Source organism: Medicago sativa, chromosome 1, assembly GCF_051527215.1.
Source record: "Medicago sativa cultivar Bolivia chromosome 1, Bolivia_mono, whole genome shotgun sequence".
In the NCBI taxonomy this organism is placed as follows: Eukaryota; Viridiplantae; Streptophyta; class Magnoliopsida; order Fabales; family Fabaceae; genus Medicago; species Medicago sativa.
The window spans coordinates 19,410,647-19,531,309 of record NC_140749.1 but is presented as its reverse complement, the minus strand read 5'-3'; the positions used below and the strand labels follow the sequence as shown (position 1 = coordinate 19,531,309).

General features: G+C 32.0%; 8 protein-coding genes and 2 pseudogenes across 16 annotated transcripts; 4 read left to right on the top strand and 6 right to left on the bottom strand.

Moving 5' to 3' along the window:
* Positions 1–4,495: 4,495 nt before the first annotated feature.
* LOC146953409 (RNA polymerase II C-terminal domain phosphatase-like 4) lies at positions 4,496–15,487 on the bottom strand. 6 transcript variants are annotated; one of them, XM_085709544.1, is made up of 9 exons: positions 15,364–15,487; positions 10,132–10,282; positions 9,250–9,329; positions 7,974–8,098; positions 7,034–7,214; positions 5,997–6,286; positions 5,304–5,489; positions 5,174–5,212; positions 4,496–5,043 (listed from the first exon to the last, which is right to left on the bottom strand). In XM_085709544.1, the coding sequence occupies exons 2-9, from the start codon at positions 10,272–10,274 to the stop codon at positions 4,741–4,743; spliced, it is 1,347 nt and encodes a 448-aa protein (XP_085565670.1). In that variant the 5' UTR covers positions 10,275–10,282; positions 15,364–15,487; the 3' UTR covers positions 4,496–4,740. The 6 variants fall into 6 exon arrangements, with proteins under 6 accessions (XP_085565670.1, XP_085565684.1, XP_085565680.1 ...); XM_085709558.1 differs by having other exon boundaries at positions 9,250–9,326; XM_085709554.1 differs by lacking the exon at positions 15,364–15,487 and adding an exon at positions 11,650–12,051 and having other exon boundaries at positions 9,250–9,326.
* Positions 15,488–19,413: 3,926 nt separating this feature from the next.
* Positions 19,414–23,197, top strand: LOC146953408 (anthranilate synthase beta subunit 1, chloroplastic-like). Its single transcript, XM_085709533.1, has 8 exons — positions 19,414–19,530; positions 19,623–19,786; positions 20,904–20,974; positions 21,075–21,112; positions 21,246–21,356; positions 21,643–21,742; positions 22,013–22,148; positions 22,866–23,197. The coding sequence occupies exons 1-8, from the start codon at positions 19,440–19,442 to the stop codon at positions 22,965–22,967; spliced, it is 813 nt and encodes a 270-aa protein (XP_085565659.1). The 5' UTR covers positions 19,414–19,439; the 3' UTR covers positions 22,968–23,197.
* Positions 23,198–35,476: 12,279 nt separating this feature from the next.
* Positions 35,477–38,873, bottom strand: LOC146953407 (putative xyloglucan endotransglucosylase/hydrolase protein 28). Its single transcript, XM_085709524.1, has 4 exons — positions 38,447–38,873; positions 38,253–38,353; positions 37,296–37,504; positions 35,477–36,376 (listed from the first exon to the last, which is right to left on the bottom strand). The coding sequence occupies exons 1-4, from the start codon at positions 38,634–38,636 to the stop codon at positions 35,890–35,892; spliced, it is 987 nt and encodes a 328-aa protein (XP_085565650.1). The 5' UTR covers positions 38,637–38,873; the 3' UTR covers positions 35,477–35,889.
* A 4,592-nt stretch (positions 38,874–43,465) lies between these two features.
* LOC146953406 (uncharacterized) lies at positions 43,466–44,125 on the top strand. Its single transcript, XM_085741452.1, has one exon. The coding sequence runs from the start codon at positions 43,466–43,468 to the stop codon at positions 44,123–44,125; it is 660 nt and encodes a 219-aa protein (XP_085597578.1).
* A 12,409-nt stretch (positions 44,126–56,534) lies between these two features.
* On the top strand, positions 56,535–59,671 carry LOC146953405 (putative transmembrane ascorbate ferrireductase 3). Its single transcript, XM_085709503.1, has 4 exons — positions 56,535–56,976; positions 57,079–57,127; positions 58,093–58,292; positions 59,180–59,671. Exons 1-4 carry the CDS (start codon positions 56,845–56,847, stop codon positions 59,432–59,434), a joined length of 636 nt encoding a protein of 211 aa, XP_085565629.1. The 5' UTR covers positions 56,535–56,844; the 3' UTR covers positions 59,435–59,671.
* Positions 59,672–73,291: 13,620 nt separating this feature from the next.
* LOC146953404 (uncharacterized) lies at positions 73,292–80,991 on the bottom strand. Its single transcript, XM_085741451.1, has 8 exons — positions 80,682–80,991; positions 78,237–78,326; positions 76,694–77,626; positions 76,034–76,623; positions 75,746–75,887; positions 74,912–75,190; positions 74,650–74,751; positions 73,292–74,032 (listed from the first exon to the last, which is right to left on the bottom strand). The coding sequence occupies exons 3-8, from the start codon at positions 77,621–77,623 to the stop codon at positions 73,538–73,540; spliced, it is 2,538 nt and encodes an 845-aa protein (XP_085597577.1). The 5' UTR covers positions 77,624–77,626; positions 78,237–78,326; positions 80,682–80,991; the 3' UTR covers positions 73,292–73,537.
* A 4,239-nt stretch (positions 80,992–85,230) lies between these two features.
* On the top strand, positions 85,231–87,328 carry LOC146953403 (transmembrane ascorbate ferrireductase 1-like). The gene is made up of 4 exons (XM_085747476.1): positions 85,231–85,380; positions 85,498–85,546; positions 86,144–86,343; positions 87,060–87,328. The coding sequence occupies exons 1-4, from the start codon at positions 85,231–85,233 to the stop codon at positions 87,318–87,320; spliced, it is 660 nt and encodes a 219-aa protein (XP_085603602.1). The 3' UTR covers positions 87,321–87,328.
* Positions 87,329–87,836: 508 nt separating this feature from the next.
* Positions 87,837–88,916, bottom strand: LOC146953402 (alcohol acyltransferase 9-like; annotated as a pseudogene).
* Positions 88,917–93,541: 4,625 nt separating this feature from the next.
* LOC146953401 (zinc finger protein 7-like) lies at positions 93,542–96,429 on the bottom strand. Of its 2 annotated transcripts, XM_085709507.1 has the most exons (3): positions 96,365–96,429; positions 94,660–94,702; positions 93,542–94,524 (listed from the first exon to the last, which is right to left on the bottom strand). In XM_085709507.1, the coding sequence occupies exon 3, from the start codon at positions 94,499–94,501 to the stop codon at positions 93,725–93,727; it is 777 nt and encodes a 258-aa protein (XP_085565633.1). In that variant the 5' UTR covers positions 94,502–94,524; positions 94,660–94,702; positions 96,365–96,429; the 3' UTR covers positions 93,542–93,724. The 2 variants fall into 2 exon arrangements, with proteins under 2 accessions (XP_085565633.1, XP_085565638.1); XM_085709512.1 differs by lacking the exon at positions 94,660–94,702.
* Positions 96,430–113,797: 17,368 nt separating this feature from the next.
* On the bottom strand, positions 113,798–117,367 carry LOC146953400 (F-box only protein 6 pseudogene; annotated as a pseudogene). 2 transcript variants are annotated; one of them, XR_015010178.1, is made up of 2 exons: positions 117,080–117,367; positions 113,798–115,102 (listed from the first exon to the last, which is right to left on the bottom strand). The product of XR_015010178.1 is annotated as an F-box only protein 6 pseudogene, transcript variant X2 (transcript). The 2 variants fall into 2 exon arrangements; XR_015010177.1 differs by having other exon boundaries at positions 113,798–115,105; positions 117,080–117,316.
* Between the last annotated feature and the right edge of the window lie 3,296 nt (positions 117,368–120,663).

The following is a 120,663-nucleotide window of genomic DNA, read 5'->3' as shown; positions in this document are numbered from 1 at the left end:
GAGCGGGGAATTTCAAATCTTCTTTACTCTCCGGTCTGGTCTATTCTCATCCATATGCATGGGTCGGGGTTCAAACACTAGAAACCCCATGTATTTACCTTAAAGGGTGAACTCTAACCACTAAGCCTGACAAAAAAAAGAAGACAGAGTGACAGTCATCCTTAAAACTCAGAAATAATATTTGATCATTTTTGTGGAGTTCATAGTTTAAATATGACTCTAGCAATATCACCATTACCCGTCCTATAATGTTAATAGATAGATAACTTTGGTAGTTAAAATAGATTCTAAAATATGTATATAAGATTAAACTAACTGCACTTATATATCTTTCCCATTAAAATAATAATTAAAATTAAACAACATAAAAACTTATTTAGGTTAGTACGACGGTATTTGCTTGAGATATTGGAGTGTGCTTCTTTCAATGTTCAAGTTCGATTATCTTCGAAGTCAATTTTGTGAAATACAAAAATGTATCGTCCACTTCCTACAATTCGGCATGAACCTTTGGGTAGGCTTTGCAGGATCAACAACAATAGTTGCTCCCATTCAACACTAACAACTTCTTCATAAGCTTTGCGAGTGAAGTTCCTCTCTTTTTATATGTTCATTCCCGATCTTTTTTATTTTATTTTGAAGAGGTGCATTCCCGATCTTTTTAGTCTCTTGAATATTCGATTTAGGTCAAAAGGTATGGTACAACGGCCTTTCCTGAAAAGATAACTAGAGCTAATAGAAATCCAATCCAAATCATTTCAAGAAAACAAGTCTTCATCTTCTTTACTTTAAAAGTAGGAGCGGGGAATTTCAAATCTTCTTTACTCTCCGGTCTGGTCTATTCTCATCCATATGCATGGGTCGGGGTTCAAACACTAGAAACCCCATGTATTTACCTTAAAGGGTGAACTCTAACCACTAAGCCTGACAAAAAAAAGAAGACAGAGTGACAGTCATCCTTAAAACTCAGAAATAATATTTGATCATTTTTGTGGAGTTCATAGTTTAAATATGACTCTAGCAATATCACCATTACCCGTCCTATAATGTTAATAGATAGATAACTTTGGTAGTTAAAATAGATTCTAAAATATGTATATAAGATTAAACTAACTGCACTTATATATCTTTCCCATTAAAATAATAATTAAAATTAAACAACATAAAAACTTATTTAGGTTAGTACGACGGTATTTGCTTGAGATATTGGAGTGTGCTTCTTTCAATGTTCAAGTTCGATTATCTTCGAAGTCAATTTTGTGAAATACAAAAATGTATCGTCCACTTCCTACAATTCGGCATGAACCTTTGGGTAGGCTTTGCAGGATCAACAACAATAGTTGCTCCCATTCAACACTAACAACTTCTTCATAAGCTTTGCGAGTGAAGTTCCTCTCTTTTTATATGTTCATTCCCGATCTTTTTTATTTTATTTTGAAGAGGTGCATTCCCGATCTTTTTAGTCTCTTGAATATTCGATTTAGGTCAAAAGGTATGGTACAACGGCCTTTCCTGAAAAGATAACTAGAGCTAATAGAAATCCAATCCAAATCGTTTCAAGAAAACAAGTCTTCATCTTCTTTACTTTAAAAGTAGGAGCGGGGAATTTCAAATCTCCACTAGGCTGTTGTTTGATGGGTCCCCCCCCCCCCCCCCGAGTCAAGACGTATGTCGTGTCATTGGAGTAGAAATTGGAAATAAAAGGGTTGTGGGAAAGGATCCAACCCAACTGCTATTGAATCCGCGAAAGGAGATGCCCAGGGTTGAAGTTGAACGAGGAAAGTCGGGATTTCCTATTTCTTTGTTTTTAATCCTAACCCACTGGAGGTTAAGATAGGCTTGCAACAGATTCAATCGATCGATTCCCCGAGCTAATTTGGTTTTTTCAAAAAAATAATAAGAAAAAAAAAAAGGTTTCTTAAAAAAAAATCAGAAGAAAATAAAAGGAAAATAAGTTTCCTTTCACACACAAAGTAAAATAAGAATGTGATTTATATATTATTAATAAATGTCTCAAAAAGTATATTGTTATAAATTTGTCAAATATTGCTATACGTATTAAATTAAATTGATCGTAATACTTATTATCACATTGAAATAATAATTTAAATTAAATTTTCAAAAATCAAATTTCAAAAATAAAGAAAAAAGTTGTCACATTAAAAAGCTATAATTTTATGTTGTTTATTGAATTGTTGAGTTACGAGTCGTTGTGATACTGTTGATTGATATGCTAAATTGGATATACACTTCCTTAACTATTTTAAGAGGTATCATATTGATTTCATAATTAATTTAATTACGTTTTGGTCATATAACTAACCTTATGTGTACCAAATAAATCTTTTATGTTAAATTTTACGAAAAACGTTAACATTTATCACCCCCTCATCACCAAATCTAAAAAAATTCATCACCATCATGATAAAAAAAAACTCAAACAAAAATTAGTTAACCAAATAAATTTTCATAACAAAGGTGGGAGCTTTGCAATCAAATTCAACTCTTTTACTATATAATTCATTGTAAACTTCCAAAAATCTTAATCTCCACATTCCAAGATTGTTAATACTCGTTGCACACAAATCTCCTTAATTCCACAGCTCCAATTCAAAACCATAAACTCCATAAATCTTCAACAGGAAAATAGGTTGATTAAATCAGAATTTAATATTTGCTTCTACTAGTGCTAGCATTGAAGATAAACTCCACGCCTCTGGGAATGGATGCACCCACTTCTTTAAAAATCCATCTCAACTCATCTCTATATTAATTGCATGAAAGATTTGTTGTTTGAATCCATCACATGCATTGTTTGATAAAAATTGTTCATAATGTGAAATTAGGAACAAGAACAATTTTTATGCAAACAACTTTTGATCTGGGATAATTTTCAGATGAAGATGCAATTTGGTAATGAAGGTGATAATTTTTTTTTGGTATTGCATTCATGTCTCTTCTAGGATGACTACGAGACAAACTCATCTTTGAAGAGTGGTTAGAGACCTTTGAGGAAATAATTTCAATCTATGATGCATAGATATTATTGATACGGACTGTATCATACGGTACCCGGTATGGATAGGAAATATGGTAAATTTTTAAAAACAAAGGTACAATTACATTAATATAAAATAACCAAAACATTCTTGATAAAAAAAATCCAAAAAATTATTTTTTGAGTGAATTACTACTCTTGTTATAAAAATTAGAAGAAAAAAAAATCCAATTATAATAAAAATAATATAATACTATTCGTATTTTAACCACATGTTTAACCGCACATCTATCATCATGCTTTAGAGATTTAATTTTTTTGTCAACCGCCTCAACTATTTTTATCAAAAACAAGGAAAAGAATTGAAATACATTAAAAAAAAAATATTTCTACTATTTGTCCACTACTTGCACATTTTGTTATATCCACCATCATGAATCAGCCAAGTAAAACTGGCATACGGTACGAATAACATACACATACCCGGTATTGGTATGTGCTCGGTACGGGTACATTACCATTTTAGGAGTACCCATGCAGCCATGCTTGAGAGGTTTCAATAAAAATCATTTCAAAGTCCTTTTTTTTGGAGTACTCGTTTCAAAGTCTTTTATCCACAAAGGAAATGCTTTGATGACTAGTAGATTTAAAGCGGAATTCTTCTCGTCATGAATGTTATGCAATATCCTTTTCTCCCTATTTGGTGGATTGTCATAGAGTTCCATCAACGGCGACGATGTTGAATCCAGTTACTCTTCCTCATCAAATATTGTAAGAATGTCATAACATAGGACACCATAAAAACGCAGTTATGAGTGTGCATGTCATAACATTAGGGTTTAGGACACCATAAAAACGCAGTTATGAGGGTGCGTGTTCCTAAATGATGTATTTAAAATATGTCATTTGTGATCTCCTTGGCAAACATCAGAGTGGATTAAAACATAATTTCAACGATAAAAAATGACAAATTTCAAAAGTTGGGGATACACATGCCATATTTAAAATGAGAAACTAAAAACGAATCAAGCTTTGGATAATCAAAAGTGTATCTACCCATAAATTTTAATATATGTATTAAACATACATTATTTTTTTTACGGGTACAAATATACTTTATTATTTTTGTCTATATGAATTCATATATAAAAATCGTTTGATGTTCAATTGTCATCAAGATTCTTGAACATGTATATTTTAATACAACCCATTGTGCAAGACAAAGAATATTATAAATATCCCATAAAAAAAAAACGATTATTATAACTATAAATAAGGGTTAAATAAGCTTTTCATCCTCATAAAAAGCACATGATCCCTATTTGCCACATCACTTCTATTGGATGAAAATTATGACTAAAACATAGAAGGGACTGAAATTTTATGGCCTAAATTTGGAAGATTCATATTACAAAGATCAAAACTCATGCAACATGTTGCAAGATTATGTCCGTTAATTTTCCCAACCACGATTAGCAGTTGGAGAGAGGAATATACTGGATAAGAACCAAAAAATTACTATACATGTTATAATCGCAATATCATTGTAAACCTTCCACTTCTTTTGTTTCATAAACTCAAAAATTATCATGAAAGACTAAATTTTTTTTGGAATGAAGGAAAGGCAAAAAACATGTGGAGCAACGAAAACAAGCAAAAAGTTATACTATCCTCGCGTTTCTTTTACCAAGAAGAGAAGTTAAAAGAAGTTTTTGATTCATCTCCAATAGAGCAGTGATATACTACAACGGATTAGTGGTCTTTTTTACAACGAAGTTCTCCTCTGGTTGCTTTTGCCAAAAGTAATTTGCAGCCTCTATCCATCGGGGATGAACCAAAAACTTCTTTTCTTTAACTGCCCACCGAGACTTCTCAGTTCCAGCATCAGTAGCAACCACATGTGTCACAGTGGGGTCAAGTTGCATCAAACAGGTAGCTCCCATTTGCTCCGCAATCCTCTTGAGAGTTGGTAATGCACCATGATTTATACGGCTGAAAATGATCACACAACCGCTTAAGATTTCCCCTCTAACTGATGATAAAACCTGGAAAAAATGAAAAGATCGCAGGAGCCACATTATGAGAATTTCAAACTAGGGGGATAAATTAGCTAAATATTTCCATTTCAAAATGCTAGAACTGCAAAAGACAGACAAATATCATCAAGATAACTACCTGCCTCACATCTCGATCAACAAGATCTCCTTGAAGTTTCTACAAAAAGTTCCACAGCACACAACTTTAGCAATATATCTAAAATAACAAAAAAATTTATCAGGATATGAGATGATAACAAGTGACTCACATCAAAGAACGTGCAGTGGACTTCTTTGAGCATTTCAAGAATTTTTGCAAGTGCTCCATCTGTTTCATTTTCATCGCTCTTGGTTTCAGCAAGAGATTTGCAATTGAAGCCAAACTGCCGACAACTTGAAGCAAAAAAATGGTATCTTTCCATCAATATCAGATTGTTTTTATGCTTCATCCATGCCTACAACATTTTTTAGCAACAATATATTACATTGCATATCATTTGAAGGTTTAGTTCATAGATTCATAAATGAAAAACCATGACATCTGAAACATTAAATGGATGATCTAAAGCACATTTCTAACTATGAGCTCGCTGTATAGAGAATAAACTTTACAGAAACTATTTAATTCAATTCCAAAAAATTACTACATATCAGAAACATCAACGTTATACTAATAATAGGGCAAACCGCCACACATAAACCCTCGCAAGAGAAAGACACAACCATGATGGTATGTCTTATTCTATGCAGTGGTTTCTTCAATTTAGTATAATGTAAGCATCAAAATAGATTAATCAGGCTTAGCGAAAATTGTCATTTAAACGATTGTGTTTGATTTGTTCATATATATATCGGTAAAAGAAAATATCATGAGAATGACTTCCACATAATAACTATCATCAAACAAACATTTAAAATTAGGTAATTCGGCAAAAGAAGTAAGAAACTAGCAGTGAACTCACATGTTCTGTATCGTCAAGAATTAAGACAGCACTTTCTTGCCCCAACACTATATCAAGCCCCTTCTGATGCCTTTGAGTCCCATCATCTCGAGATATCACTTTAGAATTGAAGTATTCTCCTTGAGGATCCAGCAGCTTGGCCATCTCCAATGCATAGGGCCTATCACCCATGGTGTAGATGTACATCTCAAACATTTCACTTGCTTCTTTAAGAAACGTACGGACAAAGGGCCTCAACTTTGTCATCATGTGCATATGCTCCAGTTTGAAGAGGCTGCCTTTGGAGACATCTATAATTTCATAATACACGTTAAGGAAAGCAACATATGTACAAAGTCATGGAAATACCCAAAACATCAAATGGTTAATTAAGAAAAAGCTCTCAAAAAGGAGAATACGCATATGATGAAGTACATGAGTTGGAAAGACCCTGATTTTCCGAAAAATGCAGGAATTTGAGTTATCATGTCAATCTACTTAAAAATTATCATCAAAATCAGAGATGCTATTTATACAAGAACATGGCTCTACTCTGCGTATGATATATGCAGAGTTCTATGTGATAATGACCAGCATGGTACTAGCAATTGCAGAATAACACAATGATATCTGTCTTTTAACAACTACAGAAACTTGAGCAAATGCTTGTTTGGCAAATTTTTCATAACAGACATAGATAAAAAATGCATCAAGCTTGTGCAAGCTTTTTAAAAATAATTCAACAAGCACAACTGTAAGATTATATGGAAAATACTCATTTGTTCCTTAAACACATTTTTACTAATGTATCTTCATACATTTACACAAGAAGAAAAAGGTATAATGCCAACATAGCACTAAAAGATGATATAATGACAGCACAGCTGAACTAGAACACGTCTAGCATTTATGCTGAATACATGTCTCCTGTTTTATAAAAAGATAAATTTCATACTTGGTATGTGAAAAAAGCAACAAAGATGAGGAAATGCATTGAGCAGAACCTTCTAATATAAAACATGATGTCAATTGCCAAAAGAAAAAGCACATTGGTATACCTTCTAGAGAATCTGTCTCGTTAAGTAAATGTAACTCTTCTGAGCTCAAATGACCAAGGATGGTGGTATTTAGCAGTGTATGATCTAGGTCAAGAACTAAGTAAAGCTTTTTACTACATAAATATTTCTTCATGTCTGTATTGCGCAGTCTAGAAATTTCCTCATCGTGAAGTCTCAATCCCTGCAAATACAAAACTTTCCATTATATTTAAATAAACTATTGCAGGTTAAACTAGATAGATTAACTTGATTGTACTGACATGCCAACATTACCAGCCCAACCATCATGCTAACCAAATCATAAGAATGAATATACAATTTATATATATTAAACAATGCATATATATTATGATCTATATACAACTGATAGAATCTTCACATCATCAAACTCTGGTAGTGGGTGCATAGAAACCAGTCAACTGTATACTTTTAGTTTTATGCAAGTTCCATAGCACAATATATATGTGTGTGTGTGTGTGTGTGTGTGTATCCCAAATGAGTGGGTAATATAGGCTTGCCACAGTCTACATTTGTTGGTCATGATTGATAAAAAACACTCGGTCAATCAAACAGTCATTTGAAAATTGCACCATGTCGCAGTGACAACTGTCCAAATCAAAATTATTACTCCGTCCGAAATTATAAGTCGTTTTGGAGAAAAAATTTATCCCAAATTATAATTCACTTTACAATACCAATGAAGTATTAAATGTTACTTTTCCTACCATCCCCTAAACTATTTATTACTCTCTCTTCTTTCAATTCTTCAATTTATCTTTCCTATACATTAATGAAGGATAATTTTGTAAAATGACTTATAGTTTCTCTTTCCCATACAACATTAATTACACTTCTTAATTTGTGTGAAATGATCAAAACATCGTATAATTTGGGACGGATGGAGTAATTCCAGAAAATAATCATCAGAAACAATGTATACCTTGTGTATGTACCCAAATGTCACGCCAGATTCCCCATCCAACTTTTGCCCACAACGTATACACATCTCTCCAAATGAGCCAGGATGGGTACATACATCTACATTCACGGATGACTCTGTGACAACTGAGAGAGACGCTAGGTGTTACAACACTTTCAAAATGAAATGATAAGTTATGAGATTCATTATCATATTTTCACAAAGATTTGAAAAGATTGTGCATAATCTGGGCCCTTACAAATAAATTTAAATGAGGTATGGTTGCAACCCAGTAGCCCATAAAAAAGGCTGTCCAAAGTGTAAAACATCTAGTTGTGTACTCCCTTTGGTCACATTTATAAGTGAAAAAAAAAAAAACTGTTTTCTCTGTGATTAAGGAATTCAGTTAACTCAATTTCCTTGATTTGATGTAAAACATGAGTCAAGTTTACCATATTACCCTTTTTAAATTAAACCAAAAAACTGGACCACTTTTTTGTTGGAATAAATTCACCAATTTATTTTAATGTGAAACACTCAACGAGATCATTAATTTGAATTCCAAAACTTGTAATCTTGTGCGTTTACTTATCAGAAAAAAATGAAGACTCGCATTAACATTCTCAAAAAGAATGCTCTGTCTTACTTTTAGTTCGATTTAACTCTACCAAAGACTCTACCAAAGCATTCAACAATTTATGACTCTTCCTTTTGATATCGTTACTGTACTCCGCAAAAGCATGTTTCTCGGAACTCCTTGAAAATCAATTGTACTACTGGTAAATAAAAGTGTAATAAATGGCTAAAAAATAAAGTGGAATTAAATAAGGCTATGTTAGGAATAGTAGTATGAAATAGTTTAGGAATTGTAGTATGAAATAGTTTAAATGTGGTTAAGTTTTGCTTATAATAGTGACCAAGACGTGAGGTGGATTTTTTGCTTATAAATGTGACCGGAAGGGAGTATGCATCATCATTAGCTCGTTACTCTATAAGAGCTGACAACATCAGTAAATTCAATCCGGTTTCTTGGTTAATGCAGGGAGGGGGAGGAATGGTTCAAGTAAAGAAAATCGGCAGTTGCAAATAACAATACCCGTCTTAAAATCTTGTTGTACAAGTAAAGTAGTGCATTAAATGCCGATACACCAACAAACAAACATTGTGATATCCTTCTTTAAAAATTAAATTGGTTTGCTTGCTCTAAAAATTTGTTTGTGATCAAAATTTTAAAAAAAATCATGCAAGTGTAGCGGGATGGATTCTGGTTCCTAGCAATGAACCAACAATTAATTACCTAGTTTATGTTCCATGATTCCTTCTGAAGTAGACCCCTCAGTTTCTTCAGTGCTCTCCAACTTGCGTCTTTTATTTCTGCTTTAATTCGTAAAGTAAAGTGTAAGCACAAAACAAAAAGATAAAAAACTGAAACCAAAAAAAAAATAAATAAATAATGCATCGTTGTATCTTAGACACAAAAAATAGGAACCATATGACCCGTCTCTCCTATAGCTTTATGCTAATTAGTTCACAATTCAACAAAAACAACAATAGTTAAAGCCTTCTCCCGATAGGTCGGAGTCGGCTACATGGATCAATGCCAAGCGATACAAAATGCTATATCATGGATCATGTCTAAAGATAGGTCATCTGAGTCCAGATGGATCATGGACTCCTATTTTTCCTTTAGTACCTCTTAACCCCTTACAAATTTAACTGTTGCACTCTTCTACAAAAATGTATCTTGACAATTGACATATCCCTTAACAGCTAAAGATGAGTCAAAGTGATCACATCTATGATTTTATTCCTGGTTCTGTTTTGTATGATAAGTCATCCACCATAATATTTTTATCTCTAGGACTTATTTGTTAGTGGTTCTTTACTCCCCAACATTGAGTCTCACACAATATTGATGAACTTACAATTACACAGCAAAATTCCTCTATAAGCTTGTGTGATTTACATTTCCACACACCAAAAAACTAATTTTTCATACAGGAGAATATGTAAAACATAGATAAAAATACTTTCATTTGACTAGTTAAGAAGAAAAGGCATAACCGGTGTGGTACCTAAAAGATTTCAATAAATTTGTAAAATCATCACACCCGGCCGGCAACAGTTTAACTAATACCATGACGCATGAAATATGAAACGGGCGGGCGATGAAGAGTACCTGACATCCTCAAACTCGTCTTGGGTTTCGGCTTCTTCATCTGCGGATGAGTCGGGTGAACTTGCATCTAGAGCATCGTTGAGATATGAAATGAAGTCATCGCTGCCAGAAGAATGTGCGGGAGAATCTGTCACTACACTCATATGTATCCCTGTCATCCAACAAAACCCCAAATGAGGAAGCAATGATTGGGAGATATAGAAGGTTTCACAGCACAATAATAGCGGTTACTCAATCGGGTTTCAACAATGATGATTGAAATCAAATTGCAGCATGATTTAAATTATTGGGATTCCAATAATAATGGAAGGAAAACCCTAAAAGGTGAAAGCTCTTTTCTGGCGCGGTGGTTGCAAACTCCGGCGCGGTGGTCACCGACAAAGGTAGTCCGATCTGGAGGAGACTCTTTTTATGGTGAAGGTTTTTCAAAATACTGTATGTTGTTGTCGAGATCTTGCCGAAAAGATGGCCGTAGAGATGAAAAGGAGAGGAAAGAGATGGTGTAACAACAAAACGGGGCGGGGAAACACACTGAGGGAGGCCGGAAATTTTATTGCGGCGGCTAGGGTTCAGGGGCGGACCTGGCCTCGGAATATCACTGGGGCACAATTTCTTTTTTCAAATAATTAAATAATAGTAAATATAATAAGAAGTTATATTAAAAATAGTTGTAGCAACTAAAATTACAAAGCAAATGCTCTATTTTCCAGTTGTTGAAAATGAGCTAAAATTACATCATTACTAATTGTTTTAAGAACATCTCTTTCTATATATGTTACAAGACGGTCATTTAACCATGGATCCGCCATCTTGTTATATAGTAAAATCTCTTGATTGCGTCTAGTACCTAAAAAGAGATTTTTTACATAGAAATATCAGACCAAAGACCTCACTCTTAACCTATAGCCTATTATCTTAACAAGCTACAAATATAACTCAGTTTTCAATGAGAATCTCTAAGATTATCATTTAAGGGAAGGTTGTAAAAAATAGCAAGTCAAAATGTACAATGATTTTATTCTACTTGAAAATACAGTGATTTTCTCTGCTACTTAGCTGCTACAGACTACATCAGATACTAAAAAACACAATGCTAGGAAGTGTTACGCTATACCAGCATCTATGGTGGCTGTATTGATGATTATAGAGTCTCAAAATTGCATTATTCTTTATTCCTATTAATAACAAACACAAGCCAGTCCCATTCAAAGTAATATCTTATTTTAAAGAAATAATTATATTCAACTTGATGAAAGAGATTTAGCTTCCTTAATTGATTTTGGTTAAAGTGAATTGAAAGTAAAGTGATATACACTACAGTCATTATATTAGATTACAGTAATGTCAAATTCAAAATTATGAATCAATCAATTATACACTACAGTCATGACCTAACCTAACTAACAACCTAATCTAACCTAAGCAATCAATTTAAGGGTAAGCTGTGTAAAATTAATCATAAACCCAATCAATATTCAAGACATAAATATATGAAAAAGAAGGAAAAAGAGAAATTACCTAAAATTTAGATGACCTAGAATTGATTATACTGCTGCCTGCAGCTGGTGTGATGGAGGACTCATGAGGGGTGATGAATGGAATAGCATATAACCAGACCAGAGAAGGGAAGGGACGATATGGATTGATGGAATGAAAAGAAAACAAATCGCGTTTTTACAGATGAGAGAGACAGAATGGAAGGAATAGATGAGCGATGGAATGAAAAGAGGGTAGGCAACGCGTTTTTACTTTTGTTTTCTCCATAATAAAAATAAATAAATAAATAAATTGGGCCTGGGCTGGTGTGGCACTTGCCACAGCAGGCCCAGGCCAGGTCCGCCCCTGCTAGGGTTGGTTTGTTAGAGGGTGTGGGAGAGTTTTCCATGTTTTCTTTGGTGAAGAGAGAGAAAACGTAACTGTGAAATGAATATTGTGTGTGGGGATAAAGTTAAATGAAAAATATAATAATAATAATAATATTAAAAAGAAAATTATAAAAAAAACATGAGTAAAATGTACGGGATAAGTTATCACTTACTAAACTGACTTTGATACACATGACGAATTGTCATTTCTCAAAATTGTTCATTATAAAACGTTTATACTATTTAGAATATCACCTCATTTCAATTTAAAAAGATATAAGATAAGTGTGCATTGTCAAAATAGTTCTAAATAACTAAAATGCACGGGATAAGTGTGCATTGTATAAAATTTGCTAAATAACTAAAATGCACGGGAGAAGTGTGCATTGACAAAAACTTCAAAAGTAACTCAAATACACGTGATACGTTGTCACTGACTAAACTAACTTTGATACGCATGAGAAGTTGTTATTTATAAAAAAAAAAAAAACTGTTCTTGCAAAATTATTTATACTTCGATACGCAGGACAAGTTGTCACAATGATAATTGAAACCAAACACATGCTTATAAATATAAAAAACACACAGAATCAAGATTTGTGAATGGTAAATATAAAAACACGCGACAAAGATTTGTGCTAATAAATCTAAAAAATACAGTGAAAAGATTTGTAAATGATAAATAAAAAAAATACGAACCAAAATTTATGAATGATAAATATAAAAAAAAAGGGAACCAAAATTTCTAAATGATAAATTTACAAAAAGCACGAGACCAAAAGTTTTGACTTATAAATTAATAAAAAACACGGGACCAAAATTTGTGAATGATAAGTATAAAAATCATGGGGCCAGTATTTGTGAATAGTAAATATAAAAACATGTGACTAAGAAAGAAAGAGGAGAATGAGGTGATGAATAATATGTAATTATTTTTTAGTAAAGGTCGCCGGAAAGATGTAGATCAGGCGGAATTTGTCGGTGACGGTGGTTCATGGTGGAAGAGAAGGAGAAGGGATGGTTTCAGGCGAGAGAGAGAAGGGAAATATGTGATAGATATGGAAACCGATAGGTTTTGTTAAAAATAAACAAATTATTGAATAATATTAAATATTAAATAAAAAAAATATTAGAGAGTGAGGGTGCTGATGTGTAGATATTTGAAGTGTGGTAGTTGGTACGTGTTGTGTGGTAAAAAATTTAAAAACTTTACAATTAATTAATATTTATTTCTTCAAAAAAAATTACTCCCTCCGGTCCTAAATATAAGCAAATTTCACTTTTTAGGTTCATTCAATTAATGATGTATGTGGTTCATATTATGGACCACATACATCATTAATTGAATGAATGTAAAAAGTCAAATTTGCTTATATTTAGGACCGGATGGAGTAATTAATACTGTATTTATTAATGGGACAATCAATTAATTAACGAGTAAACAATCAATTTGGTTCATGTCTTTGAAAGTCATTAGTATCAATTTTGTACTCTATTAATATTTCAAATATAGTCTTTGTCAAAATTTTCTTAATTAAATCTTTATCTGTGTTTTTGTCGCACGACGAGTTACTTAATTGATAAATTTTTGGCAAAAACAAAGGCTATTTAGAAATATTATCAAAAGTTTTTCAGTTAAATATCTATCTTTATGTTATTGTAACATGACGAAAGACTTAAATAAGAAACTTTTGACAAAGACAAAGATTATTTTGAAATATAAATAGAATGATGGACTAATTTGAGAGTGTCTTACAAAGTCAATGACCAATTTGGTTAATACTCCATCTACCTCAAAGTAATAATCGTTTAAAGTTTTTACACAATTTTTAAGAAAATATTTAATTGCGTTGATTTCAATGCTAAAATTAATATCATCTACTAAGTGGTCGCTGACTAAACTAATTTTGATACACATTTTTTATAAAAAATTGTTCCTGCTAAAACGTTCCTGCTATTTATAATGCCACCTCACTTCAATTTTATATTGATATTGAATCTTCATAAACTATAATACAAGGGATAAGTGAGAATTGAATAAACTTCCGAAAATAAATCAAATACACGGGATATGTTATCATTGACTAAACTAACCTTGATCGACATCACCATTGAATAAAATTTCATAAGTAACGTAAATGCACTGGATAGGTTTTCGCTGACTAAATTAACTAAAATATGATATTGAACCCTTATCAACTAAAACATGTATGATAAGTGGGTATATACTAAACTTTCAGAAATTACTAAAATGCATGAGAGAAGTTGGCATCAATTAAATAGAACTATCATGCATGAGACAAACTAACTGTCATTAATAAAATGCACTAAAACGTTGACATTGATTAAACTAAGTTACCATGCACTTGAAAAGTTTGCAGTTATCCTATTTCAGAATTAACTTAAATGCACGGGTTAAGCTGTCACTAACTAAACTAATACTGATACAGGGGACATGTTATCGTTGATACAAAATTTATAATAATTATAATACACAAGCCATGTAGTTATTGATATAAATTTTTGAATAATTTAAGGGTAAAATCAATTGTAGAAGGCAAAAACTACAAATTGTAGCTTCAAGTTGAATATATTGTACAAGCAAAATCAATTATACTTTAAATCATCCAAACATCATAAAATCAATTATACAACCTCTATAATCACTTGCCCCTCTAGAATTGAAACCAAACACATGCTTATAAATATATAAAACACACAAGATCAAGATATTTGAATGGTAAATATAAAAAACACGGGACAAATATTTGTGAATGATAAATATAAAAAATGCAGAACCAAGATTTGTGAATGATAAATATAAAAAATACGGACCAAAATTTGTGAATGATAAATATATAAAAAAAAAAAAAACGAAACCAAAACTTCTGAATGATAAATTTACAAAAAGCATGAGACTAAAATTTGTGACTCATAAATTAAAAAAAAACACAGGACCAAGATTTGCTAATGATAAATATAAAAAACATGGGACCAATATTTGTGAATAATAAATATAAAAAACACGGGACTAAAGATTTGTGAATGATAAATATAAAAATACAGGACCAATATATGTGAATGATAAATATAAAAAAAACGGAGCCAATATTTGTGAATGATATATCCAAAAACTTTAGTAAATTATCAATGTGATAATGGTAATTCACATATGGTAATTCACATATGCATTTAATTTTAATTGATAAAACTATAACTGCACCCGTGCGTCAGCACGGGTATTATTACTAGTTTTCTTGAAATTAATAAATCGAAATTAAACATGACCTGTGTGATTCGAGAGAGAGAGAGAGAGAGAGAGAGAGAGAGAGAGAGAGAGAGAGAGAGAGAGAGAGAGAGAATAAACCTGGAGGCTAGAGTTTCGAAGAAGAAGATGATGCAATGGGAGGCACAACGGCGAGGAACGGTGATGGGGAGGACGGAGAGGTTGCACAACTGCGTATTAGGTTTGAACTTGAGGGAGAGGGAGTGAAGACCGAGACACGCAAAATACTTGTAAACAAGGTAGTAAAAACCGGATCGGGTCTATGTCCGGACCGAGTGGCTCTCAAAACAGGTCTGCATTAGAACCGGGAAACCGGAGTAAAACCGGGAAAATCGGCCTGAACCGGTTGGCCAGGTTGGACCGTGTTTCAGTTTTCCTAACCTTTTCTTCTCATTCGTATTTCATCGCAGTTGAGAATAATGGATTGAAAACTTCATTCAGAAAAAGAACATTGGATGGGGAGATTTGAGAATTGAGATAGAGAAACGAAAGTAACAAGTGGGCAAATATTGGGCCAGAAAATAAAGTGGGGCGGGTGATTAAAAGTTCATTAGTCCCACTTGAATATTCGCTAGTCCCACTTGAATATTGAGTGATATACTTGACTCTACTCCCTCCAATCACTATATGCAAAAGTTCAGTTTTTAAATTCATTCAATAAATGATGTATGAGACTACGTACACCATTTATTAAATGAATCTTAAAAATAAACTTTTGTTCATAATTGTGACCGGAAGGAGTATGATATATATAAATGCATATTTTCTATTTTCATATTTTTAATTGTATATTAAACCTCTCAAAAAAAATACCGTTTATTAAAAAAATTATGAAAATTTATTATTTTGAAAATATCCATCAAGACGAATCTAAAAAGAACGTTATATAATATTAGTAAAAAAATAAGGTCAAAGTATGTTAAGTCAATATTGCACATTATCAAGTAATTCATCTAATATAGGACAGAGGGAGTAATTTATAATAATTATAATTATAATTATTTATACAGTATATAAAGAAGTTTGTTTCCATTCCGGTGAGCATAGCTCAGCTGGCGGAACAATGTATTGTTATATGTAGAGACCGGGGTTCGAACTTCAAACACCCCACTTATTCATCTTAAAATGTGAATTCTAGCCACTAGACTACTTGACAAAAAAAAATGTTTGTTTCCTTCCTTAAAAAAAAAAAAACTTGTTCTTCCTTTTTAGCTTTTATTTAAAATATTTAAAACCCTTTTTGGATCTGGGGGTCGGTTACGATTAGGGAAGGTGTTAGGCACCCGTATCGTCCACGGTACTCCGTGGGAACCTCTTTCTAACTTTATTTTTATTTGAAAATTTCTTGTTTAAAGTTTAAGTGAAAGAATGGAGGGAGAAGTATGAGCTTTTGTCATTTTTATTTGATCGATTTGGAAGGAATAAACCCTTGCCTACGTACCCTTAAAAGAGATCAGAACTGCCGTAGTTCTCTCTCAAAAATATTTTTTGTGGGTTGAGTTGATTTTAATTTAATTTTTGAAAATGGTTTTAAGAAGGGTTGCGAGACCTCAAGGTAGGGTTGAGTTGATTTTAATTTAATTTTTGAAAATGGTTTTAAGAAGGGTTGCGAGACCTCAAGGTATAGAAGAATAAAATAGAAGTGAGGTTGTTTCATTTTATTTAAGAAATTTGGTCTAAGTTTAATTAAGATTCATTTAGGAATTTGATTAAGAAAATAAAAGAAAAATCTCTTGGATTTGGATCCAAGGTTTATTGAGAAAAATAATTTGACTTTTGCTTATTTGATTTTTGGGATAAAACGGTTTTACTAAACTAACGATAAACTAGCGTAACGATACGGAAAAATAAAGCAAGCATAAAGCAATGAATAAAATAGTGTAGTGTCGGTGCTTGTGTCGGTGTGTGCAATTACTACATTATTACATACCATCCTAGGGGCATTCTAAAGCAAGAAATAAAAATGCGTAAAAAGTAAATTACATCAATACCTAAAATACACACTAATATATTGGAAAATAAATTGCATGAACAAAAGATGAGATATGAAGTTATGAGATATGATAATAAGGCAAAGACATAATATGGACAGTAAAAAAAATGGTAAGTAAAAGAGATAAAATAAACACATATATTTTTGGAATTTTTTTAGAGAGAATTTAAATGAAGCAGGGGTGTAAACAGCATAACAGGAGGGTACCAGTAGTAAAAACGTAGAAAAAAGAAAATCTGAAACATATTGGGCCTTCACTAGGTCCACTGGGCTCATGAATTTGATCCTGGCCCTTGGATTTTGATCACAAGGCTAAAAATAACCAGCATACAGTAAGCAGGAATAAAGAAAACACAGAATTTGGACAGAAAGCTTCAGTAACCGTCAGATCTATCAGTTGACGAGACTTAAAAAATATTTCAACATGAGAGTTAATCCATGCTCGACATTTTTCAACATGAGTTAACTCACCCTAACACTTTTAATATCGGTTGACGAGACTTAAAAAATATTGAACCGAAAATTCAATGATGCCATTTTTCCAAGAAAAATTGTAACAAAAAATAATATCTTAAAAGGATAATTGAAAATGAATGGAGGTATTATCTCTGTATGGATATGATTGCAAAAGTCTACATCTAGATACATTAAATCAGCTTTAATTTGGGAACCAAATTCCAGAATAATAATTTGGTGTGGACGACGACCCATTCAAAAATTAGAGACATATGTGTATGTGTGTCGAAATATAAATATAAAAGAAGGACAAAAGCATTAATGTGGTGTTTTATGACATGAGTCTTTCCATGTCGAGGAATGCTATATCTCCAGAGAGAAAACATCACGATAGCTTCGCGAATCGCAATTGCCTCAGTCAAAATTCAATGTTCAGCGCTAAACATGGAGTTGGCGGAATTCAAGGAAAGGCAGTGTAATTACAATGTGTCAACTATATCGTGAAATACTTCGCTTGATATTCCTTCGCTTTAAATATCATTTTCCTTCCATGTCTCATTAGAAATTTAGACATTTGTGGACTGCGATCCTCTTTTATACCAAAAAAGAAAAAGAAACTTAGATCGTTTTATGCAGGTGACTGAGTTCGACCCCATATTTTCACCCTTTTCTTTTTGATGTTTGTTGCTATTAGGTTATTCATCTATGAAGAAAGTGTCCCATTGGTCCAAAGTTAAAAATTTGCAATCCATACTCTTTTACTTCAAATTAAAATATTAGTAATAATTTTAACAAGTCAGCCATGCCTTCCTCATGGGTTGATTTTTTACAATTAAAAAAAAGTCACACACAGAATTTAAAAATTAATCTGTATAAACAGCTGCAACGTTTTTGTTTTTTTAAAAGGGTCATCATTAAGAGTTAATTGAAAAATACATTCACTTAAATTAATCACCATTTTTAAATTATCTAAATGAATTGGACTGAAAAACATGTATGGTATTATTATTACTTTTCTTATGATATCCCCATTCAATTCACAATGACATCATTCAAAGGTATTTTCACACAGATGATAAAAATGAATGAATATTTCAATATTAAACTATAACCATAAATGTTTTTTTTTACTTAAAAACAATTTTAACTATTAATCACCACCATTTGTATATCTAAAACTCTTTTATATATGAATTCAATCAAATCGGTCTATGATGTTATATCTTTACTTTTTTGTCGAAGAAAAAAGGACAAACCCCAAATAGAAAGAAAAAAAAAAAGACTAACTACTATTACAAGAGTTTAGTAAACTTTTTATTTACCAACAACGCAGAAGATACAAAATTGAAAACATAATAAAAATACGACTGGACAAAATTAAATCAAAACCAAACTTAGTAAATAAAACTATAATTTGTTTAATGTCGCATCACATCTAACATCTCAACAGACGATTAAGAAGAACTTGAGTTGGAGTCAGCAACTCAAAAATAAGATGACTCCAATTATAACCAAAATTCAATGATATCATTTTTCGGATAAGTTCTAAAATATTTTCTTTTTTAAATTTATCTGATATGATTTAATTAGATGCATGTATAAACCGTCGTATAATAAAAAATGAAATAATTTCAGATGCAAAGAACCGTTATAAATAGTTAACAAGATTCTTTGAAGACAGTGTCTGTTACAATTACAAACAACAACAATGGCTGCCACATTCATTTCTCGAATCTCCCTTCTTCAACCAAACCCATCTCTCTCTCTTTCACCTCATCAATCTCCTCAACTTTCCTCAAGTACCCTCTTATTCATACACCCTTTTATCAATAATGTTCTTTTTTTTTCAAAGTTTATGAATTTTGATGTAAAGTTTGAATTTTTATTGCAGATTTAAGGTTTGAGACAAAAAGGGCAAAAGGGGTTGTGCTAAAAGCTTCTTCTGGTGCATTGGAAGTGAATTCAAAGCAAGGTGTTTCGGTTGAAAAATCCAAATCCAGTGATCCAATTGTTGTTATTGATAACTATGATAGCTTTACCTATAATCTTTGTCAGGTTTGTTTTTAGTGTTTTTGTAATTGTTTTCTTGTTGTTGTTGATTATTTCTTTCATTTAATTAATGGTTAATGGATTTGTATTGAAAATAATACTTAAGCTTGATGATTGATGAATATGTTATATATGAATATGAGTACATAATTTTTGGTGTGAGAAATGTATGAGCATTGATTATGTTTTAGTACTAAATTATTTGTGTTTTTTTACCGCGAAATTGGTTGGAGTTGATTAATTTTTGAAGAATTTTTAGAAGATTTGTAGAAATTGTTGATGTTAGTTTGAAATTGTTTGAATTAGAAAAAGTATTGTGGTTAAAGTGTTTTAAATCGTGGTTGCGATTACGTTATGATCGTTAACGTTAGGGGAAAATTGCAATGCTGCTGTTATTGTGTTTATGATATGATTGCAGAATCCCAAAAATCCTTGAATGAGTGGGGAAATAGCAACCCTGCTGTGATTGTTGCGTAACATGGTTACGCGAACCCTAAATACATTGAATTTTGCAATAAAGTTTCAATGCCGCCGTAATTGTGTCGTGACAGGGTCGTGCACAGAATCCCCTAAAACATTGACTTTGAATTATAATTGCAATGCCGTGTCATGACATGGTCGCGGAAACCTCGAAAACCTTGATGACGTAGCCACTTGTGAGTTGTCGAATGTGCAGCAAGGCGAGGTTTAACGGATTTCAAGCACTTGTGCTTTTCCCATTTGAAAATGTTACCCTTCAAAAGAACCAAGTTTATTTGCTGGCGGGTATGAAATCAGCTTTAGCTGGGGCATTTTTTCTTCGCTTTTGATGCTCCTATGGTAAAGGGGAAGAGTTAGTTTAACACTGGATTAACATGGCAACGGAAAATATGGATTTTTTTTTGAAAATGAATAGAGCATCATTAATAATCACATTTCCTAAATTTAATGTGAAATTAAATTGAAAGTCTATCAGACGAGTCATAAGTCATAACAATTTTGAGATTCTTCGCGCCTTGTTTAAAGAGAAGTGCAATCAAGAAAAGAGCTAAAGACTTCTGACAGAATATTTTATTGTACTTGTGGTGCATCTGTTCTTTTTAGAAAATCGGTTAATCTAATATTGTATCATTTACGTTTGAAGTATATGGGGGAGCTAGGATTTCACTTTGAGGTCTACCGAAATGACGAGCTAACGGTGGAGGAGTTGAAAAGGTAATCATTTTCCTTATTGATGAAACTGTTTTTGGGATGATACATACTTTTGTAAGCTCCTGATGTAATAAGAAACTTTCTGTTTTATTATTTTGAACAGGAAAAATCCGAGAGGAGTGCTGATATCACCTGGGCCAGGTAAAGTTTGCCTTCTTCAAAATTTTCGATTATTTCTTAATTTTAGACTAATAAAATGATGAAAAACCTTAAACACGATTAATGAACTATACACGTTGTTTCCTCCTAATGTAACATTGTTTGCTCCTTACAGGAACACCTCAAGATTCAGGCATATCTTTGCAAACAGTTTTCGAACTTGGACCAACTATCCCTGTGTTTGGCGTATGCATGGGATTACAGTGCATGGGAGAGGCTTTCGGCGGTGAGTCTTAATCAATTCTTTGTAATCCCAGGGAAAACTTCTAAAAGTGATACTTTAAAAAAAAAATTCCGAAAAAAGAAAAAATTGTAACGAACAGGCCTATAATTCAATGTAAAATTTTCTTGACATATTTGCATGTCATTCATCATTAACTCGGCTTTCTTTTTCAATGGAAAGCATTTCCTACATTTTAACTTTTACCGTTTCATCTCAATGACAACATCATTTCTTCCCCTGGCTGGGCCATTACAATAGGATCAAGACTTGGTTCTTTTATCTCGTGCAGGGAAAATTATTCGTGCTCCTTCTGGTGTGATGCATGGGAAAAGTTCTCTGGTTTATTATGATGAGAAAGGAGAAGATGGATTACTTGCTGGACTACCAAAGTAGGTTTTAATTTTTATGGTTTTAAATTACATTTATGGTCGCAATTGCGGTAAAATACATTTATATTGAGGTAAAATGCGGTCGATGCAGCCACAATTGCGATATCATTGTGGATATCTCAAAAATCCCTATATTGTGGCCGCGATTGTGGTTGCGTACTGCAATTTAAAACTATAACTTGTTTAGTAGTCAGCAGCTCGTTCCGTTCATTTTTATATGCTTCTGAGCTCTGATATAATTTGGCTTCATCAATTTCATATCATTTGCAGTCCTTTCTTGGCTGGAAGATATCACAGCCTTGTAATTGAAAAGGAGAGCTTTCCTGATGATGAACTTGAAGTAACAGCATGGACTGAAGATGGTCTCATAATGGCTGCTCGTCACAAGAAATATCGGCATATGCAGGTAACAACTTATCTTCCTGTTGTACTTATCTGTCATGATAGCGTCCAAGAAAGGGTCGGATGCGATTTTGGTCTATTGTAGGTAGTCTTAACATGCATTTATATTAGGCTTGTTTCACAACTCAATTCTTTGACCTTCATGTAACACTGACACTTCAGATCAAAAGTGTGTCTAGTGTCTTAACACATGCAAGTGTCGTGTCTAAACACCGATAGACGCCGTCACATGCGATTACTATTATTTTCTTAAATTATTATCGGTGTCTACATATCAATTCTTGAAGTATTAAACTAGTAGATTAACTGGTTAAGTTACGGCATAAACTTAACTTCATTATTCATACACGGTTTAGTTAAGTGATAAATCTTGTCATATTTTTTTCTTTCTGACAGTCAATAAAGGAATCTTCATCCTTTACTCAAATAGTCAAAATAGTTGAACTTGGTTCATTATTGATATGCGGTTTAGTTAACATCTTCCATAGAAGCTACACCAGTATACCTACCCTGTTGAATTCGACTTTATTACTCATACATCAAAAGCAGTTTTCATTATCTTGTTACCTATCTTATCTTTCACATTGTTTTGTTTGTGCTTTATAGTACAAAATCTTAGCATTCAATGATTTTGGTTTAAAGAGTTGGAATCTTAGGGTCTGGACTGTAATTTGTCTCCCTTTTCTCACATACTAAACTTTTCATTTGTTTGCAACTACAGGGTGTTCAGTTTCATCCAGAGAGCATCATTACCCCTGACGGCAAGACGATTGTCCGCAACTTTGTGAAGCTTATAGAGAAAAAGGAAGCTGCTCGTTCTTGAAACAATATGTCATTAATGCTGAATTACTGTTCGAAGTTCGGTAAACCAAATAGAATTAATAAAAAGAAGAATAATAGGCAACTTATTTGTCAACTAGTTTACAATTCTGAATCAAATCATGGCAGGGAAAAGAAACTTGGCTGATACATAGAATTTCCCTTAAATCTATAGGAATTGTTGAGATGAAACAAGTGTATCTTTGCTCTCATGTATGTGATAATCTTTCAGCAGTTCTCAGTCGCCTCTTGATCTATTCTATACATATTTTACTTCCATTCAATCATATCATATAATGTGGACAGAAAAAGAACACCATGAGATTCTGAACCTGAGTTGAATAAGAAGGTTCTAAAAGTTTTGAATTTGAGTTAATACGCTCAAAGGAATTTCAGCAACAAATTATACATCTTTTCATTACTTTCTTTGAAACACTTTATAATTAGTCCATTTTTTAAAATAAAATAAAACTAAATCATCATAATAAAAAAAAAAAATTAACACAACAAATATGAAGTCTATGTTACTAGCTCGGGGATTTGGAGATTCGACTGCTTGATTCGAGATGAAAATGGTGATTTTTTTGCTGCTGTTTGCTGGCTGAAGAATCACCGTCTGGAAGCACTCACAGCAGAGTGTATCCGAGCTGAAATATTAGGGTTTTTACTTCGCAAAGGATCGAGGGCACACAAGTTGTGCCATTGAAGCTAAGAGTGAGCTAACTGTCCTTGGCCTAAAATGAAAAATGTTTAGGAAGTTTCGTTTTCCACCCCTAACATGTGTTCGGATGTATACTTTTGAAATGCCATAGTTTAATGTCTTCCAGAAGTATACTTCTAGACGCACATGATGTTTCTTTGTTTGAAAGTATACTTCAGTTCACATTTAGTTTGTTATCTTGCCTTATCTAGCTTAGCATGAATTTGGTTGGATGAGGTAACCATTTTCTTATTTCTGCATTTGGAAGAATAATTAGAAATTGATAACAAGAATTTGGTTGATTTGGTCCAAACAAGAAACTGTGAAAAGGGATAGTGTGATAGGAGGAAGAAATGGATGATAACATAAGAAGAAGGCATTGTGAATGAAGATGAAGGAAATGGTATTATTTGTGTACTTTGATAGTTTAGGCTTTCATCATACTCATAGGAATGAAATAGCTACCCAAACAATAGGAATGGGAACAAATCAGTCCACATTTCAGCTAAGCATGCCTTAATCTAGCTTAGAAGCAATTTGGTTGGGTTGAGGTCCCCCTTCTCTTACTTTTCCTTTTGTATCTGATTTGAATGGTTATAGTTTCCAGTTTTCAATATGAGGGGTTTTTTTTTTTTTTTTTTTTATAAAAGAAAATGACTTAATTGAATTTTTAAAAATTTAAATGATTAATTACATTGATTTACTTTTCTTTACCAGTAATCGATTTAAGTGGTAAGAGATTTTAAACTCTTAAATAAGTGGTATGGTTCGATCTTTAACTCTTGCATTTAGTAATATATGACTCGTGTGGAATGGAAATGATACTAAGCAATTAGACGGTAAGTATATCAAACTAAAGAACCTCTTTCAAAAAAAAAAAGTTGAAGATAACAGGATGTAAATACACAATAATAATAATTATATTTAAATCTAGTGTTTTTTTTACAGTTTTTTTTTTTTACAAAATCTAAATTTTTTTTTTTTTGTGGTGGCCGGGGTTTGAACCTCGGACCTTGCATATTTTATGCATTGTCCATACCAACTGAGCTAAGCTCACGAGGACACAAATGCAACCAAACTTGAAGGAAATATCGAATCTAGTAAATCAATTTCATTAGGACCAAGTTTATGTTTAGGAATTGCTTATATTAGGTAAAGAGAAAAGAAAGACAATGAGTCTAACATAAGGAGATCAATTTGAACCTACGAACGGGAATCCTCACAAATGCTACCCCATTTTATTCTTTGTGGGTCATAATTCTCCTAAATGAGAGAAATTTGAGGATGGATGGAGATCTTGCATTCACATTCACGGGGTCTCCAATCCCGAGAATATTAACACAAGATCTTTTTCTAAATTTAGAAATATATTACAAATACAATCTCTTTCAATCATATTGACACCGAAAATTTTGAAAAAAATTGAAAGAGACACAATACTTTAATTCCTATTTTTCATGAAAAAAATTCAAAGTAGATTGAAATTCATCACATTACTTTAATGTGATCTCTTTCACATTTCAAGCTAGTTAAAAACCCGCGAAGCACGGGTTGAACACCATTATTTTGAAAATCTTTGTTATATGTTTGAATAAGTTAATATGTTGTCAACCGATTAATTCAAATGTATGTTTACTAATGTGATTTTTTTAGACGCAATGCGCTATATCTTATAAACGCATAATTGCTTGAATTCTAAACTTCCGATTTTGCCAAAGACATGTCTTAAAATCGCCCTCGACGACAATGTAGCACTTTTTTATTCTACTCTTTAAAGGGCTGACACAAAGCATTATAAAGATTTGCTGCATAAAAAGTGCCTCTTTCATTATAATCAAGAGAAACTGGTGCAGCTATATAGTAAACATTCTCATGCTTTTCAATGATTAATATTAGGTGTCATTGCATGAAAGTTATATTCTGTAGTTTGTAACTTCATTGTTTCTACAAATGCGTTTCCATGGAATGCTATAAACATTTTTATCTTTAAATGAAAGCATCATGTTTCAACAATTTTTTTACAGAGATGTTAATTTCCATTTGTTTCAATAATGTTGATGCATTTTTTCTAAGAATATATTTTAAGATCATAGGCAAATCAATTGGGTGACATAATGCACTAATGAAGTTAATATTATCAGTCATATGCAACAAATTATAAGAATTTAACTTTTCTTTTTAATTGGTGACCATATTCAACCAAATTTTTTGTTGTTAAAAGAGGCAGAAATAGAAATAATAAATTATGACCAATCCTATGTGTTTCACATGCTAAAAAACTTTAAAATTCAAAAAATATTGTTCAACTTTCAGTTTACATACAAGATTTCTTTATCATATTAGATTTTGGAAACAACTATTATTTTCAAGTTTGAGATATTGACTAACATCTCAGAACCTAATTACACATGCAAGTCAAATAACTTCGCAAGAGTCGATGACATGTTTTCAAAAAAGCAGACAAAGAAAAGGTCAATCACTCCTTCTTGATGTGTTTGGACAACTTAGTGGAAAACAATTGCGTTGGATTATAGGCATCAGATGTAATGTGATCTTGGTATTTCTCAGCGGACGAACGCTTTGCAAGAGTACAATTCTCAACTTGTTCCAAATCATTTTCACCACAAGCAGAGAAGGATTTTGTCACAATAGGATAAAATTTCCATACATAAAATGAAGATAATATTAATAATTACAATAACGCTATCATTCATTAAATCACACAGAAATTGCATTTATTATACCGTGGAAATGTTAAGGGAATCTAAGCACTAGCAGAAGCATTGTTCTTTTCAAGAATGAATGATTGGGTTGGATTATCATAGATAACATTATACAATAATAAAATTGAAAACCAAATATAAGTGGCACTCAATCAAAGCTAAGGATTATTGAATGACCAAATTATCTCTCCTAAGAGCAAAAATGGAAATTCATTAGACATTTATTTTTGAGGAGTGATATTTTGACAACCAAAATCAAACAACTTTAATGACAACCTTTTTTTCTCTCTTCTTATTGGACAATAACAATAGAGAGAGAAAAAGGAAGAGAGAGAATAAAAGTATAATGTGAGTATGAGAGAGAAAGTTGTCACAAAAGTTGTTTAAAAGTGGTTGTCAAAATATCATTTCTCTTTATTTTTATACATAGGTAGTGGATACTACCCAATCACATTACTTTCACTCAATCATATTGCCCTCGAAACATTTTGAAAAAAATGTTAGAAAGAGATTGAAAGAGATCACATACTCTAATTCATATTTTTCATGATAAAAAAAAAATTCAATCTCATATATTTACAAATACGATATCTTTCAATCATACACATCACATCACATTACTTTAATTTCTTTTTTTCATGACAAAATGTCAAAGTAACATTACTTTAATTTCTTTTTTTCATGACAAAAATGTCAAAGTAGATTGAAATTCATCACAATAGGCTAAATTACCTTTTTAGTCCTCTAACTATTTAATTGGTATCAGATTGGTCCTTTAACTAAAAATTGATTTATTTTGGTCCTCTAAGTTTCTCACCGTTACTACATTTAGTCTTTTCTGTTAGTTTTATTCAAATAAACGTTAGGGTTTGTGTTATGTGGGTCCTCTAACTTTATTTATTAGGATCATTTTGGTCCTATGCCTTGTTAAGGTATTATGATTAAATAGTGATTGATATTATTAGTAACTGTTATGGTTCATATGTATGTGTGAAACAGGAGGTCGGGTACCCACATAACACAAACCTTAACGTTTATTTGAATAAAACTAACAGAAATGACTAAATGTAGTAACACTGAGAAACTTAGAGGACCAAAATAAATTAATTTTTAGTTAGAGGACCAATCCGATACCAACTAAATAGTTAGAGGACCAAAAAGGTAATTAAGCCCACAATATACTATAGAATTTACAATTTTTTAATGTTAATGGATTCCCACCGAAACCTATGGAGATCCATGAGAAGGAGAACATAGAAGAAAATCTGTTCATAGTAGAGAACGATGATTGGAGATATTTTGAAGTGTAGGGAGGGGTTTCTATTCAAGTTTGGTTTGACTCTTAAGACGGGCTAGGCAATGAACTACTTCTTTGGCGTCACACCAACATGACAAAAAGATGAAAATTTATAAAGGAACCCATCACCTAGTCGTAATACCCCAATAATTTCTATAAATTCCATTTTTATCATCACATTCTTAAGTTGTAAAAGAAAAACATCACATTTTTCACAATAAATGTTTGAATTATAGTTCAAAAAATTTAAAATTAGAAAATTTTGTTATTTAGAATTTTGACAAATTTATGATTTTTTTTACATTTTTAAAAAGCTGTAACATAAATAAACTTTTCACAAATCAATTATAATCTATTTGTGCTTCTAATGGCTTAAAATTTAGGGTATTTTTTTGGGACATTCTCATACTTTTAAAAATATATTTATCCCTTATTTCTTTCTTTTCCTTATACCGAGTAATACTCCAAATCTCTTTTATTTCTCACATCTTTCTCTCTTATCACATTTTATCATATCTGTTTATTTAATCTCAATTTCTTCCCCAATCACACTTTTTTTCTGATCAATCAATTACACATTTTGAAGGTAAACAAATAGTACATTTTTTTTTAAGGAAAACAAACATGATACATTAGTTGTTGAACATTGAAGCATAGTTATTTTTTCCTTTTCAATAACTAATCTTTCTGTCAAAGGTGATTGCTTGTATTTTAGGCAAATGATTTTATGTTGGGTTACAAAAGAGATTATTTAAATAACCCATTTAAAAAATTAACACACAAATTATGCATCAAAATGCCAAATTTTTTGGGCGGTGGGCCCCTTTAACCAACATGGCACTTTTTCTTTTTGACAAAAACCAACATGATACTTGATTTTCATGTATAGTTGGGACAATTCCAAATAAAGACGGATCATGTAGTCATCAAGTGAAAGAAAATAATGTGAACTTGAAAAATTGGAGATCTAATCAAGTAAGCTCCATTGATTTTGAGGTTGATGATATAAAGTGTAAAAGTGGTGAGAACAATGGTTAAACTAATCATGAAAGTTGTTAAAACATGTGGTGTAAAAAACTAAGGTTGTAATTTATTATGAAGTTTTCCTAATTTGTGTCTTAAGAACACATGGTAAGAAATCTAAAAATAGTAATTTTACATTAAAAATATAATATTTTAACTTTTAAAAAGTTGAATGGACGGTTTTTAAAACCAATATTTTTCTATTAAATTCATTAACATGGCTTAGAACCAAGGAGGGAAGACAAGAGAGATGATTGGTGCTAAAAGTAGAGGTGATAAAATGAGTCGAGGGAAACAATCCAACTCACTATTTTATAGGCATATCGAGTTAAGGTTTTCGACCCTATCATTTAAGTTGGCATGCTCCACTCAACCCATCAGAAGTAAAATACAAATCCTTTTTACATATTTTTTTTCCAGAAATCAATTGGCTTATTTTCTTGCTATAACCAAGTAAATTTAAGGTTTTATTGATTGTGTAATGATTGTTGGACTACGTTTAATTTTAGTAGACTAATTTTGAAGAATTTTTCTATTTTGACATGTCAACTCACCTAAAAATCAATGTGTTCTATTTATTTATAATTTGTTATTGACATGTCAACAATCCGTGAAGTCCAATCAACCAAACTGTCGAGGGTACCGATGAGAGTTTCAACCCACCTATCTAAGTTGGGCACCCCCGTTCCATTTTAGACGAGATTTTGGCAGGGTTGACAAAATCGGAATAGATTGTCCCATTTTACCACCTTAGCTAAAAGAGGAGCATATCATTCTATGCCATCAATTTCAAAGGTCCCTCTAATATCAACTCTCTTAAGGGTTCAACCATGGATCCTTGATTTTTACCAGTCATAACCAATTGTTTCTATTTTTTTAACTCAAGCGGCCACTATGTGTTATCTATTTCAATCCCTATTATTTTTGGGTATGCAGAAGGAAAGACAAACTCCACTTGAAAACTCACGCACACATAAACGAGAGATTTCGAATTTGAATCTGATTAACTAGACTTTACACTCCACAATTTAGTATCATTTTGTTTTGAAGATCAAGCACAACAAAAAAGAGGTATGAAATTTTGTGACTCATATTCTTTCTCTCATACCTAAAAAATAGTTGTTTCAATTAATTTATTTAATTTCTTCGATCACATTTGTAAACAACTTTTGTTTTTTATTTTTAAAAAAATTTATTAAATAACTGATGTATCTAAAATACTCCCTCAGTCCCTATATATAAATACTCATTTGACTAAATATTTGTACCTGTATATAAGTCCCTTTTCAAATTACTAGATATATTTCTTCAAAAAAAATAAAAATTACTAGATATATTTATTATTTTTTTCCTAAACATAACCCTAATTAATACTATTAACTTGTCTTGAAATATGAAAAGTTAAATTTAATACACATAGAAATAAATGACAATTTAGTAATGTTCATACACAAAATATACACATTAATTGTATTAGTAACAATTTTTCTTAAGAAATATGAAAAAGGTAAAGAGGGCTTATATATAGAAACGGAAGGAGTATAATATACTAGTCTAAATACATCGTTTATTTAATAAATCTCAAAAAACAAAAATTATTTATAAATGTGACTAGAGAGTACACCCTCCGGTCATTAATATAAGCAAAAGTTTGATTTTTAGATTCATTCATTAAATGACGTATGTAGTCTATAATAAAGACTACATACGTTATTTAATGAATGAATCTAAAAATCAAATTTTTGCTTATATTAGTGACCGGAGGGTGTACATAAGAGGGTTGAATTTATGGGTGCACCTTTGGACCAAAATTTCCGAGAGCATAAGGGTGTGTTTGGTAAAAAGAAGCTATAAGCTAGCTGATAGCTGATAAGCTAGCTGATAGCTGAAAAGCTAGCTGGTAGCTGATGGCTGATAGCAGATAGCTTATAGCTGAAAAGTTAGCTTATTAAAATAAAAAGTGTTTGGTAAAATCAGCTGTTCAAGTGGCTGATAAATATAAAATGACGTAAAAGGACAATCTTTTTTTTATAAATCATATATACAATTTTTATTAATTAATGTATTTCTTTTTAAATGTTTAAATTTATTTCAAAATATTTTCATCCCCAAATGATAAATGTATTTATGAATTCAATTGACATTTTTTATTTAGCAAAACTTTCTTTTAATGAATTTTACTCTAAACTTTTATTGTAAATTTTATATAAAATTATTTATTATTGAATTAAGAGTATGTAAAAAAGAAAGTGAACAAGAAAATTTGAAAAAGATTGTGGGTAGTTTTTTTTAAACGTGGGCAATTGAATAAGAATGTGGGTAGTTTTTTTAATTAAAATTAAATTAAACTATATTAATAAAAGGTTAAAATTGGAAGAAAATATAAAAAGCTACCAGCTATAAGCTAAAAAGCTACTTGAAATAGCTTCTCAAAAAACGCTATAAACTCATGAGAAAAGTTTGTTACCAAACACATCACGTTTTCATCCAACAAACTTATAAGCTAATCCAAGAAGCTATAAGCTAGCTTTTTTGTGTTACCAAACACAGCCTAAGTTAGAGAAGCTAGCTGTCTCTCTCTCCCCCATAATCTTTTGCGGTGGTCAGTGGACCATTGTTTGAAATTTAATTCTGTTGATAGCATAATGAGCTTTGATTGTTTCTCATCTTGAGATAACGAAAAGTCATATTGTCATTGACGGGAAGCACTTGGGTGACATAATGTCACCGTGACATTAAATCTGGGCCACACAACACACATTGCCACATAACATCTGGGTCACACAACACATACAACACATCTGGGCCACACAACACAACACATTTGTGTGACCCAGATTTAATGTCACGGTAACATTATGTCACCCAAGTATTTTCCGTCATTGACTAACGTAGTGATTATTCCTTGTCTTTGTGATCACAAGTCAAATGAATGCGGTGGCCTCAGAGCAATGATTAAGGTACCAAAACAAGTAAGTTTTTTTTATAAAAAGTAGTGTAATTATTACTTCATTAAAAGTAAAAATTTACATTTTCAAGGCAAACTTTCCATTTAAGTATTCCTTAATCATTGCTCTGACGACATTGGTTAGCAAGACCCTGAAAATTAATTGCAGGCTTACTGTATTACTAGTGCCCATTTTGAGAAGTTAATTAGGATGCATCCACTATAGACTTTCCCTCATTTGTTGATAGCAGTAGTACTTGTTTTAAGTGGTTTCACGATGGATGCATCATTAATTTTTAATGGATCTTGCTGACAAGTGTCTACGGATTTTCTTCATTTTCTTCTGAATTTTTATGGGATTCTTGTTGTTTGAAGGTTGATGATGATGATATGAAGATGAAAAAGAGGAGAAGAAGAAGAAAACCTAACGTTTTTGAATTAAAACTAATGGAAAAGACCAAAATGTGTAACGGAGAGAAGTTAATGGACCAAAATAAATCGAATTTTAATTAAGGAACCAAAACGATCCTACTTAAATAGTTAAGGGACCAAAAATAGAATTTAGTCTAATTGTTACTAGTAGTGCCTAAGGTGTGTATAGCTTCGGGTGATTCATTCAACCAGTTGTCACAATGAACAAACTTAGATTTTATCTAACTTGTTGAAGTTCTGATCCAAGTGAACCAACACGTAAGACTTTTTTATGTGTTGATCTAAAATGGTTCCAATTTAATTCAAGTGTTAAAATTTAGCTGAAGTGTTTGAATTTTTATGAAATAGAATCACATTTAATTATTATAATTATTATTTATTATATTTGGTTGGTTTGACTTTGACAAAAAAATACACATTTTAAACCTAACTAAAATGAATGAAATTTGACTGGACTAAGTTTGACCAAAATCGACCTAACCCAACTCATGAACACTCTTACTTGTCAATCCACCTCCTAAAAAAACTTTTAACAATACATATTGACTAAGCATCCATTTTTGTTCTTGAATGCATCAATTGATGTTATTACAATCTTTTTTTTCAACTAGCGTAGTGGTTAAAAATTCATCTTTTAAAGTGAATAAGTGAGGTGTCTGTGATTCGAATATGTCCACTGCATAACGCAATGTCTATACCAATTGAATCAAACTCACGGAGAACACAATATTTAAATGTATCAAAATTTCAAAAAAAAAAAAAAGAAAAACATTCATAAATGTATACTCCCATAATTTCGTACGGGAAAGAGAAATTATGTGTTATTTTACAAAATTATTCTTCATTAACGGTATGAGAAAGATAAAATAAAAAATTGAAAGAATGAAAAGTAATAAATAGTTAAAGATATAATAGAAAAAATAACATTAATATTTTATTGGTATTATAAAACAACTTATAATTTGGAACAATTTGTTTCCTAAACCGACTTATAATTTGGGACGGAAGGTATTTTCTTTAGTTAGTTTAGTTCTTGAATGCATCTTTTGTTAGATTACTACAATGAATAGGAACTACAATTTTTTTTTATTGAACAAGCCAAATGAAATATATTAAAATATTGACAACTATATCCTACTATTTGGTAATCCCTCCGTTTCAAAATGAGTGTCACTTTAACCAAAAAAATTTGTTTCAAAATAAATGTCACTTTACATTTCTAATACAACTTTAATTTTTTTCTTCCAACTTTACCCTCAATAAATACTCCAACTTTTCTCTCACACAATTTTCAATGCAACTTTAAGTTTATTTTTTCTTATAAAGTAAGGACAGTTTAGTAAAAGTGTTATATTTAATGATTATTTCATTTCATTCCTTAATCTGTGTGCAATTGGCTAAAGCGACACTCATTTTGAAATGGAGGGAGTACAAAGAGTGCAAAGATACGAATAAAAAGTAGAGAAATGATATTTGTACAGCCCTTTTGTGACAACCTTTAGACAATTTTCTCTCTCATACTCACATTATATTCTTACTCTCTCTCTTCCTTTTCTCTCTCTCTATTGTTTTTGACCAATAAGAAGAGAGAAAAGGGAGGTTGTCATCAAAGTTGTTTGCAAATGGTTGTTCAAATATCATTGTTCTAAAAAAATTCCCATACAGAGAATACGAAACATGCGAACGATGAAAAAGACAATATAAACTAGGTGACAAAACTCATTGAAGTAATATAATTACGCCACCATGAATGTAAATCAAAAGCTAAGTGCCTTTGTTACGCTTTCAACCATCAAAAAACTACAATTGTCACTTTGTCTGGTAATTGTAGAAGTGATGACTCCTTATGTTGAAAAATCCAAACATTTCTTTCCTCCTAAATAACTCAAACACAAGCCATACATATTAATTGAATACAAAACCAAATCCTTTTAGGCTTTGTGTGGGAGTTTGGAGGGGAGGGGAGGGGAGAGTTTTGGAAAAAAGGAAGGAGCAAGTGGAAGAAATAGAAGACATTGGGAGGAGAGGGCTTTGGATGTTAATTTTTTATTCATAATAAAAAATCCCCCTCATTTGGGGGAACTCAAAAATTGTATTGGGGGAGGGTTTTGGGGGGTTATGGAGGGTTTATATGAATTTTTCAAATCCAATCTATGTTGTTATTATATTCTTAAAATTAAAAGTATATTAATCATAAGTATTAGTTTATCATTCTCTAAAAAATTGTTCTTTCAAAAAATGTGAATTTTTTGTCAATTTTTCTATATATTTCCAACCCCCCCAAAGCCCTCCCCTCCCCTCCCCTCCAAACTCCCAAACAAAACCTCAGGGAACACTCCGAAACTATCAAACTGAATAAGATGATCAAAAGACGCGTCAAACACGACGAGTGAATTCTTAAAGTGTGAGAGTGCTGCAAACTTCAAAGTACAAACACTATTTTCTTTCTACACCCCCATATCAATTTGAAAACATCAGAAAAATCTATCAAATTTTATCTGAATAATTTGTGCCGTTAGGATGCACACTTAAACAAAAATGAAATGTTTTTATAGTAGCAAGTGGGAGAAAACAGCACCAATACTATTGTATCTATTGGTCTCTGGCCATAAAGATCCCTAACTGCCCAATTCAAATTTTCAACCAAGTCTACATGCCAGAAGACAAAAACCATACAAGATAAAAAATGTAAAGAGAGATAGAGTAAGAAAATTTGGTCACTATTTAATAAACTAAGCAGTTGCAGCATTAGTACTGCAGCATTTGTCACACTCATCTTGACTTTGGATTCCAATTAGATCGACAAAATGCCAACATTTTATGTCCTTAAGCTGACAAAATCTGACCTTATCAATTTTAAAGTCAGTCCAATATATTTCAGTACAGTCCTAAGCTAAAAAATATTCAACAACTTGCATTGCTAGCTTTCATATTGGATTGGATAACTAGTACTGGTACTTGTAATAAAAATAATCCACACCTAACTTCAAGGAAAATAATAAGTACTATAGTTTATTAAAATCATGATGTGTGTCTAAATCCTCAATTCAAGCAACAATAACAAAACAAAAAAAAATAATTTTTTATGGTCTAAAATACAGTAAACAAATTTTAACTAACTTCAATGATATTATTATTCCTACATTACCCTTTAATTAATTAAGATTTTATTTCATAATAATAAGTTTTTATTCTAATGGAACATATGTTCATGAGAGAAAATTTAGAGAATACAATTGGTATTTAATTACTCCTGGTCCTATTTTTAAGAGAAATTTAAATCAACAAAAATTAATGTATCTGATTAAAAATTGGATCAGATACATCAACTTTTGTTGATCCAAGTATCTTTTATAAATAGGATCGGATGAAGTATTTTGAAAGAATGAAATGAGATCAAATATTTGTATTAAAGGATGTAAAGTCATTCAATTTATAGCTTACATATGACACAAAGGGGCTACATAAATCATCATAAGATTCAATTTATAAATAGACCACATTAAATGATAAAATTACCTAATAACCTAAAGAGATGGTGAACTATACAGTAAGTAATAACCCACCAGCATTAATTAATAATCATATAACTATTATGGACTTGTATGCTCAATCCCCTCTTATCTCTATACACCAAAATGAAAGGCAAAAGAGATTATGATAACACATTTCTTGTATGACAAAATCTTCATATTGTAACATATTTGTTTTAGTGCATGTTTGTTTGGACATCGATTTTCGCAGAATCACAGTGATCCACCATAATTTTGATTTTGTTGAACTCGTTCTGAATCCAAACATGCACTAAAACGAAGTAACTTTGTTTTGGCGGTGTCTCTTTCCACGGTGGTGCCGGCCATTACCAAATGTAACGGGATCAAATTTTCTCAGCCTTTCAGCTTGTCGCGAATCGATCACACACTCCGGTAGAGGGACTTTGTATCTGGTTTTGTCATAACAGTAAGAGTATGTCATGTGCTTGAACCTAAAGTTCTCCATTTTGATTCTTTCAACTTGTGAAACATCAGAAGGAACTGTTTCTGAACTTTGAGCACTGTCACACTTGGTCACATGCTCAATAGGATCAACTGCACAACCATGTAGGACAAAGTCAGAGAATTCAGCAATATAGGGTGCATATTTGTAGTTTACTTTGTATTTTCCTCCATTGGTAGCCCAAGTAGATGCATCCCATATGGTAGAATACAAAGTCATTGCCTTTGATGGAAAATCTCCTCTCATTGACTCAGTTCTCTTTACTTCTCTGACAGGAACATCATCTACATAAAATCTGCAAAAGAATAAAAATATATCATCACTTCATTAATAAAGAAAGTTAAATTCACATAGTTTTCAAATTTAATACTAGCAATTAACATAATGAAAGTTAATCAAGAATAATTTTCTCCTATCTCTCAAATTTATATAAAGGAAATACGAAATAGATTTTATGCAATCGTAAGTTCTAGCAGTTGCGAAGCTGTTGCAAATTTTAACCATTGGATGAAGATAAGACGGTCCGTGTTTTTCAATCATTAAATCGGATTTAAAATACAACTAAAAAACACGGTTCGACTAATTTTCATCTAATGGTCTAGATTTGCGGATACATATTTCTTATAGGCAAATGTTAATGGTTAATTTGTTAGGATCAAACCCTAAACCTCATTATTAACATTCGTTCATCGTCTCAACTCTTACGACAGGGTTCGGAGAGACGTATGAAACCTACTTGGTAACTAAGGAACAAATATTGATTGCTAATTCATGAATTTAGGTTAGACAAAATAGTTATTCAACTACTAAATTTTATAAAGATTCCAATACCTAGGAATTTATCCAATGGTCACATGCCACCAACTTTTTTATCTTGTGGGTTCCTCCCTTTAAGGATATATATACATAAAATTTAATATAAAGTTCTGATGACATATGGTTTTTATACATTATCAGAAAGCCATCAATGCAAAAATTGTACATAGTAATAGTCCTACTAAAAGCAAAAACCAGTTTTCACAAATCTGTGGATGTGGTAAATGGTAAAAGAAGAAAAACAAACACATCTTTGAACAAAAAGTACAAGCAAGGGAATGGTGAAACATAAATGATAATAAAACAACTCATAAAGAAATTTTTTTCTATAACAAGTAAAAAAGAGAATCAAATAACTAAATATAGCATATTAAGGGTGTAGATTAGATTTTACTTACATTATCTTAGAATCTGTCCAAAGAATACTATACTGATGAAATTCCTCAGAAGGATCAAACCATAAACCATATCTTTCTTCTCTTCCAATGTTTGTACTTCCATTTCCATAAACATTTGTTTGAATCCTCCAATCTTTGCCTCTTATGTTCCCCAAAAATTCAAAGTCTATTTCATCATGGTTCTTCTCATACATGTCACCATTTGACAACTGCAGAATAAAATTTTAAGAATAAATTAATATTTTTTTCTTCCATTTTTTAGGTAAAATTAGTGCAATTGATGGCACATTGGTGCCATCGCGATTTTGTCAATCTTTTTTTTTTTAAATTGAACAAAATTTAGAAATTCAACGTAATCATGGTGTCAGTGTGATTTTGTCAAACTCGCGGTGATTTCAAGCATGCACAAAGTTGAAAATGAAGAACAAGACAAACAGACCAAATGACAGTTTCTTTCAAAAATATCAAACAGACTTTTGCTGGAAAAAAGGGTCAAAAGCAGAAAATATAATAATCATAATTAATTTTTTGTGTTCTTCCTTTATCATCATAAAGACTAAAGAAACTGAAAGTTACAAAAATTAATATTGCAAACATTAAAATTTAATTAAATTATTAAAAATGGTCTCAAAAATTAAAATAAAAAGAAAAAAAAAATGACATCATTAGCTTTGTAGCAGCGACACCTTTGATCAAAGGGTGGCTGGAGTCCCATTCAAATTATTTTCTCAAGATGTGGACTAGTCAGTGTCGTTTTTGGTGTCCATGTTAGTGTTTTATAGACTATGAAGCAGAGCCATGGACACTAGACGCGACACGTCAACACTGATAATAATTTAAGAAAATGACAATTCACTGCAACATTTGGTGTCAGTGTCGTGTCAGACACACCTAATCCGAGAAGTGTCTGTGTTTCATAGCTCATAGATCATTAGTATATGATGAGGTGTTACTCACATAAAATGCAACCACAACTCCAGCAGTATAATCAGAAGGTAATTTAATGGAAGCACTAAAATAGCCATGAAGGTAAAGATCATGAGAAGCAAATCCAGAGCCTGAAAACAGAACAAAACACAAAATATATTAAAAAAAAAACTTAAATTTTAACACTAAAATCAATTAAGAGATTAATATTGAAGATGAAGAACCTGAAGACTCATCAAGTAAGAGATGAACAGCTTTGGAATCAGAATGAATGATCAAGTTATGGTCTCCAAACAAAGGTGTATACCCTTCATCAAAAGGTATAATAGCAAAATTTCTTGGTGAAACAGAGTAACAAGGCATAACAAAAAGAAAAAAACAGAACAAGAACAACATCATATGAATCTTTTCCATGTTTTTTTTTTTGTTTCGTTTAATGATCAATCAAATATGTTTTTTTTTCTGTCTATAGATTCATGTGTCACAGAAATTTTTCTTAAGGGTGTGAAATATTAAATTAAATATATGTAAGAATAATAATAATTAAGAGAGAAAAAATAGAGAGAAGAGAAAGAAAAGAAGGAGAAGAAGAATATAACAAGAGGGGAGAAAGAGAGTGACGAGTGAATGAAGGTGCTTTGCTTTGTTTATGGGATGTGTTATGTTGTGGAGCGGTTCCTTTGTAGACAATTTTTTTAATTTTTTATTGTTGTTTTTTATTTTTTATTATATTTCTTCCCAACGTTTCTTTGAAACAAATTCTTAATAAAAAAAAAAAAGTTTCTTTGAAACTTGTTTAATAATGATGTATACATTTTCTTTTTAATTTTTTATTGATAAATGATCATTTTATGGCAACTTTTAGACAATTATCTCTCTCATACTTGCGTTGTATTTTTATTCTTTATTTTCTTTTTTCTCTATTGTTTTTGACCAATAAAAAAAGGGGAAAAAAGTTGTCACAGAATGTTGTCACAAATAGTTGTACAAATATCACTACTCATTTTTACTTTTGGTGTTAACCCTTCGATTCATAGGGAAAGAGGGTTCTGTAAACTAGAGTTTGACCATGAGATAAACAAAATTTTACAAAGAATTATTTCACTCGAGAGTTGAATTCAAATTCTTTCGATGAATCGTTATTTGTTGAAGCTCGTTAATCACTTGAGCATAATCATTTGGTTTGCTTGTGTTAATTAATTTTACACTAACATCTAATGAAGATCTACCATTTTGATTTTATTATTTATCAAACACGATTTGATAAAATTGAAAAGGTCAGACTTTCTCAACGTGATACACCAAAATTTGAATTATGATAGAAAAAGATATCGTATTTGACATGTACTCCCTCCGGTCCTTAAAATAAAAAGAAAATCCAAAAAACATCAAAACCAATGCACTCATTAATTAATGTAACTTTCCTTCAAAAAATAAATAATTAATGTAACTTTTTGAATATTTTTACAAATATACCCTCACAAAAAGTTGTGAAACATTAAATACACCCATTAATATTAAAAACAAAAACATTAAATAAGGGGTAGAAAAGTTTTTTAAACAATAACTACACCTTAAAACTTTTGATATTTTCTTATAATTAAGATCAATTTTTTTTTAAATTTTCTTATACATAAGATCGGAGGGAGTAGTTGGCTTACACGGAAAGAGTGTAATATTATTTTATATATTGATAATACATCTACATTAAATGAATTAATTGTTAAAAAGAGTTACTTAAAGCATCCGCATCAGCGTGTTTCAGATATATTGATATTATTTTATATATTGATAATACATCTACATTAAATTATAGAATTTCAGCTTATTTATCAATAATATACAAATAATATGACACACACACACACACACACACACACACACACACACATATATATATATATATCGGCGATGCTTAACAAAACACGGGAAATTTTTTTCACTTATGTCATCTTTGTCATTTTGTAATACTTTAACATATTTTTAGTCAATCACTTTATAATATTTTGTAGCAACTAGTAATTTTTTTACTAGTTGCTACAAAATATTATAAAGTGATTGACTAAAAATATGTTAAAGTATTACAAAATGACAAAGATTAATTTGAAAAAAAAATTAAAAAATCCATCTAGTAATTTGAAAAAGCGGTTTATATTTAAAGATAAATTTTTAGTCAAAATGGTGTTTAGATATAGAGACAGAAGGAGTAAAAAGTAAGTTGTCAAATACAATGATTTTTAATTTTTATTTGTATTTTTCAAACAGTTTAGTAGCTGGAATTCACTCTTTAAGATGAATAAGTGAGGTATTTTGGGTTTAAACTCTGATCCCTATATATATATATTTTTTTTAAGTGCAATGCTTGCATTGCAAGCACCACAATGTCAAGGGTTGCGAGGAGTAAGGACAAACTTAAGTAGAAAATTTAAGTGACTTTTAATTTTTGGCTAAAAAACAGTAGCTAGGTGGTTGCTCACCCGTGAGGAAGGTGAGGGTTAGCCCCATATTCTTAACCACTTGTAACTATGCGGTTGACTAAATTTTAAGTTAATTGCATTAGGTAATAAATAACTTTTATTTAAAAATATTAATGAGAGTATTTTTATACTAATTACAAATAATAATTTTTATACAATTCTCATCTTTCTTTTTTGTTCTCACTTTTGTAGATCACTCAAAAAAAAACTTTGTAGAATTTTTTTGTATATATATTATCTACTTTTCTAAATTTTAATATAATATTAGTTACTCTATCTAATCCTTTTTATAAAAGCACGTGGATCAACCAACGTTAATGTATTTGATTTATAATATGGATCAAATACATAATTTTTTGTTAATTTGTATGTTTCTTATAAAAAGAAGGCTTAAATGTGTGTTTGGTCCTTGCATTTTCATCACCTTTTGGGATTGGTCCCTACACTTTTTTTGTTTGGTTTTGGTCCTTGAGTTTGAAAATGAATTGGTTTTGGTCCTTCTGTTAGTTTAATGTTAAAAAAAAAAATCCAAAACTAACAGAGTTTCAATTGACCCAATTATTTCATGCCACATGGCACCCCAAAGAAAAAAAATTAAAATTAAAAGAATTCAGATAAATTAATTGATTTTAAATTATGATTATTATTATATAATTAGACATTAAAAATTAAGAAAGAAAGAAGACACTTGATTGAAAGGAGGAAGAAGACGGAGAAGTAAAAAAAGAAAGGGAAAAACAATGGCCGCCGGAGCTCATCACTGTCCACACCGTTGAAGGAGACATGACCACCGACTCCGCCGCCACGCTCCCTATCCCTGACGTCATGCGTACCGTGTTTTAGTTGAAAGGGAACCCTCATCCGCTCCACCGCACCACCACTTCATCTCTTTTCAATCCACAAATTCCAATCTTACTTTCTCTACTTTCTCTTAAGTACTTTAAATCCACACCACTACTCATAAATTGGAAAAGATATAACAAGAACTGGAAACATGAAGAAGGGAAAAATGAAAAGGGAAAACACTTTCAAAATTTGGCAGCAATAATGTCATGGTTTTGTATCAACCAGTCGACGGTGTGACAGAGCGGTGCGGTGAGATGGTGTCATGACGCCATATCTGTTTGAGTTCGAAGCTGTGTTTGTTTTCTTGTTCATGAGGATAGACACAACATAATAATTGTTTTTTTAAACAATTATTTTATCTGAATTAATTTTAATTTTTTTTCTTTGGGGTGCCATGTGGCCTTAAATAATTGGGTCATGTGAAACTCTGTTAGTTTTGGATTTTTTTTTTTAACATTGAACTAACAGAAGGACCAAAACCAATTCATTTTCAAACTACAAGGACCAAAACCAAACAAAAAAAAGTGTAGGGACCAATCCCAAAAGGTGATGAAAATGCAAGGACCAAACACACATTTAAGCCTAAAAAGAATTAGAGGGAGTATTATTTTGTCAATAGTATATTTACCTATTTATTGCATAAATAAAATAGATAAAATGAGATATGTCAAAAAAAATAGGTGAAATGAGATAGTAATTAATTAAAAATATCATGGTAAAAGATCAATAATTTTTAATATGCAACAAATTTATTTATTTTTTCTATATGTGTAAATAACGTAAAAAAAAAAATTTAGTGATAAGCTTATTCAATTTTACGGCACCATAATTTATGTTGGAAGTAGACATTTTAAAAGAATAGCGACATTTGAACAACTATTTGAGATAGTTTTGTGACAATTTTATTTTTCTCTCTTGTTATTGGTTAAAAACAACATAAAGAAAAAAAGAAGAGAGAGAGAGAGAGAGAATAAGAACGCACGTAATACAAATATGAAAGAGTTGTTAAAAAGTTGTCACAAAATTATCATACAAATATCATTTCTGTATAACACATATACCGACGCTAAACACCCAAGTGGTTGAACACACCAATATATAATTTACAGTAAAATTGAAATCCTTCGTATAAAATTTGAGGTGTAACAAAATTTGAGATGTAGCAAACCAAATAAAATTAAGGAAAATGATATATAGACACCCTTTATTGTCATACACCCTTGTACACCCCATATGCACTAGGAAGAGAGAGGAGGAAAGGAAAGAGAAAATGTGCTTGTGCGGGGTCCACATAACCATGTGTCAGATTTTTATGTGGGTGTCAATAGATGTATTGCCACCTAAGGGTGTCTATGGATCATTACTCTAAAATTAATTCTTCAAGACCCTGCCACTCGTCGGTCCATCTATCAAACCGTGTAGCATGCATTCTCTAGACCATGATTTATCAAAGCACTAGTCATGCCTAACCAGCACAAAGTGCCATACCAAATTTGCTCAAAAATTATGACATTACATCCACTACATAAAGGTGGTCATCCACATTAAAGTTTCACGTCTAATCAAATTGTTCCAAATAACATGAGGTACCATCTTGTTCCAAATTATGCTATAGAAATGAGATGTAACAATTCTACTAGGATATAATATCACTCTAAGCAAATAACAGCAATAAGGTACCATCTTGTTCCAAATTACATTATAGAAATGAAATGTAACAATTCTATTAGGATTCAATATCACTTGAAACAAATAACATAAGAGCTTGTTTGATGTACATGATAGAATATCAATAAGATAATGGTGTTGGAGGATGTTGATTGATAAGGAGGGGTTGTGGTATAGAGTTTTAAAGGCTCACTATGGTGAGGTAGGGGGCAGTTGAAGGAGGGGGGAAACCAAGGTTCACTTTGGTGGTGGATGGTCTGTAGGGTCCGTGAGGGGGTTGGTGAGGGAGTAGCGAAGTGGTTTGATGATAATGTCCGTCGGGTTGTCGGTGATGGACGAGATACTTTATTTTGGTATGATAGTTGGATTGGGGGAATTCCTTTGAGATTAAAATTCCCCAAACTCATTGATCCAGCTGTGAGTAAGGAGTGTACGATGGAGGAGATGTGGAGGCTAGGGTGGGCGAAAGAGGGAACGGCGTGGGTGTGGAGACGCCGCCTGTTTGCTTGGGAGGAGGAGAGTGTGAAGGAGTGCTGTGTTTTACTACATAACACTGTTTTGCAGGACAACATTTATGATACTTGGAGGTGGATGCTAGATCCTATCCGTGGCTATTCGGTGCAGGAGTCATATCGTTGCATTACTCATTCAGGTGATACATTGGATATGACTCTTGTGGACGATGTGTGGCTTAATCATATCCCTTCAATGGTGTCTCTGTTGGCGTGGCGACTCCTCCGTAACAGACTTCCTACTAAAGACAACTTGTTGCGGCGAGATGTTCTTCACTCCCATGCTTCGGCGTGTGCAGCTGGGTGTGGTGCTTCCGAAACGACATTGCATCTATTCCTTACTTGCAACATATTCAACGATCTCTGGTCAAAAGTGTGGCATTGGTTAGGTATATCTTAGGTTTCCTCTGCTGACCTTCGACATCACTTTCTTCAGTTTACTAAAATGGCGGGCATGCCAAAACGTTCTCATTTATTTCTAACGATAATTTGGTTTACTACTATTTGGGTGATTTGGAAGGAAAGGAACAACTGTGTCTTCCAAAATACAACTTCTACCCCTTTTATTCTTATTGAAAGAGTCAAGCTATATTCTTTCTTATGGTTGAAATGAAAGCAGGTTTCCTTCATCTATAGTTATCATGACTGGTGGAAACATCCACTTCTTTGTATGGGCATTCACGTGTAATTAGTTTTCCTGTTTGGTTGGTGCTTTTATTATTTTGGCACCTAGACATTGTAAATATTTTCAGGTGGTTCTCCTTTTGCGCGCCTTGTGCGGGTTGAATCACCGCTGTTTATATTATATCTCATTTTGATTTGTTAAAAAAAAAAGATAAGATCAAAAGTTGGATAATGACATGATAAATATATATCATATCATGTGTTTGGTTTACTCATAATAAAAAATATGATAACATTAATTTACACATGATAAAAAATCAGAAAAAAAAGTAAAATGAAGAGACCAAAGATCCAATTTTTTAAAGGCTTAAATATTACATTGGTCCCTGCAAATATGGCCCGGTTGAGTTTTGGCCCTTGTAAAATAAAAAATCAGAAATCAGTCCCTGCAAAATTTTCTGTCTTTTAAAAAAGTCCCTAGGCCCACTGAAGCTGCATGGTGGCACTCCGATGCTGACGTGGCACATGCTGACTGTGCATAATTGCCACGTGGCATCTAACGTGGCATATAAATTAATTAAAAAATGTAAAAAATTAATTTAAAATCGGAAAATTATAAATTTTTTTTGAAAAATCTAAAAAAAATAAATCTGAAAATAAATTTAAAAATCATAAAAAATTTACGTAAAAAATCTGAAAATTATAAAAAAATTTCGAAAAATCTAAAAATAAATTTAAAAATCATAAAAAATTTCTGAAAAAATCTGAAAATTATAAAAAATTTCCGAAAAATCTGAAAAGAAATTTAAAAATCATAAAAAATATATTGCAAAACGAAAAATATTTTTAATTTAAAAAACAAATGAAAAATTATTTTTTTCTAAGATTTGGAAAATATATTTTATTTTTCGATTTTTGTAATCCTGAATTTTTTTCCAGATTTTGGAAAATGTATTTTAAATTTTTTTAAAAAATAAATTAATAGTTTTAAATTTTGAAAGAAAAATCTGAAGATAAATTTCCTATTTTTTTTAAATTTTTTAAAAAAAAATCTAATTTCTTGTTCTTTTATGAAAATTCTAATTTTTTTTTTGATAAGCCAAGAGTCCAACGACATAAAAAAGGAATAGAAGACAGTCTGATAGAGTTGTAGTGTCTCGCAGATTCCAGTCTATGTCAGGTGCTCATATATATATATTATTAAAAAAAAGGAAAAAATAAATACAAAAAAAAAACTGGGGGGACATAAACCTAACCCAGTTAATCTACACAAAGTGTATGCCAACCCAATCGGGTGATACAAAAAAATCAAAACAACACTGGTGGATTCTAATTTTAAAAAAAAAATATTTTTTTCAGAAATTTCAGAATATATAATATTCAAAAAAAATATTTAATTTAAAAACAATTTTCAGAATTTTTAAAATATTTTTTTAAAATTTAATATTTGAAAATTTTTATTTTCAGATTTTTTTCAGAAATTTTTTATGATTTTTAAATTTATTTTCAGATTTTTCGAATTTTTTTTAGAATTTTCAGATTTTTTTTTGGAAATTTTTTTTATAATTTTCAAATTTTAAATTAATTTTTCAGATTTTTTATAATTTTCAGATTTTTTTTCGGATTTTAAATTAATTTTTCAGATTTTTTACATTTTTAAATTAATTTATATGCCACGTCAGATGCCACGTGGCCAATTATGCACAGTCAGCATGTGCCACGTCAGCATCGGAGTGCCACCATGCAGCTTCAGTGGGCCCAGGGGTATTTTTAAAAGACAGAAAATTTTGCAGGGACTGATTTCTGAATTTTTATTTTACAAGGACCAAAACTCAACCGGGCCATATTTGCAGGGACCAATGCAATATTTAAGCCTTTTTTAAATAAAGTACCAAAATTTAATTGTTTTTAAAAATATAGGATAAAAGTGCATTGAATTTTTTTTTTCTGCTAATGCAAAAAATATATCCTATTAATTAAAAAAAAACTTTGTTTGATTACAACTTTTTCTTTTTTGACTGAGTATACATTATCAAGTGCTAAAAGTGTTCTCGTGAGCTTAGATCAGTTGGTATGGACAATGCATAATATATGCAAGGTCCGGGGTTCAAACACCGGACAACACAAAAAAAAAGGTGTCATTTTCTCAAGCGCTAAAAGTGTTCTTTACCCACTCTCTCAAGCGCTAAAAGTGTTCTTTACCCACTCTCAAAAGTGTCATTTTCCGTCCATGAAAATAGTCCCTACTTTTTGGTCAACTCATGTCTAACATTCATATTTTTAATGAAATTTTCCAAAAATTGGTAGAGAATTATGACAATATTTTCCGAAAAAAATTAGAATTTTTGAACAAAACATGAATTTTTTACCACAAAAAATATAAAAATTATATTTTTTAATAGACCTATAACCGACACAAAATTATATAAAATCTTGAAAATAGACCTATAATCGTTAATTTTTTAATTTTTCCGGGTGGGCCGTGGCCTACCCTAACCCATGAAGAGCTTCGGCTATGTTTGAAAGGTCCATTTACTTATTTAACCTAAAAGAATATTATTAACATTCTTACCTTATGATATCTTAATTTATTGATTCACTAAGATAATACAAAAGTCTAAATAATAGACTTTATGATACCAAAAAAAAAAAAAAATGAAGTATAAACTAACCCATAGAGAGAATTGATCAATATTCTTCACAGCATAGCTAAAATAGTTGAATCAAGTATTTGAGACGAGACACTTCAAGAGATTTAAAAAAAGTTTAAGATTTAAACTCTAGTCCATGTAACATATTAATAACTAACATTTGTAAATATTTAAAAATTGATTGTTAGTATCATACTCAAGAAAGAGACTAGGGGAAAATGACTAGTCTCTTACAATGTTTGAATCCAAGTAGAGAGAGGTGTACATGTTTAGTTTATGTTGTGCATAGAACAACATGGCCACCATTTGTGAAGGTACCATGTGGAACAAGAATATTACAACTCCCATTTTAGTGAATGAATATAGTTATTGTCATACTCACATTATCTCTAAATAAACAATTGAAAGCTTGAAAATTAAAATTTGAAGGCTTGAGAGAAGGACAAAGTGTCCAAAGCTTTATTAACCAAAAAGTAAGAATGAGCAAATAAAAGCAATGAGAGCAGTGGAAGAAACAAACCCAGCACAAGAAAAGTAGGAATCATTATTGTGGGGGAAAATAATCATATTCTAAAATATTTGGGGTAGAAAGGAGAACCCCTTTAATAAATTAGTTTTTTGTTTTCATCATATCATAACAAATACTCCCTCCGTTTCAAAATACATATCAAATTTTTGCAATGTGCACTATTCACTTGACTTACTTTGACCATACTTTTTTACTAATGTATAAATACAAATACTAGCATGTAGGATGTTGTTTGATTTGTCTCGACAAATATTTTCAAAATATTAAATTTTTATAATTTTTTAATTTAGATAATTAAAGATATTTTTTTTTGAACAAAAGATAATTAAAGATATTAACGGTCAAAATTATGCATTGACATATGTGAAGTTGTTGACTTGGACATATATTTTAAAACGGAGGGAGTAACAATTATAAAAAGGTCATAATTGATAAAGAAAAAAAAAAGTAGTTTTAATTTAAAATTATATAAGGAGGGAATTGGGAAGTGGGGCATCAACCGAAACTTGTCCCCCTTGGCAGGCGCCGTCTAGCATTGTTTATTATTTTGAAAATATTCAATTTAATATATTCAAATTCATTGATTTTTAACCTTAATTTATAGTGTCATTCAATTGTCCTCGTGAGTTTAACTCAGTTGGCAGAAACAATATGTAAAATATGTAAGATTCGGGGTTCAAACACCGACCACTACAAAAAAAATAGTGCCATTCAACTCAATTTTTTATTGCAAAAGAAGAAATTACTACCAGACTGTTCCAACAGTTATTCATTCCAACAGTTATTCATTCAACTTACTTTTACAAGAATGAATTTAACCAATTGTGATATTTGGTATGAAGAAAATCATCACGAAAAGTCGAAAATCAACAAATAACTAACAACCGATGGATATTTTGTTTGTTGGAATACAAGCTAGGTTTTTTTTAGAGTTCGTAAGCATATTTTTTTGTGACCATAACAATTTTCTTAAACATAGATAACGTTACATTTTTTTTTATGAAGAACTTTACATTTATTTTACTTTTAACTAAAATCAACTTTACTTGATCTATTTATTTAAAATTAATTTTTATCACTGCATAGCTAAATTCTTAAAGGGTAGCTGAATACCAAGTCTATTCATTTCAACTTTCATTTCCCATTGTAAGGTCAGGTTCAATCATTCTTTTATGGAAAATGCTATTTATCTAGAAAAATAGCATCAAGAATTTTTCAAGACACATGTGGCAAGTTTTAATTGCATGACTTATTTGTCCACTTTCTATTTTTCAGCCACACCTCCTTGAATTGTGGCAAATAGTGCATTGTAATTGGTTGCTTTTTATTCTTGAAGAATTCTTGATGTTTTTTTTCTTAGAGATATAACATTGCTCTTCTTTTATTGTTAAATCATTTAATTAACAACAACTTCAGAGTTCTGCAATTATAAAGAACTTTCCTTGTTTTAGTAACAATTAAGATTATATAAGCAGCATGCTAGGTAACAACAAAAAGAATATGTATGCAAATATACCTAATTGTACGTAATTGAAATTCATTTTATTCAATTGATTGGAGCTCACATTGATTGGAAGTTTATTTCTTCTAGTGTGTGTGTGAAGAATTGACCACATATTAAATAATTTTTTTTTCTAGAGTTTATTGAAAAAGATAAGTAGCTTTCGGTGCACCATAAACAATTTTATAATACTTACGAGTTTACAGTGCACATGATCTGTAGGGACAAACTCCGGAATCATACGAAACAAGGGAAAGACTCGTGTGTGTAAAAAAGGGCAAGATTTCAGTTTTAGAAAGGATATTATTGATGTTAAGCATCTACCATTTTTATCAATTGTTACAATCTATATAGATAAAAAGGAGGAGCACCATTCCGTTAAAAAAGAAGAAGGAACATCATAGGTATAAAAAGAGGTAATTAAAGAATCCTAATCTTAGAATGTTTAGTTACTCCTTGTAACGGAATATAACCAAAGAAAAGATAAAAGGTCATCTTAAAATCTTAATCTTAGAGTGTTTAGTTACTCATGATAAGTGAATACATAACCAAAAAAGATAAACATACTATAGAACAAGTGAGAGAATAAAGACTCAATTTGATGCTCCCGATGCTTTCCTTACCTTAAACCGTCAAGTTGTAAATGAATATTTCTGAATGAAAGGAGCTCTATTAACAGACATATTTTCAGTTGGGTTTAAATTAGAATTTTAGGCCTTTTCTCCCAACCAACTGGGTTAAAATCAGCACAAGACTGAATTTTCACGACCAATATGCGCTTGACGCGTGGCCTATGTGCTTGGGGCATATGGGACAACAATAGAAGCTATCCTGCTCAAGTCCATGCACCTGGGGCACTTTTGCATGTGCCTGGGGTGCTTTGGATGGTAACCAGGGGTAATATGCAGTTTTTTGTCCGTGTGTTCAATTCTTCCTTAACATGTCTTGATACTTGGGAGAGAATTTCTCCAATTTGTATTGTCTTCAAAACCTTCTAAAATCTTTGTCGATTTTCATTTTTATTGTGTCTTATTGTACCTAACCCTGACTTTAAATATAAGGAATTGAAGTTTCTTGGCTAATATCGGAGCAAGTTTGGTGGTTATCTCTGTGTGTGGTCCCTTAGCCATGAACTATTAAAAGGGTTTTATATTTGTGGAAAACGTTAACAAGTGCCACTGTTTGTTAAAACACGAAATATGGTAAAATTATCTTAGAACTTGTGTATTCAATCTCTTAAAAATATAAAAAATGATATTTTTAATAAATTTTTTTTAGTATCTTTTACATAATTAAAAAACAATCACCAATAATGTCACTCCAGTCATGATATGGGGGAACCCCATATTTCCATATATATTCAACACACCCTTTAGGAAAATACTTCCTTTATCCCACTTTATCCTTAAGTTTTTTCAAGTATATACCATTTGTAGGCCCTTTTTTACATTATTTATTCCCGACATATTATGAAACTCATAAGATATCTCCAACTAATAAACCGGGCCATAGCCCCTTTCTATGTTTCTGATCCATCATGCATTTTATCACTAAATTATTCTTTTGCTTATATTCTAAGTTAAATCATTGATCAATGGAGCTTAAATAATGAAGAAAAATATTACAAAAATCAATATGCGATTTTCTTTGACATAGATAAAGCCAAATGGGGAGAGCACGGCATGAACTTTTTGGAAGAAAAGGTTCCCCTATGTGGGGTTATAAATGCCACTGTCTTGCTTGGTAATATTGAATTATTCACCGAAACTGTGCATGAAATTTTTAGTATCTTTTGCAAAATTAAAATAATAATATTAACAACTCTATTCAACGAGTTATTTGGGAAACAAATTCTTTAAAAGTCCTCCGTCTTCTTCAAGATTCGGATCACTCTCATATGCATATATACGCTTCTTTGTTGGTAAAGATTTTTGGGTTAAAGGAGCATATTCCTAACATTTATTTCCAACATGTGCTTCGAGAGTGCAAGCATTGCACATATTTCTTAACCAAGCTCAGGCGTTCTTCAAGATTTGGTGTGACTTTTTGGCAGGCCTCCCATTGAAGTTGAAGTCAATGTTGAGGTTTGATGTCCCAAACTGAACCCTGTTTTTAGAACTTTTTTTTCTTTTCTTATTTTTTTTTTTCATTCTAAAAAAAGATACAGCTCAGTTGACAGGAACATTACAATATATAGAGGTCGAAGTTTGAATCCGAAATTTTCCACCGGTAAAATTCTCACACATATTAATTTCTTAACTCCAATAAATCTCTCGTATCCACTAAAGCCAAGAATTGGTGGAAAAATGATTATATATGATGATGATAAGCTATAGTTTATTTATATCAGGTATGTTGCAAGTCTTTTTCTTGCACAACTGTCAGATAAGCTCAACTTTTATTTGCTTCTTTGGGAGAAGATGGTTGTAACATGTATGCAAAAACTGTCACCTGGCTTGATCACGAAATGCTTGAGGATGTGTTTGTTTTTGCTTGTGACTTTGTCTTTAGGGTCTACCTAATCTCAGTCTCATGTCTTTATCAATTAGATACCTTTAATTACTTAGTTTTAATTTGCATTAATCCATGCTAACAACAAACATTTTACAACTCATTTTATTTGATTTGTTAAAATTATATGGATTCCATCAAATTTATATGTAATTGATGTGAATTTTAACCAATCAAAAAGAGTATGTTAATAGAAAATGTGTGTTAAAATAAGGGTTGCTATTATTACTCAAAGGCTAATGTTACCTTGTGCCCTCAAGGCACATGTTAAGATACTCATTATAGAAATACACATATCAAAAGGCGTGCATTCAACTTCTTAAAAGTTGTTATATTGTGTTTTCCAATGCAAAATTGCTCCATTTAAGTTGCTTAACATGTGCCCTAAGGGCACAAGTTAACATGACCCTTACTCAAATAATAATGTTAACTAGTTGCTCAAGCTGTCTTTTGATGTGAAGATTGAATGCACATTTGTACATTGTAGCAAATATAGATGTTAATAAGGTACGATGGGTACGGATAGTAGTTTTATGATATGCACCACCATGATGGATTAATCCCTTACTTGTTTATGCTCCATATCTATTTGTCTTGCAGAATATAAACAAAATTATCAATATTGAAATGTAATGTAACTATGAATATTCAAACACCGCCTAAGGGCTAAGATTATTGAATATTACAATGATATTTTTATTTTTTATTTTTTTTATGAATGTTGTACTTATATGGGATATGAATACGGGATAGTGGATACATACTTAATTTTTCAGAAAGGTAGGGTACGTTAATATAAATTTTAAAGTATTAAGCTAGGTTAGGTGTCGTTTTTCTTAGATGGGGTGGAAACAATGTAGCTCATTTATTGGCCAAATTAGCCACTTCAAAGCCCAATGAGGTTTGGCAGTATGTGACCCATCAAGCACCTGTAAATCAAAGAAAATTGCTGTTGTCGCTTGAAACAAAGCTAAAACACATTAGGAAAAGACGTAAATGTTCCGCAGTAGTTAACTGTCAATAAAATTAATTGGCGGAAGTTCATCAGTAGTTAACTACCGATGCGATTTCTGGTACAAATTCCAAGCAAAACCAACATTAGTCTCTCATCCATTATTACTCTCAACTATCAATCTCTCAAAATCTCTACCAAAATCACTCAATCTGATTTTTTTCAAAATTCATCCAAATTTATTCAACAAAATCACAAGTAAGTAATCATAGTGCTATTAACATACACTTTAGTTGTTATAATTGTTTTTCTTTTTCTTATAATTTTAGTTTTACGTTGATTAAAATTTTATTGTTTTTTACTATAAGAGTGTTCCCTCTCACGATTCAGAAATTTCGGAGCTCATTTGGCAAAGGGATGTTCTTTTAAAGGTATCAGTGTTTGCGTGGAGGCTTTTTCGGAATAGGTTTCCAACCAAAGAGAATTTATTCGGAAGATGTATTGTCACTCATTAGCCTCAATCTTGTGTTGGGTATTGGGAAAAACCTAAGTCCGCATTGGATAGATAAGACTCTTGATAATAGTTTATAAAGAGGAGGTACTCCTCACCTTATGAACCAGTTTTGTAAGGATGAGTTACACCCCAAATTTCAACATGGTATCCGAGTTTGTCGAATTCAAGGGCCACCTACATATCCACGCACCAAACCCACATAGTGTTGGGTGCGAGGGGGGTGTATTGGGAAAAACCAAAGTCCCACATTGGATAGATAAGACTTTCGATAAGAGTTTATAAAGAGGAGACACTTATCATCTTATGAACCGATTTTGTATGAATGAGTTAGCCTTAAATTTCAACATTGGGGGTTGCGGCATGTTGGAAACAGCGAACCGTTCATTTTCTTCATTTTGGAAATCTAGCATGTTTTGCAAATTCTAGGCGATCTTTTATGCTGTTGATTTAGTTTGCTAGTACTTGAGTTATTTGGAAGGAAAAGAATGATCGGATTTTTCATCTAAAAAAAAATTCTCCATTTCAGCTTTTGGAGAACATTAAGCATCTTTCATTCAGACGGTTTAAGGCTAAATTTACTTTTTCCTTATCAGTATCATACTTGGTGCCTAAGTTCTTTGTTATGTGTGGGCATTGACTAATGTTTGTTGAACTTATGTTGTAATTTTGCGTCTTTCTTTATGGCACGTGTGTGCTAGGGCGGTAGTCCGTTGATTTTAACATATCTCATTTTAATCTTTTTAAAAAATATACTAGAAAACTTATGATAGAAATTAAGTGGGTGTTTACATATGAGAAAGTAAGAAAAGGTTATTTATATAGGAAAAAATAGGAAAATAATGCACAGTACAGTAATTAAAACTACCCCTTTCAGCAGTTTTGGGCTGGATTTTTCTTTCCAAAAATACTCTCAATTTTCAATACAAATAACACATGTAAGAAATAGATAAGAATAAATTTAAATATTAAAACAAATGTAATAAAAACGATATATATATATATATATATATATATATATATATATATATATATGTATGTATGTATGTATGTATATATATGTATGTGTGTGTGTGTGTGTCTATATATATATATATATATATATATGTCTGATTGTTTTCCTTTATCATTTAAAAAGTGTAACAAACTAGATGAGTATATTTATACTTACTTTTTCATTATCTCAATTATACCCTTAAACAAATTTTTCTATAATAAAGATTGTTGTTAGTGTCATTAAAAAAAATTGATAATGTTTTTTTGTTATATTATTGGTGTCATTGAAATAGATAATCATAGTTAGTTTGATTTGTTATAAATTTTTTTTGACAAAAACAAAACGATATTCATTCATTCAAATCGATAGAGTACATTAGATACAAACATCGCTATAAACGTAAAGGGTGAATCAGCAAACAAACTTACAACACCCAAGTTAATAGCATACAACGGCAAAATGCCTACAAATAATATGATAACACCTAAGTCACTGAAATACCCATGCTTCCGGATCTGCAACGTTGACGCCCAAATCATTGGTTGAATTTGTAATTGACTAATGTAGATCTTTCAATAGGAATCAAACGAACACCGTGACAAGACGCCAAATCAAACGCCGCACAAGACGACGAACAACACAATGGCGCACTTAGACGACGAAATCACAAAAAACACAACAGGAAAAACTTGATATATGTGAAAACCACTTATTTAGATTGAAAGAAAAGGGAAAAAAAGATGTAGGGGTGATTCTAGGTCAAAAAATGACCTAAAACCACACCTCCTCGATGAATGAAGGAGAAAGAAAGGTTAGAGAGAAGTTGGAGTTTCTCTCACTAGAAAACTAGGGATGACTATAAGTTTTTTGATACTCCCTCCAATCACTATTATAAGCAAATTTTTACTTTTTAGATTCATTCAATAAATGATGTATGTGGTCTACAATATAGACCACATACATCACTTATTGAATGAACCCAAAAAGTCAAAATTTGCTTATAATAGTGACCGGAGGGAGTAACATGTTAATTAAAAGTCAAAAAACAACAACTTTCTATTGAGATGGCGAAATGCAAGATTTTTGGTTTTTTTGGTGGTGGCCGGGGTTTGAACCCTGGACCTTGCATATATTATGCAGTGTCCAAACCAACTGAGCTAAGCTCACGAGGACAGAGGTTTGGTTTGTTATAACTTGAAGGCAACAGACATTTATATTTTTAGTTTTAATCAAAATAAAAATTTCATTAAAAAACACCATTAATAATTTTCAAACGTTAGTGAAATAAAAATAGCGGAAAAATGGACACGTTAGTGCCCGTCTTTTCACTAGTATTAATAAAAAAAAAAAACCTAATCATATTAATTTGGTGCTAAATGTAACAATAAAAAATTGGTGCTAAAGAGAAACATGTAAAAACATGGAAACACCCGGAGGGAGTGAGTATATAATATTTTGCCATTAAAAAGAAAAAGCTCTTCACATCAAAATTCCATTTATTATTCTTTTCTTTGCTTTCTAAGGTATATAGGGATCACTCTTTTACTTTTTTGCTTAGAAAACGTTGTTCTCAATTTATATGTATCAGTCTTTTAACAGTTACTTGGAATAACTTGGTCTTAATCAATTTATCAAACCTGATACATAAAATAATACAAGTCATGTTCTTAGTTGTAAAGTTGTCCCTGAATGGAAAACACGAGTTCACATGAGTCACTAAAACGATGAATTTGGATTCCTTTTTGAGAGAATAATATGATATGATATGGTTTGTACTTGACCAAAAAAAATATGATATGGTTTGATCCATATGTCATGGTTCCATTGGGAGAGACATACGACAAAAATTACCAAATGATCAGTTTTTTTTTTTTTCGAGTTAAAATTTTCTTAGGAACAATTGTAAAAATATTAATAATACCACTTTAATAATTAATGAGAATTTTTCTTTAGGTCTTGTTGACGAGTACCACAAGACACTCTTTAAAAATACTCCTTCCTTCAAAAAAAAAAAAATACTCCTAATAACTTGGACCATAAAAAATATATTTTGGTTTCAATAATCTAAATTGTACAAAACCTCTTAATAATTTGACATGTTTCGGATTCTATTAAACTAATAGGTAAAACATATGATAAATAATCAAGATTAAACCATAAGAGAATATTACACAATTCGCTAAGGACAATCTTAGTTTGGAAAACTATTTTATGAATAGGGAAAATACTTCAAAACAATATGAAAGGCAAAGAACTAACCAAAAGTATAAATGAAAGTATAAATATGGGAAACAAGGAGAAGTATAAACGAAAAACACCTAAAAAAAATATTATCTTACTATTTAGAAAATTACTAAAGATAAAAAAAAAGAGAGTTCTATTAATATTCTTGTGAATGAGTGGAAAGGCAAGAATTTCGTTTAGACTTGAGTGATTTCTCTTCATCCCTCCTCAAGTTAAGGTCCACCACAACTTTCCCTAATAATTAGGAATATCTAATTAAAAATTATCAACTTAAAGAGGATCTAAATCCAGAAACAACATTATAATTAACACAAAGAAATTGATAGAGTTAAATGGGTTTGGGTGCGTGACATTTGTGTAAATGTCACAGGTACCTTATTAGCAATGTATTCCAAACCTAAGAAATATATCCCAACGTGTTTCATAGTTTGTTAGAAATATATTCCAAACCCAAGAACACAAGCAATGCTCTCCTTATAGCAAAAATCTACCTTAGTGACGTTAAAGTCTTAAAGCAAAAAGCAATCCTCTCTATTTTTACCCCTTTATTTTCATCATCATCCTCATATCTATTACAACAACAAAGATAGTGTGACACAATGAGTGCCATTGTAATGTCAGGTTTGGCTCATTTGTTTGGAATCTTGTCCTTCATACTCATACTTGTTTGGTTGTTACATTTTCGCGAAGGGATTGACTATGCTTCCGTGGATGGATTTCGCGTCTTCAATGTAAATTAATTTCATGTTTTTTCATTCATTTGTTGTCACATGTTATGTAATCTATGATGTAAAACTTGTGTTTATTTATCTTTAATGTTTTATTGTTTGCAGGTACACCCTTTAATGATGTTCCTAAGCCTTATTTTCCTTGCTGGTGAAGGTATATGCACTGCACTTCCTCCTCTCGGAGTCATATCTTACTAGAATGCTAGTTATCTACATCATGATATATACACACCATTAAAGTATGTTTCGAAGAGTTATTTTTTTAATAGTTTATTTAGACTTTATATTATGACATAAACACTTTATCAAGTATCAAGAGCTAATAAAAATAATTACACATATCCCCCCTTTTTTCTTTCTAGAAAACAATTACACATAGCGCTTATATTCAATAAGCCCTTAATTAAATTGATTTTCTAAAAACAATGTGAATTTATGATTTATTAAAATAATTAATATACATGGTCGTTTTTAACTTTAGACATTGCACTTATGCAAGAATTACTATATCCTCAATGCAAATGAAATCTTATATTTAGCATTATTTTGTCCCATGTGAACTAACCGGTGTATGTTTATATGAAGTGCTCAAAAGACTATTTTTAACCCTCAATCTTTTATTGAATAAAATTAATATAAGTCCCACCGCTTCTTGGGTGATCCATTTCTAAAGTATAAAACTCACATTAATTCCATCGAATAAAATAATAGGTGTTAAAGAAAGTGTTAAAAAGAGTGGTTGAGATCCTTTAAATTTAAAAGACACTTCCATGTGAAGAGAGATATATTCATAAAATAAAATAATAATATTTTAAAAATAATATTATTTTCTATGAATTTATCTCTCCAAATGAAAGTGTCCATTGAGATGATTTCGACCATAAAAAATGTGTCCATGACATTTCTAGTGTTTAGATTGATGATGAGTTTGATAGAATAAAAGTTCACCTTACGATTTTAGTAAAAGTTACATTTTGCAATTTCAACGAAACACAATGTCACCCTATTTCCTTCAAAGTCACCGTTAATCTAAACATACACTTAGTAGTCGTGGTGTTGTCTTGAAAAACAAATATATCTCAATTTATTCATGGGTTTGGTTTTGTTAAAATTTAACAGCTATTATGGCATTCCAAACGGTACCCGCACAAAGACATATCAGGAAGCTTGTTCATATGGCACTACACTTGATTGCTATTGTTTTTGGCATAGTTGGTTTGTGTGCAGTTTTCAAGTTCCATGATATGCTAAATATTCCGCATCTTTACAGTCTTCATGGATGGATTGGTATTGTCACCTTCTGCTTGTTTGGTTTGCAGGTAAACTTCATATCAATCATATATAAATGCTTTTTTAGGTAAAAGTAGTTTGGTCGTTACTTTTTTCACCCTGTAAGTTTCTCGCGTGCCCTATTTAAATTCTAAAATTCAAAATATTTCAATGTGTTTTTTTGAGGTTTTATAGGGTTTTCTTGCAGTTCGGATTCTAAAATCCAAACTGCATAGGGCGCGTGAGAAGCTCATATGGTAGGAAAAAAAACAATCAAATAGTTTTAGGATATGTTCGGTTGTTTACAGAAAATTGAAGGTGTTTAGGCTTTATTTTGATAAATAGCTTATCTCACAATTTCTTATCATGATAAAAACATATGTATACGATGTTTTTATAGTAAGAGAAAAAATAAAGTGAAATTGTTTTTTTATAAGCTATAAACTGTTTTCATAACTATTGTTGCTTACTTGCTTTGCACGACACTCTTTTACTCATCATCTTGGTTTATTCCATGTAGTTTTCCATATAAGCTTTTGAATAAGACGGTTGTTGCATAATATCTTGATTGTTATCTTGGGTTTTGGTCTAGTTCCCCAAATCGCTGTTTCTTTTTTCTTTATTAATTTATTAGGGTTATGCAAATGATATGTGGTGGTTTGAGGCCTCAACATAGTTGAAATTTCAATAATATCACATGATGCTTTTGCACTATAATTTTGACTTAAAAGAACTATCATTATCTTGGAGAACTAATAAGCTCAAAACAACTTATGAATTATGTCATAACCATTTTGCAAACAATAACACAAAATTTATGTCAGTAGATAAACTCAAATAAGCCAATTCAAAAACACTTTAGACTATTTTCCAGCGTTCATGCATGATATGTTGACTTTAATAATAGGTTGAAGTTCATATTGTTGATTAATTGCAGTGGGTTTTTGGATTGGTTACATTCTTGGTTCCTGGAGCACAAGATGCAACAAGAGCTAGAGTGCTTCCATGGCACAAAGTTGGTGGTAAAGTACTATTTTTTATGGCAATATGTGCTGCATTAACAGGGTTGATGGAGAAGGCTGGTTTCTTGAAACTGAGGGCACATCAGACAGAAACTAATTTGGTCACCTTCACTGGTCTTTCAATTCTATTGTTTGGTGTTTTTGTCTACGTGTCTATTAGTGTTCGTTAATTAGTTTCACAAAAATGTAACTTCTACCTTATACAATTGATTTGTTTACTTTTCTGATTGAGTTTCTGTGCCGTCATTGATCGGTGATCGTTTCATTGAGATCAGACGAGCTTCGAGGACTCTAAAGGGATGTAGGTGTGTGTTTCGTCCATTTTTTCGAAACACTTTGAAGGACTTTCAATTGTTATGAAAGAGATCAATTTATGCAATAAAATTGATCGATACAAGTTGAATAAACATTATGTCAAACTATTTAATCAAAGATCAAACTATTTTTTTTAATCAATCTTTAATTAATTTAGTAGTCCAAGAACTAAATACATGGAAATCCTATAAATTTACAAATTTTAAGAATTTAAAAACAAGATCAATTCAAACCAAGTTACAGAAACTAAAAGAGATAAGGTTTAGTTAAATATCTTCTCTCGTGACCTATCCAGTCATCATGCTTAAACATGAGATTTAGGTATCTTACAAGAACTACGTTCTTGCAATCATTTAGGTAAGTTTGCATTATCCTTTATTAATGCTATTTGGATTGAGGAATACCCCCTTAGTATTATTTTTTTTGTGATTATATTATATGTATGAAGTTTCCGCCATTGTTTAGAAGCAATTAATCTATATCAGGGAGACTTAGTATTGGTTCTTCCCTCTCAACGAATTTTCTTCATTCGTAATAGTCAAAGAATATTTCTTCAACCACTTGCTTAAGGGATTCGAATTCCTTGCCACTTGGATCAACTCGGTGTCGGTCCCTCTTTGTATTTCTCTTTGTTACGGTTGATTTAGTTTCTTAATAAATTGATTTCCTCTTAAAAACAACAATGACAACAAAGTCTGTTATTGTATTTTTTTCGTAAGGAAAAATTGGTAAGCAAGTAATTCAATTAACGTGGGACTTTATCACATATACCTTCAAAATATATAACTAATACCAATTTTTAATGTTAGGTTAAGTTGAATTGAACGTGGGAAAAAGTCATTCATTCTACCCTTCGTATATTTCTCTCCATTAAGCAAGGACAAGGATTAATGGTTCACTAGTGTACCATATAGGTAGTGCAACTTACAAGCCACTCACACACACACGCACACAATAAAGCCAGACTTGATGATCACACAAGGGATTTTGGGCTTGTAAGCCCAATAAAGCCAGACTTGATGATCACACAAGGGATTCTATAAATAAAACCCTTTTGTAGAAGCAAAAGTTGCTGAAACCTTGATACTGCTTTAGAAACTTTAATCTTCCGTTTCTTTCTCTAAACTCCATCTCGTAGAAGCTAGCACTGTGAGTGGAGGTGATTGTTCGTGTGGACTGAGTAGAGGCACTACTGAAAGAGTGGTGCTTCTAGTCGGATTCAGAGTTTTGACAACAAAGGATCTGCACTACAAGAGGTAATCCTTCAATCCCTGATCATGTTCATTCGTAAGGATTCATTGAGAGGGAAATTATTTTGTTTCTATATGTTGAGTATTTTGTTTTTGTAATACAATTTCCATTCAGCGGTATTAAACCCACGTAGGAAATCTTGAGTCGGTTTTGGTGTTTTACCAGTTTAATATGATTTTGAATCAATATTAAAATATAAGAATAAATTAAAAATTGGTTGATCAATTTCATATATACGATATATGATTATGATGCAACATCAATACATAAGATATACTAATTGTATCATTCGTTGAATTATTTTAAAGAGATTGCTGTGAGTTTGAACGATCATGAGATTTAGCTTCAGAAACCGATACTGGTGAAGCATCAAAGATCCGCCGTTTATAGTGAACGAACAATCCTTGAAACTATTGACTTTTGATCATCGTATCAGGGTACATGATGGTTGGATTAGGCAAGTGTACCAAATCGTTTACCAAGTATTAAAGTGATAAGTAGAGTATCGTAGCCACATGGATTGTCGTTTTATCTAAACTATTCACGTTACTTGTTTTGTTTGTCGATATAATAATAAAAGAGTTAAGGGTTAGAGATTGCAATTTTTATCTGTTTGCAACAGAGCGAGTTACATGTTTTGGTTGCACAAAAGTAAGCAACGATTAGGATTCTTCGAATCCCCCTATTTATTTGTTGGATATTAAATAACATTCATGCCGCGTTTATTTATCTTAAGTAGACTATACAAGTGATGAGGTCGTTGGGACGTGCTAACCTAATCAGTTGTTAAGTCGTACCTTCTGATCGCACGATGATCCTTACGTGTGGGGTCTATATTATCTCGGTCGATTTAGGTCTATCCTTCCAATGTTGAGTTGCACCTACTGGTCACACAGTGATCCTTACATGTGGGGTCTTACTCCCTCAAAGGTAATTGAAACATAGAATTTATAATGACATTCCTAAATTTCTAAAGGAAATGAAGGCCAATGTTCCTAAAGAGGTTTCCCAACTATGAATCTTAGGTATCTCATAGCGCGCGCACACACACACACTCCCTCTCTCTCTCTCTCTCTCTCTCTCTCTCTCTCTCTCTCTTTCTCTCTCTCTCTCTCTCTCTCTCTCTCTCTCTCTCTCTCTCCCCTAGTAGTTCTACAAATGTGCAGCCATATCAGTGTCTACATTACCAAGGGTTTAAGAGAATGGTTCTATTAGGTTCGTTCTAGATCTTGCATTACTTGTTTCCTCAGTTAAGAATTACTAGTCACATCCTAGGTTCAACAGATTTTACTCAATATTAGTAATGTCACCGCATAAGTACTTTCTACTAGGGTCTACACGCTTTCGGTATCTTTCATCTAGTTTCTTAATTAATTACTTCCTAGATAGGCAGATATAAATATCAAGATATAAGCATTAATATTAGGTCCTGTCACAACCTAAGTACATAAGTTAGGATTGCACTACAATACAAATAAACTAAACCTAATAAAACTTAATAGCGAACATAAAATAAATGACATTAAATTTAATAATTATCCAACAAAATAAACAGAGGTTCATCTTAGAACCATAACCTAATAAGATTTAGTTACACATGGTAACTAAAGACAAATTACTAAAAGATAAAAACATACACTAGAAAAAGAAGGAAAAGATAGAAAAACTCCTCCGGAAGCACCTAGAATCGCATTCCTTTTGAACTGCTCCATTTCTGAACGAGAAATTATGAATGAGGAAGGCGAAATATATAGGGAGAGTTTCCAATTGAGTTTGGGCTGAAAACGCGGGCTTTACCGACAAAAAACTAGGCACATGTAAGCGTGCTGCAAACCATGCCCTAGGCGCATGGATGTGCTTTCCGAGCCAAAATTCCCTGTTTTTCCGTCGTTTTGAGTGTTTGCTTCCATATAAGTTGTCTTGGGACCTGAGAACAAAATTCCTCCCTTTGTAAAGTCTTTTGAGGCCTCTTGAATCTTCATTCTTGATCTTCCCAAGGTCTTCACAAATTTTTGGATCATCTTGCTTTGTCGATTTGCATGATTTCTTCGTGAATTACTTCCAAAACACCCTAAAATTACTATGTTTTAGGAAGGCTAGAATTACAGACTCAAATATGGAAAATGAAATTCTAGCGCACTTGTTTTAATATGTTCTATCAGATGCTTTAACGTTTGCAGTGTTCCGTTTAATGTTCCAACATCATGTGATAAACAGAAGTAAAAACAAGAAAATAAATGACATGAAAGTAAAGAACACAGTGAGTTTGTTGACCCAGTTAGGCACAACATGCCTACGTCTGGGGGCTACCAAGCCAGAAAGGAAATCCACTAGTGTAGTCCTTATTCAATAGCTCTCAGCAAACTCCTTGTTTACACTATATGACCTAGGACCTACCCGTATAGACTTCAACCTAGGAACTCCTAGATCTGAGATCCCATCTCACTATCCTAATGGTCAGTCACTGCCCCAGTGACTTATCAGACCTCAACCAAAACAAAAAGTAGAAGTTACCTTCCAACACAAACAACTAGCACCTTGTTTCACAACTTCGGTGTAGTGCACAAGAGTATCAAACTCACACACACAGTCCTAAATAAGTATCACAGGCGATACAAGAAAGAACACACAGTAAAGATTCAAAACTTGCATCAACATGATACAAGAGCATAATACATGAAGACTCAAACCCTAAAAATCTAACTTTTAGAATGACGGCTTGAATGAGCAATTAGGTCTTGAAGTCTTCCTTTTATACTGAAGCAGCTTAGGCTAAATATTTCATTGGGCTTCAGCACACTGCAGATCAGTTCAGCTAATATGCAAAACAAGAATCAGAAACAATTCTGGAAAGTCCTAAAATGTCGGAACATTTATAGGAGCGTTCCAAAACAATAATAAATATTTCCTAAAATATAATATCTACTTTAGAAATATTCCACAGCTGATTCTAAGATGATATGCGCGTTGCTTGGTCAACAAGTAAAGGAAATATTATTTCCTTAAATAATAAAGGGCGCGCGTACATATAGGCATGAACCCAGGCACACTGAACCGTGCCAGGATGTTGGAACATCGTATCCAACATCTTACAGAGTTGCCTAACCACATGTTGGAACATTGGTTCCAACTTATAGAAAAAGGATGTTTGTTTTAGCAATAATGCAGGCAACACAAATACCCAACAGAAAACATTACAAATATCCTGAAATCATAGGCAATTGCTCTAATACTCCTCCATTTTGCTAGTAAAACCTACTGAAAATGACTGAAAAACATGCTAAGAATAATGTAAGGTGACTTGTCATCACAACCCCAAATTAAATTATTGCTTGTCCTCAAGTAACGAAAGAAAACCATATTTTATTCTTTGCATTCCAGGAAAAACGTTCCTTTCTGGAGTTGTGCTCAGATCCTTACTCATTTATTTTACAACATTGACTTACTTATCTTGTTACATTCAAGCGGGACAAATTTGGAGAATATAACTCATATCTTCAACCACACTATTTTGCATGATACACACGTATGTATCTCTTAATGTTAGTAGGGTTGGTCACAGAATTTTCCGACTCCAGTCATCACATGAATGTACTTTGCTATAAATTTAAGACGACTCTAAACAGACAGTCAAAATCAGATTATTTACACACTTTGAGGACTTTAAGGGTTATAACTTGACTTAGGTTATGGGTAGATATATTTTGAGAAAGTATGCTAATAAAGAAACTTGGAGTTAGATTACTACTAAACATTAATGTGCTGCCAACCTTCCTTCCTTCATTCAGATAAGATGGGTACTAAGTAGAACTATTTATCCTATTCAATAGCATAAACATATTTTTTTTTTGAAGAAACCAAAATTTTGTTGTTTTTGGCTCTTATTTATTTTATTTTTTCTATTTTTTTTGTGTAGACCTGTGACAATCTACATTTTGTTTTCCAATTTTTTCTTTTTGATTAATAAGTTCTACTAGTACCCCACCCAAACTTAAAATGTTGTTAATTTCAAAGAGCAACCCCAAACTTAGTTTCAAACCATACTTAGTCAAAATAATTACCTATTCTAACTCCAAGAGAAATTAAACAGGTAGCATATAAGGTTCAGGAATGTGACATGATTCGTCACTTAGTAAAAACAAAAGAATTTTGTATCTGGAGGCTCAAAGTGGTTTCACAAAGGATAATAAGAATATAAAACGATGGCTTGAAAGGCTCAAGGTAGCATATAAGGTTCAGGAATGTGACATGATTCGTCACTTAGTAAAAACAAAAGAATTTTGTATCTGGAGGCTCAAAGTGGTTTCACAAAGGATAATAAGAATATAAAACGATGGCTTGAAAGGCTCAAGGTACTAAAGAAAAATTGCCTTGTGTGTAATATAAAATGATTAATCGTCCGTCAAGAATGGCCGCAAATTCAAGCAATAATAACATTCATATAGAATACTCATGGTAGAAAGAATTATAGTAACTAACAACCTAGAATGGATTTGAAAATATTTGGCTCTAAATCTCACCGGTTATGCTATTCAGAAAAGAGATGGTGACTTATATGATTACCTTCAGTATTAAGCCGCAATGCTTATTCTGCTCTTGAATAAAAGGGTAACCTAGACTCCTCTGCAAATGTTCTGAAATAATTCTCTAAGACTAAAACAAGATTAAGCATAAATGGAAATGTTATAAAGGTAATTCAAAAGAAATATTTTTTATAGATAATATCGAGGATTAGCAAAAGAAATGAAATTGATTAGGCAGGTAATCTCAGCTTAGCAGAAAATAAAATGCAGAAAAAATAAATGATGGGTTGCCTCCCATCCAGCACATGTTTAATGTCTCTGTCACGACGATCAATAGGTTGCCTCCTATCCAATACTTCTTTTAAGTCACTAGTTTGATGAAATAGGTTGCCTCCTATTCAGCTCGTTTTTTTACATCCCGAGCCTGAAAGATATGTCTAAGTGTTGTTTTCGGAACTTTGAGTAGCCGATTCCTCCCTTCTATTACTTAGGTCTTGCATATAGTCTCGCAAGTGCATTACTTTATCAATTGGGACCTTTGAAAGCCACCTAGTGTGTTCCTTGATCTCAACATGATTGCTCTTATAGATGCGGGTTATTTCGAAAGGCCCATACCACGCCTTATGAGTGAGAGTAGGTGGATAGAAAAGTTCATGGGGTTTGATCATAATTGTGTCTCTTCTTTTGAAAGTCTTTTTATCTTTGATTATGACTGGGATCTTGTCCATGAAGCTGACTTGTCTGATCTTCTCTTGTGGATCTTTCTTCACTCCTCTTGTTGGTCTTCCCCTCATTGTTTTCCTTAGTGTCTGTTTAGTTCTCATGATACTAATCTTCTTCTTAGGAAGAGTGATTGTGACCTATTTCTGACGGCTTAAATTTTATTCCTAATTGTAATTGATCTTGATTTTTAAACGTGCTTACACTTAGACTTGACATACTATTTACCTAAATGTAATGCAAACTCGATATAATTTATTACTATTGTTATTACCTATCCTATTATTACTAATTATGACTTTATTCCTATAATTATGACTCTATTTCCGACTCTTACTATTAAATGACCTAATGTTACCTAGACTCGATCTAATGACTGTAGTTATTATAACAACCGTTATTTCTACTACGACTCTCTAAAATGCAATGAAAATTAATTATGACCTAACTACGACTCTAAATATAAAAAGAAAAATAAATGTTAGTTCCTAAATGAGAAAAGAAAAGAAAGGAAAATGTTTAGTACTAAATGGAAAATGCAAACAGAAAAATAAACTACTCCCTCCGGTCCTATATATAAGAAAAGATTCTTTTTTTAGGTACATTGAATAATTAATGTATCTCATTTACAATGAAGTCTAGATACATTAATTATTAAATGTATCTAAAAAAAGAATCTTTTCTTATATATAGGACTGGAGGGAGTATGTTAGTACGGCTAAGATAATAAACTACTAGACCATCGACCAGTGCTAATGCACGGGTCATATGGAAGGTAATATTTGACGGTAATAGATAGCAAAATAGTTTAGATGAATGTCATGATTGTCATATACTATTTCATAATATTAAGAAGCATAGACGTTGTTACTGTACCATAACATAATCTTCCAAGACATCGTCCTTGATACCGTAACGTAACATAATAGGTTAAGTATAGCAAGACGGGTTATCATTTATAAGTAAGAGATTATGTTAAGTATAGTGAGACGGGTTAACGGTTATTCCTTTCCAAAAAAAAGCATATAATTAGGAACATAATTTTATTTTACTTTAGATAAACATTAAATGCAAAAGTGTGGAGGGAAAAATTAGGTTAATTATAACGAGACGAGTTAGCATTTATAAGTAAGAGATATGATCAAACTAGACTATAAAAAAATGACTCAACTAGGACTAAATATTTTTGGTATTTTTGATTTTTTTTTGTATATTTGAATTTTTTTAAACAGAAAGATAAATTACGAAAATTAAATGACAGAAATTTAAATGACAGAAAAATAAAAGATAGAGATAAGTAATTTGAATCGTTTAGTCGAAAATATCAACAATCCCTGACAACGACGCCAAAAACTTGATGGTCGGATTTGGCAAGTGTACTAAATCGTCTACCAAGTAATAAAGTGATAAGTAGAGTATCGTATCCACATGGATTGTCGTTTCGTGTAAACTATTCGCGTTACTTATTTTGTTTGACGATATATTAATAATAGAGTTAATGGTTAGAGATTACAATTTTTATCTGTTTGCAACAGACAGTTACCTGTTTTGGTTGCAGAAAGGTAACAAGTGGTTAGGATTCTTCGAATCCCCCTATTTATATGTTGGATATTAAATAACATTCATGTCGCGTTTATTTATCTTAAGTAGACTATACAAGTGATGAGGTCGTTGGGGATGCTAACCTAGTCAGTTGCCAAGATGCACCAGTTGATTGCACGATGATCCTTACATGCGGGGTCTATATTATCTCGGTCGATTTAGGTTTATCCCTCTAATGTTGAGTTGCACCTACTGGTCACACGGTGATCCTTACATATGGGGTCTTACTCCCTCAAAGGATATTGAAACATAGATTTTATATTCACATTCCTGAATTTCCAAAGGTAATGAAGGACAATGTTCCTAAAGGGGTTTCCCATCAATGAATCTCAGGCATCTCATAGCACACACACTCTTTATCCCAGTAGTTCTACAAACGGAAAACCCTATCAGCATCTACCTTACCAAGGGTTTAAGAGAATTGTTCTATTAGGTTCGGTCTGGATCTTGCATTACTTGTTTCCTCAGTTAAGAATTACTAGTTACATCCTAGGTTCAGAGGATTTTACTCATTATTAGTAATGTCTCCTCTTAAGTACTTTCTACTAGGGTCTACACGCTTTCAGTATCTTTCGTCTAGTTTCTTAACTAATTACTTCCTAGATAGGCAGATATAAATATCAAGATATAAGCATCAATATTAGGCCCTGTCACAACCTAAGTACATAAGCTAGGGTTGCCCTACAATACAAATAAACGAAACCTAACAAAACTTAATAGCGAACAAAAAATTAGTAAAATAAACGATATGAAATTAAACAATTATACAACAAAATAAACAGAAGTTTATCTTAAAACCATAACCTAATAAGATTTAGTTACACATGGTAAGTAAATACAAATTACTAAAATATAAAAACATATCCTAGAAAAACAAGGAGAAGATAAAAAACTCCTCCTGAACGAATTTTCCGATGTTCTTGCTTTGCTGATTTGCATGATTTCTTCATGAATTACTTCAAAACACCCTAAAATTGCTTTGTTTAGGGAAGCCTAGAGTTATAGACTCAAATATTGAAAACATTACAAATGTCCCAAAATCATAGGCAATTGCTCTAATACTCATCCATTTTGCTGGTAAAACCTACTGAAAATGACTGAAAACATGCTAAGAATACCAGTTTTTGCATTAAATAAATATTTAATATTTTTTTTTGATAAGGCAAGAAGTAGGCGAGGCATCAGGGAGACCGGAAATATCCCAACTAGGTTGGCACCCAACCGGGACTCCCATCCTCTACCGCTTACTCCATATATATTATTTAAAAAAAGGGAAAAATATATAGGGGGGGGGGGGGGGGGGTGGGGTGAAAAAAAAACAAAGTAGAAGCGAAAATTGAGGAAGTCGTGCCTTTCCCTAAAGAAGTCTAAATACATCGATGATGACAGCGTGTCAAACCATGTCGAATCAACCAAACTGTGGCCAAGAGAAGCTAACATGTCCGCACAACAATTTCCTTCTCGATAAACATGGGAGCAAATAGCCGTAATACGAAGATTGAAGCTATTGACAATATATATATATATATATATATATATATATATATATATATATATATATATATATATATATATATATATATATATAGGGGGTTGTTAACTTGCACCCACCTAAAAACACTAAGGTGCAAGTTAACAAGCTGCACCTACTTGTACTTTACTAAAACACACTTTTGTCTCTATTAAACTTTATTTTAATTAAAAGGATATTTTTGTAAATAGCATAAATAATATTTGTTTATAATAGAAAAACATGGGTGTTTTAGTAAATAACTAGTAGGTGCAGCTTATTAACTTGCACCTACCTGTACTTTACTAAAACACACTTTTGTCTCTATTAAACTTTATTTCAATTAAAATGACATTTTTGTAAATAGCATAAATAATATTTGTTTATAATAGAAAAACATAGGTGTTTTGGTAAATAACTAGTAGGTGCAACTTGTTAACTTGCACCTTAGTGTTTTTAGGTGGGTGCAAGTTAACAACCCCCATATATATATATATATATATATATATATATATATATATATATATATATATATGTAGATGATAATATTTTATGTTAAAGAGTTCATTTATTTTAAAAATAAGATGTAAAAGAAGGTTTATGAAATTAATTACATTCAACGTGACATCCCTTTATCTTTAAAAAAAACATGGCATCCCTTTAATCAATCAACACTTACTATTTCAATTAATTTTTTTAATATTATAATATCAATTATTAAATTAAATAAATATTTTATATAATATAAGAAATTTAACATATAACTATATTTTTTTATTAAAGGTATTCTAATAAAAAATTTGAAAACATTTTTCTTAATATTAAAAAACTACTAATGAAAATATATAAACTGTATTTAAGAAAAAAAGTTATAGTTTTTTTTTAAAGAATGAAAAAAGTTATTGTTTTGAATAACATTAAAAGAAAAAATAGTAATTAGGACTGACTGATGAAAAATAGAAAAAGAAAGTAGGTTAAAAGCAAATCCAAAATATTAGTTTAATTGATAAAAATTATGAGTCAAAAAGAAACTAAATATTAAAATATACCAAATTTTAAAAGTGAAAATTACTCTACAAACATGTATGAATACTTTAATAATCTATACTGTATATAAATAAAGTAGCCCTTTTTAGGAGGATTTTGGGCTGACCTTTTTTATTATTTCAATTATATCCTTAAACAATATATTTTCTTATGATAATGCTATATTGTTGGTGTTATTAAAAAAGATAAGAAATTTTATTATTTTTTTTTATATTATAGTTGTCATTGAAAAAGATAAATATGGCTTGATGAGTTTGTTACATTTGAAAGTCACAATCACAAATATCTATATCTATATTTTTTTTTACAAGATCTCTCTCTCTCTCTCTCTCTCTCTCTCTATATATATATATATATATATATATATATATATATATATATATATATAAATTTCTATAAAATATCTTTGATAATCTACAAGCGTTAACACAATAAAAAGAGCGAAAACAGTGCCCATCTTTTCACTAGTAATAATAATAATAATAATAATAATAGTTATGATATTATTATTATTATTATTATTATTATTATTATTATTATTATTATTATTATTATTATTATTATTATAAAAGTAGGTAGATATAACCAAAAAAATAGGTAATACAAATTTAACAAAAATAAAAATAAAAATTTCCTTAAAACACATTTTTTTTTTTAAACTTTAATACCCCCACTTGGGTCACAGGCTAGCGCTACCAAGCCCGGTTTCCTTAAAACACATATATAACTATAATTAGATTTTTTTGAGGAATACTTTCTTTATTCATAACGATTTGCCAGACTCGGAAAATTTGTATATGTTTTTATGTGGTTTAAGAACAATGATATGCCGGGAAAAATAATATAAATTAAATTTAATTCAAATTAATCTATTAAAAATATATAATGCAAATTATAGGTCACTTAATAGAAAATCAAGTCCGACACACGTCATATACTAAATGCAGGGTGCTCACAGTTTAGATTTGAACCATAGGTTTCCATATTGTGGAAGTTTAACCAATTCTAACGAACCTAATAAAAAAAATGTAATGAAGGCGCGTGATGATTTTTGACTCGAAAGAAAAAAAAGGCGTGATGATTTTTTTTTTTGACAAAAGTAAACGATATTCATTCATTCAAATAGATAGAGTATATCGATACAATACAAATCCATATTCGCTAAAAACAAAAATGATGAATCTGTGAACAAACTTACAACATATATGTTAATAGCATAAAACGGCAAAATATCAATGCCTACAAATATGACTAATATGACTATATTTAAGTCTCCGAAATACTCATGTCTCCGGATCTGCAACGTTGACTATGCCAAAGTCATTGTCATTGATCGGATCTGCACTTGCTCAAAGCTAATCTTTCAACCTGAATCAAATAAACACCGCATTAAGACGGGAAATCAAATAAACACCGCACTAAGACGAGAAATCAAAAACACACCGCACAAAGACGGGAAATCAAAACAAAGAAAGTAGTTCAGAGATGACGAAATCACAAAAACAAATGAAAGAAAACAAAAAATATGTGAAATCACTTATTTAATTAGGATAAAAGGACAAATTTAAAACAACTCGGAGGGGTGATTTTTGGGTCAAAATTGACCCTAAATCACCCCTCTGACAAGAAGAAGAAGAAAAAAGGGGTGACGGCTAGGGTTTGAGAAGGAGAGAAGAGAGAGAGGAAGAAAGGAGAAGCAAAGGCGTGATGATTTTTGACACATGACTTTTAATTAGTTTTCAATATGCAATAGAAATTATAAAATATGTGAATAATCTCTAAAAAAAAATATGTGAATAATATATTCCTAAATATCTTTCTTTTTAAAACCGAAAATAATATCTAGTGTCCAAACAAAGACTTAATGAGGTAGTAGGTCTAGCTCTATAAAAGCCATATCGATCAAGGAAAATAACACAAGCAAAAAATCTGATTTCTTGTTACTTTGTTTTCGATTGTCCGTGATCATGACTGGGAAGAAGGTGAAACTTGTTGGTCTTAAAAGAAAGAAGGGTGGCTCAAAGAAGGTGAGAAATCACAAATCTTTATGATATTTCAGTAATTGTTATAATTTCCAATATTTTTTCTAATAAATAGGTATCGCATGATCCACAGGTAGCCAACCAAGTGATTGAGGGGAATACGAGTTCATCTGTGATAGAGGAAATGAATTATGTGAACCAACATAGTTCCCTCCTCCAGAGGATTGCTGAAGCTATGAGCCAATTGGAAAGGATAAGAAAGGAGAATCGTGAGGATGAGCTGAATCTCCTTATTATGATGGGGTGCATGCATAACATTAATATGCTAGCCAGCTTGAAGACTGCTAAAGATTGGACTGACATTGCTGAGGTGATTGATAGGAAACTGAAGGAGATTGATACTAAGGTTGTTGAACTCAATTGATCAAATGTTATTTCACTACAAGAAAACAGCGTTTTAGAGTCGGCCAGAAACCCACTCTAACAGGGAAAAAGCTGACGCTAACACTGAATTAGCGTCGGATTAGCGTCGGTGTCGGGGGCTGGCTAAAAAATTCGAAGTTACTGGGTAGAGTCGGCTTTTTTACATCCGAGGCAAACATAGAGTCGGCTTAGCCGAGTTTAAAACCGACTCTTCTCTAGGCCGAGGCTGTTAAATACAAAATAAAAAAGTCAACAAAATCATTTAGAGTTAGCCGGTCCGACGCTATTTTTTAAACTTTAGAGTCGGCTACACTAACTCTAAAGTCAACTTTAAGTCAGTCCAACAATTCGAATAGAGTTGGCCATCCGACTCTACAGTCAACCAACGGTCAACAAAATCTTAGAGTCAGTTGTGGCCGACTCTAAAGTCAAATACGGTCAAGGTTATTGAGTAGAGTCTGTCTAACGGATGCTAAAGTCAAAATCATAAAATAGTCAAAATAAACTTTTAGAGTCGGTATTACCGACGCTAGTTTATTTATTTTTTTATTTTTTTTATTTTTATTTTTACCCTGTTCAGCAAAACATTTCATTTCATACTTTCTTTTGCAGAACAATAGAACAAATCTGCTAAATATTTCACTTTATATCATGTTTGCCCGTAATGCCAAAAAACTAGTTAGCATAGCAAGTAAGCTACAAAAAGTAATATTGTGCTAACATAAGAAACACATTCAGTTCACTTAAACTACTGTTGTGATACTGCAAAAGAGCCTAAAACTACAAAATATCAAAGTTACGACCATAGTAGCATGCTCATGTCATAATATATTACCAACAAAATAAGCACGTCCAAAAAAAGTCGTTCTAGTACTAAAAACTAGTCTAAAACAACCAAAGTCAAGAGTCACTATGCAATGACTGGTTGTCCAAGTTGTCATCATAATGAGGATGTGAAGGAGGCTGGGTGGCACTACATGATCCGTTACCCGAACGACGGTCGCGCTCCATCATAAATTTTTTAAATTCAGCTATTTCAATCATCATTTGCTTGTTTAGGTCTATAGCCATTTGAGATTGAGCTAATGCATCATCAGCCTTCTTCTCAGCTATAGCAGCCTTCTCCTCAGCTCTAACTCTAGCTGCCCTCTCCGCCTCCAAAGACATCTCATACATGGAACCATGACGATCTTGAGATTTTTGAGTAAATGACGTGCACCCACGTCGAAGGTTGACAGACAAGTCTGCTGTACCATAAACTCGACCACGAGTACGACCCCCTGCAGACTCGGTCCACAACCTAAGCTTTGTTCCTCCATCAACCTCTTGCACACCATCTCCAGTTGTTTCATCAATCTGGGCTTGTACTGTACTCAATTTCTTTTTATATGATTCCTGTTCAATAGAGAAAAAATATATAATATTTCATGGTATTCATTAACCGATAAAACATGTCACAGGCATCATTTATAGGTGACTCACATGGTTTCAACATTGTTACAAAACTAATCTAACCATCATAATCCACATGCACAATTTTCGAAAAACATAAATCCATATTATTTAAAAAATGTACAACAGTGATAATCATTCATAACTAAAACTCACATATTATGTAAACAAAACATTGATCATTATGTCAATTAACAACGACAAGACACACTAGTATTTGCAAGTTATAACAATGCAGTTGAGTAAATATCTAAGCATAGCATTAAGCAAACCAAGTAGGCAAATGCAATCAAATATAAACACTAAAAAGAGATAACATACAAAAGAATTAAAAGAAAACTCATCAACATTACTAAATTACCACATAGCGAATCTGCATTTTAGTTCTCAAAACGGTAAAGCTCAGAAGTTAACACATGATGGTTCTCTTGAAATGTAGGATTCAGAATTACCCTACATTGTGTATAAGATATAATATGTAGGATTCAAGCAATGTATGATAGAAACACACTAGCAGTAGCCAAATGAATGTCAAAAAATATATACAGTCAATAACTTACATAGGTCGACTTTGATCTACTATCAATCCATTCGCCAGTCTTCCTCTTGTGAGTATATAGAAATAATTCATCAGGGTCCAAATCCCTTTGAAGATTATTGGACTACAAATTATAAAAGATTGAAATAATAATCAGTACAGAAACAATGAGTATAAACAATTCAGGAGTCAGTTTTCTTTAATATGAGGGCCAATAGGTTTTATTAACATGAATAGACAACTTAGATACAAGTCTTCAAATTCAAAATGTCATTTTCACTTACGAGCTCAAGCGCCACATCAATATGAGCCTTACGGCCTGAGGTATGGACTGCTCCACCTTTTGTTGAAGCTCGATTTGTCTTATTTTGATTGGAGGATTTCAAAAAATTTGGGTCTGTTTTCCAGTAGGTTTCAAGACCAGTCCAAGCATCCACACTTATCCATTCAGGCCGCCCTTTCTTCCTTGCCTTTGTAAGCATGTCTGTTAGTCGTTTAGCTCCTTTTTGTTCAAACACGCGATAGACAAAACCATGATCACGAGGATCCCAAGATACCTTCTCCTACAAATTCAACAAGCAAACATTCATTAAGTATTGGCTCACAATTTCTACAAGCAATCTGGTTGTGTAACATAAACTAGTTGTACATGTCCTGCAATTTTCTACAAAATACACCACCAAGTATTGGATCACAATTTCTACATATGACAAAAATTTAAACAAATTAATATAATAATTCCTTTTTAAATAAAGAATCTTCAAATATTATATCCATATCGAATTAGCACTATAATCCTCATTTCCATACTAAAGGCTGCCATACAAACTAAATAGTTTCTAAGGCACAACTGATAATATACATCAAAGTAAGTAGGTGGCTGTTATTAGCTTTAACATGATAAAGATGATTTTTACTTTATGCGATGAAAACTTTACTGAAACTAGTTACTATATAGGAAAATTCAACAAGCAAACATTCATTAAGCCAAATCCAAAGCATCCTTGTATAGGATTGAAATAACATTTTATATTTGCAAACCAAATTTATCTTTCATTAGTAAAGATTAATTGACACATGTAAATCGACAAAATAATTTCTATTTGGTAAATACTTACTCCAAATCGTTCAAACCAAACTGCTTTAACTGATTCATATTCTGATTTGGGGGCAAGTTGACTCCAAGAATGGATAGGTTTTCTAAACTGTTTTCGAATGGCATATCCAAGGGCTTTTGAAACATGATAGGCAGGTGCGAGTCTGCAAAGTATCAAAAGACTCATCTGGAGTTACTAATCAATCATAAATAGTTAGAAAAATGCAAATAACAATGTCACATACAAAAACAATAAATATCTAAACTAACAAATGAGGTGATTTAAAATTGTTTCATACATGTAACTTACCCTTTACCAAAAGGTTGTAGAATGATCCTCCCCTTATCATCTTTCCTTTCCAATTGTTGAGGAGCATTCCCTTGGCCAACCTCCTCCTCAGCCTCCTCATCCTCATCTGCATCCTCATTGTCATCGTCATCCACATCATGGTCATCCACATCATGGTACATTTGTTGCACATCCTCATTTGCTGAAGCTTCGCGTGAGGCATGTTGTGAATTGTTAACCATTGATTCAAGGCCTAAACCTGGAGTCGGCATAAACCTGAATACCTCGGGGGTAGAGGAATGAATAGGTGATGGTGTTGGTCCTACAATCTGAGCCGGTGCTAAAGTCTGAGCCGGTGCCACAGACTTAGTTGGTGCTGAAGCCTTAGCCGGTACTGTAGTCTTAGTCGGTGCCTCAATTTGAGTCGGTGTTGCAATCAGAGGTGGTACACGAGGCTGATACGGGACTGTAGAGGCCTGAACAATTTTTTGTGTGGTACATTTCTTTTGACGAATGAGATTCCGCTGCTCATTAAGTTTTCCAGGCAATATCCTTGGTTTTCCCTTAGTAGGATTTGTCTTTTGTTTCTTGCTGCCACATTTGTTAGTCATCTGTTGTCATAAAATATAAGTCATTATAATGAACACAATTTCAATTGAAAAATAAACAACCATTTCAGACGGATGGCGAAAGGTGGTTTGAATTGTTTTTATTTTCCTGATGCCATCTCATTTCAGATGCAGACCCGGTTGATGCATACAATCTTTGTAATCTAGGAATGATAGGGAAATAAAACATTCTCTTCGCTGGGACATCTTTGTACTTTCCCATACCAATCCTACGAGGAAAGAATCTAGGAGCAGAACAAAATTTGCACTCAGATAACTTACTATCATCCTTGTAATATAACATACAACCTTTCTTACAGCAATCGATCTTCTCAACCTTCAGCGCTAACTTAGACACCAGCTGTGTTGCTTGGTAACAATTCTCGGGAAAGCATTTTTTAACTGGGCATACATTTTTAAGCATTTGTGCAAAAAAATCTATACCTTTTTGTGGAACATGCCAGATAGCCATAATTGTCAGAAGTTTGACAGATATGGTTAACTTAGACTCGGTAGCCCCCTCGTAGATGGGCTTGTTGAAGGATATCAACTTGTCATAAAACTGTTTAGCATTTGTATTAGGCAACTCACCCTCGGCCAATATCTCATTTCCTATGTTAGCATTTGCATGGGGGACATCTTCATCAAGCCTAAAAGCATTATACAACATTTGATCCATCGCATCAAATTGGTCGTCATGATGCGCATGGTCATTACTACCCAAACCACCACTCTCATCAACATTGGGTTTCTCTTCTCCGTGTTCAGTCCAAATCCAATATTCTGGTTGAAATCCATTCTGGTACAAGTGAAGTCTAACATTCACTGGTGTAGATATCTTGGTACACTTGCATTTTGTACACGGACACCTTATCCCTCCCTCACATATACAAATTGGTTGTTTCAAAGCCCTCTTCACAAAATTTTGAACACCACGGACATACTCTTTTTTCAATCCGTGCCTATTAGCATTTACCCTATTGTACATCCAAGAACGATCCATTTTCTATAAGGCAAACAATTAACTTGTCAGCCACAAAATAAGTTAGAAAAAAAGTACAAATCACTAAAAAAGTGATTGTCTTTGCGGGTTTTTTTTAGTCACTTGCTCTGATATAAAACTAAAAGGTCGAAAAGATAATTAAGCAATCATGGTTACAATTGAACTCTAAGCCTACAATGTACATCAGCTATACCAGCAACATACATTAGCTATAACAATTGAACTCGCCTACAATGTACATGCAACATACATTAGCTATAACAATTGAACTCGCCTACAATGTACATTAGCTATACCACCAACATACATCAGCTATACCAGCCTACAATTGAACTCTATGACAGCAGAAAACAAGAACCGAACATACATCAGCTATACCAACAACATACATCAGCTATAACAATCCATCATTTGTCAACTCAGTTACAAAATATCAAATTTGAAAAACCTCGCTTATTTAGAAGCTCATCTCAAACATATTATGTCATGTTTAGTCAAAAGATGAGAATATCCACGAATTCCGATTTCAAAATCATAATTATTTTATCATATTTAGGTAAAATTATTCTATGCTAGGACATGAAGATTACACAGGAAAATAGATGAAGATTACCTTAGTTGATGAGATCGACGAAGGACAAGAGGACAATTGAAGACCGAGTACTGCAGAGAGAGAGTTGCAATCGAGAGTTGCGAGTGAGGCCTGAAACAATAGGCAAACAGACATGATTCAGTTTTAAAGTTATTTTTCCCAATAAAAATAAGTAAATAACTATACCAAAGGTACCAAGTCAAATAAACAAACAAATAAACAAAGCAGCGTGATAGTGTTATTGTTCTTTGACTTTATTGTGTTATTGTTCATTTCATTCCATTAAAAGCATCCATTTGAAAAATATCATATTCAATAGTTAAATTTGATTATTTACTTACTAATTTCATTATAAATTAAGTGATGTCCCTATAACGCAGTCTCATACAACATTCAATTTCTTTTCATAATTTTTTCCCTATTATTGTAGACATGAAAGATTAAAACCAAGCTTGTGACGGCCATGACTTGAAGTTTCACCATTCATCATCTAAAATTTGATTCTAACAATTGGGAACTTAGCCATGCATTTTCATATCTAAAATTCAACGTTCACTTAATTAATAAAAGAAAAACATGTAGCTTACTAGTATATTGTGTAAAGATGAGGATAAGTTCTTGGTTTGAACAAATAGTACTAGTATTTATAGTATTAAATTTATTTGGAGGAGAAAAAAGAATGAGACTGGAACGGCAAGCAATGTATGGTCTGTACTCTGTAGACGGTATACTTTGTAACACTCTGGCGTCACTTGGCACTCACGGTTATCACATACACGTATTCTTACCGTTACTAGTTCATGTCTATATGTCATATATCTACAAGAAAATTAAATGTACTTATAGGCAAGGTTTTAAATAATGATTACGGTCGCAGTCGCGTTAAGGTTTTCGCAGTTTTGGACTGTTACGGATGTTTTTTTTAACAGCCAAATATTATTAGGCACCAAAACCATCTCAAAAAGAGAAGGAACGACCAAAAGAAAGACCAACAAACCAGGCCCTTCAAACAGAAAAACAGCAGGGACAAACAGAGAGAAAAACCAAAAACCTCTCAACACAGCTATATCAGTCCCGCTCCCTATAGGAGAGTCACACACCAAACAGCACTAACACACAAACAAGCACAGGCAAAAATAGTACAAAACTACTATATAGTCAGTGCTCTATAGTCAGTATTCACTACTATATCATGTATTACTAGCATAAAAGATAACAACACGAACATAATGCTATAGACAGGATTCATTCACATGCAAGAAAATGCCGCAACACAACAACCAAATTAGTTCTAAGGTAGCAAAATGAATGAATCAGACAGATTTGCATTGGATGGTTAATGAATGGATCTAAACAATCCATTTACAATCCACTAAATTTGCAAAAATAAAATCCAAATACCATCATTTTTGGAACTTCTAGGCTAGCACAATTGAACTGAAATGAAAAAAATTTGTCTACAAGTTTTTCCAAAAAAAATTGAAACAATTCATAAAGCAACTATGGCATCGTGGTTTTAGATTTACACTATCTAAACACTTCCTTTTTATCTCATTCACCATCATTAAACATTTAGATATGGATTTATCAATATTCATAAACTTCTCTTTTTGGTTTCCAGATCTACATTCAAGGAAAAAACCATTGAACAATGTCGCTCCTTATCATCAAATCCACAAATTCAATTAAAGCTATAACAGCTGTAAAGAAAATTGAATAAATGTTGTTTGGTTAATTTATAATAGCTTGTTATAAAATCAAAATTGTTAGCTTCATATTACAAGACAACTTACCATGATTTATATCGAGAATAACTAATTTTTGGTTCTGTGAAAACAAAGTTTCTATCTTTTCAATAATAACATTATTAAATAATTTTCTATACAACATTAAATTAATATAATATAGTTATGCCAATTTTATTAAAGAATAAAAGTGTGCTTCAGATTTTATGGAATCATATAATCAGAAAAGTATTGTATATCCCAACAAATTAGCGCACAGAGGAAATCAAATCTAATCCTTCTATATTTACTAGCATAACAAGTTAATACTAATTCAAAACAATATCTAATGAATATTCAAAACAAATAATGGTTTTATATGATTTAAAACCAAAATCAAAAACTCTTTTGGAATGTTACAGGAATCACGTTTCTAATTCACATGTATCACTCTTTTGAGATCTACTAAACAGACATGTATCACGTTTCTAATTCCTAAAAGGAAAACGCTACTTTCCATTCCAAATAGACATGTATCATGTTTTGTTTATAATTCCTAAATTCTAGATCTACTAAATAGGATAAAATAAACACGAAATTAAATTCATAAATACACAGAAATAAAAATAAAAAAATAAAAAAAGGTAAATGAGAGGTACAAAGCAAATTAGAAAAATGGGTATTTTGTCAAAAAAAAAAGGGGGTATAAAATGATGAAGAAGATGAAGAGAACAGAACTTACTTGAGTGTGCGATGTCGAAGATCGAAGTTAGCTGGTGAGAAGCTAGATCGATTAGGTGCTTTTTTGGTTGTTCCTGAAGAAGTGTTGAACCGGAATGGTGAATACCATTTTTTTTCTTCGGGTTTTCCATTCAAATGGTGAATACCATTTGAAGCATGTAAACTTACTTTCCTCTTTTTCTGTTCATATCTTCAAATTAGGAGACAAATGAAGGGCATGGTGACTTAATCGATGAAGAGTATGGAGAGAAGATGAACTGTGAGAAGTGATTTTTTTGTTGTGGTGTTTTTTCTCTTTTTTAGTGGTGAGTGAAAAGTGATTATTGAAAGAGATAGATGAATCTGATGAAAAGTAAGTGATAGAGTTAGATGAGTGGTGGAGATTTTTTGGTAAGTGATCTAGTATAATATTTTAGTGAGCAAGTGTGAAAAAAAAAAGAGGGAAAAAATTTTGGGCAAAATTTTACCAAGTAAAAGGAGGGAGAAAAGTATGGGAAAATTTTTAGGTGAATAATTTCGTTGACTTGAATAAAAAAACATTATAATGATTTATATATAAAATAATTTTTATTTGCAAAAATATTAGCCTCGGCTAAGCCGACTCTATATTTGATCTAAAACTTATACGTGGGTCCTACTTAAGAAAAAATAGGTAATAATAATTTTATTAAATTAAATTTTTATCAATAAAAATAATAGACTCAGACATGCCGACTCTAAATATGCTGGAAAAAGTTATCTGTGGGGCCCCTACCCTTTAGCCTCAGCTAGGCCGACTCTAAATTTATTAAAAAATAAAGGAAAACTAGAAATTGATGTAGAGTGTGTTAGGCCGACTCTAATCAGACGCTATTAGCGTCGGTGTCGGTGGCCGACGCTAAATTCTGAGGCTAAATTCATGTTTTCTTGTAGTGTTTGAAACTATCTAGTGGTTTTAATGTTATCTAAATTGTAAGATGCATTTGAATAAAACTCATGGATCTGAATAAAACTCAAAATAAAATTTTCTTTCTACATCTCTTCTATCAAAAGTCACTGCTAAAATTTGATGATTTGAAGCTATAGATATTATATGTACCATTAGAATCTCTATCAAAATATAAACCAACTACTAATTTTAATTTTACGAGAATCAAGTACGTCATTTGTCATAAAATTCTCTCTTTTCTCATTCAACCTAAGTCATTTTTCGCCAAATCCACTACCCACTCACCTCTTTAATCCAAACACCTTAGACGTGATGTAGCCCTTAGCCTTGCTGGTGTGATTTACCTTAGCCGTCAAGGGTGCTTTGACCTCTCACATGTTTTCCACGATGAGAGGCGGTTCCATTAACGAGTTTTTTTTTTTTTTTGGGATCTGATCATATGTGTTTCTTTGAGCCGTCAATGTATGTTTCGATGGTTGTTGATGTTCACACATAGGTTGAGTGTCTTCGTCCGCATGCCAGTGAACTTTTTTTATGGATATATTATTATTAACCTGTCAGGGTCTATTTTCGGGCTTGTTTTTCACAAACATGTGGTCTTATCTGGTGGCCATGTGTTTAAGTGTTGTTTGAAGCTGTTTTGATTCAAACCCATTGAAAAATGGGTCGTGGTGGTTAGTTTTTCAAAAGTTGTCACTACCTTCGTACTTATAGGTGGTGGCTGTTTTGGTTGTTTCATGTAAAAACAATTATGTTTGGCGTTCCAATAATTTCCTAATGTTCTAGATCTTTAAAAATCTACGGATCTCACTGCTGGTGGTAGGCTCTAATACACCAACACCATCTTATCATCTCAATCAAATCCCGTGACTTATTTTTACTACTGTGCTCAAAAGAGCTTTTATGCCTATTGTTTTTTAGGAAGTTATTCGTATCTGGGTTCGGTTCCGTGTTGGTGGTCAACCTATTCATCAGTTTTCAACCTAATTGATGTCACTAGATACTCACTCTTCATATATTTTTTTAACTTGGTTTTATGGTCGTAGATGGGTTCGTTGGGTTGTTGTTGTGATAAGTGCTTGTTTGTTAGGATAGTTTAGGGTTGATCCACTTATGTTGAATTATCACACACTATTACCCGTTTGGGTTGAACTAAATATTTATATGAACATATTGGGTCATATCTAATGCCCTCACTAGTCTTTGTAACGCTTTGTCTTTATGTAATATACTTTTCCTTTCAACTAATTTTTTTTTGTTGTTGTGAGAATTAGAGGTTCCTTCAAAGAATAACTAAATTCAAGTTAAACTTAAACCTCTAATGTGAGGATTTAATAAAAAATTTACCATGTTTGATTGCAATTAATGACACTTATTGTCACATAATTGTAGGGCAAAACATAAATTTACGCAATATAAAGTCGCAATATGATATGATTGTAATGGTTTTTGCAATAAGAAATTGCGACTTTTCAATAGGATTTAATTTGACATGAGCCCATTCTCTATTTTGATTAAACAAGTATTTTTTTCACCATTATGACTAATATGCCCCTTCAACCAATCTGGTAGAGATATTTATATTGGTGTAAGCCCTAGAGGCCAATTATCGATAAGATCATGGTACTTGTATCGAATATTTATTTATTAAATAAAAAATTCCTTTATTAAGTTTATATGTTAAAATAATAAAGTCCCTAGAATAGTTAGTCTATTTAATGAAATATTAATGTGCCTTAATCGTGAGACCCCATTAAACATAAAGACATTATTCTTAAAACATCTGTAGTCAAGCCTTAGTGTGAAGAGGGATAACATTAAAACGTAGAGATTGTTATGTGGGTAGACTGATGATCACAACTCACGAATCATTGATAAGGAGTTATCAAGTGTTTGCACAAATATAAATATTAAGAGTAATATTTATATTGGATTGACCCGCCATGAGAATGTTACAGAGAACATTATGTAAAAGTCACAAGTCATTCTCATTCTGATAAGTGGTGTATTCCACCCTTCGACCTGAAATCATTGTGTACCCTAGATGTAGAAGTCAAGTACTTTGTTGCTGTAGAAACGTCATTCGTAACAGGGTAACTATAAAGTCAGTTGATGGGTACTTGAAGAATCATTATGAGGGATACGAGTGTCCTATATGGAATTTTCCCCTCCTACACAACATGAGAAATGTCTAAGGGCCCAATATTGAATTAGACAAGGGTGACATACTATGCATTTTGTTCAATATAGACATTAGGGCAGAAGGGTAATTATGCACAATATCTTTATCACAGAAAGGTTTGTCATATCACGTGGTATTCTCGTCACTTGGGTAGCAGTGATGTGTTGCTAGATACCGCTCACTGTTTATACTATTAAATATGTAATTTATTATTATTGCCAACGTGGCAAGAACCTACAGGATCACACACAAAAGGACAATTGAACGAGAGAAATAAGTAAGACTTATTTGGGGGATGCGCTTAGTAAGTGGAGTTAATAAAACTAGTAGATCAATCGAATGGGTTATTGGGCTTGTACAATCCCAGTAACGCCTGACTTGATGAGCACACAAGGGATTATATAAATATAACCCTTGTGTAGAAACAAAAGTTGCTGATACTCTGATACCACTTTAGAAACCCTAATCCACCCTTTCTCTCTCTAAAGCTCCATCTCGTAGAAGCTAGCATTGTGAGCAGAGGCGATTGTTCGTGTGGACTGAGTAGAGGCACTACCGGAAGAGTGATGCTTGTGATTAGATTCAAAGTTTCGACAACAAAGGAACTACACTACAAGTGGTAATCCTTCAATCCTTGATCCTGTTCGTTCATAAGGATCCATTGAGAGGGAAATTATTTTGTTTTTATCCACTACGTATTCTGTTTTTGTAATACGATTACCCTTCAGAGACAACATCGGAATGCTTATTAAAACATAAATTTTGTGTGAATATAGTATTGTTTATTTTAGTGGCCCACCCAAACATTTGTCTTGTCTCCGCCACTAGATCCGTTGTTGCAATACACCTTACCTACATACATGGTGAACACCTAGGGCTGATTTAGACCATCACACATTCTTTGATGTCCATGTTGGGGTGCTCCTTTGCCTACCCGACGAAAGCCATGGTGGAGCCTTTTGGGGTTTTGCTTTTGGACACTAGGATCCAATGTTGTAGTGTCCCTTACCTGTTTTCCCGATGAAAATCTTTGATGTCCACCAAATTTTTGGAAAAAATTTATACAGGTAAGCTTAAAATTTTAGTTTATCAAAATCTCATGGTGGTGGGGGTGAAGAGAGCAAATTGGGAGATATGAAATAAAACTTTCTATTTTTCACAGCCTTTTTGATTTTTGACTTGAAAAAAAGTTGATGAGCAAATTCACACGTCAAAATGATGAGAACCAAACAAGAGTTTTTGTCCTTGTTATTGAACTTATCACCCACATAACCTGCCGGCATGACGGTTTTTGATTCATTTTTGTTAACATACCCTTAAATTTATGCATGCAGAACTTTATATATATATATATATATATATATATATATATATATATATATATCTGAATCTCTTAGATCCATCTTCATTCAAGTTATAATAGTCTTTAGTTGAGCAACAATGCCTCGTAGTTTCCAAATTAGAGCAACTTCAGTTACCATATTTGCTCATTTGTTATTCATAGCAATAACAACACTTATGTTAGTTTGGTTGTTACACTTCCGTGGAGGTGTTGCTTTCAATTCCTCCAACAAAATCAAGATTTTCAATGTGAGTTCTTCACAAAATTTAATTGATTATGTGGTGTGAATTGTGAAATTCATTTGATTAGCATGTCAGTTTATGTGTACTTACTACTTATATATTTTATTTTCTTGTTATATGCAGCTCCATCCACTTCTAATGGTAATTGGGTTTATCTTGGTCGGTGGAGAAGGTAATTATACTTCTATATTTATGTCAAATTATAAGATAATAGATTGAGAGAAAATCATGTACCCAATTCATTTTTATTTTAAAAAAGTTTAGAAGGTAATTTTTTTTTTAACGGCTAAGGTAAAATTATTATTAATTAAATTGATACTAATAATCATTTTACAATCGTCTATGTAGTGATTTGAGTTATGTCCCTTAATATTATAAATTGGGTTTGTCTAACATGTTTTGTTTTATTCATTTAATATTGTTGTATGGAGAACATAATTCTAAATTTTGAAGAGTGGTGCTAATCAAGAAAACTAAGATTTTTAAATGTTCCCAATTTTTAAGGTGTCACAAGAGGCATTCTTTCATGGTCATAAACACAAATGTATAGCGTTTGGGCACACACACATAAAAGTGTCATTTCTTGAAATACTAAATCATTTTACTATCAATTTCTTTTTCATTATTAAAAAAAATCTTGTAATGTGTGTGTGGCCAAACACTATGCATTTGTGTTTGTGACTATAATAAAAGAATTTCTCGGTATGACAATTAGAATTTAATTAGTTACTGTTATAATTTGTAACACAATAATATTACTTTGCAACAGCTATCATAACATACAAGTCTATCCCTGGAAAAAGAAGCTCAGCAAAGGTGGTTCACCTATTATTGCATGTAATAGCTCTAGCATCAGGAATTTTAGGAATTATTGCAGTTTTCAAATCAAAAAAAGAGGCAGGTCTTCCTAATATGTTTACGTTACACTCTTGGTTAGGCATAGCAGCAATCTCTGCATATGGTTTGCAGGTAATTTTATTTTATATATCTCTTATAGTTAAAGATTGAAGGCCTTTTAGAATAAAAATTAATTATGTATGAGTAGAAAAAATTATTTGTAGACATAGTCATTCTACTTATTATTTTAAAAGAATGATATCGAGTCATCTCAGGACACTATTTAAGATCTTTCAATTGTAACTTTTTAAGAAAATTTGTATAATTAATCAATGTATTGAAAATTAAAATATTTGACTTTTCTTTAGAGTAATTTCTTATTTTGAAATCTTTAACGATTGTCACAGGATACTCGTTAGCAAGACCCATATTTTAATTACATTATATTGGTTAGAGTGGGACTGAACTAGTATTTCTTAAGCAACATCTTTCATTCCAGCCTTGTAAATAGAAAAAATTGTTTTGGAAGGGGAAATCCCACTACAGGTGGCAAACTAGGTTCTTCTTTATAATGGATATTTTGCACCAATAACATGATAAAAAAAAAAAAAAAAACTAATCTGTTATTTTAATAGTTTTTTCATAAGAGAAAACTTAATGCATTTTGTTTTGGGAGGGGAATTCCATCTTGTATTTCTACTATTATTTTAAATTATACTCTCATAGCTTGTAGAAACAAATTTTGTTTGAATAGATGCACACCATACATACATACATACATACATACATGCTTGCATACAAATAAATTTAAATTAAGTTAAGACTATTTTCTTCATCTTCTTTTGCAGTATATAGTGGCCTTCTTTGCTTACTTCTTCCCAGGAGCAGAATCTTCTGCAAAAGCTACACTTTTACCATGGCACAAGTTCATAGGAATGGTAATATTCTTCCTTGCAGTTGGCACAGCAGAGACGGGTTTGGTTGAATATTCTCGATTTCTAGATCTCTTCAGAAACCAAGAGTCACTAATAGTCAATTTTACTGGTCTCTTGCTCTTTTTGTTTGCAGTCTTTGTTAGCCTCTCTGTAATTCTTCCAAGAAATTACTGATTAAATTAATATACGTACTTTTTTTTATATATAATTCTTCAACATCAAAATTTTAATGTCAAATATAATATTCTTAAATTTTTGTATTTCTTTAAAATGTTTATAAGTGGTAGACAATAAAAAATAAAGAGGAGATGTCCATATGTATTTATTTATTTTGACGTGGAGATATTGATAATTATACTTGGTGTTGCGTATGATATCTGTATTTTTCCGTCTATATAACACAAATGTATATGATATCGTACTGGAGACGTAGAAAATTTCTATAAAAAAGAAAAATCGATTCAAGTCATTTTAAGTAATAATATAAGTTTTTTCATCATGTTTAGTTCTCACTCGTACAATTTGTGAGCGTACCATAGAAGTCCCTGTTGTTATATGCTAAATTCGATTACACATATAATTCGTCCCAAAAACTCATTGTTCTTAAGGCATATCAGTGCATATGCAGTATTATAATTAATACAGTATGATACTATTTTTAAAATACTTAACTAATAGCCTTAATTAACCTCACCATTTATATTCATATTTGTCCCAACTGTCTATCTCTGTCATGTTACGCTGAAATTTTTCCACCATATAGTTGGGCACTGAAAAAAGCACTCTAATTGCATTAGGATCACCAATAACTGGCAAAAACAAGCAATAAAATTGAGTAGCCGTAGGACTTGTGTACATAGGCTTCCCTTCTCCAAAATCCACGTCTTCCAACCCTAACCTATTCCATTGTGTTACAAGCAGGCATAAGATACCATAAGGAACTAGGGTTTTGTCCTTTAACACATCAATCGTCGACTTAACATACTCTTCATTCACACTAGCTTTGGCTTGTTGCACAAGTTTCACACAATGATCTAGGTTATTGGTCGCCACTAAATCCTTCACCGTACTCTCAGCACTTGTGAGAACAAATGCATTGCCATAGTACCCTTGTGGAAGTTTCATCTTCTTTCGAAAATTAAAAGTGAAACAAAGCTTCATACTGCGAGATAAGGGCCACTAACTTGCTTTCACCAACGAATGCCATGTGTGTGCTGGTAATGCTTCAAAGCTTGTGATGTCCTTTAACGATGATGTTGTACAATATTGTTTCTTTAAGCAAAAAATCTCATTGGCACTGAAGGTGATTGACACAGGGACTAATGACTGGGTTACAAACCCATTAAAATGTGTTGTTCGGAATTAGGGTTTGTTGGTTCTTTGATGTATATTGGACGAGAGGAATTTACTTGCGGGGGTTCTCGACTTTTCAATATTTGTCGATCATGAAAGCATGTAATTGTCAAATTGCTTTTAGGATCTCTGGTTAGTTCTGCCCAAGCATTTAGAAATTGTGATGCACCAGTGCCGTCACACATGACACGGCTGATTGATGCACACAAGATCATTCCCCGCAATGAAGACTCGTCACCTGAAATGAATTATATTAAAAAATTATATTCGAGAGAAAAGAAAAGAACTTTCTAAAAATGGCATAGAATTCTTAAAGAATTATCAAACAAGTATACATTTGAAAAATATTACCAAAATTAGGTAAGTTGTATCTACAACCAATGAATTACCCTTTTCTTTTTCTTTAACCAAGGTCATGGATGGCAGCCACAACTTTGCATTTTCTAACAACATAAGATAAATTTGTATGATATTGAATAGTTTCTGGTCTCATACAATTTTGTGGACAAAAGACTCTTTTGGTAATTTAGACAACTTGTTCTTAAGACAAAAAGTTATGTTATGGTTTAGTGAGGGGCAAAAATTTCAGTTTTTGTCATTTACAACACTATAAATAGAGTTGTCATGTCATGTCCTTCATTTTTCAGCAGATCAAACACATCCATAGTAACATAGTTTGTCTGTCATTAATAGTCAATTGTAGTTTTATTTGAAAGCAAAGTTGTGGCTATAATCCACGACTTTTTTGACAACTTTCTCTCTCATACTCACGTTATGTTTTTACTTTCTCTCTCTATTATTATGGTTTTTGTGTTAATGCCTCATTTTCTTTGTAAAATTTTGGCTGTCTCAAAAAGTTGTTCAAATAACACAACTCTCTATATATTTGCAGGCACATATAGGTGCCACATTAAATTTGAGGGATTGTTTGCAACATTTTAATAAATCTTTTTAAAATGTTGCAAAGATATGTAAGCATGACTAACTTTGTTAAGTGACAAGGACTGACTAACTTGGAGAACTTTATGTCGGGGACCACATTGAGATGGCATGATTGATGCAAGTGTCAAAAGCAAAGGACCATTTTGGGTATTTTACTCACTCTTACCGTAAATTATTTGAGAAATTCAAACTTGATCATTGCAAAATTCTAGTTAAAAAATATACTTATCTTATGAAATAACTACATAACTTCTATATACATTCAGGTTGAGGTTCAGGAGGGATAACCAAACGACATCAATGTTTTATCTTGGTTTTTCGGGTGTCAAACAATGATTAAGTTTGAACCTTTTTAACCTTTGATATCTCATTTTTTCTTGGGAAGGGAAAAATAAGAAAAAAACCCTTGATAATCGAGGTCCGGGAGTTGTTTTCGTCCTGGGAAGGTGTTAGGCACCCATAACGACTATAGTATCCTATAGGAACCGTCTTTACTTTCTACGCGCGCGCTTTATTTTTAAATGCTATTTGAAAGTGTTATTTACACCTAAGGGTTTGCTAGGTTAAGAATTGGAGGGAGAAGAAAGTGTTTGAATTTTTGTTTTATTGGACTTGGAGAAGTTTTGACTTCTTGCCTACATACCCTTTTAAGGGATCAAACTCCATGTAGTTCTCTTCCAAAAAATGTTTTTGTTTTTGTTGGTTGATTTTAATTTTGAAAATGGAATTTTGAAGAACAAGAGAGAGAGAGGCCTCAAGGGCATAAGATTTGGAAAATGTGAGGTGTCATTAGTTACTTTGCAAAAAAAGTCTAAGTATGATTAAAGTTCATTAAGGTTTTTTGTTTAAGAAAATAAAGGGAAAATTCAATGGGATTTTGATCCCAAGGTTTCTTTGGAAAATTATTTGAATGAAGTTGTTCATATTTTTTGGAAAAGAGAATTTTTCTAAGTATCGTGATTCCTAAGCATACATCTAAAACATGTATTCCCTAAGCATACATCTAAAGTAACCATGTGATGTGTGTGCATGTGTCGGTGCTTGTGTCGGTGTACATCATTAGAGTCCATTGTCCGTTACATCGGGTCCTAGTTTACATGCTATGGTCTTGCAAGAATTTAAAAGCATAAAGAGAATTACAAAATCCCTAAGTTTTTACATGCTAAGTCTTGGCAAAATTTAAAGTGCAAGAAATAAAAGCTAAGAATATAAGATGGAGGATAAGATGCTTATGGATGAATGAAACATAAAATGAAAGGGTTAGTAGCATAAGGCACAATAGGATAGAAATTATAAGCAAAAGGAACACTAAATAAAGTAGCAAAAACTTGACAAAAAAGTAACAAAACTCTTAACATAAAGGTGGCAAAATATACCTAAAATTTATCATAATATCAAAACAAGCATATGACCTATAACCCTCATATCATGACAATTTTCCAAAGGTTTTATTACAACAATAATGTGAGAATTATAAGAACATATTCAAGTCAAGAGTTATGATACATTTTTAGATACATTTGGCACTTTATTTTCACAAACAATTATTTACATGACTTGTAAAACAAGAAACTAATACCATACATCACAAACAGTACCAAATACACTAAACTAAAGACAAACATATCACAAAATTTATTCATCAAGTATCAATCATCATGAGACAAAATATTGGAATCAAAACATAAAAAAAAACTTCACAAACATTGACAAAAGGCCTCAAAAATCACAAGCAAATCCACCTATATTTTTATCCATTTTTTAACATGTCAAAATATTATGAGAAACAAGTCTTAAGTATAAAAAATAGTTGCAAGAAAGTTCACAAGATTTTTTTAGAATTTTTTAACAAGATTTTTAACAAAAAATGAAAAAGAATTGAATTAACAAAGAACAAATTATTTCCTCATATCTTTGATCAATGCTTAACATGTAAACACATCAAGATTCATCAAAAAATATTAAGAAAATGATTGAACATTTTTTAGGAATTTTTTTAAAAATGTTTTTGGTATCACAGGGGTGTAATTATCAAGAAACAGTGTTAAAATAGCAAAAATATAACAAGAAGACGAAGTCCAGCACAAAAAAGCCCAAGCCCAAGATCCTTGATGGATCTGGACTATCCAAACGCATCAGGAGCGTTGGATTGATCCAGCTCCATCGAAACCTAGATCCAACGGTGAAGGCGCATCCTAGAGGTCTATATAAGCCTCACTTCACCGTTTTCCTCACTTTCCTCTCTTCTTTCTCTCTCTAACTTCTCTCCTAGTGAGAGAAACTCTCACCTCTCTCCTCCCCGTTCATCCTTAGCCGCCGGTTTCTGGAATGAAACGGCTGGAGAAGATGAAGATTCATCGGAATCTTCATCAACGCCGCCGTGAATTCCAGATTCCGGCGAGTCCTAACAACACCGATCTACATGGATCTAAACCCTAACTTACTCTATTTTTCACACTGATTACGAATATGAACTTAGTTTTGCAAAATAAACGGTGAAACGTTGCAGATCTACGTTTGAAGTTACAGTTTCAAATCTTTTTCAATCCTTTCAAAGCTTTTTCGAAGGAAAAGGTTTCTAAGTCACCGATCTACTTTGATTCACCGTTTATTCGTACTTACAGACCTTCGTTGATCTTTTTGCAATGAAAACGAGAAGGTTTTTTGTGGTTACCTGAATTGAAATGGAGATTCGAACGAGAAGATGAAGGAAAACTTCGTGAATCTTCTCCGAGCCTCTGGTAAGTGATTTGTTGTAGTTGAAGACCGAAAATAAATCGGTGAAGTTCTTCCTATTCTTCTCTGGTTTGATTCTTCTTCTTCGATCTTTCTTCTTCTCAACTTCGATCCTTTCTGTGATCGTATGAATTCGTCACTCACAGTGGCGAATTTGTGCTTGAATTGCAGAAAAAGCGGTTCAATGATGATGATTCATGCTTGAATCACTGAGAACTGTGAAAGATTCATCGAATTTGTTGTGAATTGTTGTTTCTGGAGATTTAGGGTTTCGAATTGGGGATGAATTTCTGGATTTCTTTGTGTTTTTGATCGTAACTGTCAAGAGAGAGAAAGTGTGATTCTGTTTCTGTGATTTTGATGAGTTAGCGAAATCTGAATGGAATTGTGATGATTGGATCCTTTATATAGCTGACATGTGTACCACTGGACCAATAGAAACTTGACACCTGTGCTTGGACCTTAACAGACTCGGCCTTGCTGAGTTTCTTGCCTTAGGGACCTCTCTGCAATTTTTGGAACTTTGGGACTAGTCTGCAATTCTTGAAAGTACAAGGACCAAACTGCAATTTAAAAAAAAGGACTAAAAAATAAACTTGACACAAATAGGGACTGTTCTGCAATTAAGAAAAAGGACCAAAAAAGCAATTTTAAAACCAAAAGGACTTAAATGCAATTTTTTTTAAAACTTTGAAGGACTAAAATGCAAATTAAAAATAAAATTGGGTAAAAAATGTAAAATGGAAAATAACGTAAAGTGAAACAATTAAAAAAACACAAAAAGGACTAAAATGAACCAACTACAAAATGAGGTACTTTAAAGTAACCTCTCTCAGTCAAAATTTCATGTGAAATGACCAAAATGCCCCTAGGGACTAAACTGACTCAAAATGACTCAAATGCAATTTTTGAAATGGATTTTAACATGGAATTAAAGCAGGGATTTATTCAAACTAATTGAAAAAGACTCAGAGACAATTTCCAAGGACTAAAATGAGTTTGAATGCAGGAAATGACTAAAACGCCCTTTTTCATGAATTTTTGCAAATAAAGTTGAAATAAAATGCAGAGAAATATGCAATTGATCAGAGACAACTTCAAATGACTTGGAATGCTAGAAAACCCTTTTGGATGGCTTGAAATGCAAGAAAATCACAGACAAAATCACAATTGAAAATATTTTCAAAACGAAGACAGTAACATATGCAGATAAAGCATGGTGAAATATCAGGGTAAAACAATACCAAATTGGCAATCTCTAAAGAGTAATAAACATATATCAAAGATGGAAAAACATTTTGAACAAGTATTTTTAGGTCCAAAATTAGGGTATGACAATCAATAATGAAGTGAAACACAAACTATAAGAAACAAATAATACTGAAAATTTCAAAAGAGATACATGTCACTAGAAATACACATCTAATTACTTGTACAATGCAAGTAGAGTTAATTAATAATTTCATGTCCATAGAGAATGTCCATAGAGAATGAACATGAGAAATATAGTTGTTTATTGCCAAAAAAAAACTAAAGATACAAAAATATTAAAGCCTCAAAGTAAGATCAGGATATGTAGTAGATGTTTGTTGAGGAGGTTCAGTTGCTACAAAACTAGTATTCAAATTTGAGTTATGATTCAAATTTGAATTATGAACACTTTGATTTATCTGCCTGAAACTTCCAGGCCAAAATACGCCGACATCTTCATTATGCATAAACATCGGTGCTGCTCCGAAACAATCTTTCTCAAATTTCGCTGTAGGTCTCATATCATGAGCCCTCATCAGCATCGACGACGATGATGGCATGTGGTTTTGGTGCATTGCAGCATGAGCTTGAATACCAAGAGAATGAAAAGAAGAAGAACCATGAAGAGGTAAAGAAGCTAAGCTTGTATACCCTTCGGTAAACATCCCTACTCGCATAGCGCGCTTTGCCATCGTTCTCTCCCTTTTATGAGCATTCTGATGTCCACCTAACGCTTGTGAGCTAAAGAATTTCCTCCTACAATAATTACAAGAGAAAACTCTATGAATCGCTGGTGCGGAAACAGTATTATGATGAGCTTGATTAGCTCCTAGTACTTCACTGTTAGTGTCGCTTGTTTCCTTCAAATCTTCATCGCTCGGATTGAAGTTGAGAGTCAGGTCAAGGGAAATAGAACCTGGATTAATGTCTGCCTTAGTAAGACAAGAAGAAGTTGTAGCACTGTCTTTGGTAAGATCATGAGATGATTCTTGTAAGTATATGTTGGAACCTACTTGGCTGCTTACTTCTAAACTATTTTCAGCTTCCAAGTTCAAATTTGGAGTATTCATCATGTTGATATGGAACAAATCTTTACCTACATTAATGATTAAATGCATTATTTGCTATGTTAATCACAAAAGTTTGTGTATGCAAACAAAATAAACCAATTTATTGAGCTTTTTAAAAAGCTGTTATGAAACAAAATAAACTAATCTCAACATACAAGTACCTTCCGATACGTCCTCTCAAATGTTTGTTGATAGAAGAAATACCTAAGGAAATTAAGCCAGGTTTGTCAAATGGAAAAGTTCTGGGATTTTAAAGACCAAAATATGTCCTTTTTCTTTACTTGACTTTTCAAAAACAATGAAAATAACAATCACTAAATTACAAAAAGCCTTAAACTTCTATTTATCAAAATTTTGTTCATTTTATAACAATGACATGAAGTGAGGCTTGACAAAAGAACAAGATAGTGTGTAACTTAAAGCAAGAAAAAGCCTAAATTACCATCATGTTACAATTTTCAATACTGATTGCATAATTTATAGCAAGAAAAATCCAATACAAGGGTGTCCCTTAGTTTGTTACAGTTAGGTTCTTTTCGGGTAAGCGACTTAATTAAGTACAGATAGCATAATTAAGCGCTTATCATATAAGTGCTTATGTATAAATTATTTCTACAACAAAAAATAAAATAAAGTATGTTTTCCTATGAGCTGTAATTTATTTTCATAAGTTATCCTAGAGAGGTTATAGAAATACGCTAAAAACAGCTTATGTACGTATCATAAGCTGTTTCCATAAACTATCTTCAAGAGTCTCACAAGTGCTTATGTCATTAGATAAGCTCAAATAAGACAATCTAAACAAGCCCTTAGTCTGTGACAAATAAGTTGCACTTGATATTTCTATTGTTGATTACTAAACAAATAAAGAGCCTCTTTCACAATCTATTGGTAAAAACTAGCATTACAATCTTTTTTTGTTATATGTACTCTACCCTTCATTCAGAACAAGTTTGCAAGTTAATCTTCACAAACCATGAACTTGAACTTCTAAGGAAAATATGTGTTAGAACATCAAATCCAAATCTAAAGAAAACGGACAAATAAACACAGACAAGAACACTTTGTCTATGTCTCCGACAACATCTTTTGTATTTTTTCTATAATGCAATTTCTAGGGTTATAGAGGACACTTGCTCAGCCACGCTCGATTGTCTGTCCACTTATTATTGAGTTGAGTCATATTCAACAATCAGATTACTCTTGTCATGTCTTACAATTTTAGACCCTTCATTACTAGAAAAGGTACAAGGTACCCTATGAGTAGAAAAAGAAATTACAGTGTACAATTTTTAAATCAAATAGGTTTTTAACATAAGACTCAGAAATTCTTACCATAAATTTCAAAATCTCAACTTTTTGGTGATTTCATATAAGGAAGTAAATTATCTTAAGATGTTAATTAAATGATTATTCCAACATCACTATCATCAGTTCATTCAACATACTTTTGTAATGAAAAGCATTTTTTTCAAACCATTGGCAGTAACAAAAGCATTTTTATAACATAAGCTTTTTTTTTTTTTTTAAAACCTTATTAGATCTAATTTATAAACTCAAAGAGCTGGCATACAGAAAATTGGCAGTGACAAAAATAACTAACCACATAAACCATTTCCAGAAATTTAAAACAAAATAAAAGAAAGCACAAATGCCTCAAAATAAATAAATAATTACTTGCAAGCCAGAATGAAATTCTAGTTAACAAAAAGAACATGAAAATAAGAGAAAGCTGAGAAAAATAGATAGTATAAACAGCATGTAGAATCAGCAGAAGACTTCAAAATGCATGTAAGAATTATTGAAAGTAAAGTATAAGTAAATGAAATGCAAGTTTGTAGTTGATAAGTGGAAAGAGACACTTACATAGTATTTTTTCTTTGATAAAAAGAAAGAGGGAACAAACTTGAAGGTAGGTACCAGTTGAGTGTGATTATGCTACTACTTGAGAGTTTGGTAATAAAAAGAGATAAGGAGAGAGGTAGAGGTAGAGAGAGAGAGAGAGAGGACAAATTATTATGGGAAAGCAGAGAAAGAGGTAAGAAAAGTGGGGATGGATGATGGAGAAAAAAAAAGTCAGAGAAGTTAGATAACATGCACATACACTACAAACCACTTCTTTTGTCCAGTTCCAAGGTTTCTATCCATTTCCATTTCCTAGTGATTGATTTGTTGCCAAATATAATACTTCTACTATCTTAGGCCTTAGCTCCTTTATATGTGAATCTTTTAAAAAGTAGATGTTAAATACGAATTTTTACTTTATGTGTGTGTCTTTTTATGAGAAAAAGTTTAGGCGAGTTGGGGGCACACCTAAGTTAGGACAGACCTCAAAGTTTAGTTAGTGTTAACAGAGATACTTATATATCATATATCAAAGAGATTCTTGCATTAGCGTGTGGGTGAGGAAACTTTTTACCAACTTAGTCAATTTTAATTTTGTGTATAAATAGAAAGATAAAATGCAAGTAAAAATGGAAAAGACAAAGATAAATATTGTATTTTTCTATTCAAAATTGTTGGATTTAAAATGCAAGTGATTAGTCTCGCATTAATTATAAAAAATTAGTTAAATATATAAGAGATGTCACTCATTTCAATGTTTACGATGTCTCTCCTTATAGTCCTGAATTATAATTTAAGACTATGCTTAAATTATAATTTTGAATTTTATCTCTCACTTGGATTGGAAGAAAAAAAGATTAGATTATGAGTCTCAATATAATATAATTAGATTTATAAATAGTTACATGTAAGGAGTGGGATAATAAGTCTGAAAAAGAATAAGTTGCACATTGTGGTTGTGAATTGATCATGTCCTTAATATAAATTTAATATTAATAATGCTAAACTAAAGGGACAAAATAGAAATAGTAGGAATAAGTATTTGTGTGTGAGAGAGAGAGGAGGAATAAATGGACAAACAGAAAGACAGAAAATGAATGGGGTAGTGTTTGAGAAGACCCACACAACACAACCAACACAAAAAGACATGGCCTTAATGCTCCTTCGGCTTCCACTATAAAAAAGGAGAGGCCCACTGCATTCAATAGTAACATTTCTAATAATCTTTAGCTGATATAAGATTTTTTCCGACCAAAGAAAAAGGTGATAAGATTTTTATAATGTTTTTGCCTAAAAAAAAATTATAATGTTTCTCATTATTACGAAGATAGGGAAGATATTCTTTTTATATTTATATCAGTATGTGTGTATGTATTCCCACAATCCCTACTACTTACCCTAAAGGAAAATTTCATATAGGCAATCAAACTAAAACAATTGCAACTGGATCCTTAATCCTATGAATAATTTATAACCCTTCAAAATTTAGGCCGTCTTGAGAAGATGTTTAAATTTGATGATATGAAGTATGTATTAAATTGATATAAGAAGCGATTGGTTGAATGGGCTTCATTTTGAACTATCAAATAAGGTGTTAAGGGGTATGTTAAATGACACAGAGCAATTTTACTTGATAACTTTAACTAGGCTAATCCAGTCTCCACTGATTGTGAGATTTTTCAAATTGGTGTTTTGAGATACCCTCTCAAATACTGCACATTTTCTCTTCTTTTCTATTCTACCTGAGCTTACAAGTTTTGGACAGAGTCTTCAAACTTTAACTACCACACAATCCACCTTTTTACCATAAAGAGGATTAATGAAGCTTCAAAACTGAATGCACATATGTTCTTGTGATCTTGATAAGTACTTGTGTTTGGGAGTTTGGGGAGCGCTGGGAGCAGCAATGGACTAAACGTTCAGAACCACTAAGAGACTTAGACACCACACTCTTACCTAAAACCTTAAGATGTCAGGTATATATGTCACCTCTCTTATATATCCAACGTTTCCTCCATTTTTAGTTGATGTGGGGACATAATCACTCACACTTGATTTCCATCAATCTCCCCCTCAAATGTGACTCACCCACATCACTAGCCTAATCCACACTAGGATCCCGCTCCCACTCCCCCCCCCCCATCGAGCCTAAATAAGCCTCTAATACCAGTTCGTTGGGGAGTCCAGGGAGCGCTGGGAGCGACAATGGGATAAATGTCCAGGACCACTAAGAGACTTAGACACCATACTCTTACCCAAGACCTTAAGGCATTAGGTATATGTGTCCCTCTTTTATATATCCAACGTTTCGTAATTGACATGATAGTACACCGTGCAAAATCCTCAAATTAGAGCAATCGGTAGATTTCCTAGACCACGATTCATAAGGAGTTTTCATATTTATATATACATGTGTGAGGTCCACGATTTATCAGATAGCATGTTGTGTTAACTGTTTCCGCCAAAAACATTCTTGTTAACCTAGCATTCGAGAGCATACATCGAGCTCTCTCTAGAAGTGTTCGATTCATACGTTCTGCTACACCATTCTGCTGAAGTGTATTCCTAACTGTATGATGCGTGGAAATCCCCTTAGTCTTTCAAAACTCATTAAACTCAGACCAATAGAATTCCAAACCACTATATTCTTCCCAGTTTAATTCTCCTTTAATATCTTACACTGCTTGAGGTTCTTGAAAGCATCACTCTTATTCTTCATTATGAATATCCGCATCATCCTTGAATAATCATCTATGAGCGACATAAAGTACTTGTGACCCCTAAAAATCTTCACACATGAAGGCACAAAACAATCATCATGGATGCAATCTAGTGTGCCCGTTGTTCTATGAATTTTTTCGGAAACTTGTTGCGATGTAGTTTCCCAAAAACACAGTGTTTACAGAACCCAAGATCCTTTATCTTATGCCCACAAAGAAGATAATCTTTAGCCAGAATTTGCATCCCCCTCTCACTCATATGCCCAAGCCTCATATGCCACAACTTTATCATATCCTCTTGGTCAATCTCGGAGGAAACAACATTAGAAGAATCAATTAGCGTAGTACCTTGTAGAAAGTTAAGAGTACCCCTCTTCACACCTTTCAGAATCACACTTAAACCCTTGAAAACATTTATAACTTCACCTTCACCTTTGAAACTAAACCCATTCTTGTCCAAATTACTCAGAGATATCAGATTCTTCGCTATGTGTGGAACAAGTATAACTTCATTCAGTGTACAAAAATTACAATCATGATTCCTAATCTTGATATAGCCAATCCCGACCATCTTGCAGACAAAAATATTGGCCATAGCAATAATGCCTCCATCGAATTTCTCATAGGTTGAAAATTCTTCTCTCCTAGGACAAATATGATAAGACGCTCTGGAATCCATAACCCGCACATCGGTGTAATGTGTGTGACCATCAACAACTAAGGAGATATCCTCTTTGGAATGTGTACCCTCCTCGACAACGGCGATAGTATCTGTTGTCTTTTGTTGTTTCATCTGGCTCTTCTTGGGACAATCATTCTTCCAATGCCCCCTTTCTTTACAATAATTGCAAATATCAGTCAGTTTCTGACCAATACTAACTGGTTTCTTAGAGAACTTCTTTTTCTGTGACTTACCATATCCCAGATTATTGTTTGCTAGTAGACCAACAACTTGACCATCCGTAACAGTTCCACTACATATATGTCACAGTTCTCTAATGCGAAGGGAATTCTAACTTCTCCAGAGACAATGAATCTTTACCACTAATGAAAGACTCCCTAAAGTTCTCATATGACAATGGTAAAGAAACTAACAGAATCAAGGCGACATCCTCATCGTCAATCTTAATATCTATATTACGTAGATCTAATAATATTAAATTCAATTGATCTAGAGCAACTTGTTGGTTCAGCTCTTCATCATGTGTAGACTATCTAGCTTGCACCACAGACCGACAGAGGTATCCTCTTCGGCAACCTCAATGATGATATGATCTTATGAAGCAAGGAGCAATGTAGAATGTGCCTTTTCCTCCAGAGTGGTGATATTAACAAAGGCGTCCATAGACCCTACTGTTTAAGCAATTCCCAGATCTTGATCTGCCAGCAACTTGAAATTATTCCACCTAGTGAACTTGTTGACTTTCAAACTTTAATTCCAGCCATCGTTCCCTCCTGAACAGATCTGAACCAGTTCTTGATAGTAGTTTGTTATAACGGGATGCGAGAATAATGATATAAAGAGTAAAACACAGAATAAGAACGACACAAATATTTAACATGGTATCTAGTAATATGCTGATTAATCCACAGACCACATGCAAAGCCATTAAAAAGAATTCCATTATAACAATGATTACATATACTGAATAGTATATGTAATATCAACTATAGAAAAACCTACTAACTATAGCTGCAAGAAATACTGACACAAAAGGCTTTTATTTATATGGCCAATTCTTTGCATATTTCTTCTTATTCTCCTATGTGGGACTTTTTCCCAACACTAATTCAAGGGATATTTCAACAGATGTGATGTCTAAGTCTCTTAGTGGTCCTGGAGGTTTAGCCCATTGTTAAGCGCTCCCCGGACTCCCCAACAAACTGGTATCAGAGCCCTGGTTAGGCTTGATGGGGGAGTGTGGGTTAGATACCAGTGTGGATCATGCTAGTGATGTGGATGAGTCACACTTGATGGGGGGATTGTTGGAAATCAAGTGTTAGTGATTATGCCCCACATCAACTAGAAATGGAGGAAAAGTTTGATATATTAGAAAGGAGGCACATATACCTGATGCCTTAAGGTTTTGGGTAAGATAGTGGTGTCTATGTCAATGAAGAGCATCAACCAAAGTGAGTTATCATCGTATAGTGAGCAGCAAGAACCATCAACCAGCTAAAGAAAGAAACCATCAAAGCAAAAGAACCATTTCAAACTAAACCAAACAAGAATTAATTGGTAGGGATAATCAACCATACAGAAGATCTAATAGAGAGAGAGAGAGAGAGAGAGAGAGAGAGAGAGAGAGAGAGAGAGAAACAAGAAAACTGAAGAATCAAAATGGGGGAGAAGTGCAATCAATCAGAAGAATCAATTGCGAGAAATGCAATCAATCAGAAGAATCAATAGGGAGAAGTGAAATCAATAGAAGAATCAACAGTGGTAAGTAAAATCAATCAGAAGAATCAATAAGGAGAAGTGTAATAAATAGAAGAATCAATAGGGAGAAGTGCAATCAATAGAAGTACCAATAGGGGGAGAAGTGCAATCAAACAAAAAGATGAATCAACAAGAGGGAAGACCGTCAAATTTACGAATATGGTTATCCAAGATGTTAAAGAGTCAAACTATGTGTTTTGGGGCCATTACTAAGAGCCATTGTACCACTTGTTTGTAACTTGTTATTTATCTATCTGTGTTTGGTATAAAGTTTTCAACTGGTTGGGATACGAATTTGTAATGTCAACAAACTTGTTTGGTTTTCTTAGTCTTTTACTCCTTTGTAGTTGGATCTCACCTCATACATCGTTTGGTTTTAGTTTGACATTTTGTAATCAGTTTATTTGGATGTCGGGAAATGATGTTATATTCTCAAATACATTAGTGAATATTGAGCAATTGATTGATCTTATAAAGTTCTCATCTTGGAATTGGATTTTGGGTTAGTCTTCAGGATCTCCTTGTACATTCTACGAGTGAATTATGGAACCCTTCATCTGCCTACTGAGATAGATTTCTGATTGATTCCTTGGTTTTAGCCTTTGCTTTTTTTTTTTTTTTGAATTTCTTTAGGTTTTAGGCTATTGATTGTGCCTCCATTGCTTTCAGTTTCTTTCCTTTTGTTGTTGGCCTTTTATTCTTATTTCTTTTCAAGACTTGCCTATCTCTCTCTCTCTCTCTCTCTCTCTCTCTCTCTCTATATATATATATATATATATATATATATATATATATATATCTATGTATGTGTATATATGTGTGTATGTGCGCGCGCGTGTGTGTAATGGGTTGATGTATTTGATAAAGATTTGATGTCCAAGTCACTTGTGTGATTTTTCTTAGTTAACGTGAGTATCCAAGGTATATGAGTTAATGATTTGACTTAAAATTATCAACTTCTTTAACAAAAGTTTTATTCATAATATAATGCTCACATAGTCCTTCAAGTGATTAATAAATTTCACATTTAATTTCATTGGAATAACTTTGAATAACATATAAGTGGACGGACTCATATTTGAAGTCTTATGACTTTGAGTGAAGGCCAATAAAAAATGTTTTTATGAAGATATGAAGGATCCAAGCCTCTTGTCAGATTTTTCTTTATGTTAAGTATATGTTCCATTTACGAAGATATGAAGTGTCTAAGCCTTTTGTCAGATTGGAGCTGACATTGAACTGCGCCAACTCGAATATAGTTTGGAACTCGACTTGACAATTAATTCGTTGAACTTGGTTGATGAATCAAATGAGATGAAGATAAATTGAAAATTATGTTCGTTAACTAAATGAACTGAACTTGAACTATATATAATAGGAAAAGAACTTTTTGACGATATTCTCAATTCAAATATTGAAATTATGTTGGATTTGTCTATGTTGCATGTACTAGTTTTATTGTTTTAAGTTTTTGATATTTATCGGCATATCTATGTAAGTACAAAGTTTTATTTGTGTATATCTTTTAAACAAATATAAGTTTGTGATAACTTCTATATTTATTCAATCTTTTCCTTTTCAAAAGAAACATTAACTAGTCAAAGGCATAATTTGTTTGATAAAAGTATGATTTTTTTTAATTATGCGAACTGAGTAGACGAAGCGAACTGAGTTGCTCATAAACTTTAAAAAAGTCAAACGTACTCGAGCTACAAAAAATTTGTTTCAAACTCGAATCGAACTGAATTAATTTTTATTTAGTCGAGTTCAGATCGGTTCAATTCTACTCGTTTTCTGCTGAAACCCAACATGTATAATAATGCGATATAAACAGGAGTAGCAGCTATACGTGGGAGTTGGAGTTAATGTGGTTGACTATAACGAGTGAATCAAAATCTAGTGTAACATGTTGTGCCAATTAAAAAGCAGTCAGCATCAGAAAAATCATATTCTCCTCAAGTACTATATAGGAGACTGTTTGTGATGTAACAAGTGTTCAAAAGAAAAATTGTAATGCTCCAATTCATTAATATAATTATTTATATATTATAGGTTATCGAAATAAAATAAAAAATTGTGTATATTTTTTTTTTAGAGGATGTATATTGAAATTAATTTGTTCACTTACCATTCCCTGGCATTTTCTTAGATTTATTGGTTCTCTTTATATTATAAACGGCAAGATTCGTGACTAAATTACTATTTTTTTTTAAGCAATAATTAAGTTTTTTTTTTAAAGGAAAGAAATAATTAGTTATTGAACTGCTTTTTGGACAAAAGCTGCAGTTGAACTCTCTTTTTATTTTGAAAAAGGGTTGAATTCTCTTTAGTTAGAACCATTGGTTTGTAAGAAAGGTTCGTAAGAATATTGATGCGTGAACCTTTTGCTAAAAAGAGAAATTCTTACAAAATATAATGTAAGATCGTTTTTCCTTTTTAAGTGTTTAAAACTAAAAAGTGATTGGCACTATTATTTCAGTAATAAGAAATAGATTGTACATTTGTAAAAAAAAAAAAAAGAATTAGATTTTACAATAATTTTTAAATTAATATAAAATATTTTTTATTTACAAGTTATAATCGTTCTTTATATTAACAATTATGAGAGAAAGTTGATGTTGTTGTATGCCTATAATTTTTTTTTTTATATGCCTATAATTTTATCACCCTTTATTTGTATCATTAGTTATGGTGTTCTAAACTCATGCAACTAAATCCAACGCTAATTGATCATGACATGAAATTTGATAGTGAGTTATGTTTATCATCATATGTAATATATTCTAATATGTGATGTTGGGGCATTATTTGTTTCATTCATATTGTGATAATTTATCAAGGTTTTTAAGTCATGTCATGAAGTTAAAATATATTTTTGGAAATTTGATTTTCATATTGGCAACTTCAACTCAGGTAATGAAATTTATCTAGAATTCGTTGTATGTGAAATTGAAATGGTGTAAATTTGAAATTCAAAAAATTTGTAATTAATGGATACTTAGATGAATTGGATTCACTTAGGTGTAAGTGAGTTTATTTCATTTTTTTTTGAGAGAAAGTGAGTTTATTTCATGTTTACTCCTATCACATCAGGGGGAAATTAGAACACAGAAATATGCAAAAATAATGAAACGTAAAGAATGGACACTCAAATCGGTTGGAAATAAAAAATGAGATGAAAAGAAAGATAAAGGAAGAGGAAAATAGAGGAATAGTGTGGAACTTTAGTCTGCATGGCAGAAAGTGATTATGGATGCACAATGAACGTTCTAATATAGCGACTTTTGGGACACTACTAAGGCAAATGGAACACATGGATGAATCGAATTCACATTAAAATTGGAGAGATCTTGAGGTCATGCAGGTATGAGACAATATGATTGAAGGATAACTTATAAGAATTGATTGTTATAACATATACCAACAAGATGCATCTTTTTTTGTAGCTCATACCAAAAGAACTCTATTGTTAAGCGTCATTAGCTTGGAGAAATTTTGGCATGTGTGGCCTTCTGAAAGGTTTGTAAGAAGTGTGCGAGTGAGGATAAAACACACTGAAAATACTTGACCCAGTTTGTAAAGATAGTTTGCAATACTTAATGTAATCTAGGATGTTACTAACGGTACCGGAGCATACCTCTCCCACAAAATATAGTTTAGGGATGAATCAAACGGAAGTTGATGGACATGTGGCACCTTTAAATATTGGATCTTGGGAAGATTCTAAGGCAAGGAAACATATGAATTAACCAAATTCACTTCAAAATGAGAGGATCCTAAAGTCGTGCATTTATGAAACTATATAGTTTGAGGACGACTTATAAAAATTGATCGGTACTACCTATATCGATAAGATGTGTCTTCTTTTCAGTAGTCCATACTATAAGAACTCCAAAGTTAAATGTGTTTGTCCTGAAGCAATTTTGAGATGAGTGATCGTATTGGAAGTTCCCATAGAGTTTCTGAGTGAAGACAAACCACTTAAAATGAAAAGCTTCATTTTGGATTCTCTAATAAACTTTATAAGTTTTTGTGGAATTATTTGTATTTTTCCTATAATACAATTACCTATTTGTCCTCTCATTTCTAATTATTATCTCCTGGCAATAAATAATCAGAAATATTTCGAAAAAAACAATAATTAACATGACTTTATATTCTGAAAAAAATATTAAAAAAATATATATCTAATAAATACCACACTAATGTAAAGGAAAAAGGTGAGTACTCATTTCGGTCTCGAATATAAGAAACACATAAGTCTTCATAGGTGGTCTAAAATATAACCAAATGTTAATTACTTCTATCATGTTTAATGTTATTAATTTTTTCATTGGGTTCTCATTTTGAATAGGCGGCTTATGAAGGAAACCCTCTGACGAAGAATAATCGCTAAACAAGAAACCCTCTTCACCGCCACTTGTAAGGGTTGCAACGATCAAAACATGCAACTCTCTAGATCTATGATCCTCTTTTTTCCTTTTTTTTTATCACATCCTTTTGGTTTTTTGGATCGTTTTCTAGGTCGTACCTAGGTCCATTTTCTGGTTCTTTAGCGTCTTTGGGATTTCGTTATGCGATTATGCCAATTCAAGATTATTCCAGGTCTCATTTCCTCAAGCTTAATTATGTTGAGTTTTGTTGATTCAAGATGCTTCTTTCTTCTTAGACTTGCTAAGCCTACTGCATTAAATATTGAAGTTATGCCACCCGCATGTTCAATCCCAAACGATGTTGCATGCTGCAATAAAATTGAGAAAGGTGAAGATCCTCTTATTGAGGATGTTACAAGGTATAGAAAGGTATTAGGTAGTCTGCTTACCGGATATTACGCGGTCATAAATCACGAGGATGAGATATTTCCTAGCATTCCTGTTGGAGGAGTTGTTGTGTAATGGTGCAGGTTGAAGATGCTACTGATATGGCTGAGGAACAAAGAGAGAACTAACATATAAACAAATTCCCTGATACATGTATTGTTTGTCCCTTGACTGATACACTAACAAATTTGAATTTATTCAAGATCCTCGATCTTGGCGTGGTATTTCTTCTTCGAACGCCTCTATTTTTGATAATGTTTTTAAATTTCAATGTTGCTCATGACTTGAAGATTTTACGGTGCTATGCTTGAAAGCGAAATGATGCTTGAGAACTTTGGCAAAAGGTTTATACCGGTGAGGAAGAGTGAGCGGCAACTATTAAATATTTGAATAATTGTTATGTTACTTGAGAAGAGCCTTTTAAGAGGTGGTGTCTAAGGCCGTTAAAAATAATACTCCATCTTTTTCAAAATAATTGTCTCTTTAACAGTTTTCTCTGTCTTAAAATAATTGTCACTTTAGAATTTCAATGCAGCATTTATTATTTTTTCCACGATTATACCCTTATTTATTGAATTTTATCCAACTTAAATACTCCATTTACTACAATTAATAAGAGTATTTTAGTAAATGATACTAATTTTATTTACCATTAAAATCAACAGAATTAGTCATTTTCTTAAAAATTGTGCACAAACTCTAAATTAGCCTCGGATGCCAGAATTCTAACGCTACCGGTAGCTTCAACTTTTTTAGTATTCCCCCGACCCCGACGCTAAATCATTGTTAGCGTCCGTTTTTACCTAGTTAGAGTGGGTTTTTAGCCGATGCTAAAAAACAGTTTTCTTGTAGTCGAAGTACGTAGAAGGCTGTTGAATTACATACTACTTATTTAGGGGTAAAAAACCAGTTTAATTTGAGGAGCTTTTGTGTTACATATACTACTTACTTTTTTTTTTCCTTTCCTCATGGTATGTTATGCTATTAATTTTCTTGCTCTTTTTCTAGATTGGTTTAAATCTCCCAATTTTGTATTTTTCGGTGTTCTTAAAATGTTAGTATTATTTTTAAGGCTTAAATATGATTTTCGTCCCTGTAATATAGGCGCGTTTTGATTTTCGTCCCTGTCAAAAAAAAAGTTTGAATTACGTCCCTGTAAAATTTTTTTTGTTTGAAAATGGTCCCTGGGTCCACTGTTCAGCTGAGTTGGCAAGGGTTTGGCCACGTGGCAGTTGCTGACTGTGCAACTTTTGCCACGTGGCACTGACGTGGCGTGCCACATAATTAAAAAATAAAAAATAAAAATAAAATTCTGAAAATAATTTATTTAAATTTAAAAAAACCTGAAAATAAATTTAAAAATCATAAAAAATCTAAAAATAAAAAAAAAATTCCGAAAAATCCCAAAATAAATTTAAAATCATAAAAATTTTTGAAAAAAAATCTGAAAATTATAAAAAATTTCCGAAAAATCTGAAAATAAATTTAAAAATCATAAAAAAATTTCAAAAAATAGATTTTTTAATTTGAAAATTATATATTAAATTTTTTCGAAAAACATAATTTCAGAAAAATATAATATATATTCTGAAATTAATATATTATATTCAGTTTTTTCGAAAAATTTCAGAATATATATATTAATTACAGAAAAAAATCAGAAAATATATTTCATAATTTCAGAAAAAATTTATTTTAATATTTCAGAAAATAAAAATTTATGAAAAAATTTATTTTAATATTTTAGAAAAAAAATTTATTTTAATATTTCGGAAAAAAAAGTTATAATTTTTAAAATTATTTTTGAAAATTTAAAAAAATTTCGAAAATTTATAATTTATTTTTTTCCGAATTTTTAATTTTATAAAAATTTTTCGGAAAAAAATTAATTCTTAGCTACAACATTCTTCGAAAATTTTCACATTTTTTTAAATTTTTCGGAATTTTTTTTTCACATTCTTCGAAAATTAATTTTCGAAATTTTCAAAAATTTAAAAATCTGAAAAATCCCGAAAATTTTCAATTTTTTTTTAAAAATTATAAATTTTCGAAATTTTTTAAAATTTTTAAGTTTTCCAAATTAAAAATTATAAATTTTAAAATTTTTGAAATCTTTTTATGATTTTTAAATTTATTTTCAGATTTTTCGGAAATTTTTTATGATTTTTAAATTTATTTTCAGATTTTTTGGAAAATTTTTATAATTTTCAGATTTTTTCGGAAATTTTTTATGATTTTTAAATTTATTTTCAGATTTTTCGGAAATTTTTTATAATTTTCAGAATTTTTTCGGTAATTTTTTATGACTTTTAAAATTATTTTCATATTTTTTAATTTTAAAAACAATTTTCAGAATTTTTAAAATATTTTTTAAAATTTAATATTATGTGGCACGCCACGTCAATGCCACGTGGCAAAAGTTGCACAGTCAGCAACTGCCACGTGGCGAATGCCATGCCACATCAGCGCTACAGTGGGCCCAGGGACCATTTTCAAACAAAAAAATTTTTACTGGGACGTAATTCAAACTTTTTTTTTTACAGGGACGAAAATCAAAACACGCCTATATTACAGGGACGAAATTCATATTTAAGCCTATTTTTAAATTACTCTTTGCATCTTTTAAAAAAAAATTAGAATTTATTTTCCAAAACCATTTATATTCTCATAGAACAAGTTTCTATGACAGCCAATTTGGAAACATAATTACTTTTTTTATTATTTTAAAAAATTAAATAAGATTAATTATTTTATGTAAATGTAATTTTCTTTTGCACATATGATATGAGCATGAGGAAGCATATAAAGGTGAAACTTGTTTCAATTGAAATGTCCCTTGATTGCATCGTAAGGGCAGCGAAGGGTTCCCTTTGTTGTTCCAAAAGCCAAGAACGTTTAACTATGATAGCACGTGAGGACACAAATCATAGTCAAAGGACCACTAACATTTATTAATTTATACATCAAAGACACAGTTCTCTGCCGACATAGGACGATGTTATCCAACCTCATCATTGAGTGACAGTAACCAAATCCAAATGTTTTCTACTTCCCTCCATCTCCAAAGTCACGAAGGCACTTATGCTTAAGGTGCCAAAACTGCCCACGATATTTAGGATGGCAAAATGGGTTTGATTCACCCGGCCGATTTTTTTAGCTCGCTAATTTTTACGAATTGAGTTGGAACTTTGAACTTGTTCCGTCTAGTTTGTTGAAAAAACAGGGCGGAACGATTGACCCATGAGTTACATAGAATATTTCTACTTTTTTTTTTCTATTTCGAGTGAATCGGACAAAATTTAGAGAAGTGGAGTGGCATGTCATAATTCAGGCAAATAAAGAACAACTTTTACTTAACTGCATTTAGGGATTTTTCTCTTATCTAAAAAATTGTACTATCTTGAGAGATACTAAGATTGAAACAAGAAACTCTTATTGAGAAGTGTACTGCTATTAATTATGATGCTGACTTTTTTTAGAACAAGTCAAAATGAAATATATTAACTATACATGAGGTTCTCCCCGACACAAGAAGATAACAATTTAACATTATCAACCGGTTGCTTTATTGACTCCACCTTTTGCTGAAAACAACGGTAATTTTTTCCTTCCATATAACCCATAGACAGGCGAGCCAAGTGGTACAAAAATAATAGCAAATGATTTTGGAGAACCTGCCAAGCACACCAAAATACAACATATGATCAAACAAATTTGAAGGATTTACTAATTGACCGAGTAATGCTAACAACACTCTCTTTTAAACACCTTTCTAATAGAGAATCCAAATCCTTCTCTTAATGATTTAAATCAATGTGGGTCTACACTTTGAAAATTGAACCCCCACAAATTGGTGGGACATACATTAATTTCATCCAATAAATGAGTAAGTGCTGGAGAGAGTGTTGAAAAATGAGTGTTGTTAGTATTCCTCCTTCCAAAAATATCACATCCCAAATATAAATTATTTATGTCTTCCTCAATACCACAACCACTTACACACACATTCAAGTTTTGTTGAATAATTCCACACCAAACTAGATTATCTTTTGCTGACCGAAAAACGAGGGAGACAATAAATCTCCATCCAAAACCTTAGTAAGGAGGTTGGTGGTTTGGGGGTTAGGAGAATTAGGGAGTTTAATTTGGCGTTATTAGGGAAGTGGTGCTGGCGTATGTTAGTGGAGAGGGATAGTTTGTGGTTTAAGGTGTTGTCAGCCAGGTATGGTATGACAGAAGGGCGGATAGGGAGTGGGGGTCGATGTGCTTCTCTTTGGTGGCGAGACATGGAGGTATTGAGCAGGGAGGAGTGGTTTCAAGATAGTGTTCACCGTGTGGTTGGTAATGGAGAAAACACTTTGTTTTGGTTGAATGTGTGGGTTGGTGATGTTTCTTTTCGAGTCAGGTACTCTAGATTATATGACTTATCATTGTTCAAGGAGGAGACTGTGGCGGATATGTGTAAGTTAGGTTGGGGGGTAGACGGTCAGGCGTGGAGCTGGAGGAGGGGGCTATTTGTGTGGGAGGAGGAGATGTTGGGGGAATTAATATTATTACTTCAAGGTGTGACTTTGCAGGTTGATAAAGCTGACAGGTGGCTATGGAATTTGGAAACTTCTCAGGTCTTCTCAGTCCGCAGTGCTTATAAGTTGCTCACTTTTCAACCTCAGTCTGTTTATTTGGAGGCGGTGCCTTCTCTTTGGAATAATGATGTTCCTCTAAAAGTCATTTTGTTTGTTAGGCGGTTGTTTCGAGATAGGCTGCCAACTAAAGACAACCTTTTTCGCGGTGGAGTAATTCAAAATGATTCTTTGATGTGTGTTGCGGGGTGTGGGTCAGAGGAATCATTGGCACATTTATTTTTACATTGTAATTTTTTTGGTTTGGTCTGGTACTATATTTCCAGGTGGGTGGGTTTGCTGACGGTAAATCCCTTATCAGTGAGGGACCATTTTACGCAATTCATTGGTGATGGTGGTGCCACAAAGGCACGTCGATCAATTTTAAAGGTTCTTTGGTATGCAACAACTTGGGAAATTTGGAAAGAAAGAAATAATAGGTTATTCAATGGCAAACAGTGCTCAATTATACAGGTGCTTGATAGAATTAAGTTACTCACTTTCAGGTGGTTGAAGGCGAAATTTCCTTCTCTTCCCTTTAACTATCATGGTTGGTGGCTTAGCCCTTTCAATATCTTGGGCATAGGCTAATAGTTGTTTCTCTTTTTTGTCGTTGTTCTTGTTCTCTTTTTGTAAATATTTGTATTGACTCTGATGTCTATCCTTGGCATACCTTATGCTAGGGAGAACTTTTTGATGTGGTAATATATTTCATTTTGGCCTTTTCAAAAAAAAAAAAAAAACCTTAGTAAGACACTAGGTATATATATGTTGTTACTTCAAACAAAAAAAAGTATATGAGCTCGTTTTTTACAGATTAAAATAAAAGTGAGTTTAGAGATTGTGTTTAATGGTGGTGGGTTGACAGTTCAAAACAATTTTGCACACACAATCAGTCAAAATATTTAGAATTTCTACATCAATTAAAAACTAAACAATAATTTAATTGATGTGGCAATTCTATATGTTTTGATTGGTTGCGGGTGCAAAATTGTTATGAACTGTCAACCCACCACCATTGAACTCAATCTCTAAACTCACTTTTATTTTAATCCGTAACAAACGAGCCCATATACTCATGATAAATCAGAATCTATTTTGCGTTTATTTACCATAATAAAAATCACTTTTTTTAAACAAAAAATTATTTAGTTTGGATACAGTTATATAAAAGCGACTCTTTGTTCCAAAACTAGTTCAATATTTTGATCCATATTTTCTCTCCTTTAAAAAAATCTATTTTTTGAAAAGCTACCATTAACAACTTCACTTTTGAAGCTGTTTTTAAATTATGATTTTTTGTTAAATCTGTAGCAAACAGATGCAATACTCTTATAAGTGATTAATTTTTTTAAAAAAAAAAACTGTAACAAATGTGCTCTATATGTTAAGTTTTTTTTTTTTATATATCTAGCATTAAATTCATTCATAGTAGATGACTTAAATACCAACACTCAAACCTAACTGGTGGTATGAGCAAAATTGTAGGTGTGTCATGCTAGAGAAATTAAAAGTTTTAACAACCATTTTGCACCGAAAAGGTTATAAAAAATAAATAGTTCAATAATTTATCAAAATAACTCCTTATAACTGGCATAAGAAATCTCAAATCACAATGAAGAAAGTAACTAACTCTAAAAAATGAAATCCTTAAAAAAAAAAAAACTCTAAAAAATGAAATAGAATCATAACTGACTCATAATTAATTAATTCTCTCTTAATATGTGGGATTGAGGTTGAGACATCCAAATTCAAAACTCATCAATACTAGGCCATTGTTGAATGACATTAATTAAATTAAGGGGGTTTCTATGGTGTAGTCAATAAAATGACTTTTTTAAAAAAGTCATTTTGTTTAACCAATAGTATAGTTGTTGATGCCATGTCAGCTAGTGTATTTGTGACGGACCACCATAAGACTAAAATTTAATTTATTACCAATCAGTCCTTATATAAAATAATAATTATTTTTGATTTATTAACTTATTTTATTTAAAATCCCTAAAAAAAAACTTATCTTATTTAAAACAAAATCATTTTTTGTTCTCTCGTGAGACATTTTGTTCGACCTTTCTCAGGTTCTTCATCCATTATTCATTTTTCTTCATCTTCGTCCCAAAATAGAAAATATGATCACTGACAAAAATTGTTCCAAACCCAATTCAAAATTGAAATCGAAATCCATTCAAAATCTTGGATAACAAAGAATTCTAACACTTTCTTTTTTTTCCTTTTCTGTAGCTGCTAATGAGATTCCTACAAAGCCACTTCCTCTTGTTCGGGAACAAGTGACAAACCTTTGCATCAATGCACTATTTTCATATCATAAATTTTGTGCTACCGTCTCTTCATCATTCGGACAACTTATTCTTCCGGAGCCTAAAGCTTTTGCCTCTGTACACACTTGGTATGTTGTGATTTATATCTGAATGTCGGAATAACAGCAAGTGGCAAGCTGCAACTACTTGGTAGGAGCGGATGAATAAAAGGGATTCGAAAGATTTACGAACCCTGAGGAACGATTTTGATGGTCTGGAACTGGTATAATTTTCGAACCCTAAAGAAAAATTTCGAATGTCTGGAATCAGTGTGATAAGCGAACCCTAAAGGAATATGAAGATGAACAAGTTTTTTCAGATTTGGTTTTAATTTTACGATTTACAAATTGATTTTGATGTTTTGATTTTGATGCATAAGATTTACTAAGGAATTTATGAGAGGAAAAGAAGAAGAAATCTGGAATTTTGATGAAGCTATGAGGAATTTGTTCGATGGGGAAGATGGAACGAATTCAAGATGGAAGGAATTTGGTCGTATCCAATTTTAAGAATAAAAAAAATTACAAAAACGTTTGATTTTGATTTAATCAAGGACACAATTGTAATAAGTAAAAATATAGCGGTACACCATATAAGCAAATGTACAATACATAGTATAATTTGATGTGACATACATTAAATACACAAATGCATTATGATTGGTCATTCTAATGACTTCACTAAAAAGTCATTCTAACAACTTCACCATAGAATTTTCCTTAAATTAAATCAAGGCATTGCAGTCAAGCATGGTTGAAATGTAGTGCCGCGTACGAGATTCTGCTCGAGCACTTTCCTTCTAAATGGCAATTGAACCTTCAACCATTCCCTAGTTCCTATGTTGTAAGTAATCATACGATACATATTGCATGATTTCAAGCAACACAAGAGCAACCCTTTGTTTCCAACGCAAGTCAGGTCAACCGGCCTCCTATGAAATTCTAAGAGCGACTTTCTATCAACCTCCTTCAATATGAAAGTCATTTTCAACACCTCCCATATGCACACAAATGCAGCATCATTCTCTTCGAGCATCCCCACAAGCATGATCCGCCCATCAGACTCGGCCAATGTTAAGCCAGATGAATGCAGCGGTGCTTGGATCAAGTGTTGTGTCCAAACCCCAGTTGATGTGTCATAAGAAACAATCTTAACAGTCTTTTGATATTTATGCATGAAGTAAAGTGTGTTGTCAATGGAAATAGAAGTGGAAATAATACAGCCTGGCCGCTTAATATATTCAGGTAGCTTTCCTAAATGACTCCAGCATCTTGTTACTGAATCGTAAATTTCATATTTTCTACAGCCCAACTTTAGGACCTTGTAGCCTGCACTCCCATTCATTGTCATCCCTAAATGACTCCACGGTGCAATCCACCCATTCGGCAACTTCTTGAAGGATTTAGTCATTGGATTACAAACACACAAACTAGTATTAAAACATTCGTACTGAAAACAAACTAGACCTCCTGCAGAAGAAACTGGGAAAGCAGAGTATTCAAGTGTATTAGGATAATACCATCTTTTCATATAAGGGTCGTACATGGCTTCGTAATCATAATCTCCAAAAGTTGTATAAAACAATGGATTTGCCTGTGAAACTTGAGTACAAAACTGAGAAAAACTCTGTGAGGTTATCAAGTTATTCCATTGTTGACATACGGTGCGAAAGCGAATAATTGTGGCAATGGGAAGTCGTGCAAGTACAAGCTCAAATAGATCTTCAGGAAATTTTTCCCAAATTTGTGGTTTCATAACTTCAGGAGATGATTTTCTCATGTTCCTATCTCTTCAAGACTTCGTAGTTTATAGAGGCTCCGTCAAACTAATCTCAAGAATTACCTGCTGCCATTAAAAGGACACAAAAGTGTTGTTAAGATCAATGTCAAAGAAGACTATTGTCTATGAAAAAATTACAGAAAATATTCATACACTTTCTACCATAAGACATGAAAAAATTACAGAAAATATTCATACACTTTCTACCATAAGACATGCATATAAACACTGGTGTAATTCATATGGAAAATAGCATAATTATCAGACTATAGAATAATACACGAGTTGATATTCGAGTCCAAACTTGGTCTTAGTTACCGAACATTTCAAGGATTACGAATATATTCAATTATATAACTTGAACACAAAAAGAATGCAAGAAAGGTGCTGAGTTGCTGATAGAATTTTTTTTTCACTTCATACTAAATGTGCTGCTTATCCAATATTGACTGTCAGAACTCAAACAAAATATTCAAATATGATTATGTATGACGAAAAATAAAACAACTACAAAACTGAACATATTGCCTCTCTCTTGATCAATATTTTTTGCACCCTTAACTTTACTATAAGAAGTAAGTTATATAATTCCCTCTTTCATGCCTCTCTTGACATGGTAATACCAAAACATCATGATTTATAAGTGGAACTTTCTATTTTGTATCTGAATTCAATCCATCGTTTACCCGTTTTTATTTTTATGCAAACAATTGTTTTAAGCAATTCTCATTTTGCAGATAAAGATCGATTGCTATCATGGTTGGTTAATTACAACCATGTCATCATGGCTTTATAAAATTCTTCACAAAAAATAAAAAATATAAGTGAAAATATATATTAACTAGATGGTACTGCTATGCTTTCTAGCTTATGTATAATGTAAATTTAAATTTTAAGTGATGCAGGCATAACAATATCATTTCTTTGTACCAAAAACTAGTACATAGACAGAAAATTGATTTAAAATTATTAAGAATGGAAATGTGAATAAACGATCCTAGTTTTCTCTTATTTTCAGCATAAAAAGATGTAAAGGAATTATATATAAATGAACACACGCACACATACACACACAAAGAGAGAGAGATGGATAGAAAGTTTGGTTCTAAGATTGCTGCAAACCAATATATCCTATTCCTATAGGTGCATCACTCAAATAAACATGAGCAGACTCAGCAATATGATAGCAAATGTAGCTCAAGTGCTAAGATGAAAAAAGCCACAATTATGCAAGAGGTCATCGATGCTTCTTTATTTTAATCTATTAACTTATTGGTTTATTTGATATCTTACTGTTTGTTTATTGATATATATAATTTCATGGAAGAAAAATTAAGAAGCATGATTCCAACTCAAGTTTGATTCTTATCCAAATTTAAGTATTATAACCCTATCTGTAACATATATTATAATGTATGTTTCTTGTAATTGATTCTACAGATGGGTAACAAAATACAACTTGACAGTGAAGGATCTAGCGAAAAAACTAAGAGAAGTGGCTATGGTGCAAGCATGTGATGATGTGCAACAATGAAGTGTGCTTGAGAAGTTTTAATTAAGGCCATTGCTAATCAATTCTACACTTTATTGTATAGGATATGATCGATGAAAATCAATAAAGTGTGGTTGGATTTTGTTGTAATATGTTTCCTTGTATTGGACGAAGATCGTCAGATTAAATAATAAAATATTTTTTTAAGATTTTAAAAGTAGTTTAACATTACAAAATTTTGTAGACGGATGCAGGATAAGGATCCACCCATTTTTGGCAGTGGATTCTCCTTTCCTTTGTTCACATGGACGACGGAGCCACCGTCAACTTCAAATACAAAAGGTTGGGAACAACTTTTTCAAAGAGATTTTAATGATGGAGTTCGTGGCTGGAGCAGTGTTTCAATAAACGCAGTATTGGGAAGTAAATAGAATGCAAGTTACACGGGAATGTGCATGTAACAATTGAAAAGAACGCAAACATAACAACAAAGAACCTAAGTACAGAGACTTAGAATTAAAAAGAAGCTAGATGTGAAGAAGACTTACCGTGTGGCGGTGCGCAGAAGGTACTGTGTCTGAGACTAAACCGCACAGCGTGGCAGAACGATGGCGATTCTGAGTGATATACGGAGGAACGTGAGAATGGGTTATGGTTCGATGCTTGGAGAAAAGGAAAACACTTATTTTGAATTTTAATATGATTTGAATAGTTTTTATTTTTTGGGCAAAATTTGTTTTCCTTGACTGTTTCATTATGTTGTAATGTCTAAGTATGAATTTATATTTATACAATGACGTTGTCTTGGGCACTAAGTATGTCTAACTTGGGAACCAAGTATGTTTATCTTGGGTCACAATTATCTCTGATTTGTTAAAATTGACTCAAAATTTGATGGATGAAGAGTATTGTTGCTAAAAATATAAAAGATTTGTTTCAAATATATTTTGTGCTAAAAATATATTTATGAACAATAAATATATTTTTGTACCGTATGAAGGAAGATTTGATACAAATATATTTTTAAAGGAATATTTGATGCAAATATAATAAATTTAAATATTAAAACAAATGTAACAAACATTAGAAAAATTAATGTTAAAGATTGGACTTTAACTTCTCTTAAAAAAAGATTAGTAACAAACGTGAGCAAAATATAATGTTAAAGATTCGACTTTAAATTCCCTAAAACAACGATTAATAACAAACGTGAGCAAAAAATAATGTTAAAGATTGAACTTTATCTATACTATATAATATAGAAAACTACCCCTTTCAGCACTTTTGGTTTGAATTTTTCTTTCCAAAAATACCCTTAATTTTCAATACAAATAACACATATAACAAATAGATAAGAATAAATTTAAATATTAAAACAAATGTAACAAGCGTGATAAAAAAATAATGTTAAAGATTAGACTTTAAATCCTCTAAAAAAATATTAGTAACAAACGTGAGCAAAAAATAATGTTAAATATTGAACTTTAAATCCTCTACGCAAAAGATTATGTGAGCAAAAAATAATGTTAAAGATTGGACTTTAAATCCTCTAAACAAAGGATTAGTAACAAACGTGAGCAAAAAATAATGTTAAAGATTGAACTTTAAATCCTCTAAAAAAAAGATTAGGACTCAAAATATTTTAGAAAAAGATTTGTTAGTACTATATTAAATCTACACTATATATAAAGAAAACAACCTCTTTCAGCTCTTTTGAGCTGACTTTTTCTCATTTCGAAAAATACCCTCAATTTTAAATACAAATAACACATGTAACAAATAAATAAGAATAAATTTAAATATTAAAAAACAGATTGACAAACATAAATGTCCAATTTTTTCCTTTATCATTTTAAAAGTGTAATTTTCCTTTATCGTTTTAAAAGTGTAACAAACTTGATGAGTGTATCTATACTTACTTTTCTATTATCTCAATTATACCCTTAAACAACAATTTTTTCTATAATAAAGATTGTTGTTGGTGTCATTAAAAAAAAAGAATTTAGATTATGTTATTTTTTTATATTGTTGGTTTCTTTGAAATAGATAATCAAGGTTAGTTTGTTTTGTTACGATTTGAAAGCAAATAACATTTATATTTTTACTTTTAATCAAAATTAAAATTTCATAAAAAACACCGTTCATAATTTTCAAACTTTAGTGCAATAAAAAGAGCGGAAAGACGAGCACGTGAGTGCCCATCTTTTCGCTAGTCGTCATAGTGGAACCGAGAGCTGCTCTCTCCCCATACTAGGCCAATATTTGAAAGAACTGGATAAACAAATTTCGTGTGTTCTCTCTCTTTTCTCTCGCTATTTCGTACTTTTGCTTGTGTTTATAATTGTTACCCATATTGATATTGGTTGCTTGATTAATTTGGTCCACACATCAAGTATTTTATTGGTGTGATTTTTAACGAATTCAGAACATAATTAATATAAAATCTACTAATAATTTATACAATGAATATTTTATATTTTAATACACCCTCGTAGTCGAAACGGGAGGTTGACGAATGTTGACACTATCTCTGAAATCATAAAATAATTGCAGTGGAAGGCCCTTGGTGAAAATGTCAGCTATTTGATACCGAGATGAGACATGTAAAACACGTACTTGACCTTTAGCAACCTTTTCACGCACAAAATGGATATCCATTTCGATTGTTTTGTGCGTTGATGTTCGAACTCTTTGGAGTGGGCATGATCAGACCTTATTTAGCTAAAAACAAAGGAGGCAGATTTTAGTCACAGTGATTGGTAGATGATTTCTAAATTTCGAGGACGAAATTTCTTTAAGGGGGTAAAATGTAATATCCCGTCTGTCAATATCGGAATATTACCAGTCGATCATGCCAGAAGATTAAAGTTGATGGAAACTAAGCTTAATGGAAAATATTTATTATGTGGTGTCAGCTTAATACGAGTTAAGTATCAGAGACGGATGTAACACGTTTAAGGCAAGGGCAATTTGGTAATTGCACGGGAAAGGATATTTAATTGGTGAAGGCACCAAAATATCTCATTTTTCCCTTATCCATTCTCTCTCCTAAGTTGTTGGCAAGACATTCTCCTCCTTCCCTCTCTTCTATCACGCCCTCCTCTCTTCTCCTCTCCACCAATCTTTCCTAAAACTTCATTCCCTCATGGTAAGCTTTCAAACTATGTTCCCTCATGGTCTGTAAAGCATGTGGCTGGTAAAACTCATTTGAAACATGTTTTTGACTCAGCATTAAGTGTAGATATAACCTATGCTTAAAGAAATTCTATAAATAGGCTCCAAAATCCCACCATTTCTCACACCCTCTCCTCCTCTTTCTTTTATGCACAATGTGTTTCCATCGTTGGCCTTTCAGAAAAAGAGGCTACTTTGGAAACTCAAGGATTATATGAACGGTCAACGGGGAAGGCAACGCACTGCAAAGAAGCACGGTTTGTCTGGGTATCATGTTGATCTGTTTCGGTGCAAGGTTGACCATCAAGGTCTCTTTCGCCCTGGAAACAGACCTTACCCTAGTAGCCTCCCCCCCTCCCCCCCAACATCTCTTTCTCCTTCCCCCTCCCCCTCCTCCTTTGATGACCAACCTTCTTGGGGTAAAACTAAATTTGCAGATTTAGTTTTACCCCAGGGAGGTTGGTTTTCTTATGGTTTTCTTTTTACCCCAAATTTAGTTTTACCCCATTGTAAATGTATGAGTAATTATTTTAATAAAATGCGATTTTGTGTATTATTTTTGTTCGTATGTTTCTGTTTATCTTTGCATTTGTTTATGAATTTACCATCAAAATAATATAAAATAAAGCAAAGTGTGTTGAAATTCTAGTAAAAGAGATTTCCAGATTATATAATCCGGAAATTTCTGGAAAATTAAATATCCAAATTATAAAATTCGAAGGGCTTTTTTGTAAATTTACAGGGCGCGGGAGAATTTAAGAGGGTGAGAAAAGTAATTGTCAAGTTTTTTTTTTTTTTTTAGATAGATGAAGCATAGTAGTATGACAACTCTCACACACGTACAATGGACGAGCCAAATTTTGAGTCCGGTCAAACAATTTTAATATATTTACCATTTGAATCAAGACTTGTGAACGGGTGATGTGTTTATCTATTATTACTATTATACACACTACCA

Bases quoted from the DNA above. Each gene is read 5' to 3' on its own strand.
- LOC146953409 (XM_085709544.1), bottom strand. From the start codon at position 10,274: ATGAGTGTAGTGACAGATTCTCCCGCACATTCTTCTGGCAGCGATGAC. The intron at 9,330-10,131 runs GTACTCTTCATC...TACGAATTAAAG, and splicing joins GACGAGTTTGAGGATGTCAG to CAGAAATAAAAGACGCAAGT. The intron at 5,213-5,303 runs GTGAGTCACTTG...AACTTTTTGTAG, and splicing joins TCCACTGCACGTTCTTTGAT to AAACTTCAAGGAGATCTTGT.
- LOC146953408 (XM_085709533.1), top strand. From the start codon at position 19,440: ATGGCTGCCACATTCATTTCTCGAATCTCCCTTCTTCAACCAAACCCA. The intron at 21,113-21,245 runs GTAAAGTTTGCC...TGCTCCTTACAG, and splicing joins GCTGATATCACCTGGGCCAG to GAACACCTCAAGATTCAGGC. The intron at 22,149-22,865 runs GTAACAACTTAT...TTGCAACTACAG, and splicing joins AGAAATATCGGCATATGCAG to GGTGTTCAGTTTCATCCAGA.
- LOC146953407 (XM_085709524.1), bottom strand. From the start codon at position 38,636: ATGGAAAAGATTCATATGATGTTGTTCTTGTTCTGTTTTTTTCTTTTT. The intron at 38,354-38,446 runs GTTCTTCATCTT...TTCTGTTTTCAG, and splicing joins CTTACTTGATGAGTCTTCAG to GCTCTGGATTTGCTTCTCAT. The intron at 36,377-37,295 runs GTAAGTAAAATC...ATTCTTTTGCAG, and splicing joins TGGACAGATTCTAAGATAAT to ATTTTATGTAGATGATGTTC.
- LOC146953406 (XM_085741452.1), top strand. From the start codon at position 43,466: ATGGTCTGTAGGGTCCGTGAGGGGGTTGGTGAGGGAGTAGCGAAGTGG.
- LOC146953405 (XM_085709503.1), top strand. From the start codon at position 56,845: ATGAGTGCCATTGTAATGTCAGGTTTGGCTCATTTGTTTGGAATCTTG. The intron at 56,977-57,078 runs GTAAATTAATTT...TATTGTTTGCAG, and splicing joins ATGGATTTCGCGTCTTCAAT to GTACACCCTTTAATGATGTT. The intron at 57,128-58,092 runs GTATATGCACTG...AAAATTTAACAG, and splicing joins TATTTTCCTTGCTGGTGAAG to CTATTATGGCATTCCAAACG.
- LOC146953404 (XM_085741451.1), bottom strand. From the start codon at position 77,623: ATGGATCGTTCTTGGATGTACAATAGGGTAAATGCTAATAGGCACGGA. The intron at 75,888-76,033 runs GTAAGTTACATG...GATACTTTGCAG, and splicing joins CTACAACCTTTTGGTAAAGG to ACTCGCACCTGCCTATCATG. The intron at 74,033-74,649 runs GTAAGTTATTGA...TCTATTGAACAG, and splicing joins GTAGATCAAAGTCGACCTAT to GAATCATATAAAAAGAAATT.
- LOC146953403 (XM_085747476.1), top strand. From the start codon at position 85,231: ATGCCTCGTAGTTTCCAAATTAGAGCAACTTCAGTTACCATATTTGCT. The intron at 85,381-85,497 runs GTGAGTTCTTCA...TGTTATATGCAG, and splicing joins ACAAAATCAAGATTTTCAAT to CTCCATCCACTTCTAATGGT. The intron at 86,344-87,059 runs GTAATTTTATTT...CTTCTTTTGCAG, and splicing joins TCTCTGCATATGGTTTGCAG to TATATAGTGGCCTTCTTTGC.
- LOC146953401 (XM_085709507.1), bottom strand. From the start codon at position 94,501: ATGATGAATACTCCAAATTTGAACTTGGAAGCTGAAAATAGTTTAGAA.